Below are 144,179 nucleotides of genomic sequence, written 5' to 3'. Positions count from 1 at the left end.
TTGTAATACAAGAACATTTGGGAAAAAAAGGTCCTAGACACAGAAGTAGGTAAGGCAAGGAAATGATCCAAACTTACTGATTTTTCCAGAACTGTCCACTGAAACAGACAAAGGCAAACACATTAGTAGGTACTGGGCTTTCCCTTCTTCCCAGTCCCTAAGCCTCTGCATTGAGTGGGATTTGTGTCATTAACAATTAAATTTCATTTATTTAAATGTGAAGAAACTTCATTTATCTTCCCCCTTCTCTTTGCCCATTGTAGTTTACAGAGACCCTGTGATAAGCGACTTTAAATCACCTTTACTTATCATTGATCATTAGCAATTTTGTCTAGAATGTCAAGATTACAATTTATAAAATATAGGACATATAATGGTCTTGCTTAGAATATGTGTGCTAACATTATTTACTGTAATTGTTTGATATAAAATTTTTAAAAAACTTTATTTTTTTGAGACAGGGTCTCAGTCGCCCAGGCTGGAATGCAGTGGTGTGAACATGGCTCACTGCAGCTTCCACTTCCTGGGCTCAAGCGATCCTCCAGCTTCAGCCTCCTGAGTAGCTGGGGCTACAGGTGCATGCTACCACACCCAGCTAATTTTTGTATTTTTTTGTAGAGACAAAGTTTTGTCATGTTGCCCAGGCTGGTCTGGAACCCTGAGCTCAAGCGATCCACATGGCTTGGCTTCCCAAAGTGCTGAGATTACAGGTGTAAGCCACCATGCCTGGCCTGATATGAAATATTTAAAGTTTCATTGTTACCAGGTACTGAAATATAGGTATATGTCTCATGTTGATGTTATCTGACAACCCTAATATAGAAAGCACAAAATAGGCCAGCACGGTGGGTCACGCCTGTAATCCCAGCACTTTGGAAGGCTGTGAGACAGGTGGCTGATTTGAGCCTAGGAATTCAAGATCAGCCTGGGCAACATAATGAGAACCCCGTCTCTGCAAAAAAAAAAGAAAAAAATTAGCTAGGTGTGGTAGCCCGTGCCTGTAGTTCCAGCTGCTTGGGAAGCTGAGGTGGGAGGATTGCTTAGGAAGTCAAGGATGCAGTGGGCCATGATCACCACAGTGCACTCTAGTCTGGGTGAGTGAAACTCTGTCTTTAAAAAAGCACAAAATAATAAGAAAACATGGAATTGTAAGAAATATATTACCAGGATTGTTTACCAGAGATAAATATGTGAAGTTAGGGTATTTAAGCCCTAGAGCGGGAGTTGGCAAGGTACAGCCCATGGAATAAATCTAGCATGTTGACTATTTTTGCATGTCCTGTGAGGTAAGAATGAATTTTACATATTTAAATAGTTGAAATAATAATAATAATAGTAATAATAATAATATTTTGTGGCACATAAAAATCATATGAAATTCAAATTTTAATGTCGAAAATAGTATTTTATTGGGACATATCCATGCTCATTCTTTTATATATTGTCTGTATTTGTGCTACAACAGCAGAGTTGAGTAGTTGTGACAGAGACTTTATGGCTTACAAAACTTAAAATATTTGGCTGGGCATGGTGGCTTATGCCTGTAATCCCAGCACTTTGGGAGGTTAAGGCAGGAGGATCATTTGAGGCCAGGATTTTGAGACCAGCCTAGGCAATATAGCAAGACTCCGTTTCTACAAAAAATAAGAAAAAGTTAGCCAAGCATGGTGGTGCACACCTATAGTCTCAGCTACTCGGGAGATTGAGGCAGGAGAATTGCTTGATCCCAGGAGTGGAGGTTGTAGTGAGCTATGATCATACCACTGCACTCCAGCCTAGGTGACAGAGCAAGATCCTGTCTCAAAACAAAACAAAAACACCAAACAAACCAAAAAACACAAAAACCCAACAAACAAAAACAAACACAAAACATTAAAAATATTTATAGAAAAAATGTGCTCACCCCAGCCCTACAGGGAACTAATGTACTAAAAATATATTAGGAACTTACTAGTGTGGACTTGAGGTATTCCTGAAAATCAAAACAAGAAAATGGGTTAATGGTAGCTTTTTTGGAACAGAAATACAGGTATTTCCCACTCCCAATTCCCTAGTTCTTTTTCCTAGGATACCGTCAAGACCTTTAGCAGAATACAATGAAGTATGATGGGACAACAGATCCCTTAGTGTGTTATAAGACACTTTCTACCACCTTTGTGACTCTCACTGTGATTCAACTTATTGTTGTCTTTCTAACTGAGCTCTCTGCTTTCACTCTTGCCTCCCAGTCAATTCCCAGTGCAGGAGTTAGAGGAACCCTTTTAAAGGATCAGCAAAGCTCCTGCTTAAGATCCACCAGTGATTCCCCATCTTGGTTGAACAAAAGTCAAAGTCACAACAGTGGTTTTCAGAGATGGCCCTGGAAGATCTGTCCCTCCAGATCTCTCTTATAGCTTCTTTTTATGTCACTTTCATTCCGTTCCAGCTATATGGTACTTGCTTTCTTGCTTTCTTGCTTTTCCTCAAATAGACTGGAAATGTTCCTACCCTAGGGTGATTTACTTGTTGTCTTTGCTGATTGAACCATTCCCCACTCAGATATCTGCATGGCTAAATCTCTCACCTATTTCACGTTCCAGCTAGTAGTTCTAGCAATAGCTGAGAATGAGGTGTTAAACTTTCCAACTGTACTTGTGGGTTTTTCTGTTTCTCTTCAGTTCTAGTAGGTGTTTCTTTTTCAGTGTATTTTGAAACACTGTTGTTTGGTGCATATATATGTAGGATTTCTATGTCTTCTTGATGTATTGATATTTTTATCATGATATAAGGCCCCTCTTTTGTCCCTGGTAATTTTTTTTGCATCGAGGTTCACTTTATGTGATATTAATATTGCCATGTCTGCCTTTTTTTTTTTTTTAATAATGCTTTCATGGCATATATTTTTCATTCTTTTTACTTTTATTGTTAAATTTGAAGTGACTTTCTTGTAGATAGGATATAGTTAGGTCATATTTTTAATGTATTCTGGTAATCTTTTAAAAAAATTGGTGTATTTAGACCTACACAAAATAAATTTGTGTGAGTTGCATGATTATTATGAGAGGCAAGTCCCAGTTCTTTCAAGGAGGGGAAGTGAGAAAAGGCTTAATCTCTGCAGCAGTAGTGGTCCAAGGTTTGATGTAATAAACTTTATGGAGGAAAAGACAAATATCAATCTTTTTTATCTTGAATTTCATTTGAGTGCTTTCTTTGTTTGGATTTTACAGTCTGTCCCTTCTTCTATTCTCACTTGCTACATCTTCCCATTTTTATTATTCCTACCTTTTATCTTTGGAGTTTCGTCTTGTGACCCTGTGGCTTCAGATTGTGATATAAGCTTCTTAGTGTATTTTCCATGGTCTTCACAGCATATTTTGCCAGCGTTATTTCCTCTTGCTTCTCTTTTGCAACTTAACTCTCTGACCAGAAGAACAACTTGTTTTGGTCCTTTCTATGTGGTTTCTTGTTTCTGTGGGCCTTTGATTTATAAGAAAGAAAGAAAGAAGAGAAAAGAAAAGAAGAAAGGAAGGAAGAAAGAAAGACCTAAACCAAACCAAAATGAAAACCAAAAACAACAAAAGTGTCAGTGCAAATACAGGAATTGAGACGCTACAAAAGATCAGAGAAAACAGAGAAAGACAGTAGGAGCTTACTGGTTGCTATTGGACCAATTGCTAAAAAGAAAATAAAACAAATTAGTTTTTTTTTTTTAAATTACGTACTGAGTTCCTATTGAGTATCCACTTGGAACACCAGAAAATAGATCTTTGGGAAATATTAAATCTTCTCGGACTATGCTATCTCTTATTAAGTCAATTTTAACTCTACTTTAATAACTTAAATATTCAGGCCATTTTGGATTGCATGTATGATGGGTTATATGAGTAAAGGTCACTTTTTCTAATGAAATAAAAAAAAAAATTCTTAAACATTTTTAAGCTAGGGCAAAAGGTCACTGGAGACTGGTTAATGAAGGTTACTAATTTACATTATCTCTTCATCATCTTTTTTTGTCTTTTCATGTTTTCCTTTCAAATCTCTACCATTATACCAGCTCTCATTGTATTCTTTTTTACAGTACAGAAAGTTTATTTGTAATTATGTTTTAAAATGTTTGTAATAATAATTTTTCTATATTTTTTCTTTCTGATAATCTCAAATTTAATCAGAATTTTAAAGGTGGCTTGGGAAATAACATATATTAGAAGAAACCTTTCAGATATTTTAGGATACCGAAGAACAGTAGACTTAAGAGAAAAGGAATTTATATATTAGGCTTATATCTTGCTATTACTGAATGTTTATGTCCCCCTCAAATCTGTATGTTGAAGGGGTAATCTCTAATGTAATGATGTTTGAGGTGGGGACTTTGGGAGGTAATTAGGTTATGAAGGTAGAGTCCTCATGGTTGGGAGTAGCATCCTTGTAAGAAGAGACATGAGAGAGGTTGTTTCTGATTTGTGAGAATACAATAAAGCAACTGTCTGTAGGCCAGGACGAGCACCCTCATCAGGAACAACATCAGCCTGCGCTTTGATCTTGCAATTCCCAACCTCTAGACAGTGAAAAATAAATGTTTGTTGTTTATCAGTTTATAGTATTCTATTGTAGCAGCCTGAACTAAGACACACCCTATGCTAAAATACCAACAAAAAATAACGTGTTTTTCTTAGGACGTGGAGACAAGCGTTCTTATTAGCACATTTCCCAGAGGGATTAGAACAGGGCGGAGCAAGGATGTTATAATGACAAACAAGCAATCCTAGGAGCTTACATTTTCCAATCCTCTTCTATAGTCCTAAATCTTTCATGGTGAGTATCTTTAGAGTGTGAAAAATGTAGCTGAGTTTAGCACCTTTTCTTTGTCTTTTCAGTTTTTATGAGAATTTAAAACTCTTCAAGAGTTAGTGACACTTATTTTAAGTTTTGCTGCTTCTACTTTTTTTCCTATTTCAGTATCTAATCTCAAAATATCTGTTCTATTCTTCACTGTTCATTATATTCTTCTTCTAGACTTTCATTACTAAGTTTACTTATTCCTGCCTTACTGTGGCAGGCCAGGTCTCACTAATGCAGGCCTTCGTAACAACTGTTTCAGCACTGACTGAGTGGTTAAGTTAAATATTAAAAGCTGATAGAGTCAGGCTGGAATGTAACAAAAGCCCACCAAGAGTTTTGCCTAGGCCTTTACTGGGCCTTGCGGCATGACAAGATAATGAAGGAATTCTTAACAGGATCCATTTAGGATTAAAACAAATTTATTAGGGGTCTGAAGAAACTCCTCAGGCCTCCACAAACAGGTTTCTTGGGGGTCTGAAGGAACTCCAAAAGCCTCCATGATTTAGCAGGAGTCAAGATAAGGGTAATCACCCCAGCACCTGGACCCATTTAGATTAAATAAATTTACTGAGGCTCCAGAGGAAGGTCTTCAGGACTCACATCTTATTCATAGATTAGAAGAAGTTAATCACTTATGTCTTTGGATGAATGCACACTTACACATAGACATATAGCTTAGAAGGTATATCGGCTCTGGAAAACTTCGTAATTTTGAGTTGGTCTGGCAAAAATTTCCAGGCCTTCTTTCTGTACCCAGTTACAGAAATAAAAACTATCTTCTTTCCCAGTTCATCTGCATCTCATTATGGGGCCATGAGGAAAAGCAGCCTGACCTTCAGTTTGGTCCAGGAACATTACTTCAAAAAAAAAAATCTGAGCTATCTTATTTTAGGCATTCTGTTTTTTTATGCCAAGCCTGTATCACATCTGTCCTCTTTATCTTTTGCATCAATAAATTTTTCACTTAAAATAAATAATTTTAGGAAATGCAGAAAAATCTGAACACAAAAGAGATAGGGAAATATGCCAATTAGGTTTTGAAGTAACATAAATGAGTACAACCAATCAGAGCATGGGAACTGCACTCTGTAGAAAGCTAAAGGACACTAGAATTGCCAAGCAAACAGCGATGCTGTTGAGCTTTTGAAAATAACTCTAATAAATTAATATAACACAACATTCAAGCTTCCACAAATTTAGTTACTAATCATATTCTTTACGGTGGGAGAAAAGAATTCCTGAGACCACTCTTTTAAGAGAGAAGCAGCAATGAAATATCATCAATCCCTCTGTTGTTTTTGTCTAGTGGCCCTAAGGCTAGAGGGCCAGGCTAGAGGCATGAGTCTACCCACAACCTGTAGGTAACTGGAGTGGTGGGTGATAACATGCAGTATTAGGAATTATTAATATTTAGATGTTAGTTTTCAATTCATATCAAGCATTAAATTCATACAATTATAGAGAAGCATTATTTATGAATTAGGAGCGAAGAGTGATTGTAAAGACTCTTTTTACAATAAATTAAAAATTTATTCTTTGCTTATAGGTCATTTAGAAAAGAGTTGAAATGTAGTTATTTGATCAAAATGGCCTTGTGTATGAGGTTGAAGGAATATGGAAAGCTGCTGAAAGAGTGGCAAATTTATCAGAAAATCTCATTCAAATCAAAGTCATACCTCCACCTAATGTCTTGAAAACAATTTGTCTTAATGCTAGTGTTCCTAAAAATAGTTAAGAACAGCAAAGGTTTTATCATCTGACAAAAATATCCAGCTCTCTCACACTTAAAGTGCTTGAACTAGCTAACGTCAGCTTGGAAGACGCTCTTTATGATTGCCAAATAAAGGGCTAACCTATGACAGCTACTTCAGAATCCGATATAAAAATAGATCCTCTGTGGGGGTGTTACTTTGAAAGAGTAACAAACATGGCCTCCCTTGTTGATAGAGTTGGTGAGGCTATCATCCCACAATAATTGTAACATGAAAATTAAAGTCTATTATAAGAAACATAGGTGCAGAGAGAGAGAAAGTAGGTATCAACATGTTTTTTAGGAAATTGGGGAAAGACGCAATTTCATTTTCATGGGTGATTTTTGAAAATAATGTTTCTCTTAAAAATTCTTTACTGAAAAAGTGTGCTAAAGCAGATCGTTGAAACATAGTAGGAGGAAGAAATTTAGATATTATTATATTCAAACTTAGATTTTATGATTTTGCTGTATTCTCTCTTTTGGCTGAGAGACCCAATTTCTTCACTGTTTCTTTTTCTTCACTTTCATATTTCTCTTGTGGCTTAATTTGTTGTTGCTAAAATGTTCATACCAGAACTTGTCTCTCCCTCATTATTTTTTTTCTCTACCAGGAGGGATTTATGCTTTATAACAACTTACAAATAAGTTAATCAATTGTTCTAATAATGTGGAGCAAGAAGAATGGAACATCAGATTTGCAAGGAGGCAATTAGAAATAATACTAAATAGAGATAATACAAATTATATTTTTAGAGAGATTAAATAATTTATCCAAAGCACATATCTGGGATTTTAGCTGGTATTTGGCTTCATTTCTGGTCTATTTGATTCCTTTCTTAACCACCGTACTATATTTATTACCTTCACATCTTTTTACCAATTACCATCATGAAAATAGTTTTATTTTGGAATTATTCCTTAGGGCATATCTCTAGAAATAGAATTGTGAGTTTAAAGGATATTATATCTTTATGTACCTAGCATGATACTGCAAATTTGGTTTCTAAAAGGGTTTATTAATTTAAGTGGGATTGGTAATGTGTCAATATATAATTTTTATTGAAACATTTCCGGCATTGATTATACTTAAATTTTCCTCTTCATTAAGTGAAAAGAATACTACCTCAGGGTTTTAGTTTTCTATTACTTATTTATTTATTTTTGTCAGTCATTGGGCATAATGTAGTTTCTAAATTCATCAGCAACTTAAAGTGATACTATATAGAGAGGCAAAGGGGTTTGGGAAGTATGCGTGCAAAATTCTCTACTTCAAGGAAAATTTTCTAAAAGGACAATGGAATTAATAAATAATAAAATGAATAATAATTTACCAGTAGGTACTGGAGTAACCAGCAGAACAACATGAAACAAAAGTTAGCAGAGTTTTTGGATCAAGAATATAATTTCTTTCCTTGCTCATTTTAAGAGATTAACAAAAGAGATCTTGGAAGACAGCAAACCTCCCTTGAAAGGTATCCATAATGGAATAAGAGAGATTAACATTTCTTTTGTAGTAAAAGAATAGCCTTAGTCTGAAATGACTAAGTTTTAGTATTTATGTGACAACTGGTTTTAGTATTTCAATTTGGTAGAAAAACAGAAGGGGACTAACATATAAATATTTAGGTAATTATTTTTCTTTCTAGTGCATTATTTTTCTTTCTAGGTTTAAATACTGAAGTAAACTCTTAAATAATTACAAATTTGAATGCTAACTGCAGTTATTCCGCCTCTTCCCAATAATGTGCATATCTGCTTTTCCTGGATTTTTCCTTTATTATCTCCATATTTGTTATATCCCACTGTATATATCTTTCCTTTTTGCAGTATGGAAAGTTTTTCAGATACTAGTCAGTAACCAAAGGGGAAGAAATTGGTCGATTGTATGCAAAGGTCAATAAACATGGGCGGTTGTAGCACATTCAGAAATGAGGATAGTCTTTACTTTTTTTGCCTCCCTCCTCAGGCAAGAGTATATAACCTCTATTAGGTTCCTTTTTTTTTGAGACAGTCTCGCTCTGTCACCCAGACTGGAGTGCAGTGCGCACAATCTCAGCTCACTGCAACCTCTGCCTCCTGGGTTCAAGCCACTCTTCTGTCTCAGCCTCGAGAGTAGCTGGCACTACAGGTGTGTGCCACCATGCTTGGCTAACTTGGTTGGAATGTCTTTCTTTTTTTTTAAGGATGCTTAATATGGGCCCTCAATCTCTTCTGGCTTGTGAGGTGTCTGCCAAATGGTTCATGGTTAGCTTGACAGGATTCCTTTTGTACATGACTTGTCCCTTCTCTCTAGCTACTTTTAAGATTCTGTCTTTCACATTGACCTTAGAGAATCTGATGACTATGTGTCTTGGGGATGGTCATCTTGTATAGCATCTTGCTAAGATTCTCCAAATTTCTGAATTTGCATGCTGACCTCTCTAATGAGGTTGGGGAAATTTTTGTGGCTAATATCCTCAAATATGTTTTCCATGTTGCTTGCTCTCTCTCCATCTCTTTCTGGGATTCCAATGAGTCATAAATTTGGTCTGTTTACACAATGCCATATTTCTTAGGGGTTTTGTTCATTTTATAAAATCCTTTTTTTCTTTATTTTTGTCTGAGTTGATTTGAAGAACTGGTCTTTGAGCTCTGAGATTGTTTCCTCAGCTTTGTCTGTTCTGCTGTTAATACATTTGGTTGTATTATGAAATTCTTGTAGTGAATGTTTCAGCTCTAGAAGATCAGTTCGATTATTTCTTAAAATGGCTGTTTCGTCTTTCAGCTCTCGTATTGCTTTATTGTATCCCTTAGATTCCTTGGATTGGGTTTCAACTTTCTCCTGAATCTCAATGATCTTCATGGCCATCCAGATTCTCGATTCTATATCTATCATTTTAGCCATTTCAGTTTGGTCAAGAACCATTGCTGGGGAGCTAGTGCAATCCTCTGGAGGTAAGAAGACACTCTGGCTTTTAGAGTTGTCAGAGTTCTTGCACTGGTTCTTTCTCCTCTGTGTGGGTTGATGTTCCTTTAATGTTTGAAGTTACTGTCTTTTTTACTTTTATAGTCTTTGATGCCCTTGAGGGTTTGACTGTGGTATAAGTTGGTTTTAGTGGATTGGTTTCATTTCAGGACACCAAGGTGCAGGTTAGCATTCCTGGGCTGCATGCACCAACCCTTGGGGGCTGGGACTAGGCCCACAGCTTTTTCCTTTGTCCCCTCCAGGTTAAGCACCTGCTGTGCTGGAGGAGTCAAGGTGTTCCTGGTTCACTGGCAGCAACAGTCTGGAGGGCGCTGGCAAAAATGCTTTGGTGGGTCTGTGGGGATTCCCCTACAGGTGTGTGTTGGCAGCCACCACCATACTTGAAGGGACAAGACACACTGCAAGAAGGGCTGGATCTTTTGCAGGTGGACACATTGGTGATCTACGGCTAAATTTTCCAAGATGGCCTGCCTTCTTAGGGCTTCACAGTGTACTTGTTTTATTTGCTTTCTTTTTTCTTTGATATATTTAGAAAATACTAAAAAATAATATCTTAGGCATCAAGAGTCATACCATCTATAATGTAACATTTGTCACGTGTGCCCTGGGAGCTGGGTGGTGGTGGTGGGGTCACTGTGCACATGTGTGTCCACTGGCAAAGCAGCAGGGGATGCTTTGGGCAAATGTGCACTGGTGAATCAGTGCTGGGAGGCTCTGGGTAGGTGCACACCAGCAGGGGCCCATTTCAGGAGCTCTCCAATTGTTAGGTGGCATCTGCCAGTTAAAGAACTATGATGGTGGCTGCTAGCAAGCTTCTCAGCTGGGCAGCTGATGCCACATGGCAAGCAGGTGCAGTCAGGCAGTGACCGGGGGATGGGCCAGCAGACAGGGGGCACTCAGATCAGACTTACCCCCATGGGCAAGATAACCTTGCTCTGTTCAGGTCCAGTAGTCAACGATGTCTAAAGCCACCTAGAGGAGTATGGGGAGCCTGGGATTGTGTGGCCTCCTGCAGCTAGGATTATGGAGGTCCATTGTGAGAGCTGGCCACTCCATCCCTGTTTCACTCACCACTTCCTCAGGAGCCGCCCGGGGCCAGGAACAAGCCTTGGTGCTCCCAAACCTGTGCAGGGTTCCCAGCTTTTTTCTCTTTCAGACCAGGGTCTGTGTCCTCTCTGTGTCTATTCGTAATGTCTTTTTTCTGAACATTTGTTCAGAGTGTGCTGATTCTTTTGATGGTCTGGTCTTTGGTGGGAGAAGCTCTTCCTGTCTGCATCTAGTTGGCCATCTTGGATCCTATGAAAACCATGGTAATATTTTCGAATGGATTCTCTAACTCATTTCCCTGCTTCCGGGTGTCCTAGTATTTTAGATATGGATCTCTTAGTACCTGCAGGTCACAGGGTGACAGAGGCTATGGCAGAGTCATCTAGGCCTCCTGGAGCATAGGACGTGGAACAATAGAGACCAAATTTCAAGCTCTGGCTGGAAGGAGAGATCTCCATCTACATTCTTGATCTCTGCAGTTCTCATCGTTGTTACCCATTTGATTTGACCAGGTTGTTACTTTCTTCTCTACCAGCAAATGCTATATTCTCTTCATTATTCCCTGTACTTACATGGTCTCTTAAGAAATGAGCCGACACTTAATAAATGTTTGTTGAGTCAATGAAGAAATTCTCCCTACTGTGGCTAACATCAGGATACTCCTCCTTTTTCTCTGTTCTCATACACTTATAGTCAGAAAAATTTTGTGTCTTACAAGTGAAACAGGTATCAGGCCATATAGGAAGACATGCAGTGGGAGAGTGAACAATGATGTAACAAGATTTGGGTGAACAAGGCCGGGCACAGTGGCTCACGCCTGTAATTTCAGCACTTTGGGAGGCCGAGGCGGGTGGATCATGAGGTCACAAGTTTGAGACCAGCCTGGCCAACATGGTGAAACCCCGTCTCTATTAAAGATACAGAAAATTAGCCAGGCGTATCGGCAGGCACCTGGGCCTGTAATCCTAGCTACTTGGGGGCTGAGGTAGGAGAATTGCTTGAACTTGGGAGGCAGAGGTTGCAGTGAGCTGGTATCACGCCACTGCACTCCAACCTGGGCGACAGGGCGAGATTCTGTCTCAAAAAAAAAAAAAAAATCGAGTGAACAAAAGAGATTGCTGAGGGAGGGATGCCTACATGACATTTTGTGCCTAAACCCTGGTGGAATTTTAACTATAAAGTTCTGAAAGCTCAATGAAGCTAGGCATAATAATATGAAAGCTATAAAGAGTTTTTGATTTAGCAAAAGGTGAGATAATAATACTTTGGGTGCAGCTTGCTCTTTTGTTCTAGGAAACCACTGGAAAGGACATATGAAAAAGTAAAGCAGAGATATGTGAAAAAGCAAGATTTGAAAAGGAAATATTTGATACACTATGACTCCAAGTAATCAAACTGCTCTCTGTAAGAATGAAAACCATTGTTTTTCTAAGTATAAACCTGGGCTGAGCTAATGTTGAAAACTGTTTCTTGAGTGTGTAAGTGTATGTGTGCATGTGTGTTCTTGTTCATAGATGATGAAGCAGCAATTTTATTGAGATATGTTATGAAACTGTACTATTTGGGGGCTCAGATGACAAGTGTGGGGTAAGGAATTCCCACTACTGGTGGAACCCAGCACCACAAGGCACTTTGAGGATAAGTGGCTTTTTCAAGATCTGAAGGCAGCACCTTTGACAAGGAAGGGCATTAGCCAAGTAAATAGGGCTCCTTCAAAGAGCCTCATGGACAGTGGATGAAATAAAGGACACCAGAAAAGCTTTGTTGTGATGGACTAGTGGGTGAGGATGTATAGTCATTTCTTTAGAGATTCCCAGAAATACTTGAAGGGACAGGACACACTGCAAGAAGGGCTGGATGTCTTGCAGGGACACATTGGTGATCCACGGCCAAGTTTTCCAAGATGGCCTGCCTTCCTAGGGCTTCACAGTATACGTGTTTTATTTGCTTTCTTTTTTCTTTGATATATTTAAAAAGTACTAAAAAATAATACCTAGGTGTCAATAGTCACACACCTTTAATGTAACATTTGTCACATTTGTTCTCAATATTTCTTTTAATAAAGAAAATATTACAGGGATAGCTAAAATCCCTTTGAACCACCGATCTCAGGTTCAGTCCTATTCCTCTGCTCTTTGGAAGCAACCACTATTATGAGCTCAATGTGTATTTAATAATCTCAAAAAGTACATATATATGTGGACCCTTAAGCAATGTGGTAAGTTTAATTATTTTTGCTTTAATTTCCATGTGTCATCTTTTAATGTAATTTTTTATCTGTAAACATCATTTTGCATCTGGCTTGTTTCATTCAGCAGTATGGTTAGAGGTCTTTTCCTTGATTATTTATACATAAAAACATATACGACAGTTACATTAACACATATACTACATGTGAATTCATTTTGAACTGTTTATTTTTGATTTTTTATTATTAAAAATAGTGTCACAACATTCTTATACACGTCTTCCTGTATAAATATGTAAGACTTTTCTCTAGGGTTGTTACCCAGAAGTAGAATTTATGGGTGCTGTACATATTTACTTTAATACTAACAAATTTATTCAGAGAATGAGAGTTTCTACTTCAGCAAACAGCCCAATAAATACTTGATCTTGTCAGGCTTTAGAATTTTTTACGCTACATTTTGAGAAAAGTAGTGTCTCATTTTTTACATTGTATTTTTTGATGATGATGATGATGATGACGATTATTATTTTTGAGACGGAGTTTCGCTCTTGTTACCCAGGCTGGAGTGCAATGGCGCGATCTCGGCTCACCGCAACCTCCGCCTCCTGGGTTCAGGCAATTCTCCTGCCTCAGCCTCCTGAGTAGCTGGGATTACAGGCACGCGCCACCATGCCCAGCTAATTTTTTGTATTTTTAGTGAGACAGGGTTTCACCATGTTGACCAGGATGGTCTCGATCTCTTGACCTCGTGATCCACCCGCCTCGGCCTCCCAAAGTGCTGGGATTACAGGCGTGAGCCACCGCGCCTGGCCGTATTTTTTGATTATTAATGAGATCTAATAACTTGTCTTATGTTCATTAGGCATCCAGTATTCCTATTTTGTGAAATGTGTATTCTTATTAACTCATTTAATTTCTTTTCTTTTTCTTACTGAGTGTGGAATTTTATGTTTTCAATACTGATAACACTGATTTTATGCATGTTGCAAGTATTTTCTCTCAGGCTGCCACTTGTCTTTTAACCTTGTATATGGCATATTTTGTCAATAAGAAGTTTTGCATTTTTTTGGTGAATATTTATGTTTGGTGTTTTCTGAGTCTTTTAAAGAAAAGCTTCCCTATCTGAGAGCACACATCTATTCTCCTACATTTATTTTCAAGCAGTGATGGAGTTTATGTTTTGATATTTAATATACCTGGAACTTCATTTTTTTTTTTCTGAGATGGAGTCTTGCTCTGTCATGAGACTGGAGTTCAGTGGCACAATCTCGGCTCATCGCAGCCTTCACTCCCAAGGTTCAAGCTATTCTCCTACCTCAGCCTCCCAAGTAGCTGGGACTACAGGTATGCGCCACCACTCCCAGCTAATTTTTGTATTTTTAGTAGAGATGAGGTTTCACCATGTTGGCCAAGAAGGTCTCGATCTCTTGACCTTGTGATCCGCCTGCCTTGGCCTCCCAAATTGCTGGAATTACAGGCATGAACCACTGCACCTGGCCTTATTATTATTATTATTTAACATAAAGATACTTAATTGTTTCAAGACAATTTATTGGATTCTCTATCTGTTATGAGTTCAACATTGTCTTTAGTAGGGTTTGTCTCTGGGCTCTTAACTACCGTGCTGATTTATTTAGTTCTGTGCCAACACTACATGCGTTCAGTCATTATACCTAATTAAATGACTTTATAGTCAAATACAATGCCTAGGGTGAGCCTCCTCTTTTGAGAACTTTACGTTTAGAAATGTGTGATTTTTTCTTGGATCTTTTCACTTCCATATGAATTGTAGAAATGACTTGTCAAGATCCACAAAAAATCCTGCTGGAATTTTAATTCCAATTTTATTAAATTTAAAGATTACTTAAGAGAGAACTAACATTTTTATATTACTGAGTTTTCCTATCTTTGAATATGGCTTATCTCTTCATTTGTTCAGGTTTTATTATGATTTTTTGTTTGAGATGGAGTCTTGCTCTGTCTCCCAGGCTGGAGTGCAGTAACGTGATCTTGGCTCCCTGCGACCTCCATCTCCCAGGTTCAAGTGATTCTCCTACCTCAGCCTCCCAAGTAGCTGAGATTACAGGTGCCCACCACCACACCCAGCTGATTTTTGTATTTTTAGTAGAGATGGGTTTTGCCATGTTGGCCAGGCTGGTCTCGAACTCCTGACCTTAGGTGATCTGCCCACCTTGGCCTCCCAAAGTGCTGGGATTACAGGTGTGAGTCACTGCGCCCAGCCAGGTGTTTATTATTATTATTATTATTTTTAAGATCTGTATTGTCAATAAAAACTGGAGGCAAATTGGAACTGAGAAACATTTTCCTTTTCTTTTTTTAGGTTGCAGTGCTTACAAGCAAGTCCTGTCTTCAGAACTGGCTCACTTAATAAGATACATAGCAGGAGTTTAAGGGGTGTAGTCTATATAGTTAGTTTGCCGATTATTCTCATTGGTGAAAAAATAATTCTCCATCATAATTATATACTGGCAAGGGTCACTACACATTTGTATGACAATGAAACAGCAAAATGACTAACATAAACTCTTTTTTTGTTTAAGGGAGCTTTACCCATTCCTCCACGTAGACTAGGACAATTTTAGAACACTGAGATAAAATGTAAAAACAGCGATCATGAAGTTTTTGAAACTAACTATGCAACTAAGGGGGAAGTATGTAAACAACTAATTATGGTTTGTTAAAGATTTACAGGAACATTGTGACCTGACCAAGGACAAAGACATTCCCAACCTCCTCTGACTCTCGCCAGCACCCAGATCTCTGTGTTCCTCAGTCACCTCTTGATTCTAACTCCTGCACGTCATTTCCCCATACCCTCCTCCCATAAAAACCCTCCAGCCAGCCTGAAATTTAGATGGATGGTACTTTAGAATGCTAGTTCTCCATCTTCTCGGTTTGCTGGCTCTCCAATTTAATATGCATTTTTTTTTTTTTTTTTTTTTTTAAGACGGAGTCTTGCTCTGTTGCTCAGGCTGGAGTGCAATGGTGTGACCTTGGCTTATTGCAACCTCTGCCTCCCGGGTTCAAGTGATTCTCCTGTCTCAGCCTCCTGAGTAGCTGAGATTCCAGGTGTGTGCCACCCACTCACCTAATTTTTATGTTTTTAATAGAGACCTAGTTTCACCATATTGGTCAGGCTGGTCTCAAACACCTAAGCTCGTGATCTATCCACCTTGGCCTCCCAAAGTGCTAGAATTACAGGCGTGAGCCACTGCGCCTGCCTTAATCTGCTTTTCATCCCACAGACCCTTGTCTCTTATGTCTGGCTTTTCAGCAGCAAGCAACCAAACCTGGGTTTGGTTACTTAGATTTGTATGTATCAATATTGTAAAAATCAGCAGTAAAATTGTTTCCATTAGGAAGCCAGCAATGTAAAGCATATGAACTTAAGCCTTTATTTTAGGTTCCAGTGCTAAATGGAACTATTATTCAGTTTAAGAACATATAAGGACAGCTGTCCCTCCCTCCCTCCCTTCCTCCTAACCTCTTTCCCTCTTCCTCTCCCTCCCTTGCTTCTGGTTTTCCTTTCTTCTTTTTTCACCTGGTGCCATCCTCAGTTTATCCCATGATACAAGTTTTTTCTGACTGTCGTGTGTAACGTCAAATGCTCAGGCAAAATGGATGAGTTGGCTAAGCTAACAAAATGTTCATTTTGCAGTATTTCCATTTTTTTTAGTGGATTTTCTTGTGATTTTGAGGAAATTTTGCCGTCTCTCTACATTTCTGTTTTGTTCTTTGTATTGTTAGTGCTTTTCATTTTCTTTATTTAATTTTGTTGATTATTTTAAAATACTTTTAATTTCATTAATTTTTGCCTAATGAAAGTAGGACATTTTATTATTGTGTCCTCCTTTTGGGATTTTTCCTTTTTTTAATATATCATCTTGAGCTCAATGTTTAGTTCATCTATTTTTATTAAAGAATACTTTCTATTGAAAGCATTTACCCTAATAATGTCTCTCTAAATGCTATTTTGGCTGTATCCTAAGTGTTTTGATAAGTAACGATTTTATACTGACTGATTACATCCCCATAGCAGGCCTGTGTGTGCTGCACTTGTTCGTTTTTCCCGAAGCACACTCCCCTTTCTATACCATCTTTCTTTAGTCCGATACTCTTCTTATTGTCTACATGAATTTATCTGCCTGACATTTACTATATGTATACTTGCTGTTATTTGCCTGTTTTATCTCCTGAAGTGCAAGGGCTTTGTCTTGCTCATGGCTGTATTTCCAGTGCTTAGGATAACTCCTGGCCTAGAATAGGCCAATATATATTTGTTGAATACATATATTTGTTGAATAATGCATTAATATCTTTGAAGACTTTTTTTTTTTTTCTTTTAGTCTTTGACTTGTTCAATGCTGTTAGGTTTCTTATTTTAGTCTTCTTCAGATTGCTCTAGTTATATTTCTCTGGGTTGGAATTCTCCAATTTGTTGGGGCTTGTGAGGTATCACTTACATGGTGCTGGATTTCCTCATAGATTTCATAACTTTTAGTAGTTTCTTATTCCTTGGGGGCTATCTTTTGCGGATGTTCTATGATATAAATGCCCTGGCTTGTGGATCCCTTCTTGGTGGCTATTGTCCTAACTTCCTGGGTATACTGTCACTGAACCAGATCCCAGCTGTTTTGACTTGGAACACTAGGCACACTGCATGGGTAGCACACCTCCAGAAGGGCTCTGCGTCCTCGACAGATCTAACTCTGGACCTGTGTGGGTGACTCTGTTTTTATGCCTGGGGCAGATGGGTGAAGATATTTTGGCTCCTCTGCATGGGGTGACAGTGTGTTTCCTGCTACTGGCTTTACTCAGAGAGGCCTAATTTCAGTTTTCTGTATGTTGGAGCCCAAGGCTTTGGCTGTCATCTGGGAGCAGGTGTTGAAACCCTACCTTTGTTCCTGAGGCAAAGCTGCCATCTCTATTTCTTCATCCCCTCACCGTTCCTGCCAAGAGCTTAACTTTAGCTTCTTCTTAAAATGTGTTCCTATATTTGATTTCTCCTCCTTGGAAATCATTCTTATCCCCCTTTTTATGCTTAAACTTGACTGTATATTTTTCACTTAAAAATATTGCCAGTTAACACTTTTTAAACTTTCGTTTTAAATTCAGGGCACACGTGCAAGTTTGTTATATAGGTAAGCTTGTGTCATGGGGGTTTGTTGTACAGATTATTTTGCTACCTAGATATTAAGCCTAGTTATTTTTCCTGATCCTCTCCCCTCCCACCCTCCACCCTCTGACAGGCCCCAGTGTTTATTTGTCCCCTCTGTGTGTGTCCATGTGTTCTCATCATTTAGCTCCCACTTAAAAGTGAGAACATGCAGTATCTGGTTTTCTGTTCCTACATTAGTTTGCTGAGGATAATGACCTGAAGTTCCATCTTTGTTCCTGCAAAGGAGATGATCTCATTCTTTTCTTGGCTGCATAGCATTCCACAGTGTATATGTACCACATTTTCTTTATTCAGTCTACCATTGATGGGCATTTAGATTGATTCCATGTATTTGGTATTGTGAATAGTTCTGTAATGAAGATATCCGTGCATGTGTCTTTATGATAGAACAGTTTATATTCCTTTGAGTATATACCCAGTAATGGGATTGGCCAGCCAACATGCAGGTATCCAAAAAGCAGGTGGCATAATCCCTAGTTACTTAGGCATTTTTTTAAATCCTCTCTACTGGGTATATATCTATTGGGTCTTGGATTTTTACATCTTTTTCCTGCCTGTACTCTCTGATGACTTCTCTGAAAAGGACACTATGCATTCAGTTTGGATTCTGGCTTGTAATTTCTAGCTTTGAGACCAATAATCCCTTCTCCTGACCTCAGGTGGGCGTTGGTCCCTGTTCCCAATTATAGGGCCTGTGCCCACACATGGGCATATGGATTTTGCAGCCTCATCCCTGGGTCTGAGCCACTGTCTCTGTATTTTCATTTGTGTAGTGAGAGTGTTTAGCTGATCGGTCTCTTTGCTCAGGCTTCAGAAAGATGTGTGGATGAGGACTTTGGAGAGACACTGGCTAATTCTGTGTTAATAGCTCCGATTCTCCTCCCTCAAATTCTAATGTCTTTGTCCTAACATTATTGAAATTAGTAAAATGTTGTTATTATGAAAACTATATCCAGAGTGTGTTTAGATGGAAGTAGCGAGGAGTATATAAGCATGTTTGCAATCTGTTAGGATAACCCAGATGTCTGTCATGTTTAAAATTTGGAAAATTTTACCTACTATCTGGATTAAGTGAGATGCTTTGGCAACTCTAGATCTGAATTCTTGCATGAAGAGGTTGGCTGGAGCTGGGCAGCAGCTACCCTCTTCAGACTATACGCATCCTCCCAGTTTTACACAGTTCCCAGGAGACTCAACTCATCTCGCCTCACTCATTTACTTACCTACCTGGGCTCTTTTGGCATCTGCATTTTTAACCTTGACAGAAACTTTGGGTTTTAATATTAATGTGATTTAATTTAAGCTTGAGGAATTCCAGCAATGTTGGGTTTGCCTAAATCATTTGTAGCTGAGATATGAGAACCAGATTTGCACTTTGGAAACTAGGACATAGTGTGAAAGGTGGTTTCACAAATTCTCTATTAAATATCGTCATTGTCGGTGCTTGATCTGGTTTAAATATTGAGTCACTGTTGATATGTGTTACCTGGGAAGTTGAGTTTAGAACTAAAATAATGGGAAATACTACAGTTATGAATTAAAAAGGTTGCCTTGTAGTTCTAATCTTGAGGACTTTGGGTAATGTGGAAGCAAATAAATATGAGAACTATGAGGCATTTAGAAACAGCTAAGATTAGAAAAGTCTCCACCTATGACCAGCTGAGAAGGAAAGTACTTACTCGCAATTCTCTGCGAAATTACTGAAAAATAAGCAAACAGAAATCCATTTAATTTTTCTCAAATAGAAAACACATAGTATTATCTAATATATTTTGCTGGTGTCTGTGAGGGGAGGACTTAGTTGGGCAATGAAGGAGGCATTCCAAACCACCCTATAGATTATTTGGTTTTAGGTTAGTTTTATAACTCAAAACTAGATGTAAGATTAAGCAGTGATGATGTAATGATGAAGTCCAAGGTAGAGTTTCTTTAAAGGCCCTCTCCATTTATTGGACCTGAACAGCTTTGGGCATAGTATTAGGAAAAGACCATTGGATCTTTGCACTACAATGTTTGAAAGAACACTGATGGTCTCTCTCCATTCATCATTTCGAATTTCACCTCTCTCTCTCTTTCTCTGGCTCTCTCTCTACTCCCCAAATTCTGCATGTTATTTCATAATATTGTTCAGTTTATTGTTGATGAATGCTAACTTAGTCCCTCTTTTTTTTTTTTTTTGAGACGGAGTTTTGCTCTTGTTACCCAGGCTGGAGTGCAATGGCGCGATCTCGGCTCACCGCAACCTCTGCCTCCTGGGTTCAGGCAATTCTCCTGCCTCAGCCTCCTGAGTAGCTGGGATTACAGGCACGCGCCACCATGCCCAGCTAATTTTTTGTATTTTTAGTAGAGACGGGGTTTCACCATGTTGACCGGGATGGTCTCGATCTCTTGACCTCGTGATCCACCCGCCTCGGCCTCCCAAAGTGCTGGGATTACAGGCGTGAGCCACCGCGCCAGGCCCTCTTTTAATTAGTATTAAAAAAAAACTACAGGGCAAGCAGGGTAATAAGGAAACAAGAGAAGAATGGGAAACTCAAATCACTTGGACAGAAGTGAAATGAAGGGGACCATAGAGAACCAAAGTAGAAAAAGAGACGGAATACTTACTTATGGGTGCCATGCGTGGACCTAAAAACCAAATTAGAGATCAGTGAAGATTTCTTCGAAAGAAATAAGGTTTCCTCTAAGGAGGTATATTTGTGTAGGGGAGAATCTTGGACACAGCTCTGGGTCCAAATTATGATTCTATGATTATGTATTCTTGAGTAACTATTTGGCTCAGTTCCTTATCTCTTACAAAGGGGGTTAGTGGAGTTATTCTAAGGATTAAATAGATAATGTAATTAAAGTACCTATATAGTTCTATAGGAGGTACAAAGTAAATATATGTTTGAAATTGTGTAAATATAACTTCCTTCTCAGGGAGAAGCCGGAGGAGCAGAAGGCAGAGGAAACTGGAAGCTCTGAGTCAGGTAGCTGCACACAGTTGGAAATGAGCAGGGTAGGGACAGGTCTCCAAGCCTTGCAGGAAGCAACAAGAACAGCAACAGAAAGCAGTAGAAAAAAATTGCAGCTACCGCGGGGTGTTGAAGGCGGACCAGCTGAAAAACAGAGAGGTGTCTTAGCAACTGTTTTTTCTCCCATGATATTTTCCTTTCTATGTAGAGAGTTTCTTCTTGGTAGGTCTTTATATCAATAGGGGAAACTTTCCCTTTGGTGTTCATTTACTTTTAATATGAATCAGCAGAATGTGAACTTTTGAAAAATCATTAATAACTTCATGGAATTTTGATGATGGGAAGGTAAGTGGTTAAAGTAGTATGCACCCCAAGCCTGGAAATCTTAGCAGTACCAGGGAAAGGAGCGATTCTAGAATCCTACAGTGGCGAAAATACAGACTTGCTGATGGCAAGTGAAATGAATCTAGCTTGTAAATAGACCAGAGAAGATTATCTCCTTTTTCTTTCCCCTTTGCTCAAATTGTTTTTCAATTTAAGTCCCTTATAATATATCATTTTGACCTGCTAATAAACTTTCTGCTGTTCTTTATTTTTTAATAAAATAGTAAGTCTGTTTTTTTCCATACAGTTATTTAAAAGATGAGAGAATGATGGGTCACATGAAGCAAAACATGGAGGAAATAACAACTTTAAGTTGTTTAGGCTTAAATCCCCTAAAATCTCTAAAAGGTGATATAAAACTTTCTGAGATGTTTTGGAATTTAAATGTGGAAAAAGAGACCAGGTACTGCAGGAGGTTCAAATGAAAAAGGGTTACAGAAACTTCTTATCTACTCCTTTCTCTCCTACCATTTTTTTCCTTTTTAAGATAGTCTCTTGTTGGTGGGCTTTGAAATTTTGTAGATTTTTTTTTCCTCTGCTCTGACTTATCTCTTCCCTTTTTGCAGTGACAGGTAACTGCTTGAAATCCTGCAGGGGATTGTAAATCAGTAGTCTTAAAACTTTCTAGTACATCATTAATAATCCAGAGAGGCTTTGATAATGAGACAGCAAGAGGCCAACGTGTATCTCAAGCCCTTTGTATCCCAATATGGTCAGATAAAGATGCTTACATTCCACTAGAGACCAGTTGAGTCCTAAAGGAGAGAATTAAATGAATACACAGACTTACTGACTTTGTGAGGATGCAATCTGACTAAAAAACAAGCAGAGAGGTTTTTTGTTACCCTCTTCTTGTTTCTTTTCCTACTCATTTTATTTTCCACTGGTAAATTTACTAGTGATATACTTGCTTGAACAGTTTTTTTTTAAATAAAAGGCACTAGAAATTTCCAGAAAACTAATTATCAGCTGGTTGAATTCTAGATAATGGAAAAACAAAAAGGCTGAGAAAATAGAACTTTAAGTTCCATGTTGGAACTCAAGTTCCGATAGGTATCAGTGGACTTTGATAGGTACACTGCAGAGAAACAAATAACAAATTTACTAATTGCCTGTAGAGATGACCTATCTAGAAAGCAGAAATGGTATCTATATCATTTTTCTCCCATTAATTTCTTTCCTTCTGCATGGAAAGCTCCTAATTGACATTCTTTAGAGTCATGGAGAACTTTTTTCTCTCATTATTATTTTTTATGCGAGTCAGTGAACGTTCTGGAAACTTCTTAGTAATGTATTTGTGCCTTTCTGCCTGTGGACGCTGCCGAAGAAGCGTCGTTAAAGTCTCTCTTCTCCCTGCCATCATGTCTAAGTCAGAGTCTCCTAAAAAGCCCAAACAGCTGAGGAAGCTCTTCATTGGAGAGTTGAGCTTTGAAACAACTGATGAGAGCCTGAGGAGCCATTTTGAGCAATGGGGAACGCTCACGGACTGTGCGGTAATGAGAGATCCAAACACCAAGCGCTCCAGGGGCTTTGGGTTTGTCACATATGCCACTGTGGAGCAGGTGGATGCAGCCATGAATGCAAGGCCACACGAGGTGGATGGAAGAGTTGTGGAACCAAAGAGGGCTGTCTCAAGAGAAGATTCTCAAAGATTAGGTGCCCACTTAAATTTGTTGGTGGCATTAAAGAAGACACAGAAGGCTGGATGCGGTGGTTCACGCCTGTAATCCCAACACTTTGGGAAGCCGAGGTGGGCAGATCATTAGGTCAGAAGATTAAGACCATTCTGGCTAACATGGTGAAACCCCGTCTTTACTAAAAATACAAAAAATTAGCCTGGCGTGGTGGCACGCGCCTGTAATGTCAGCTACTTGGGAGGCTGAGGCAGGAGAATTGCTTGAACCTGGGAGGCAGAGGTTGCAGTGAGCCAAGATTGTGCCACTGTACTCCAGCCTGGGCAAAGGAGCAAGACTCCTTTGACTCTTATTTTGAACAGCATGGAAAAATTGAAGTGATTGAAATTATGACTGACTGAGGCAGTGGCAAGAAAAGGGACTTTGCCTTTGTAACCTTTGATGACCATGACTCTGTGGATAAGATTGTCATTCAGAAATACCATACTGTTAATAGTCACAGCTGTGAAGTTAGGAAGGCCCCGTCAAAGCAAGAGATAGCTAGTGCTTCATCCAGCCGAAGAGGTCAAAGTGGCTCTGGAAACTTTGGTGGTGGTCATGGAGGTGGTTTTGGTGGGAATGACAACTTTGGTCTTGGAGGAAACTTCAGTGGTCATGGTGGCTTTGATGGCAGCTGTGGTGGTGGTGGGTATGGTGGCAGTGGGGATGGCTATAATGGATTTGATAATGACAGAAGCAATTTTGGAGATGGTGGAAGCTACAATGGTTTTCGCAATTACAACGATCAGTCTTCAAATTTTGAACCCATGAAGGGAGGAACTTTGGAGGCAGAAGCTCTGGCCCCTGTGGTGGTAGAGGCCAATACTTTGCCAAACCATGAAACCAAGGTGGCTCTGATGGTTCCAGTAGCAGCAGTAGCTATGGCAGTGGTGGAAGATTTTAATTAGGAAACAAAGCTTAGCAGGAGAGGATAGCCAGAGAAGTGACCTGACCTCAGGTGATCTGCCTGCCTTGGCCTCCCAAAGTGCTGGGATTACAGGTGTGAGCCAATGCACCCGGCCAAAAAAACACCTCTATTGGTGATGTTTTCCAAAGGCAAGCAAGAAGCTACAGGTTACAACAGATTTGTGAACTCAGCCAAGCACAGTGGTGGTAGGGCCGAGCTGCTACAAAGAAGACATGATTTAGACAAATACTCAAGTGTATGGGCATAAAACTTGAGGACTGTATTGTGACTAAAAGTATAACAGGTTATTTTAGTTTCTGTTCTGTGGGAAGTATAAAGCATTCCAAAAAGGGTTTTAACGTAGATTTTTTTTTTGCACCCATGCTGTTGATTGCTAAATGTAATCATCTGATCATGATGCAGAAAAAAGAATAATGTATTTGTGTTTTGAGTAATGGAAAAATAAGGGAACAAGGAAATTGGAACTTTATCACATCACAGTGGGGACGCATACATTTTGGCTTAAGATATGTTAGACGCTGCTGGAGACAATTGAGTTTCAATCATGAAGGGAGATAGCCAAACTTACAAGAGGATCTCGTAGCTGAAAAACAAAGAGATAAATCAATGTGTACAGGCTGCTGAAAGAGGAGCTAGTTTTCTTTTCTTCTTCTTTTTTTTTCTGAGACTCAGTTTCATTCTTTGTTGCCTAAACTGGAGTGCAAAGGCACGATCTTGGTTCACTGCAACCTCCGTCTCCCAGGTTCAAGTGATTCTTCTGCCTCAGCCTCCTGAGTAGCTGGGATTACAGGCGCCTGCCACCACACCTAACTAATTTTGTATTTTTGGTAGGGATGGGATTTCTCCATGTTGGTCAGGCTGGTCTCGAACTCCTGACCTCAGGTGATCCACCCACCTTGGCCTCCCAAAGTGCTGGGATTACAGGCATGAGGAGATAGTTTTCATACTACTTTCCTGAAAGGAAATATCAGAAATGGCAATGGAAGGGCCATCCTTCTTAGAGAAGGGGCATAGAGTGCCATGTTGGGGAATGTAACTGCCTTCATGCCTTGCAGGGATTCTTTCTTCTGCTTAGTACATATAGGAGGCTGCAGGAAAGGTAGATGGTTTATCTCTTCCCTTTTTGCAGTGAGGAAAGAGAAAGTCCTTTGGAGAGAAGACTGGAGGACTAAGATTAGACTAGACCCTGAATAGTATTTCCTGGTAGGTTTGCCTCAATAAACTGATAAAACTTCAGTCTATTTAAACAGACTTCAGTCTATTTATATTCGATTGTCTTTTTTTCATTTTGTATTTATTATTAAAATTTGATTTTTTTTTCTCATTTCCTCCTCATTGTCTCCATTATCTTTGAATAGGCCCTTTAGAGACTACAAAGCTCTTCAGAACTGGAAAGCTGCCCTTATTATTCTTTCTCTGCTACTTTAGAAAATTCTTCTATATTGTTATAGAAGCCATTATGACTATTTCTGGGGAAATTTTCTTACTCTTTTTCTTTTAAAAATGATAGCTGACAATTATCAGTAGGTTGAAACCAGGAAGCATAAAAACATGCCTAAAACAACTGCTCTTATGGCAGTAGACAGATCTAGGACATTTGAGACAAGGAACAGGCCCTCTAGACACTGTCGAAGATCAAGGAACCTGAGGGGAGAAGGATAGATAAGGTACTTACCACTGGGTCCAGTATATTTAGTAAAAATAGAAACAAACAAGCAAACACACACACACACGCACTTTTTTTTTTTTTTCTGAGACAGAGTCTCACTCTTTCACCTAGGCTGGAGGACAGTGTCACGATCTCGGCTCACTGCAACCTCTACCTTCTGGGTTCAAGTGATTCTCGTGCCTTAACCTCCTGAGTAGCTGGGATTATAGATGCCTGCCACCGTGCCTGGCTATTTTTTGTATTTTTAGTAGGGACAGGGTTTCAGCATGTTGGCCAGGCTGGTCTCGAACTCCTGACCTCATGTGATCTGCCTGCTTTGGCCTCCCAAAGTGCCGGGATTACAGGTGTAGTTCACTGCACCTGGCTAAAAAACACCTCTATTAGTGATGTTTTCCAAAGGCAAGCAGTGAAAATGATTTTCTCAGGAACTACTAAATCTCAATATTCAGGATTAAATATTTTTTATTGCACTGCTGCTGTACTGTAGCCTCTCCATAAGAACCAGATCTTCTTCTAGGAGATTATTAACCCTGTTTTAGTTACCATAACCACTTCATTCTTGCTTTTCATTATAGGTGTTGGAAGTGAGAGTGTTAATTGTATTCCTTTCCCCATATTCCCCCAGTCTTTTTTTCCTCATGTCACTCTTGTTTCATTCTCTCAGCCATCTTTCTTTTATGTTCTTGTTAATTTCTTATATTCTTTTCTAGATTCTACTACATCTTTGCCTTGGGAGGTTATTCTAATGACTATTGATGAGCCACTATAATCATTATTAGAACAATGCCTACTGTAAATTTTAAGGTAATGGAATTTCCATTTTCTAAAATATAATTTGTTGCCCAGAGAGATGGTTAGTGTTACTCCAAACTGCACCATTTTGTAAGCCCCCAGCTATTTTGAAGACCTTGGTCAAAGTTAAACATTCCATGAGGGTTTGGGCTGTGAGAAACATTCCGCCTAACCACCTGACCACAAGGTGGACAAAGGCCCAACTAAAGAAATATCTCTTAGCATTAGGACAAATACCTAATGTAGATGATGGGGTGATGGATGCAGCAGACCACCATGGCATGTGTATACTTATGTAACAAACCTGCATGTTCTGCCCATGTACCCCAGAACTTAAAGTATAATAATACAAATTAAAAATATAAAAATTGAACATCCTTATCATATTCTGCTGGGAGAAAGTTCAAAGAACACCATGTTCTGCCAGAATAAGGGCCAGAACCACCTCATTGTGGGAACATCTTATCAATATCCTGCTGGGCAGCAAGCCATACTGCCCGGACCTCTCCCCGCATACTTATAAGTACCCCCAGCCTGTAAGCAGCGGTGGGCACTGGCATTAGGCTGGTTCCCCAGTTCTCTAGGTCTTAGGCTGGACATAGAGCCTGCATTTGCTGTAGAGCCACCACTCTCTCTGTGTCTTTCTTTAACCTGTGCCTTCCCTCCAAAACCTAATAGGATACTGGGAATGAAAATCTGAGAAATATGATTTTCAGCTTCTTTAACCTAGATACTTAAACAGTTAGAGCCAGTCTCCTTCAGACATAGTAAGAAGCAACAGAGGTAAGTTGATATATACAGGCAACTTACCAATAGGTCCTGGAGTTCGCACTAAAAAGAAATTCAAATTGGCATATTAGTATGGTTATTTGACTGGAGAGTATATTTTTCACTAATTTTATCCTAGAAGTGAAGCTTTGAGAGGTAGAGCAGGGGAGAGGAAGTGATATCAGTTATGAGATCATTAGAGAGAATTGATCCAAAGATGTTAACTATAGAAAAAGGATGTTTATTTCAGGGAGTTTCAGATCAAGAATTTACTACATGTTTGATTTACACGGAAAGGCAGCAAATAGGTTAGTAGGTATTTTCCTTTTCTCCTTAGGAGACTGTTAAAATCATACTCTCTGCAGTTATTTTTCTTATTCTTAATTATTACTATCTTCCTGCTCAAATCCTTCTAAAAGTTATAGACAACTTTCCCCGGCCCCAGAATCTTTTTCACATTTTATTAATTATTCTAGTTTGTATTATCAGAGTTTCCACTTTGCCAAATGAAAAAAGTAATCAGCCACTTAGAGGATCTTGAAATCAGCCTCACATTCCTCACACTGATAAAAGAAAGAGCGAACAGTAAAATCGCGTTTTTCTCCTTTCCGCCATCTTTATGTGCCTTCTCCTCCCCACCCGCCCCATTCCTCTGGTAGCAGGCACTTTGTAGAAGAAAAAATCATTACACATGGTATGCGTGTATCAAAATATCACATGTATCCCATAAATTTGTACAATTATTATGTGTCAGTAAAAAATGGACTGAGTTGTAAATATGGCAGACTACACAGAGGTTCTTCAGTTGCTTTTTATACATTGAATACTACCTACAATAAAAATGGAAAAATATAATATTACTTAGATTTAGACCTTCAGAGGGCACTGAGATAGACAATCCCATTCCCTCCTCCCCCTCCCCAAGTGTGGTACAAACAGTCAAAGGTTAAAGACCTGAGTCCCAGTTTTGCTATTCTCTAGCTCTGTGATTTTGAGCAAGTCACTAAATGTTTTGAACATTAATTTTCTCGTCTCTAAGATAGAAGTTGTATCCCCTGTCTTACTTATATTGTGAAGTTGCAGTGAAAAATCAGGAGTAATAACAGAAGGGAAAGCTGAAAAGTTGTATTAGAAATATTATGGAAAGCTGAATTCAGTAACTATAAATGAATGGAATACATCGGCAAAGTAGTAAGCTAATTTATTTTCCTTTATTCTGCTTTAATTTTCCTCTTATTTCTGACTGTCATTTGGTAAGTTCTGAGTCTTGAACAACAGAACATTATAATGTGCACTTAATTGTTTTTATTTTTATTTATTAACCTGTGCTATTTTAATCTTTAAAATAACCCTATTTTCTTGTGTACCTTAGTACTTAATTATGTCCTTTTAATCTCTGTTGCTTCTTGAGAAACAACTAATCATATTTTAAGTTGTTGAAAATTTTGCAGTTATTTTTCTCTTAAAATAACTGAATAATTTGTTTCCTTCTTTGTATATAACTGTTTTTCACTTATTTGTTACTTTGCTGTTTTGGGGAGGGAAATAGTAGCTTTCCCCAGAAATGACAGGATCTACTTTCAGCATTTGGGAAGAGACGTCAGTTTTTCTGTGAGGTATTTTAGGCTGTCAGTCACTGAATTGTCAGTTTCTCGAGAAGGTGAAACCACTCACCACCAAATAAAGATAATTTTAAAAGGACAGCTTCATATACCTTTTGAGATTTATAATATTAACCTATATTAAGAATGACAAGTATATTTGAATTATGCATATTTAAATTTGATCAATTGGTAATGACTATCTGGAGATGAAAAAAATTTTAGGATACATGTGGACTGAGCAGGAAAGAGAGCCATGATCAGTTACTGATGTCTGCCATAGACAAAGGCATGAGTAGAAATGAAACAAAGGTCATATATATATTCCATTCCTGACCTAAAGTAATATGCAATAATGAGGAGAAAGGAAATTCTTTTTTTTTTTAGACAGAATCTCTAAATCTTTTTTTTTTTAGACAGAATCACCCAGGCTGGAGTGCAGTGGCACAATCTTGGCTCACTGCAACCTTCACCTCCTGGATTCAAGTCATTCTTGTGACCCAGCCTCCCGAGTAGCTGGGATCACAGGCATGTGCCACCATACCCAGCCAATTTTTGTATTTTTAGTAGAGACAGGGTTTCACCATGTTGGCCAGGCTGGTCTCAAACTCCTGACCTCAAGTAATTTGCCTGCCTCGGACTCCCAAAGTGCTGGGATTACAGGTGTGAGCCACCGTACTGGGCCAAGAAAGGAAATTCTTGAACTGAGTATTTTGTGGACTTTCCCAGCTGAAGACAAATAAGCAGGGCAGTGAAAGGTATTTACTTGTTGTCTTATGGAGTAAAGAAGCAGATTAAAAAAAAAAACAACTTTCTCTCTCTCTCTCTCTCTCTCTCTCTCTCTCTCTCTCTCTCTCTATATATATATATATATAACCTCAAGGATCCATGAGTAAGTTTAGTTAGATGCAGTTCCAAAAGATGGTGAGAATTACCAAACTTTGCATAGTCATTTAACAAGTAATGTAAGACAAATAAGACTAATGCCCAGCCTTTCTCCACTGAATAGAGTGAGAGTTCATTCTGTGGTAGCTCGTATAATTTACTGTCAAAGTTAAAAAAACTTACTCGTGGATCCTTGAGGTAAATATGTATATATATATATATATATATATATGTTTGTATATGTATATATATATATACACACACAGACACACACATATATATACATATATCCTGCCAAAATACTGAATATTGTATGTTTTGGATTAAGGACACCGTCTCTGTGGATATTCTTTTTAATGGGAATGTCAGGGTTAGTTCTTTTAGCAAGTACCACATTTTCCATACCAGACAGAATTCCTGATTATCTCTGTGGGGATCACAAACTCAGTGTCATGAATGGGCCCAGCAGGTCTCATGATTGTGAATCTGCTAGTTATAAGGGAGAGAGATGGTGAAAATCCATGCCCTACCCAGAAGATTCATTCGAAATTTAAAATAATGCTGTGCTGGCCAAACAAAACACATCTACAGGTGGCACTGGGCTAGTGGTGGCTAATGTGGGACCTCTGTTTTCAGATAGGAAGAGACGAGTTAAGTGAGCACCATCTGTACTTCAACAGCAGTGCAGTTTGAGGTCAGCATCATATGGGTTGTGGCCTGTGTTGGATAGGGCAAGTGAATCCCTTTCTTTTCATTATTTTAAGGACAGGTATTGGTTGGATCACATTTAGTTAAAAGCTGTGAGTAATAAACTTGTTCAGATTGCGAAGCATCTGGATGTTTTGATACCTTTTAGAAAAAATAATGAAATACGATATGTTTAAAATATATTTAACTCCATGTTTGAACAAGAAACAACTTTGCTAGTAGGAAATGTGACCCTAATATGTAACTATAAATCTAACAGTCAATATGAAAAATTTTGTAGGAAAAGCACATAGCTCAGAAAAAAACCCTGTCCAGCCAGGGTTATCTGTTTTGGATTTTGTGTTGAGTTCCTCACTTCCCTGCTCCTCATTCCTGTCACAATCTTTCCTTCATTCAGAAAATGTGCTTTTTTTTTTTTTTTGGACAATCAATTGAAATCGGTTAGAGAAGATTTATTTAAACTTTACCTCTTTGATTTTCCTCCCTTCTCCATTTTTTCCAGCTTCCCTCACTTTTCTGTTCTGTATTTTTGAGATGGAGTCTCATTCTGTCACCCAGGCTAGAGTGCAGTGGTGCCATCCCGGCTCACTGCAACCTCCACCTCCCAGGTTCAAGTGATTCTCCTGCCTCAGCCTTCCCAGTAGCTGGGATTACAGCCTCGAGCCCCCACACCCAGCTAATTTTGTATTTTTAGTAGAGACAGAGTATCACCACGTTAGCCAGTCTTGTCTGAAACTCCCTACCTCAGGTGAACCGCCTGCTTCGGCCTCCCAAAGTGCTGTGATTACAGGTATGAGCTACCATGCCTGGCCTCTTCCCTGTTTTTTTTTTTTTTTTTTTTTAAGTCAGAGTTTTGCCCTTGTTGCCCAGTCTGGAGTGCAATGGTGGGATTTCGGCTAACTGCAACCTCTGCCTCCCGGGTTCAAGTGATTCTCCTGCCTCAGCCTCCAAGTAGTTGGGATTACAAGCATGTGCCACCATGCCCAGTCGATTTTGTACTTTTTTTTTTTTTAAGTAGCGACAGGGTTTCTCCACATCGGTCAGGCTGGTCTCAAACTCCCGACCTCAGGTGATCCACCCACTTCAGCCTCCCAAATTGTTGGGATTACAGGCATAAGCCACTGCACCAGCCCTGTTCTTTTATTTGATTAATTTTCAACTGGTTGTTGAAATTAATTATGCGACTGACCTTGAAATTTTAGTGAGAGATTAAATAACTTGCCTATGTTCAAATAGTAAGTAGGGAGCTGGAATACAACTCCAGTTAGCCTGGTTCTAGAGTCTGCATGCTTAACTGGTAGGCAGTAGTCCTCTGTAAATTGAAAATACTTTTTTTTTTTTTTTTTTTTGAGACGGAGTTTCACTCTTGTTACCCAGGCTGGAGTGCAATGGCGCGATCTCGGCTCACCGCAACCTCCGTCTCCTGGGTTCAAGCAATTCTCCTGCCTCAGCCTCCCGAGTAGCTGGGACTACAGGTGCCCGCCACCATGCCCAGCTAATTTTTGTATTTTTAGTAGAGACGGGGTTTCACCATGTTGACCAGGATGGTCTCGATCTCTTGACCTCGTGATCCACCTGTCTTGCCTCCCAAAGTGCTGGGATTATAGGCGAGAGCCACTGCGCCCGGCCGAAAATACTTTTTAATTAACAAGCAAATTTATTTTGAAAGTAATTTTTAGGCTGGGCACGGTGGCTCATGCCTGTAATCCCAGCACTTTGCAAGGCGGAGGCGGGCAGATCACAAGGTCAGGAGTTCAAGACCAGCCTGGCCAATATGGTGAAACCCCATCTCTACTAAAAACAAAAAAATACAAAAATACAAAAATTAGCTGGTCATGGTGGCGGGCACTTGCAGTCCCAGCTACTCAGGAGGCTGAGGCAGGAGAATTGCTTGAACCCAGGAGGTGGAGGTTGCAGTGAGCTGAGATCGTGCCACTGCACTCCAGCCTGGGTGACAGAGCAAGACTCCATCTCAAAAAAAAAAAAAAAAAGAAAGTGATTTTTAGTAGGTGTTGTTATGTTACTCTAAATTCACAGAGAAATAGCGTATAGTTTAGGTAAGAAGTGAGCAATAACTTTTGCCCAAGCCCACAGTCAGAGTGAACAGCATAATTCCTCCCTTGAAGGTAGGCTGTGATTAGACAGGCACATAGTCAAGGGAGGATCTGTTTGAGATGGAAGAAAATCAAACCTGTTCTATACCTTACAGAGAGGCAATTACAGGAAGGAAAATATTTAAATATATAGAAGAGAGATGCAAAGACTTCTGAAGAAATAAGGGGTGAGAGGAGGGGGTCAAAGGCAAGAATGAAAGAATTTGGTTCAGCAAGGTTGAGGGGGTCTCAATGTCTTAGAGAGAGGGAAAGGTGATGAAAGTGGGCATGATCCTGTTAAGATGGCTAATGAAGGACAACGTGGAGAATTATGAGTCTTAAGCCCTGTCACCCTGACATCGCAGGGAACAGGCAACAGTTAAGACAGGGAGAAGTCCTGTGTCCCGTGCAGGAGCCCAACAACACCAGATTTTGAAACAAGAAGAAGAACTTACTCATGGATCCTTGAGGTAAACCTAAAGAACAATAACAATTATTCAAGTCGGTCTAGAGTTAATAGTTTCAATAATTCATCAATTTCCCAAGAGTCTTCCCAGAAATTACATCCTCCCTCAGGTTACTAGACTTTCGGCTCCCCTGTGGCTAGGCCCATAAAGTTGCCACACTTGCAGGTGGTCCCGTGTCTTTTCCCCCTTAGACACTATCCAGGAGTGAAAGCTTCAGGGGGATATTCGGGTTAACTATATTTCCAATATTCTGTTTCATTCACCACCTTTCTCCTGTCTTTTCCATTTCTCCCTCCCTGTTTCTTTCATCTTTTCAGTTTGGAATCTTCTTTCCATAATGTGATAGCCTCAAGAGCCAAAGAAAGGCAAAGTTAGAAAAGTTCTAATTTTATAAGAAAAGAAAACCGACATCAAGAAAGGGAAGGGAGTGCCTGAGTATGCAAAAAATTAAAGGCAGTTTTAGCCTCCAGTTTTCTTGACTTTAAGTTCAGCACATTTTCCTTCATATTCTTTACAATTTTCTCTTCTTTCTGGAATATTCCTTTAAAATTTTTTTTTTCATTAACATACTGACCATCTTCCCTCCCTAGCATTTTTTTCTGTTCTTTTTGTTCATGTCTTCTCTTGTAAAATGATCCAAACTCTAGGGCAAGGCTTGTAGAAGTTTTAATAATACTAACTTTGATAGTAAATTGTACAGGTTACCATCGAATGAACCCTCACTACATTCAGTGGAGAAAGGCTGGGCATTAGTCTCATTTGTCTTAAATAAATTACTATGCAAAGTTTGATAATTCTCACCGTCTTTTGGAACTGTATTTAAGTAATCTATGACAGGGTTTAATAATTTTTCTTCTGCTCAACTTGTATGATTCAATGAGGCTAAATTCACAAACTAAAGTCCTTGGGCCTTTTAGCCTTAGGATAAGTTTTGGTGGGAGAAGCAAAAAGGTTGACATTCTAGAAGTAGGGCTTGCCTAGAAAGAGGCAAATAAGGAGGACGAGGTCCCTAGACAACAAGGGTTTATGGTACTGAAACAATCAAGCTCAATTCCCTTGTGAGTTGTGCCAAATAGCCACATCTCTAAATGCACGTCAACTACTTAAAAGCATCAGCGTTAATCCCCCTTTGAAGAGAAGATCAGAAAAATAATCCCTTACACTACCCTCCCCAGGGAGCATCAGATCCTCCATGCCAGCTATAGTGATTTTCTCATGGATTGTTTAGGTATCTTGCACTTTGGTGGCGTGGCCAAGGCCCAGAATGACGTGTAGGACTGATAAGCAGAGAAGGTGATTCCCTTTACCTCTTCTTCTCAGCCTTTGTAAAGGTTGAAACTCTTAAGGGAATTTGGAAGACCTTAGTCTTTTTCTGGGGGATAGGATTTCACTCTGTTGCCCAGGTTGAAGTTCAGCGGTTCTGTCATAACTCACTGTAACCTCTCCCTACTGGGCTCAAGTGATCCTCCCCCTTCAGCTTCCTGTGTAGCTAGGACTACAGGCATGCCACCTTGCCCTACTAATTCTTTTAATTTTTTTTGCAGAGACGGAGTCTTGCTATGTTGTCTAGGCTGGTCTTGAATCCCTGGCCCCAAGGATCCTCCTACATCTGCCTCCCAAAGTGCTGGGATTATAGGTGTAAGCCACCGTGCTTGGCCCTTAATCTTTTTTTTTTTCTTTTTCCTCTACATGCTTTGAGGAGGTGGAGGACCCTAGTCTTGATTAAACTTTCCTTAGCTTCCCTATGTGCTCCCTTTTTATCTGTTTGCTCTCATTTCTCTTTCCTAAATTGAGGAATAGAAAATAAACTGAAATACGGTTCCTGAAGTTGGCACTGAGGAATAACAACAAAAATCCACATCAGTCTGGGTTAATTGGTTATAAAGTATATAATTCTCACTGAAATCATTTTAGAAAGGGGACCCTTGATTAGGTCTCATTAAGTGCAGAGGGCCGTCGACTACTGGAATACTTGGGTTTGCATCCTGGTTCCTCTACTTACTAGCTGTGTTACTCTGCCTGTTTTTTTTTTTTTTTTTAATTTAATGCCTAAGTTTATTCATTTTGAAAATAGGATTTATAATAATATCTACATCCTAGGATTATTATGGAGAAAATGGGTTTATGACAGAGCTTGGAGCATAATGCTCAACACACATTATTATATCACCTTCAGACTGCAGTCCTTGTCTGTTTATACATGTAGGGGTAGTGAACCATAGCCTCCTCTATCTTGGGCACTAAGCTAGTTCAAGATTTTCAAAGAAATAATAGGATCAAGATCTTTGTGGTCCTGGTTTGAGAGGCTCTTTCCCAAGTTGCCACAGTTCAGTGAATGCCCTGCGAGAATTCTCTCTCAAGAGGCCTCATCTGTTCTGTAGGACCTCACATCATCTTGAGCTTCAGGGATGAGTAGCTTCCTGGTGGCCTTATGCATCTTTCAGTTAAATACTCTACATAACTAATTACTCACCATCCTTTGAGATTAATCCCAGAATGTGTCATATTCTCATTTAATTTACTCACCATCTGAAGATAATCCTTAATGCTTTTTATAATTCCTCATCTGACATTCCTTTCACCTCTCCTTACTCTCTAAAACACACCATGCTGTCTGAAATTCATATCAGCAAATTTTCCTGTATCTTTAACTTCTCCAAATGTTTTCTTCACCATGTTGCTTTAATATGCCTTACTGTCCTTTAAAATACTGTATCTCAAGGCTGGGTGTGGTGTCTCATGTCTGTAATCCCAGCACTTTGGGAAACCGGGGAAGGCAGATCACTTGAGGCCAGGAGTCCAAGACCAGCCTGGGTAAGATGGCAAAATGCTGACTCTACTAAAAATACAAAAATTAGCTGGGCATAGTGGTGCACGCCTGTAATCCCAGCTATTTGCATGGCTGAGGCACAAGAATCGCTTAAACCCAGGAGGTGGAGTTGCAGTGAGCCGAGATTGTGTCCTGCACTCCAGCCTTGGCACCAAGAGTGAGATTCTGTCTCAAAATAAATTTAAAACAGATACTATATCTCAGATGTTGCTCAAAGGATCCAAAGTTTCAGTTAAATAGGAGGAATACATTCAGGAGAGCTATTGTACAACATGGTAATTATAGTTAATAATGTGTTATACTTGACATTTGCTAAGAGAGTAGATTTTAAGTGTTCTCACCACAAAAAGTATGTGAGGAAATGGATATGTTAATAGCTTGATTTAATCATTCTACAATGTATACATATATCAACACATTATGTTGTATACTGTAAATATATATAATTTTGTCAATTAAAAAATGTTAACATTAAAAAAAAACCCATGCCTCTTGCAGCTCTCTTAGTGATGTCTTTTTTTTGAGACAGGGTCTCACTCTGTCACCCAGGCTGGAGTGCAGTGGTGCAATCACAATTCACTGTAGCCTTGACCTCTTGGGCTCAAGCCATCCTCCCACTTCAGCCTTCCAAGAATCTGGGACCACAAGTGTGCGCCACCATGTCGGCTAATTTTTTATTTTTTGTAGAGACAGGGTCTCACTCTGTTGTTGAGGCTGTGATGTCTGTTTTTTAGAAAAAATCCACACCCAGATACATGCCTGAATGTAGGTAAATGTCATTTTTGCTCCCTGCTGCTGTTTCCAAACAACGTATCCTCCCGTAGAAACCCCTGTGGTCTTTGAAGCACGTATGCGACTTTCATTCAGCATTCTCTCCCATTTCATTCTTTACCAGAAGCCAGGGTTGCCTTTTTAAAGCATGAATGTGACTTTATCCCTTCCCTGATTAAAACATTCCAGTGGCTTATTGTGGTGCTCAGAATTGTTCTCCATGTTTTATTCTAAAAGACTTTTTATGATGTGGCCTCTCCTACCTTTCAAACTCCTCCACCCTCATTCACAACTAGCCTTCCTGCAGTCTTGCATACATGCCACTTTTCTTCCCCTCTCAGGAACTTGGCGTTCTTTCTGCTTGGGATACTCTTCCCTAAGATCCTCATGTGACTGCCACCTTTTCACCATTCACGTCAGTTCCGATATCTCCTCAGAGAAATTTCTTTGAATCTCCTAGCTAAAGGCCCTCATTTCTTGGTCTTGCTCTATCATATTATCTTAATTAGTTTTCTCCATAGAATTTACTATGATAGTCTAGTGATGATACTATGATAATCTAGTAATTATAGTAGGAATTTTCCAGAAGGGGAAATTATTGTATTTGTTTGTGTGTTTATTTTTGGTCTTACCTCACTAGAATCTATGCTGTCTATGAAATACTATATTGTCTTAGGCATAGCAGTTGCAACTCTCTAAATGATTTCCCCTTTGGCGGGTTTTTATGGCAAGCCTGTCTCACATGGGTCCTTTGGAGATTTTGCTGGAGAAATTAAAGTTTCGAGTTTATTGTTTAGCATGTTTCAACCCCAAAATATGTTTTTTCTCAATTAAAGATCTGATTTATTCAAGTATCTGAAAACATTCTACAGTGGAAACTGTTAGATGCTGCCTGTACTGTGCTATGGACCATGCACATACAGCCATGCTGTTTCAGAAGACTTGAAATGCCACTGATAGTTTAAAAACTGTACAGCTGATGGAGAATCGAGGAAGACAATTTAATGTTTCGTCATCTGAATCCGGAGGTGCATCAAATTAAATGACAGCTCCACTTGGCAAACAGCTGTTACTTGATGGTATCCAAGAAGAAATGGTGATGGATAAATTCAGAAATGCTTCCCCAAAGGTGGGTGGTTTTTTAAAAAGTTTCAGGTTGCAACCCTTGCAGAAAACACTGACACCCAATACACTGATTCGTGGTCCAAGAAACACGGGTCTTCCAAGTTCCAAGGGGCTGGGGTTCCCCAGTGATCAAGTTTCTGTGCTGTTATCAAAAGGGTCCTTTGGACTGGACAGGGAGCAGATGGGAGGTGTACACCATCAGTCATAATGGATGGCAGTGTAAAAGATGATCCAAATGACCATGAACAAGGCAAAAGAGGTCATAAACCCTTCCTTCGTGAGCTCCCACGTGCCGCCATATTCTTCCTCATCAATCTGTAGGTAATTGCTGAAGTAGAGGTACAGGACTCCTGCATTGATCAGGCAGAATCCTGCAGTTCCCAAGAAACCTCGTAATGGCAAAACTCCCCAAATGACACCCAGGACCACAGCAATGATCTGTCGGAACCAGTAGATCACATCTAAAAATTCATCCTTGTCCTCCCAGGCCGCATCGCTCCGCAGCACCTTGCTCCAGACGGAGACTTTGAGGGCCCGGTTGGCCAGCTGCGGCTGAGGCGGCTCCTCCTTCCGCCGCCCGCCGCTCATCCTCCCGTCGCGCCGCCCGGGCCGGGCCTGGGGCGCGCGGGCCGAGCCGAAAGGAGTCGGGATCTAGGGTCCGAGGGTCACGGCGCTGGGCGGCTGCAGGATCAGCGGTCCCGTCCTACGATGCGCTGCGGATCCTCCCACCTGGCCAAGCTGCCGGTTCCACTGGTTCCACAGAGCAGGTTCCACGGAGGGAGGGGCGGCGCAGTGTCGCGAGTCCTCCCGCCGACGTGCCCACGCAGCCACAACCCCAAAATATTTCACCCTTTCTGTGAGTTAGATGAAAACAAAGCAAAACTAGATAAAACATGTTTTAATTATAAAAGTAATAAAATATTGAGCTTGACAGCTTTCTAAGGGCACCTCTTAACACTTACATATACAACAAAATAGTCTTATTCGTGGAATAAGGTTATGGCACAGTATTGGATTAGCATAATAAATCTGATATTTTATATTATTTACATTTTAAGATTTTCAAATTACATTTTAAAAATTGAAGTAATATATTTTTAACATATGCATGATTTTCTAAATTCTTTGGAACAAACATCTTATTTCCAAAGAATACTTTGGATTGGAAGAGTAAATATATTAAATAATGCCCTGGGGGTAGTTAGACAAGCTCAGGACTTGGAGTCCAAAGGTCAGTTTTTAGAATCCCAGTTTTACTCTTTTTCTAGCTTTGGTCAAGTTAAATAATATCTTTAAACTTCATTTTTTCCTCATGTGTAATATCTGTAAATAGTCAAGAAACATGACTTTCTTTAATTACAACCCTCTCCTTGTAATCTACTCCCATGCCCTGGTCTCTTCACAAACCTCTCTCTTCCTCCCTCCTATTTCTAAGTTAATGAAGCTATTACTGTTTTGCTGGAACTCTGATTGCCAGCTAAGCCATTTAAATCATCTCTTTATTCTTTAATCAGTGGAATTCTCATTCTTCAAAGGTCTCATTAATTTCAGACGAAATGCTCAATGATGGGGAAGGAAAAGGTGAAGGACAAGAGCTCAGCAGATTTAGGGAATGTTCCTTAGCTCTGTGACACACCAAAGAGACTTAGAATTTGGAAATTTGAATTTTTCTTTTTGCTTTTCTAAAAAGAAATGCAAACAAAAAATTCATTTGGTTGTCTGCCTCAAAAACTGTTCATTTCTTTCTTTTTTGCAGGGTACAGGGCAAGGATAAGTAGCAGAACAAGGAAGCCCTGGGAGCACCAAACCCTTAGTGTCAGTTGCAGCTCAGGGAGACAGGGAATTAGGCATCTCTTCCATTGCTGCCAGCCTGACTTGGGGATGCCCCAGGGAAGGCTACCCTTTCCTGCTAGCCATGCAAAGCTTTGAAATTCTGAGGACACAGCTAATATAATTTATCTCTCATTCTTTATTATCTTCATTCTCATCTTATTTTTCTTACTAACATTTTGCTCTCATCCTTCTTTATTTACTCTGTTTTTTTCAACACTTCAGGTTGGAAATTGCTCTCTTCGTAACATCGTAATAGACCACTAGAAACTTGCATTTGCTTTCTATACTGTTGACTGATTATTGAGGTGTCTGGTTATGGAGAACAAAGAAATTGGAGAAATGTGAAGCTCAAGCTCCTGCTGTGCTTCAGTGAAGAAGTCTGGGAAGTTGAGGAAGACATCCTCTTGATTAAATGGGGCTAAATTGAAGAAAAGTAAAGTAACTTACCAACACTTGATTGAGACAGTGCTAAAATAAAACACATCAAAACAAGAATGAGTTCTGGTTGTCCAGGGAGAACTTAGATGCCATAGACACTATATTGCAGAAAGGTTGTGGGAAAGAGAATAGAAATGAGTCATATTTCATTTCCTGTTATCAACGGGAATACAATGTGGTGATCAGCTGGATATCTACGTATGGATTGCAGTACTTTTTTGACTACAAGATCTATGCAAACTATCTTTTAATTTTGGCGATTAAGAGAATAAAAATATTTTTGGAGATTGCTAGTTTCTCAATCTATGGACATTTTTCTGTTCATGTCTTGTTTCATTGGTGATTCTGCTGCTTTGTTCTTTCCTTCTCTACCTTTCTTTTGCCTATTCCTCTCTCCCCTTAAGTTTCTTTCTTTTTTCCCTTTGTTTGAAAGTACTTTTTGTTACACCAAACAATTACCACCTAACTGCTTCAGTAGGGGTTTCCACTTTCCAAAATTCACTTGTGCCCTATAGAGATGAATAGCAAGAGATCAAATTAGGAAGTTCTTGAATAATACTAGAGGCTAAAGAGTCAAAGTAGTGAAAGGGTGCTTACTACTGATATTTCATCCTCTCCTTTAAGGGATTGCTTTGAGCACTGTAGTTTTTAAAGTTTATAAAGTAGAGCTGCACTTGAAAACTAAAAAGAGAAGTAATATATTCAAGAACAGTATATCAAGAAGGAACCCATATGCTTGGTAATGAATGAGAAGTTTCATTACTCATGTGATATCTTATTGCAGGGTCTGAGTCTTAAACACCTGATCACCAGCGGAAATCAAGGCCACAGTCATGCATTGTAAGAACCTGGGATGCTCTTCCTGTTTACTATGTTAGGTTACATGGCAATTAAAGTTGCTAATCAGCTCACCTTAAAGTAGGGTGGTGATCTTGGTATACCTGGGTAGGTCCAATACAATCACAAAGATTTTTAAGAGTGGAAGAGGGAGATAGAAGAGAGTAAGAGAAAGAGATATTACAATGGAAGAAAACCAGAATGATGTGATGCGAGAACTTGATTTATTTTTGTTCACTTTGAAGATAGAAGAAGGGTGCCATGAACCAACGAATGTGGTCAGCCTCTAGAAGCTGAAAAAGCAAGGAAACAGATTTGTTCCTAGAACCTCCAGAAAGAATGCAGTCTAGCTGACAACCTGATTGTTGTCCAGTGGGACAAATGTGACAGATTTATAACCTATGGAACTGATAGATAACAAATTTGTGTTGCTTTAAGCCATTAAATTTGTGGTAATTTGCTAGAACAGCTACAGAAAACTAATGCAACAAGGTTAGACTATTTCCCCCAAATTCCCTTGTCGTTAGGTGTGGCTATATGATTGAGTTCTAGCCAATCTACTGTTGTTAGAAGTGATATGAAAGTCATCCAGTGGGTGATCTTGGAAGATCATCTACTCATGATCTTCAAGCTTTTTTCTTTCTGTTCACGTATGGAGGACAAACATGATGAACTTAGGAGCCATTATCTGAAGATGGTGGAGACTTTAGATAAGATGAATTTGAGTGCCTAAGACATTGCTGAGAGAAGGGCCATCCACCAATCTGGAACTCCTATTTTGGACTTCTCATAAGTAAGAAATAAAATTCTGTTAGGTAAAACCACTGAGATTTTAAGATCTGGGGTTAACTTAATGCGGATAAGAAATACCAAAGAGAAGTTGAAAGATCTGAAAGATGGAAGGAAAATCTTTATATACATAGTAATTTTAGAAGTAGAGACTACAGTTTGTAGATAGATACAGATATAAATATGGGCTAAATTCATAGCAATTAAAGTTAAATTTTTCTATTTAGAGAAAGATTGAGTCCACCGAATGGAAACTCTCGAACATTTATGAATGTGAGATTGACTTCATTCATCCTTCTCAGAGTAAATGGAAACATTCAAGAGTTTCCATTCTGGGTCTGAGATTCACTTCATTTTTCCTGCTCAGGATAATCTTACACTCATAAAAAGTATATCTCACACCCATAAACATTGTAATTAAAATGCACAGCACAGAAACAAAGAAAAAATCTTGAAAATATATTTATGTAGGAAGAACCATCAAACTAGTAGTAGATTCCTATCAACAATGATAAATAATAAACAACAAGAAAATGGAATAAATATTCAAAGTACTGAGAAAAAATCATCTTCAATTCTATACTCAGCTAAGTTTTCATTTAAGGCTGAGGGTGAAGTAGAGCTATTTTTAGTCAGATGAAGCCTTAGAAAATTTTTCACACACATACGGAGTTTAAAGAACCACTAAAGGATTGTATCTGGGCAAGAAATAAAAGAGAAAAGATGTAGGATATAGCAAATAATGTTAAGCAAAAGCAATGCTGATTGTTGTAAGTCTAAGTAATTGTTAATCATGGAAAATAAATCATTATTTTATTTTTAAAAAGAATGCCATAAACAAGGTGGAGAATGTGGAAAGAAGAGTTTGGAGGGAAGATGGTCAATAAAGGTTATTATCTAGTCTTAGAAGAAGATGCTAATTATCTTTAATTTTTAAAGAAAAATTAAATAGTACACATTACAAACATAAGGATGAATAAAACAAAATCCAGAAAAACAGTAAGTAAAACAAAAGAAACAAGGAAATCTAATATAGCAGCAGAAGGTAGGAAAGAAGATGTAAAAAAGAAAAGAAGAAAACATAGAACTCTAAGTTGAAAACACAATATAAATTGGCAAAATTTAGATAAACACATAACATTTCACAATATAAAATGAACTAAATTCATCTACTAGGAAACAGAAAATTTTACATTGTTAATATCAACAAAGTCAAGCAATATGCCATTTAAAAAGACACAAGATAAAAAACTTCTAAGGTTCAAAATAAAAGGATGAAAAATGTGTCTAATAGGCAAATGCTAATTAAAATAAAGATGTTAGAACAATGCTAATATCAGACAGTGTAGAATTAAAGTAAAAAAACAGTCATGAGGACATGAGTGGCTATGAGGATATGGGTTTCAGCAGCATTTAGAAGTTACTTAGATACTTCCATTAGAAGATAAGAGTGCCCACTTTGGCAGCACATATGCTAAAATTGAAATGATGCAGAGAAGATTAGTGTGGCCCATGTGTGAAGATGACATGCAAATTCATGAAGTGTCTCATATAAAAATAAAATAAAAAAGAAGATAAGAAAGTCTGGAAATTAATTAAGAGTTTCATATAGCAAGCTAGTAAGAGGAACAAAAATAAAGCAAAAGTAAAGAGAAGGAATTTTAGCCATAGATATACATAGCCCAAGCCATGACAAGAAAATGGTTTCAAGAATTGGAAAAGGAGTCCAGGAGCAGTGGCTCACGCCTGTAATCCCAGCACTTTGGGAGGCTGAGACAGGTGGATCACGAGGTCAAGAGATGGAGACCATCCTGTCCAACATGGTGAAACCCCGTCTGTACTAAAAATGCAAAATTTAGCTTTGCGTGGTGGCGTGTGCCTGTAGTCCTAGCTACTCGGGAGCCTGAGGCAGGAGAATCATTTGAACCCAGGAGGCAGATGTTGCAGTGAGCCGAGATCACGCCACTGCACTCCAGTCTGATGACAGAGTGAGACTCCATGTCAAAAAAAAAAAAAAAAAAAATTGGAAAAGCAAACTCAAGATTATCAGATTTTACAGATTTTTTACATGTATAATTCAAGAGAATCTAAAAATTATTAGAACTCAAAGAACACAGCAGAGTGGCTAGATATAAAATCTACTCTCAAATATACAACATATAACTTATATGCCAACAATAACTATTTGTAAAATCCATATAAAGATACTATTCACATCAGAAAGAAAAAACAAGTATGTGCATAATCCAACAGAAGACATGCAAGACCTTTCTGAAGAAAATTATATTACATTATTGAAGGGTATATGAGAAAATTCGAAAAGTAGGCAACTATGTTAATGCATGGGAAGAACTGATTTTATAAATTAGTTATGGACTCAATGAAATTTCAGTGAAGTTTCAAGAGTCAAATATGACTCTCAGGGATTTTGAGAAATTATAAAATTCTTGTGTTAAGAGAAAACGTCTAAGAATAGCCAACACATTTCTGAAAAAGAACGAAGATAATGTGCTATTTCTTATAATAAATGTTATAAAGTTTTAGTAGTGAAAACAATATAGTATTGGTTCAGTAAAAGACAAAAGATCACTGGAACAGAAAATAAAATCCATGGAAAAAACAAATATATAATGAGGATGGCATTACAAATCAGTGGAGAAAGAATGCAAAAGTCAATAAATCTAGTTGGAGCAACATGAGAAGAACTGCATCTGGTTGGTTTTCCAGATGAGAGGAAAATTAGGTCTCACCTGTATTATTTCTAAAATCAATCACAAAAACCAAAAAACAATGAATAAAACCCCATTTGGATTAAAGGCCTATATGTGGAAAGAGAAACTTTAAAACTGTGAAGAGAAAGTATTACATAATATATTTCTGATACCCAGATAAGACCAAGCAAACAAACAAAAAAGCAGAGACTAAAAGAGAACAAAAGATTGACAAGTTTTATTACAATAAATTGTGTGGTGTTGGGGAGAGTGAGTGGAGGCCTTCTAAGAGTCAAAAGACACCACAAAAATTTAAAGGTAAGAGACAGAATTGGAGGAGATAATTGCAAATATTTAACATAACATATAAAAGTTGATCTTTCATAATAATAAGGAATTCCTACAGATCAATAATCTAATGTATAAATGGGTAAAGTAAATGAACAAGCAGTTTATTTAAGGTGAAGCCTAACTAGCTAGTAAACCTATGAGAAGATACTCAATTTCAGGAGTGAGCAGGGAAATGGAGATTTAAAAAATTGTACATGTATTCAAGTGTCAATAATATAAAAATATGACAACATCTGGGATTGTTACTAATGCAGAGAAATGGGAAACTTTTATATATTTTTGTATGCCTCTATGTAACTACCAAGGAGCTTGATTAATTAATAGCTAGTAAAATTTAAAATATGCATAAATTATACAAATGTTTGTATACAATGTGATCATTAATCCACTTCAGGGTATGCACCCTGGATAAACTCTTTTCCATCTACTTAAGGACAATCTTTGCAGCATTATTTGTTATAGCAGAAATTGGAAACATTGAGAATGCATCAACAGGAGAAATAATAGAAAAATATTATATATTCATAAATTGGAATATTATTCAATAAAATGTATAACCTGAATTTCAATATTACATTTTGAGAGAAAAATGCAAATTGTAATGATACTATCAGACAGATGCCATTTTTGTAAAACTAGACATTGAAAAAAAATTATACTGTATTTTGTTCAGTGATAGGTAGAGACTATAAATATATGTAAATAGATTTAAAATATTTAAAATATATTAATAAGACTGGGAAGAAGGGAGTGAAATAAGTCTATGATAACTTGAGAAGTATGACAAGAATATTATCAATTTGTCACATCTAAGATGTAGATATACAAGTGTTAATTATTTTTATACTTAATTTAAAAAACTTTCTTAAAAGAGAAAAAATACAGAAACAATAGGGCTTGCAAACCAGATGACAGTAGAATTGAAAGAATACCACAAAGCACTTACCTAGAGAGTTGGCTGATGGTGCTAAAATACACACACAGAAAACATGAGGTGAATCATGAGAATTTGGATCGCTAATCTTCGCATATCAGCTTCAGTCACTGTCACCCCCTTCTCAGGAGTTGAAACCTATGCCCAGGGAGTCATCACTGATCTGGTGATGGGTACCAAAGGCCACTCCCACTAGCTACTGCATGTGCTTTTGATCTCTAAAAAAGGGTTTAATTTATAGTAGGTAGATGCCATTCCTATTGTCCTATCCCTCCCTCCATTTCCTTCTCTATTTTCTTCTCTCTCTTCCTTTTATCTTCATTACTTACCTTTTCTCTTGCTCATTACTTCTTCTATTGCTTTCCTTTCCTCCCAGCCAATTTGAAAACCTGTTTGTTGCTGACAGATCGTTCTAGACCAGCACTAGAAAACTTAGTATTCGTATGACTTGACATATGACAGGATTTCTCCTTCTTCCAAAGCATTTACAATCTAGGGAAATGTTGCTAAGGGAAAGCAAATTTTTGTTGAGAAACAAGATAGTACTTACTGTAATCTCTTTTGGATCCCTCTGAAAACACAAACAAAACAAAGAAAAATCAATTTGGATATTTTATTTCTGTAGTTTTGGTATCATTACAGAGGATCACTCAATCAACACCCTCAAATATCCAATTAGACAAGAAACTGGAGACAAAATCTCCTCATGACTTAATTTATAAGTTAAATGACATAAAAAACCAGGCAGAGGTCAATTAAGATAAATACATGTAGTGAGAAGAAATAACAAACTATCCATGCAAACATTAAAACAGAAGAATATATAGTTATAAAATAAATTGAGGTCAAATAAAATAAGGAATGGTAAAATATTTCCTCACCTGATTGAGAATTCAAGTTCAATGAAAATATGGCAAATTATAATGAATACCTATGTGTACATTGATTGTGACCGAATGTGCATCCTATGATCTAAAACTTGTTTCTTAGTGGTGTCATGGAAACAGACTTTCTAAAAGATCTGGAGACAAAGTGAATTACATGACAAATTAGACATGTTATCACTGTTGTTTTCATAAAAGTGTAAAAGTGAATAGTAATATTGATACTTTGTAGTTGGTTTAAATCATATTGAATCATAGCATCACTTGATATTTTACTAAAGTATAGTTAAAGATCTACTCAGAAATGTAAAGACGACAGTATTCTTTTTCAGCTTCTTTTCTGAAAATGAGTGCTCTCCTTCCATACTTGATAGTTATTGTGATGGGAATCAAGTACAAAATACATTCTCTGTTTTATAATAATGTTACTTGTTTCTCATGGTTCTATGGGGATTTTAAAAATGGAAAATACATCAACATGTTAATACAGTTGCCACAAAAATTAAAAATACCACTGAGATGCTGAATACTTTAATATGCTACACTTCAAATTTGTTATAAAAACTTTCATGTACTACACTTACATTTGCTAGAAAAATACTAAGAATAAATTTAATTTCAAAAAAATTTTGGAATAACAATGGCAGCTTTTATATGTGATATATTTGAATTAAACTGAACTTTGAGTACTGAATTTTATGTACCTACACCGACGTAATGACCTTACCTAATATTAACATCTTCCTGCCAGAAGATTTCTATAGTCTCAAGTTGACCAGTACATTTATATTCCTATGCCTAGAAATAATAGAGGGAAGGCTAGTATACCTTGGGAACTTAGAAACTTAGGATGACTGAGATTTATAGGTTATGTTGTGAGGACGGGAAAGTCAGAGAAATAGTTATTTGGCTTTATGAATTTTAAAAGTGACTTATTAAAACAGCAATAAAATATTTACTGATTCAAGTTTTTCCCTAAGAATGCAAGGGATCCCAGATTAGAAAGATACGAAGATTATAGGCTGTACACTAAATATCTGTACACAGGGAATTAAAACAAGTTATTGCTAAATTATATAAGAATAAACTCTCTAACCTTCTAAAATTTGGAAATCAAGACAATTCTAAATTCCTCGTTAGGTTGTCACTTGCAAGTGCTGTGGCCTTGGGCAAGCCATTAATGTTTTTTAAGCATTAGTTTCTCTTCTGTGAATTAGGGATAACAATAGTAAATTACTTTATTCATTTAAGAGCTATTTATTAAGGATCTCCCTGACTGTGGTGAGGAGAATAGACTATAAGAAGGCAAGAAGAATACGAGGAAACAAGTTAGGAGGCAAGAGATATTGGTATTAAGCTAAGAGTGTCATGGTGGTGGAAAGTGGTTCGATTTGGAGTACATTTGAAGGCATCAGAGATGGGACTTGATGGTGGGTTGCATGAAGAGAGTGAGAAAGGAGTTAAATATGACTCCAGGGTAGATAGTATGAGCAATTAGGTGAATACAGGTGCCAGCAACAGTGTGTAGAAGGGATTAGGGCTTGGGTTTTAGACATGCTAAGAGTGAGATGCCTTTCATATGTCCTCAGGACAAGTGTATTATGATTATATAGGTTGTTCACTGCACAAAGGGTTAAGGGAACTGAAATCCCCAACAGTGTCTCTGGGGTGGGGCTGCATTCACCTGGAGGAAGGAACACCTTTTCTTAATATGCACCAAAACAGAGATATAGACCAATGGAACAGAACAGAGACTTCAGAGGCAACACAACATATCTACAACCATCCGATCTTTGACAAACCTGACAAAAACAAGCAATGGGGAAAGGATTCCCTGTTTAATAAATGGTGTTGGGAAAACTGGCTAGCCATATGCAGAAAGCAGAAACTGGACCCCTTCCTGACACCTTACACTAAAATTAACTCCAGATGGATTAAAGACTTAAACATAAGACCTAAAACCATAAAAACCCTAGAAGAAAACCTAGGCAAAACCATTCAGGACATAGGTGTAGGCAAGGACTTCATGACCAAAACACCAAAAGCATTGGCAACAAAAGCCAAAATAGACAAATGGGACCTAATCAAACTCCACAGCTTCTGCACGGCGAAAGAAACAGTCATTAGAGTGAATCAGCAACCAACAGAATGGGAAAAAATTTTTGCAGCTTACCCATCTGACAAAGGGCTGATATCCAGAATTTTTGTATTTTTTAATAGAGATGGGGTTTCACCATGTTGGCCAGGCTGGTCTCGACCTCCTGACCTTGTGATCTGCCCTCCTCAACCTCCCAAAGTGCTGAGATTACAAGTGTGAGCCACTGCACCCAGCGTATCTGTGATTTTTTTGTTTGACATTATTGATAATGTAAACTTCGGGAGTTAAAAGTACAGGGAGTATCACTAACAGGTCACAGATTTGACTCAAGTATTGAAACAGATTCCCAGAATATTGGCAAAGTCTCTAGCTGTCTGATAAGTAGAGATGAACTCAGACTGAAAATCTTGGCATCCCTCCCTCCACAGTTTTCACAAGAAATCTTCATTTTGACTCATTATTACTCACCACTTTGCTTATGTTGTATCCATCTTGTTAACAAAATAGCCAGGATGGCAAGTCCCAGTAGAGTCAGGATAATAGCCAAAGTTATTTCTGAAAACAAAAACTCACCTGTATATGCTTATTTAGACCAGGTAATTACCAGAAACAACTTCTGATCACATCTTACTATCCACCAGATAGACTTTTCCTCCCTTTCTCCTACTTCAACTTTATTCTTTTATTTGCCTTATATTACTGTCCTCACATTCCTGCCTGTGCCCATTTTTAGCTCTTACATTGGTTCTTTGCTCATATACTAAGAACCTCAGATGCTGTGTACCCTTGGTTTAGAGTTGGCAATCCGACAGATTTCCTCATCAGCTGAACCCTTTACTCCCCAGGCAGGAAGAATGTTAAAGGGAATTAGTGGTCTACAAAGCTACCCACTGGGGTATCAGGGAGAATATTAGAACTTCTAGATTTTGTGTAATTTTAACTCATACCTTTAAAGTTGCAAGGTTTTCTGTATACACACACACACACACACACACACACACACACATATATATAGCTATAAATTTATAACATTTATAAATATACTTGTATAGGGAATGCATACTCAAAACATTTTCATGAGTGAATTATTGAAAAACTTTCAGCACCCTGACTGAAGGATGCTGTCTGAAGGTGGTTTTATTAATGAAAGCCACAGCAAAGGACAGAAATTTCTTATCACAGAAAAACCTTTCAGTCATCACTCACCACACCCCTCATGATAAGATGGATGTTTGTGAGGTTTGTTATTGTGGTTGGTCGGATAAAACATGCTGAGATTGCTTAACTTGTGTTTGTTTATGTGTCATTGATTTGCATTCAATTGATGTAAGATAGAGTCTTGCAGTTATAGGAGAGAAAAATCTTAGACAATATCATATGGTTATAAAGGGCAGTGGCTACAAAGGATCTGGGGGAGGGAAAAATGAAGAGAGAGAGAGACAGAGACAGAGAGTGAAAGGAAAGAAGAAAAAACCAACCAATCTGCCAGTGAAAGTAAAATCTCTGAAGAATATTGAGCTCTGAAAGACTAAGGAAATATATTACACCCAGATTAAGACCACTTCAAACAAAAAATAGGTGACTCCACCTCAAGATATGAAAACACACCTCCAATCAGGACAGATTAGGCACTTGTCTACTGAGTCTTCTAGGTGTTTGGTCCTGTGAGAAAATTCTGCCAAATCAACTGTTGGAGATTTTCTCCTAATGTACCACTAAAATGAACAGCAAGTAGTCAATATGGACTCCATCATGTGAGTCAGATATTTTTTTCTAGTGTTAAATAGCCCACAGGGGAGGGAAGGATAACCAGATGGTGTACTCAGTACTACTGTATACTACACAGTAGTACTCCCTTTCTTCCTTTGGTGTCTGAAATGCTGTCTATAGGACAGTTAGAAGATGGTCCATCCCATTTATGGGGAAAATAAGAGGAAATCATTATTTCTGAGTTGAGGCAGATTATAGAGTGATCATACTATAGGAAGGGAGATAATGGGCGAAGAAATTTTCCTAGTGCTATGGAGGATGGTTATTTTCTTTGTTCAGTTTAAACTCTAGAAACCAAAGGAGAAACCACCACTCTCAGCCTAAAGCTTAGTTAACTGTGGGTTGTTTGCCCCAGGCTTCCAGAGGAATCAATGAGAGTGAAAGAAAAAATACTGAATTTGAAAGGAAGCAGGTAAGGAAGATAAAGCAGTTGTGTTAAAGTCCCTAAGAGGAGACTCCTGAGCCATTAGCGTCAAGGAAGCCTCAAAGATGGAGTTAGTCCATACCCAAGACTATCATTTTCCAGGTATCGTCTTCAGCAGGTCTCGCATCATCTGGATTTCTTTGTCAGAGGAAGATCAAGATAAAATGAACAACTCAAGTTCACTGTTTCTGAGCAGTATGAACTTGGGTGTCAGGGAGGCTCTTGTAGGCAGAGATGCGGAGGATCACTGAGAAATTGTGTGGAGCAGATTGATCAGACCTAAGCATTTATGGGAGTGTGGCCTGTGAAGGTTCTGGAATCTGTGTCATAACAGAGGCTTAGAACATCAGAGAGGCAGGAGAGAGAGAAGGCAGAGGAGGATCAAGAGGCTAGGAAGATTTAAGGATAAAAGGGAACTCACTCTACCTGGGCTTTAGAATTATTTCTACTTTATCAGAGATTTTTTTTCTCCCATGGTTAACATCACTGTAATAATTTTTCAGAGATTTTAAGGCCAGAGATTGTATACCATTAATCTGTAACACTTGAGGCAGAGAACCTTCCACAGAAACCTTTATAAATGTTTGATAATTAAAAATGAGAAAAATGTCTATATTTAAAAAGTGGTAGACTGGATAAATAAAAAGTGGTACATATACACCATGGAATGCTACACAGTCACAAAAAAGAATGAGATTGTGTCCTTTGCAGCAACATGGATAGAGTTGGAGATCACCATCCTAAGCAAACTAAAGCAGGAATGGAAAACTGAATGCCATATGTTCTCACTTAAAGTGGAAGCTAAACAACAAGAACACATCGACACTAAGAGGGGAACAGCAGACGCTGGGGCCTACCTGAGGATGGAGGCTAGGACGAGGGAGAAAAAACATCACTTGGGTGCTATGCTTATTACCCAGGTGACTAAAGAATCTGTTCACTAACCCCCCACAACATGCAATTTACCTGTATAACAAACAATTACATGTACCCTTAAACCTAAAAGTTCAAAAAAGAAGGGCCTTGAAACAAATGAAGGTGAACAAAGGAAGTCAAGCGTTGGAGTTAGATAGCAAGAAGGAACCCAGTCCAGAGGTCTGTGGTGCTAGGAAGAGTGAGCCAGTAAATGGGATTTCATAAGCCACCGTGGAGAACAAGGAGAGTAACAAACACTTTTACTGAGTGTCTATTGACTACGAGGCTCTAGAGTGGGTACCTTATAAGCATAAACTTGGTTAATCCTCAATAAACTTTACAAAATTCTTAAAGATGGAGAGAGACACTAGGAGTTACCCAGCCAACAAATGGCAGAGTTTCTGACTCCAAAGCCTATGCTATATTCACAAAGCCACACTTTATTTCAGTCTTATATGCATCGTGTGGTGGTGATTTCTGGGGTAAGAAGTCGGTCACTTGAAGAGGAAAGTGATGCTTGTAGTTTTAGGATACTCTACCTGCCAAAAATAATTCTCAAAATTTTTGAGATTATTTTTCCATGTTTTATGCATACTTATAGGACACCATCAAACATACAAATATATTAAATATGGAAGTACCAGAAGAAGAGAAAGGGGAAGGAGCAGAAAGCTTAATCAATGGAATATTATCTGAAAATTTTCCAAATCCTGAGAGGGACATGAACATCCAGACTGAAGAAGATCAAAGCATCTCAAGCAAGTTCAATTAAAAAAAGACACACTCCAAGATACATTATAATCAAATTGTCAAAGGTCAAAGATAAAGAGAGGATTCTGAAAGAAACATCACATATAAGAGATCTCTCATAAGCCCATTAGGAGACTTCTCAATGGAAACCTTGCAAGTCAGGAGGGAGTGGGGTTACATATTTAAAGTGCTAAAAGAAAAAGAAATACCAACCATGAATGCTATACTTGGCAAGTCTATCTATGAGAAATGGAGGAGAGATAAATAGATAAAGACATCTGAAGACAAACGTTGAGGGAGTTCATCACCATGAGACTAGCTTTCAAGAAATGTTAAAGGGAGTTCTTGGAGTTGAAACAAAAGGACAATAGGTAACAATATAAGAACAGAAAAAGTATAAAATCCAAAGGTAAATATATATATGTATATGTATATATACACACATATATGTACATTTATATATTATATACATTTATATATGTATATATACATATACAAAATTCTCTAATATTGTAAATGTGGTGTATAATCACTCATGAAAGTTAAAAAACAAATGTATTTAACTATGGCTATAGTAATTGGTTCACATCATATAAGTAAAGATATCTATCATAAACTGTATATATATGTGTGAGAAATAAAAATGTAGGGCCTTTGTATTTTATTGTAGTTAAGGTGTTATCAGCTTAAATTAGGACATTATAACTATGAAATATTTTTTGTAAGTCTCATGGTAACCACAAAGAAAAAAATCTCCAGCAGATACACAAAGGATAAAGAAGTGAAAGCAAACCACTAAAAAATGCTATTAATTACAAAGGAAGACAACAAGATTATAAGAAAGGAACAAAAGAACTACAAAACAGTAAACAATTTAACAATATGTTTAATAGTAAGTTCTTATCTATAAATAATTACTTTAAATGTAAATAGATTTAATTCTTCAATTGAAAGACACAGAGTGGCTGAATAATTTTGAAAGAAAGAAAAAACCAGATCCAACAATATGCTGTCTACAATTGACCCACTTGAGCCTTCAGGACACACATAGACTGAGAGTGAAGGAACGGAAAAAGATATTTCATGAAAAGTATAACTAAAAGAGAGCAAATGTGGCTATATTTATATCAGGAAAAATAGATTTGTAAAAACTATAAAAATACAACGAGGGTCATCACATAAGGAAAAGGGGTGAACTAATGAAGAGCAAATAGCAATTGTAAATATATATGTACCCAACATCAGAATTCCTAAATATATGAAGCAAATATTAATAAATCTAAAAAGTGAGATTGATTGTGATATAATAATATTAGTGGACCTCAATTCTCCATTTTTAATGTAGAGAACATCCAGACATTAGACCAAGTGAACCTAAGATGTATACAGAACATTTCATCCAATGGCTGCATTGTTCTCAAAGCACATGAAACATTCTCTATGATAAATAATGTTAGGCCACAAAACAAGTCTTTAACAACTTTAAGAAGATTGAAATCAAACCAAATATTTTTCTGAACATAACGGAATGAAACTGAAAAGCAATAACAGAAGAAATTTTGGAAAAATTATAAATCTGTGATATTTGGAAAATAAAATGAATATATCACTTACAATAGAATCAAATAATGTAAAATTCTTAAGAATATAGTTAAAACAGTATCCGAAAGATACCTACACAGAAAACTACAAACCCCTTCAGATAAAAATTTAAAAATAAAGGAAGAGACCTAAATAAACTGTTGTATCTAGGCTATTTGAAGAACTTCTTCAACTCCATAAAAATATAATAGTATAAATCATGCAATAAAATAGGAAAAAGATTTGAATGAATATTTCACAAATAAAGATAGATGATTAATGAATTCAACATAATTATCAGGAAAATGCAAACCAAAATGAGTTATCACTTTATATTCACTAACCTGGATATAATTAAAAAGGCTGAAAATATCAATTATTGGTTATGGGGAATCATTGAAACTCTCATACGTTACTTATTTGAATGTAAAATAGTATAGCCACTTTGGAAAACTGATTTGTAGTATTTTATAAAATTAAACACCTACGTACTCTGCAACCCAGATATTGTATATGGAATGAAAAGCAAAGTATAAGAGAAATGAAATATGTGTCCACAATAGACTTGAAAGAGAATGTTCATAGCAATTTTATTAATAATAGCCAAAACCTAGAAACATCCAGGTATCCATCAGCAGAAAAATGAGTGAAAAAAACTGAAGCATATTTGTACAATAGAATTCAACTTAAAATATAAAAAGAACATACACAGTAATATACATGATCTCAACATTATATTGAATGAAAAAATTAGATATAATAGAGCAAATAGTGTATGAAATTAATGAAAAGGCAAAACTAAACTTTGATGATAGGAATCAGACTATTGTTTGCCTGTGAAAAATTAATGTTCTTTGTTTTAATTGAGGTATGAATTACTTGGGTATGTACAATTGTTAATACTTATAATCTGTGCTTGTAAAAATACATGTCTGTAAATTACACTTCAATCATTTAAAGAAGAGAGATTCAAAAATTTTGAGTTTGAGAGTAGAAATTCAAGCCTAATCTTGTTGATCCTATTACGACTACTGGGTTGAGAGGGAAACAGACCCTGACTTACTTTATAACACTAATAATATGGGTTCGAAGTGAGAGAAAAAAATTATTTTTCATTATCCCAATGAAATTTATGTCTTCTCAAATCCACAATTTTTTTTCAATCTCATGCCTTTGGAAAATCCTGCTTCATAAATACGGAAGAGAAAGCTACACCCTCCCCTCTAGGAATCAGAGGTTGTCCTAACATCCTCTTTCACACCATTCTCTTCTATAAATCCAGTGTCCTCAAAATTAGTTAGGCCTATAATCAATCAAGGCTGTAATAATAAATAGTAAGTGGAATGGCCAACCTTGTCTTTCCTAATCTTTTGAATTAGCAAAATATCCTTTATCCAAAGGGAAGAGAAGAAATCCTGTGTCAGGAGGACATAATTGCTAATAATGCCAATCCGTCTTTCTTTTCTTTTGTGTGTGTGAGAGAGAGAGACAGGGTTGCTTTCTGTCACCCAGGCTGGAGTGCAGTGGTACAGATATGGCTAACTGCAGCCTCTATCTCCCGATCTCCCAGGCTCAAGCAATCCTTGTCTTCCTGCCTCAGCCTCCTTAGTAGCTGGGACTGCAGGCAAGTGTCACCAAACTCAGATAATTTTTTGATGTGTAAAGAAATGGAGTCTCACTATGTTGCCCAGGCTGGTCTCAAATTCCTGTCCTTAAGCTATTGTCCCATCTGGGGTAAGTGCTAGGATGTTGGGATTACAGGCTTGAGCCACCACACCAGTCTCCCTCTATCTAGAAACAGAATAAAGGTGAGGGGTTAGGTAGGCAGGATTAAACAAACAAAAAACACCGTCCCCTGTAAATCATCAATTCAACCAAACTGAAAGACTGTGTATCAAAATTCCCTGCACCATTCTCCCTACTGATAATCACACTGACAACAGCAGAAATGATGGTATGTTACTTCCTATATTAGGTCATGAAAACATTAAAGTCTTCCTTTTTCTCCCCCACTTTCCTCCCTTCTTTCTCTCTCATCACCTGTTCTGGGGGATGTCAGCTGCCAAGTCTTAAAGACATTCAGGTGGCTCAGTGGAGAGGCCTATTGGTGGGGAACTAAAGCCTTCAGTCAACAGCCATGTAATGAGCCTTCTTGTAAAGAGACCCCCAACCCCAGTCAAGGCTTCAGATGGCTGCAGTCCCAGTCAATGGCTTCACTGCAACCTATGAGAGACCGAGCCAGAGCTACCCAGCTAAGCCTCTCCCAAATTCCTGACCTGTAAGATAATATGCAATCATTGTTTTAAGCCACTAAGTTTCCAAGTAATTTGTTACCAGTAATAGACAATTAATTCACTAAGAATCTGACACGAGTGTGGCTTCTCTGGATTATGGTTACTCACTCACTACAGTGGTTCCCAAAATGTAAGCCTAAGCTAAATCCTAGTAGTTCTTTGAATGCAGCAGGTTTGCCCTTGATACATGACTTTCAGTTCAATTATATTAAGTATTTGAAACACAGCAATGCCTGCCTTGACCCTCACCACGAATCCCCATCCCTTCTGATACCAGAATCTGGTTGCTATTTCCAGAACATTTCCCATCAAGGCATTATCCTAACTTACGGTTTCATTGCTAATTCATAGACACTTGTCCCACTGTAAAGAACTAGTGATTTTCATGTGAGACTTTTGCCCTCACACATGTCAAGTCCCCTTGTTCTACCTGTCTACCTAACACGAGAAGTCAATAATGGAAGAGAAAAGAATCAAGAAGTGGGAGCTTAAGACACTGTGTACTTACAGGACTATAACTTATTTCTGCTGTACACCTCTTTCTAGTCATCTCTTAGTTATAGATGCCTCGGACCTGGGCATAGTGTGCTGTATCTCATGAATTTGAAGAAAAGAGAATCAAAAGGATGAAGAGTTTTAAATCTTTTGACAACATTTAAGAGAGAACAGGAATTTTTCCTCCCTTTTCCTGAAAGTCTTCGCTGATGAATGAAAAATTGGGTCTCCTCATGTAACCTGTTGATGGGGAGGAAAAACTTGCCCAGACAAAATGTTCTCACTGGGCTATGTTACAAGAATTGTCATCTAAAGCCTGGAGCAGACTTACCTACGCTACTCACCTCAATCCTCTTAGGCAGTGGCACTAGGAGCCTTACTCTCTTCAAATTTGGTGCCTTCCTGCCTTTATGGAAGGAAGCTCTGTATTCTTACTTTCCCAACCTTTAATCCTAACAGAGGCAGTTTCTACTGTGTCCCTATTATTCTTGAATTAGGCCAATTCATAGCATCTCTCATCCACTTTGGGTGGATTGAGAGGTCAGGCAGAGGGAATGGAATTAGGGAATGAAGTGCAAACTTCTGTGTCACGACCATCAAAAAATATAAAATTAGTCCCAAATGCTTGTTAGTGAGGATACAAAAATCTTCCTATTTTTGGTCAATCAATAAGCCATACCAATTCTCATTGTCCCTGCTGAGAAATACATGTTCTGAGGGATACAGAATAATGAAGTGTGGCATCAAAATCCATTTGACTACTCAACTGGTTTGAAACATTAACCCTGCTTCTAGATCAGCAGTTTTCAAATTGAAGAACTTTGTAAAAAGTGTCACTGCCCATCTCAGATTAATCAAATAGAAATTTCTTGATGGTTAGGGCAGAGAGAAAAGTAGGACTATAAATCATTAATTTAAAAACTATTCCCAGGTGATTGTACTGTGCACCCAGGATCAAGTTGCACAGGCCTAGGCCGACAGCTCCATGCCCCTATCCCTCATCTCTCTGCTGACACTGAGCCTTCCAGGGCAGGGTGAGGAGGGAGGCAGTGCATTGCTCAAGGTCTGTCTTATTGCGCGAGGAAATGTTTGAACTGTTCTCATCAAGAATTTCACTCAAAACTAATTGAGTGTTCTTGATCTATATCATTGTTTTCATGGGTATAATTATACTGTGGTGCCTCATCCATCCAATTTAATGTATGCCACTAAAAATCATGAGGGTTGGTAAAGCATAATTGTTTTACCAAATTGTTTCTTTGAGTAAAGCTATGGCAGTGTCCTTCGATGCCTTCTTTAATGTATTATTTCATTTTCCTTATTTTTTAAACACTCTCACTTCGAAGAATATATTACAAGAGTGGTCCTTGAAATGAGATGACAAGAATAAGACTTTCCCTGTGAAGAAAGTAAACGTCTTTACTCTGTGATTAATCACATGGTGAACTCGTCTCTACTAAAAATACAAAAATTAGCCAGGCATGGTGGTGTGGGCCCGTAATCTCAGCTACTCAGGAGGCCGAGGCAGGAGAATCATTTGAACTGGGAGGCGGAGGTTGCAGTGAGCCAAGATCGTGCCTTTGCACTCCAGCCTGGGCATCAGAGCGAGACTCTGTTTCAAAACAAAAAACAAAAACAAAAACCACAAAAAACAAAGAAACAAACAAAAAACTCAATAAACTTTAATTCTGAGTGTAACTATTAATTATCAAAAGGATACTTGTTAAATAGATGCACCATTTATATTACCTGCAAATAAAATGAGTTGTCTATTTATGTTTCCTTGAATATTCTTTCTTCTGTTATTCCCATAGTCTTATCTGGCCCCTTTCCAACTTCCCCTGTGTAGCCAGAGAAGTGCCTTTATGAAACTTGGTGGTTTGGGATCAAGTCCCATAACAATCCTCTTTAGAAAAATATTGTTCTTTTAAAAAGTATTTCAGGCCGGGTGTAGTGGCTCACGCCTGTAATCATATTACTTTGGGAGGCTGAGGCAGGCAGATCACGAGGTCAAGAGATTGACACAATCCTGGCCAACATGATGAGACCCCGTCTCTACTAAAAATACAAAAAATAGTATAATACAAAAAATAGGTGCATGGTGGTGTGCACCTGTAGTCCCAGCTAATTGGAAGGCTGAGGCAGAAGAATCATTTGAACCTGGGAGGCAGAGGTTGCAATGAGCCGACATCACACCACTGCACTCCAGCCTGGTGACAGAGTGAGACTCCTTCTCAAAAAAAAAAAAAAATTTTTTTTAGTCAGTCTAGACTGATATATCTGCCTCATGCTGACAGAAGTTATTTACCCCTGGAAAATCTGGAAACAGATCTAGTACACCTATATGTCAAATATTACAAAAATCTAATATATAGCTATTTTATAGTATGTTTCACATATGTAATTTTATTTATGTAAGAATCACCATAGTGCACCCAACTGCAGGCTGGAGGAATAATTGACAGGTATTATTTTTGGTCTTCTTTGAATAGAGCTTTTTGCTACACTACACAGGAGACAAACAAGAGATCATGTAAAAACTGAATGAATTAATAAATCAGAATAATCTGGGTTAGGTTTTCTCATTATAAATAATTTTTATTAATTTAAAAGAGGAACAGGTATCCAATGCAAAAGAAAAAACAGTCTTAGTAGAATTTTATGCAAAATGTAAAACATTCAACAATTAGGAAGACCTTGTACAGATGCTCAGAAAGTGCCTTGCATAGCTCTGGGGAGATCAATTCTACAGACCCGGGATCATCAAGCTTTTCCTGTAAATGGTTAAATAGCAAATATTGTAAGCTTGTGGGACACACATAGGTTCTGTCACGTATCATTCTTTCTTCACAGCTCCTTAAAAATGTAAAAATTATGCTTAGGTTGTAAACTTACAGAAATCAGCTGTGGACCAGAATTGACTTGCGGGCCATTGTTTGACAATTCCTACTATCAACTATGACATCTAGTCTGTAAATCTGCAACATGATGACCTTCCCACATTAATATTAATACTCAGAAAAGAAGAAACTCACCCTAGTTACAATGGATAATACCCAAAAGTCAGAAAATAACACAATGTTGGCAATGACGTGAAGAAAGGAACCCTCATACGCTGTTGTTGGGAATGTAGATTAGTACAGCCATTATCGAAAACAGTATGGAGGTTCCTCAGAAAACTAAAAACAGAACTACCGTATGATCCAGCAGTCTCACAACTGGGTATACCATTTTAAAAATCAGTGTGTTGAAGAGATGTCTGCACTTTCATTTTTATGGCAGCACTATTCACGATAACTAAGATATGGAATCAATTTAAGTTTCCATCAATGGATGAATAGATTTCAGCCATTAAAAATAGTAAAATTCTATCATTTCACATAGATAAATCTGGAGGACATTATGCTAAGTAAAATAAGCAAAGTACAGAAGGACAGATGCTGCATAATCCCACTAATATGTTAAATCTAAAAAAAGCTGAACTCATAAAAGTAGTGGCTATGACAATAATTACCAGAGCCTGGGGAGGATGGAGGAAGAGAGAATGGGGAGAGGTTGGTCAACCGATACAAAGTTATGGTTAGATAGAAGGAATAAGTTCTGAAATTCTATTTCAGAGTAGGATGACCTAGTTAACAATGATGTATGTTACAAAATAGCTAGAAGAGAGGATTTTGAATATTCTCATCACAAAGAAATTGTAATTTTTTTGAGGTGATGGATATGCTATTGCCTTGATTTGATCATTATATAATGCATACATGTATCAAAACATCACACTGCACCCCACAAAATCTGTCATTATTATATGTCAACTGAAAGCAAGATAAAACTTTTTTTTTTTTTTTTCATTTTTTAAAATTATAAGTTCTGGGGTACATATGCAGATCGTGCAGGATTGTTACATAGGTATACACATGCCATGGTGGTTTGCTGCATCCATCTAAAAAATAAACAAAAATACAGAGGAAAATGTGTAATAATATCATCTATCCCGAGAGAGAAAATAAACACAAATTCTGGGGAAAAAATGTTTTTTTCCTCTGCTCCCACCCCCAACAATCCACACAAAAGACTTCTGTGACCAAATGTGTGGGATTATTTCTGCACACAACAAACCAGCACCCAGCTGGGTGTCCTCCAATTTAACTCCAGTGGTGTTTGTCTCAATCAGATCCCACAGGTTGAGAAGACAGTGTCGCAAGAATGCCCCTCCCCCGACTCCCAGTGCCAGTCACAAGCCTCAGGTTGTTTTACCTGTGCTTTTGACTGACCAAGTACAAACGCACGTTCCCATGACTCCCTCCTCAGATTGGATCATTTTGCTAGAGAAGCTCGTGGAATCCAGGGAAACACTTACATTTACTGGTTTATTATAAAGGATACTACAAAGGATCTAGATTAGGAGGTACATAGGACAAGGTATAGGGGAAGGGGTGCAGAGTTTATGTGCCCTCCCCCATGTGCCACCTTCCAGGAACCTCCATGTGTTCAGCTATTCAGAAACTCTCCAAACCCTGTCCTTTCAGGTTTTTATGAAAGCTTAATTCACAGGCATGGCTGATTAAATAAATCCTTGGCTATTTGTTGTCAACTTAACCTTCCAGACCTGTCTTAGTCTGTTTATATTGCTATAAATAGGAATACCTGTGGCTTGTTAATTTAGAAAAAAAAGATGTTTATTTGGCTCACAGTTCTGCAGGCTATACAAGAAGCGTGGTGCCAGTATCTGCTTCCGGTGAGGGCCTCAGGAAGCTTCCAGTCATGGTGGAAGGCAAAGGGGAGCAGGCATCCCATGGCAAGGAAGGAAGCAACAGAGAGAGGAGGAACTGCCAGGTTCTTTTTAACAGTCAATTCTTGAGAGAACTAAGAGTGAGAACTCATTTGCTCCCACAAGAATGGCACCAAGTCATTCATGAAGGATCCAAGCCCAGAATCCAGGTATCTCCCACCAGGCCCCACCTCCAATACTGGGGATCAAATTTTAAAATGAGATTTTGTGGGTCCAAACGAAGCATATCCAAACCCTAGCAAGCCCTCTCCCCTCCTTGGAAGTTCAGGGTGGGGCTGAAAGTCCCACTCCTCTAATCCTTCCTTGGACTTTCCAGCAATGACTGGCCATCCAGAAGCTACCTAGGGGCTGCCAGCCATCAGTCAACTCATTAACATAGAAAAAGACATCACTTCAGAGTTTCAAAGGATTTTACTAGTTTTATGACAGGAAATGAGATCAAAGACCAAATATGTATTTCACAATATCCTGCATACCTATGTCTGTTTGGGAGATGAAAACCCAAATCTTTAATGAGATTATTAGATATGCAAGTGAGTTTCAAAGGAGGACTGTGTCAACCCGAAGGAAGAAGCTGAGGCACAAATATAATTTTTAAGAGTTTAATTGAGCCAAAATAAGGTCAGCAACCTGGAGGACTCAGACCTAAGTAACCTTGGATATGAACTTCGGCCTTTGTTACAAGCAGGTTTTTAAAGGCAAAGAGGGGACAAGGAGTGGGCTGGTACAAAATTGTTTGTCAGGAATTCTCATTGGTTTACAGAAATAACATTGATTAGTGATTGGCTGCACATTTTTGAGCAACCAGATATGAGTAATCGTGTCCATTGTATGGCATTGTTAGGTTAATTTATAGCTATTTGTGGTGGCAGTCAGTCAAAGGTTCACACAGCAAGCAGCTTCAAGAGACGGTTATTTAGCTCAAGGGGGAAATGGTACATGACTCTAGGCCTGATCATTTTTGCGTTACTCAGATAAAAAGTTTCTTTTCTTTCTAACTGGAATAAACATGTATGTGGGTGTTAAATTCAATAGGCAGAACCTAGGAAAGGTTTAGCACTCCAAACATTGTAAAAGTGCTTGTATACAAGATGCCTATATAAGATGTATACAGGTCTAGTTTCCCACGTTGCTTAAAAATGATTATTACAGACACTCTTTTGCATAGGCAAAATATATTTCTTGAATGAAAAAGATGCGATAAGATAGATTGGAAAATATAAACAGCAACCTGGAACTTCTTTGCCTCTTTTCCAACTAAAAAGACTTTCTACACACACAAAAGGTTCAAGGAACCGTTCCATATCTCAGCAGTGACTGCTCTGTAGTCCTACATGGATAAGGGACAGGTGATACCTATCATTGAAAAGAACGCTTCTGAATATATTGAACTTAAGATGGATATTCAACTTCAAGTTAAAGAATTCTCATATTGAATACATTCGTTGGATCACCTAGACTTCCACAGTTAAGAGGTCTCAATTGGTGCCCCATACTTCTTTAAAACACCTTAATTTATCTCATAGTATTTCACCAATTATCAACTGGTGACCATTGATATTTTTCACATTTAAAAAAAAATGACGGTGCTTCAACATTTGGTTGTGGAATAACTTGAATTCTGATCCTCCTACTAAAGTATTTTTTGCCCATCAATGATCCTCTCTTTGTGCTGTTCCCTAAAGAGGAATTATCTATCTGGTTTCCAATTTCTCCCAAACGAGATCCCTTGTTCTTCATTCTTATCCTTCTCTCCCTGTCATGGCCCCAGACAGACCTGCATAATCCCTTCTAATGAGACACTCCCTTCCCATGCACACCAGCCTCGGGGTCCCTCCTCCCTGCTGCTGCTTCCTCATGGTAACACCTGCTTTATTGGTAAGTTTAAAACAGTGAATTTATTTTAAATTTATGCAATCCTATAAGATATCCTCATACCACTGTAATTGTTGGTTCTTAGCATCTCTCAACAGGTTAAAACACACTGGAAACACATTTTCATGTGCTTAGCTAATACTCTTAGGCTTATGTACTTGCAGTACACTTTACAGAGGGCAATCGCCTGTAGAACTCATATCAGTATTTCGGGGACTTACATGTTCTGTGTGGATATTCACTTCTCACATTCCTCCACATTTTCTTCCTACACCCACACAAAAGTGTCTGTCCGCTTTTCAACAGTTACACTTTTACTTCTATATTGTTATGGATATTAATATTGATATTCTTTCCTGAAATGACAAGAATCTTACCTTTTGCTCATTGGTCATGTGTAAAATCTGAATACTGACAGAGAACATATATTAAATGATTATATCAAAATTTCTTCTGAAGGAAAATATTCCTAGTACTAGACCAAATGATTTATCTGTTCTTATACTTTAGCAATTGCATAAAATCATGCCCCATACTTCTTTAAAACACCTTAATTTATCTCATAGTATTTTCTCTTCCCACTCTGCATGTAGTTTATCCAGGACAATTGTTTTCTCTGAATCTTCTATACTCACACCATAGACAGTTGTCATTTGTGGGTTCCCACCCTCTTTAAACACACTGCCTGCTATTGTTATTTTTCCACATTACAAGCTCTCCTCACCAAGCTGATTGCAGACAGTGGCAGAACAGGAGTATCTTCACTAAAGAACTCTCACAATGTTTAGGAGTATTATTACTGCCCGAGTGTGTCAGAGTCTAGCTTTCTGCCCCAGGATTTAATGAGGCATTTCCTGGGTATTTTCCAGAGATGTGTCATCTTCTGGAAATTTATTTTGAAGCTAGGAGTCCAGAAAGGTACAGGGAGGAGGGAGGAGAGTATCCCAGTAGTACATCAGACGTGTTCTTTGCATTATTTCCCATGTGGTTTTGTTGTTGTTGTTTTTGACTGAAGAAAGGTTTGAAGCAGGGGAGTTACCTTATTATTTCATCCCATATAATCTCTTCCATACAAATGGGAAACTTTTGCATTTGTTTATTGGTTATTCATTCCATGGTTTTCACTCTGTCTATTTCATGCTGGAATGTTAGCATATTTTTTATGTTCTGAGACCATTCATTCATTCAGCATAAACATATACAAGCATTTATTCAATGTCAAATAAGTAAAGCAGATCAGACTTCTGGCTTTATGGGAAAGTGCACATACAAATTGTGATGAATGTTATGAAGGAATAAGAGATCGCCAAGAGACAAAATAGTGCATTCAAAGAATTCCCCCAATGAGGTGATATTTAAGCTGAGACTTGAGCAACATGGCGGATGTATTCATGTGAATAACACTGAAAGATAATTTGGTCAGAAGGAGGTCTATTGTTCAACCAGCCTGAGATGGAGAAGAGCTTGTTGCATTTCAGTGAAGTGAAAAATGGTCCCTGACCATCTTAGAGTCTTTCTAGAATTATGGGTTATCAATTTCTAATACATGTCACTTTACTCTAAATAGCCCCACGCCTACAAACATTTCCTAATTAATTTAATCCTCCCCAAATTCAAACATATTCTAATTTACAAACACAAATTCTTATGAGAAAAATTTTAATTACTGAGGATGTTTGGTTTGAAAAGATTTATTACGACCAGTATTAGTACTATTGCTGTGATCTCCTCTGCTGTTAGTGTTACTATAAATATTGGAAGCTAAAATGAACCAAACGTTCATCATGGAGAAATCATAGTATTATGTTCTCTGTATACTATCTCATTTATTTCTCATGATAGTCCTGTGCTGAGTATTATAATTATTTGCATCATTATGAGAGTTAAGTGTGCCTGAAAGAAGCATGATAATGTCACCAAGATCAGAGCTATTAAGGAAAGAGCAATTATCAAGATTCAGATCTTTTTGACTACAAGGCCTGGGATTTCAATCACTAGAAATATAATAAAGGTATATGAGAAGTGGATGGCCCAGTTACTACATAAACCCACAGAAAATGAAAATGAAGAGGCTCAAATGACAGCGGACACACCATGACTGGAGATACTATAAGATTTTTTTTTTTTTTTTTTTTTTTTTTAGACGGAGTTTCGCTCTTGTTACCCAGGCTGGAGTGCAATGGCGCGATCTCGGCTCACCGCAACCTCCGCATCCTGGGTTCAGGCAATTCTCCTGCCTCAGCCTCTTGAGTAGCTGGGATTACAGGCACGCGCCACCGTGCCCAGCTAATTTTTGTATTTTTAGTAGAGACGGGGTTTCACCATGTTGACCAGGATGGTCTTGATCTCTTGACCTCGTGATCCACCCGCCTCGGCCTCCCAAAGTGCTGGGATTACAGGCTTGAGCCACCGTGCCCGGCCGAGATACTATAAGATTTAATTTTAAGAACAAGCAATAAAGTAACAGGCATTTGAAGAATAGGGAGGACCCCATCCTGAAAACCTGACCCTGGAAGATTGTCAGATGTGACAGTCATCCTGGCCAGACAGTCCCAGCCTGTCTGGAATAGATGGTTACTGAAGATTCTGTCCAACCCTAGCCTTCGAGGACTTACACATCTTGTGTCTTCTAGGATGGAACACAGTTTTACCTAACCATTCACTTTTCTCCTTCTTGTTTTTCTCCACCTACCTTCCCAGTATTTGCAGCTTTCCTCCTTTCTTCCAACTATACGTGCAGTGGCTGTATCTCTGGATCCAGATGCAGCTCATCCCGACCTCGTTGTATCTGAGGGTAGAGGATACATTTCTTCAATAAAGAATGCTCTCCAGAACTGTAAAGCTCCCACACACGCTAAGGACAAGGGGAATGTGAAACCATCTTCAGTTTTCTGGGTTTACCACAGGGGAGACAGACGTTACTGGGAGGTAGAAGTAAATAACGGGGACAGAAGTTGGACCAGGAACAAGATGAACTCTGGGTGTTTGTTCAGCGCAATGAAGAGAGAGGGGTGGTTTGTAGAAAGTCCAGAGAGGCATTTCTGCATGGATGCATGCGACGAAGGAAGGGTCATGGCTCTCACTTCCTGCCCAGAGACTCTGTCAGGAGCCTCCCCTATCTCCCCATAGGATAGAAGGTTTCCAGGACAGCAAGGCTGGAGATGTGGACTTTTACAGCAAGGTTGATCATTCCCACATCTATTCCCTTACTGAAATCACATTCTGTGGGATTTTCCATCCTAATTCTAGCCTTCAGGGTGCCCGCACATTTGTGTTCTTCTGCTTAGATCACGGTGAAAATTGTCCTGATTCTTTTCCAGTTACCTCTGTAATTTCTTTAATGAGTCATGATAGAGTTGTTGCCCAGGAAGCTAACTTTCTATTAGCATAATAAGCAGCAAAGTGTTGGCACCGCTGCGTCTCCACTGGAGTGTCTTCTAGGTATGTCATCAGGAAAGCTGTCCTTGGATGGTGAGTATGTCAATATCACTAGGTGTGATTTCAGCCTTTATCAAAGAGGGAGAGGCAGAAAGTGAAATGAGCGAACTGGAAAATGTCCAGGGAGATTTCCTCCAGTGTTACCATTGGGGAAATACAGTCTCTTTGTGGGCAGCAATAATTTCTCACAAGAAAACTCCAAACAAGGGCATAGGTTTCTCATCTGTTTTCATGCTGAGTATGTGTTGAAGCAAATAATTTTAAAGCTACATTTACAGGGAAGATCTCTTCTTACTATTTTTGTTATCCAATATGAAGGAGGGTGGCGTTTGAAGGGAACTATTGCAGTAGAGTGAATTCTCACTTCTGTTACCACTGTTGGAGATGCACAGGAATCTGTTCAAGTCCTTTAATAGCTCAATGTGTTTGCTCCTCAGGCTCTTGTGTACCATCACCTCCTAATCTTGGATTTTGTCAAGGGAGAGGGAAGGCTCATGAATAACTGTAAATCATTGGAGGAGGAGCCTAAGCCTTCTGGAAGGAAAGAGCCATTTTCTTTTACAAGTTCTCACTGGTCAGCAAGTCCAGAATTGCATCCTACGTGAGAATGTGAATGAAAGAGGAGTCAGTGTTGCAGTTTATACTTTGGGAGAGAAAGCAGTAAAGTAGAAATAAAGAAACATCTGTAGCAAGAGTCATTGCTAACATTAGCATTCTTCCCTTTTTTTTTTTTTTTTGAGACCAAGTTCTGCTCTGTCGCCCAGGCTGGAGTGCAATGGTGCAAACTTGGCTCACTGCAACCTCTGACTCCCAGGTTTAAGCAATTCTCTTGCCCCAGCCTCCCAAGTAGCTGGGATTACAGGTGACCACCACAATGCCTGGCTAATTTTTTTGTATTTTTAGTAGAGATGGGGTTTCTCCCTGTTGGCCAGGCTGGTCTCGAACTCCTGACCTCAGGTGATCCATCCACCTAGGCCTCCCAAAGTGCTGGGATTACAGGTGTGAGCCACCGTGCCTGGCCAGCATTCTTCTTCTTCCTGACCGGTTCTACCGACTGTTGAGGGTTTCCCTTGTCCTTACTGCATCTAAGACTTCTCCAGCTGTTTATCACCAAGTTTATCTTCAAGGATATAGAATGTGAGTTTGTCTTGTTTTTTTTTTTTTTTTTTTTTTTTTTGGACAAAGTCTCTCTCTGTTTCCAGGCTGGAGTGCACTGGCACGATCTCGGCTTAGTGCAACCTCCGACTCCCAGGTTTAAGCAATTCTCCTGCCTTGGCCTCTTGAGCAGCTGGGACTACAGGTGTGCACCACCACGCCCAGCTAATTTTTGTATTTTTAGTAGAGACGAGGTTTCACCATGTTGGCCAGGGTAGTCTCAATCTCTTGGCCTCATGATCCACTGCCTCAGCCTCCCAAAGTGCTGGGATTACAGGTGTGAGCCACCGCCCTAGGCCGAGCTTCTCCTGTTAAATGAACCCTTTCTTCCCGATGATGGAAGAGATCCCCTTAGGTTTTTTTTCTACAGTATTTGCAGATCTGTGAACCACAATTCCTTCTAAACAACCTCTCCTGCAAGCTGTATCTCCTTGGTGAAATTTCCCGGCACATAGTAAGTGGTAAAGCCAGTATTTGAAGCCAGGAAGAATCAATCTAGAGCCTAGTCCTAATTTCACTGACCCTAAAGGGAGGCTTACATATTCATCAAGAAATAATCAAGGCAGGACAGAGGTAAATAAAGAGTGATAAAATATTAATAGTTATAATCAAATAGACATGGTGGGTGAGGAGGGACTTCTGGACATGTGAACCCTAAACATGGGGTAACAACAAAACGGGAACAGACGGGGGTGGAACTGTGATATGGAACAAGAAAGGTAACAGGTTCAGCCTTAGATACTTTACTTCTTATACACTTAGGACTTTCAGTATGAGGCTCAAGAGGAGTTTTTACTGTCTCTTCTTCAGAGTCTAAGTTCATATTTTTTCTACAACAAGGTTCTTCCACTTGTCACTTCTTTACTCATTTTAATGGGGGTTTGTCCTTCTAAGCTTAGGGACTGGGGAGCAGTGGCTGGTGGGAGACAGGGTAGAAAACACATGAAGGTAGACGGTCTGTTGGACTCAGAGCTTCAGGAATGTCAGGTATAACAGTGCTTATCTTATTTTCATTTGTAGCTTTGAGCAAATCAATAAGTAGTTTAGGGTCTCCAAGTAGCCTATCCTTTCTGGAAAAGTGAACTCATCACGTGGCTACATCAATTAATTCTTTATTGCTGGACTACTTTGGTACTACTGTTTTTAGTAAAGCTTATGCAGGTGTAAACTTTCCATTTCACAGACATTCCAAAAACAAAGTGACTCTACTGCAAAAAAGAAAGACCTGAGGGAGAGAATTATGTCTTATTAAGGATCATATTTCTAGGCCCTAGCACAGTACATTCAACAGGTAAGATATTCAATAAATATCACTTTATGAAACAATTCGTGCATTTTACAAATGTTTATTGATCAATCAATATATGTCACTTTTATAGGTTGTGGGGCTAGACAAAAAAGAAGAAAAAATCACTGTCCTCATGGAAGTTAAATTGTACTGACAAAGGAGGAAAATGTCAGGCAGGTTAACAATTTAGTCTCTGTGGCTTCCTCCCGTCCTCTCCCTGAAACTGAGATCCAGCCAATGTGGACATCTATCCTGAGAGCGGCTCTGCTTTAATGACTACACCCAGCTGTCTGTACACCAGGAGGAGAGGGAACTGCATCCTGAGGCACCAGCCCAATTACCCACCCATCAGCCACGGGGACTTCCAGCAACTGGGGCATCATCCTCACCCCACCAACCCCTCTCCTTCCTGTGGCTTTTCTAACTGGAATTGGAACTTGGAAAGTAATCACCAATTTTGGAAACTATAGGAAAGTATGTTTTTTAATATACAGTGAGAGAACATGCCTGATAAAAAACAATTTTCATGAGACTTTCCCCATGGAAAATGAATTTATTTATTCATAGTGCCTTCACAAGCACAGACTAACAAGCAAAGAGCTACACTGACTAGGAAAGAAGACTCAAAAGTAACTGAAAAATAATAGTTAACCTTTAGATGTTGTGCAATAAATTATTTTAAATTACATTAAATCAAAATAATGTTAAAAATATTTTCAGATAAACCTAATATATTTACTAATAAAAATTTGTCTTCATAAAGATATATCAATGTAAATGTAAAAATCATTTGTTAAACTCCAGGGACCATATAACACAAAAAGTGAACCTAATGTAAACTGTGGACTTTAGTTGAAAATAATGTGTCTCTATTCTTTCAAGGGTTGTAACAAATGTGCCACACTAATGTAAGATGTTAGTAACGGGAGATATGGGGAGTGAGAGGAGGGGCATAGGAGCTATCTGGATTTTCCATTCCATTTTTCATAAATCTAAAACTGTTCTTAAAAATAATGTCTGTTATTTTTTTTTTAAAAAGGAATGAAGCACTGGTACATGCTATGACATGGAAGAACTTTAAAAATATTAGGCTAAGTGAAAGAAGCCGCAAACATATACACATACACACTCAGACAGATATTTTATGATTCCATTTATGTAAAATATTCAGAATAGAAAGGTTCAGAGGGACAGAACGTAGATTACCTGGGAGTCAGGGGTGAAAAATGGGTAGTAACTGCTTCATGAGTATGGAGTTTCCTTTAGGGTGATGAAAATATTCTGGAGCTAGAAAGTGATGACGATGATCACACAACAGTGTGACGTACAAAATACCACAGAACTGTACACTTTAAAATGGTTAAAAGGGTAAGTTTTATCTTATGTGTATTTTACCACAATTGAAAAAAATGTTTAATAAAATAAATGTATACATTTGTGGAAGAAGGAGGTATAGTTTCCAACATTTATGTGTTTAAATTTATGAGTTTAAAAATAGAAAAAAACCCACGATGGCCCAGAAGAGCAAGTCCAGAGTGCTGTACGTGAGTGATCCACAGGACTGCGATGCCTGTGTGCCGTCTGCCATCCTGGAAAGCCCAGAGTGCCACCAGCAGGCGTCTTCTTCTCACCTCAAAACACTCTTTCCAAGGGTCTTTCTCGTTGACATTCTTCCTTTTTCCACATAGAATTTATCTTCTTGAAATAAGACTTTAAAATATTTTTACTGTTACATGTACTGCTTATATTTGTTTATTTTATAATTATTAATTTTAAATTGTGCACTTAATTTTGTTCTAACAATAAAATTGACATGTTCATATAGATGATACATAATTTTTCTCCTGGATTGGAAAGTCTAAAATTTTTTCCTAACTCCATTTCCTGTTTTAACTTTCTCAAAAAATCTGGAGTAGGGATTTTGCAACACTTTATAAGATTCCCAAGATTACATTTTAGTAATCAGATTTTTCTCCCCCTTAAGCAACTGTATTTTCGCTCACTTTTTAAAACTGTATTAAAAAAAAAAAAATTCTCAGTTCCACCTATGTGAACAATTAATTGTCACCATCTTAAAGAAACTGATCAGGCCAGGGGCCGTGGCTCATGCCTGTAATCCCAGCACTGTGGGAGGCTGAGGCAAGTGGATCACTTGAGGCCAGGAGTTTGAGACCAGCCTGGCCAACAAAGTGAAACTCCATCTCTACTAAAAATACAAAAATAGGCCAGGCGTGGTTGCACACACACACACCTGTAATCTGAGCTACTCATGAGACTGAGGCAAGAGAATTGCTTGAACCTGGCAGGTGGAGGTTGCAGTGAGCCAAGATCATGCCACTGCACTCCAGCCTGGGTGACACAGCAAGACTCTGTCTCAGAAAAAAAAGAAAAAGAAAAAGAAAAAAAGGAACGGATCAAATTCTTGATTATTCCTTTCATTTCTTCCCATAGGCTAAACTGTATTTCCCATGGGATTTTCTAAGGTTCCTTGATTATTAGATGTCAGATTGTGATTGGCAGGCTGAATCCCAGAGAACCTGGGACAGAACAGGTCTCTGAAGGGATCAGTCTCCAGCAGATTTTCCTGAGTTGAACTGAAGCATGCTTGACTTGGTATGCTGATGATCATGGGAGCCCCCTTCAAGCAGTTAGAGAAAGAAGAAAGCGATCAGGACTCAGAATATCATCTTGGTTTCCAGAATCCCAGATTGTTATTTTCCTTGGATATGTTGCAGATGTTCTTGTGGGTACAGAAAAAATGTCCAGAGAACCTACATTAGGAAACCAAAGAATGAAGAGGGCTGTGGAGTCCCAGAGAAGGAAGTTTTGGGGAAGGTGTAGATACGGCACTTGCTGAGCGCGCTATAAGAGGAGAGGTATTCAGAGGCACGGTCAAGGGGATTGACTTGTGCAGGGGCCACCTTCAAGAGGAGGAGACTTGGAAGAGAGGTGATGGCCCAGTACTTATTTCTTTTGCAATCTGTTGCCTAAAACTCACTGTCAGGTGACACAGAGATAACTCCTTTCATTGCAACATGTGCTTGGCAACCTTCAGGACCCATTGCACTCTGTCCCCAGCCTCCACCTCTCAGTACCAGCTTCCTGACAGGAGTTGCCCCTGGCCCATAGAGCAGACAGTCAGATCTCTGTGGGACATCTGGCTGCCCGAATGGCCATGGATCACACTCTTGTTTTGTTCAGAAGAAATCAGTTTCAGATGAGCTGTATTTGAAGCCAGTGTCACATTCACTGTAAAGAAAGAGAATCCATTCTGATAATCAATATAATTTCATGCTATTAACAGCCAAACAGGAAGACAAGTGTTTTACGGACATAAGATATTAGAAGTGGAAGCCCTTTCTAGAGCACCCAAAACAGCCTCCCTAACAGATGAGAAATCACCAGCAAAACAGAAATCACCAACAAGTGGTTCACCACATTTTTAAAGATCACAGGACAATGTTCATGCCAACAAGTCTCAGTGAACCCCAACTCTCAACCTCAAAAACAAGGATGGCTATACTGCTAACTTTTCCCATCTTCCTCCTTAACTAGATCTCTGGGAAATGGGCAGCAGGGAATAAAATCATTATCTTTTAATCCTTTTGCTTCTGTTACAAGTGGAAACTCTGACCTCATTCATCACTAAGCCTGTAATGCATATTAAGCCCTATGCTTTCCTGTTTCTCGCATTTCCTTAGTTACTAGGTATTCCTTGAACATCTCCCATGGGTGACTTCTGAAAAGGGAGGCCCGGGGAAGTGTGCAGTACGGTTCCCACTGCATGTGCTCCACTGTTTCTGTTTCCATGACTTACCTCTTTCAGCTCCTCCTCCTGAGCAGGCCTATGGCCACAGCAAGAAGCAATCCCAAAATCAGCAGTGTCTTCCAAAAAACAGTCATCCTGGACTCTAAAATGGAAACCCAAGAATCCCATGAAACTGAAACTGAAACAATATCAAAATTGTGCTTTTCATCTGAGCAGCTTCTAGGCTGGAGAGAAGGGAGAGAATTGGGCATCTCAGGAGGCAGTTGGCCTGTTCCTCCCTGATCTGGAGATGCAGAGGAGAGACTGCAAGTATTTTGTATTTGCTCATCTCAGAAATGTACACATGCACACACAAGTTGTTTTCCTTCTCTCTTCCAGCTACATCACACAATCACTGGAATGACTTGGGGGCAGAAGGATAAAATTACTGAAGCCACAACCATGAAGATGGTGCTAATGAAAACCAGTTTCTAATTCAGAAGAAAATCTCCCGTGAGGGGAAAAACACAACAGAGTGTTGTAATTGTTTTCACATCAGAAGAAAAGAATTTAGAGAGAGAGTGAAGACAGGGTCAATTACAGAGAATTTAGTGTGTATCCAATGATAAATATAATTGCAGGGCTCTAGTTCAGGGTGTCAGGGAGAAACTCAGAGGAGTACAATCCCTGGGTGTCCTGAAAACCAGCTTTTCAGAAGATAGCAGGAGACCTCGTCAGAGAGAAGCAAATAAAAATCAAAAAGGAAGAAGAGCAATACGGTGAGTAAGTCTGAGTTGGTCTTCATATTTATTTTCCAAACCTGAAGGAACATATGGAATGACCAACCTGAGAGAGAAAAAGTTGCTCTTTTCTCCTCGCCCAAAAAGGGGATGCTGATGGAACAAGTGACGTTCACAGTGGAGATGTTTGTGACCCATAGCAATGTCTCCACATGGAACAGCCCATGGCTGCCTTGAGTCAGGGCTTCGGAAGATGATGGTATCGTGTTTCCTTGCATGTCCCTCCACTGTACGTGGGGCTGTGGGAACCACCCATCTGAAGAGCACATCAGCTGCATTTCTCCATCTTTTCGCCCTTCCACAGTGATCAGTGGGGAAGAACCCAGACCTGGGGACAGAGAAAAAGAAACTGAAGCGTAGAGTCCTTTCAAGTGGCTGAGTGGAAAGCAATTTCACTGGGAGAAAAGATGATGATGTGGGGTCTTGGGGAAGGGAGAAAAGCTTAAGGGGGGATTGCACTCCACTCAGGGATGAGGCTGGCTGGAGCATTTTCTTGTTTTGTTTGTTTGCTTATTTTTATGTTTTGTATACCTAAATCATTCTGAGACGATTAAGGGGTAGGGTAAATTTTCAAATCCAACATTTATTCTGTCCCTGAGAACAAAATAACTTTTTGGGTCATATAGACAGGATTAAAATATTGAGTAGGAGGATATTCTCAAAAATTGAAACCTTATAAATGTCTATGTCCAGTGGCAGAAAATACGAGACTCATGTAATTTCTCAATATGCATTCCTGTGGCTATTTCCTAAACATGTTTATTAATTTAGAATCAAAATCCATGGGATAAACACGTGGCACATCGAAGACTTCAGCCTATATGTACTCAGTGGCATCTGCTAACACTGGACATGTCAATTCTCACACATGTAGACAGTGGGAATGATGCTGCAGGGAGTGACTTCATCTTTCCTCCCCTGTCCCTGCCAAAGCTGTCAATCTTTATAATTTTTGCTACACGGTGGCTCCAGTTTAGTCTTCAAATCATTACACTTTCCAGAATTTTATCACATTTCCCCAAATTCTAATAACACACTGTAAAACAATGAGTCTTTTGTAAAAGATGTAGTAAAATACTCAGATGTCCTTAAAGATTTGGTCAATTTTTGAAGATACTGGAAAAGATACAAGTTCTATGCCAAAATAATTAAATTTCATCCGTTTGATTTGTGGATTTTAAGTAACTATGACAGTTCCACACACTGGAGGATTTGATATAAATCTGATGATAAATGAGCATTAAGAAAATTTCAAATGTCAGATAAATTGTCCAGGAACTAGCATATTAAAGGGGTAGGAGCAGGTATTGAATGCAAAATATCTATCTAGACTTCTTACCTACCACCTTCAGATCCAAACTGGCCTCCTGGTAGACATCATCTTTTTCAAAAAGGCAGCGGTACTGCCCGTCGTCTGAAGGTCTGGCACTGAGCACCTGCAGGGTCAGTTTGCCTTCGTCGATGGCGTCACTCACCAGCACAGTCCTCCCTCTGTACTCCGCCATCTGCTCTCCAGCTACATGGTCCCCATCCTTATACACATGCACAGCAGGGTAAAGGTGGGATCGGACCCACCTCACCTCCATGCTCCGTGCATTTGCCTTGGGGGACAGGTAACAGGTTAGCTGTATATCTTCTCCCACTCTGACAAGGATGGGCTGGGACGGTCCAATCACTTTTAAAGAAGCTGTTAAATACAGTGGACAAAACATAATGAAAGAATCAAAATGGAACCAATAATATCATCTCTAAGAACAGCTCCATTGGAGTTTAGAAACCAAGAGCATCCCAGGGAAGCTGTGAGGCTCAGGGTCATCCTTAGGTGAGGTGGGGGTGTCACAGACTCAGAATAGAGGTTGTTCTTCTTTAAGGAGGAATCATTCCATGATGTGTGTCAGTCCGAGTAAAATAGTAATTGAATCCCTGCCTGCTTCTGCCTGTAATTTTTGCAGTTTACAGACCAATAATAAAACAATTTTGCAATTAAAACTCCCAGAATAGGTTGGGCACAGTGGCTCATGCCTGTAATCCCAGCACTTTGCGAGACTGAGGTGGGCGGATCACCTGAGGTCAGGAGTTCAACCAGCCTGGTCAACATGGTGAAACCCCATCTCTACAAAAATACAAAAATTAGCTGTGTGTGGTCTCGAATGCCTGTAGCCCAGGTACTCTGGAGGCTGAGGAGGAAGAATGACTTGAACCTGGGGGGTGGAGGTTGCAGTGAGCCGAGATGATGCCATTGAACTCCAGGCTAGGTGACAAAGAGAGACTCTGTCTGAAACAAACAAACCTCCCAGAATGAAATGAACAGTTTATGAATTTGGCCCAGATGCCTCTGTACCTGACTCCTCATGTGACAAACTGCAATCTAACTTAGTACGCCAGACACTGAAAGCCTAACTTAGGTTGCAGTTTGTTACATAGGCACTCAGGTACAGAGGCGTTCTGGGGCCAAATTTATAAATTGCTCATTTTATTCTGGGAGTTTTAATTGAAAAATTATTTTATGAATAAGCCTAACTTAGGAGCTAAGCCTAACTGAGGAGTGCACTTTTGTAGTAAGTAGCTGAGTAGCAGCTGCTGCGCTTCAGTCAGTTGCAGCGGTCAACTGTTGAAACCTTATTTAAATTGGCCACGCCAAGCTGTAACCAGCAGAGCCGTCTCCACACCTCACTTCTGTTTCCTGTACCTCATTTCCATTTTCTGTCTGTAACTGCTGTCTGACCAAACTGCTGCTTTGAATTCTCTGAAACCATTCTGATTCTGAAGGATGCCCTGTTTATGAGTCATCTTTTGCTCAGTTAGACTCTGCTAAATTTAGGCTATTTAAAGTTTTTCTTCTAACATTTCAATTCTTTATGATTTTAAACTACTTCTTAATCTGTCTTAAACTACTTCTTAATGCCTCAGTTTCTTAAACTATGAATTTGGTGTACAACTATCAAAATCATAACATTGCTTCAGAGTTGAACAAAATGGTTTCCATAAAGTGCCTGGAAGCCCATGCAGTGTGAGCAGAGGGGCACAGACCTGTGAGACTTGAGGGCATTGGAGCCACTCCCACCCTCTGACTTGGTAATAGGGAGGTGTTTAAAATGAGTCTCATGTGGACTTCTGGTAATGATATTTGAAGAAACCTTCATCTAGGTAGTCTTTATAGTACCTTGTAAGTCTGGTCCAGCCACTAAATTTTATTTCCCCAATGTTCTACAAAGTGGAGTTATAGACACATGCCAATTGAATGTCCTCAGAATAATTTTGAAAATTAAGATTAACATTTTAAGATCGAGAATTGGGAAGGCTGGCAAAGTAGAAGTTGTTTAACAATGAGGAATGTGAAAAAGGGTTCTAATTCTCCCACTGTGCAAGGTGGGGAAAGATGCTCTCTGAGGGCCTTCCTGGACCCAAACTATGTTACATTTCCATTCTCATCAGGCCTGCCCATGCCAATTTTTCTCTATTCTAAATTAAGTGTCGTCTTTTTCTATTAAATGATAAGAATGGTTTTGCATAAGTTGTGATCATTTATAATAGAAACACAAGCACCAAATTGTAGGTTCTCTGCATGGAGTCACTGGCCAAAGGCGTTAACATCCCATTATGTTATTGGCTGAAAACTGCCAGCTACCTTTGTAGAGAGGAAAATCACCGTTAACTCAATTCTGATTTTCAGATTATTACCTTCTATTCCAGGTAATATTTGACTCCCAGTTATTTCTAGCATTTTGTTTGCTTTGTCCTGTAATTTCACCTAAAACAATATTATCTTCCTCCCCTATGTATCTATTAAAGTCTGAAGATAAGAATCAGAAAAAATGGACTAGGGATGAGTTTGGGGCTGTTTCTGATTAGTTTGGGGCTGTAATTTAATGTCTTACAGTAAATTACTTAATAAAACAGACTGTTTCCTCATCTTCTTTAACCATATGAGGGTTTTATTCCCTGTCCGTGACCTGTGGCACAGATCAGATCTTAAACTGGCTTGCCCTGCCTGACATAGGTAATTAAGAGCTAAAATGGACTTCAATGGAGACTAAATTCCATTGTAATTCCGTTACATTGCAAAATATAAGTATAGAGATTCAATTAATTTGATGCATTATAGATATAGCCAAAATTTCTTTTGTCCAGTATCCAAGTAAAACTGAAGTTTAAAGTACTAGAAAAATTATGCAGCCCTGTTTGTTAATAATTGATGTTCTACTAGAATATGAGCTCCTTGGGAGCCACTATGTCTAACTCACTTTTTTCCCTCCATCTTTTAAGTTCAGGGATATGTGTGTAGGAAGTGCAGGTTTGTTACATAGGTAAACGTGTGCCACGGTGGTTTACTGCACAGGTCATTCCATCACCCAGGTGTTAAGTCCAGCATCCGTTAGCTCTTCTTCCTGATCCTCTCCCTCCCTCCACCCCACAACAGGTGTCCAGTGTGTGTTGTTCCCTGCCACGTGTCCATGTGTTCTCATCAATCAGCTCCCACTTATAAGTGTGAACATGCAGTAGTTGCTAACCTCCTTTTTCAATGCAGTTTTGTACACAACCTTCCAGACAACTTTGTGCTGAAATGTATTGCTTTGTTTTGTTTTTGGTTATTGTGTGTATGTTCTGAAATGCCTTCTGAATATCCACTGAAAAATTAAATCCCTTCTGGAGTGTGAAATATGCTGAATTATACACCGATTCCTTGAAACCTGATAATCTCATCATCAAACCAAATAATCCTCTTTCAATCAGCGTATTCAATTAATGCACTAACTCATTTCTCAAATATGCTAATTATATCTAGTCTCTTAGAACTGGACACTAATTACAGATTAAATTCAACCTGTTCACTTTAAAGATGAGAAAAATAGAGAAGAATGAGCTGACAAAGTCACACATAAGTAATTAAGGACTTGCACTCTTAGGTTAGATAGATGTAGATTGGAAGGCAAACATCACCATTTCTTCCTGATTTTTGGCAAATCATATATGTCTCCAAGATTTTTTTCTTAGCTGTAAAATGAGGATAAAGCAATTAAACTTTATAACTGTTATAAGAAAAAAATGAAACAATTCCTGTATCACATTTGGCATAGTGCCTGGCATACAATTAATATGTCAAAAAAACTAATCATTATCTTTATAAATGAAAAACATTATTACTAGAGTATGAGCAGGGATTTCAGTCTTAGGATTTCTATAGAGAGCTGTGTGTCCCATCACCGAGCTCACCTGCAGAGCTTCTGTGCCCAGAGCCCTCCTCTCCCACCTGACAGGAAGCAAAGGGAAGCTCCATCTTTCCACCTTGGTTAATTGTGGCCCCGGAAGGTCAGCATGACTTAGGAACAACACAACATGTGGTCGTATTTTGTGTACTGGGTCTCCAGTGGGTCTCAGAGAACTCAGAGGAGTGACTCTTCTCCTAAAACCTTCTTGAGATACAGACTTGTATCAAGCTGCCCCAAACACTAGCTTGACTTCCTAATCTCAGAAGGGTAAGGTACACAGGTGTGTGTCTCTCTTCAGATTGTGGAGTTACCTTGCGCCTTCCAGAGACCTTTCCCTTTATGTTTATGGCCTGATGGGATTGAAGGTGCCACATTAGACTCTGGCAGAGATTGGGTTGTGTTTGTTACCCTGATTTTCCTCAAAAACTCTTTTGTGGGCTGAAAGGTGTGTTTAAGCTCACCTAAAGCACACACATGCACACATTCCTGGAGCAGGTGACTTGATGGAGAGCAGGGTATTGATGGAAGGAGAACATAAGGATCCAGGTTCTATGCACCTAGGCAGGGAGCAGGCAGGTTGCCTTGGGCTGGGAGAAGAGGCCATAGAAAGGAGGGAGATAGTAAGGAGGTAAAGGGGAAACTGAAAGGGGCTCAGACATCAGCTGGTTATGTTTTAAACCACTTATCTCAGGTACAGTAAAATAATACCCTGAGTTCAACTATAAAGACAAAAATCATTGCCACAGTGACAGGATCCCAGGTTGCACCTAGAAAGTAACAGTTCCTTCCCAATAGTGATTAGATAAGGGGCCTGCTGTGGTGAGGAGCAGGTGCAGGACCCCATAGCAGGGTTGAGTGGGGAGGTGGTGGCTGCAAATCCCAGTTATCAGAATGATGCTGCCCTTGCTCACACTTGAAATGTTTTCAAAGGGCCTCCAGACCCTGGCCAGCTGTCTGCTGTCATCCCCGACACACTCCGAGGCAACTCCCTTTCCCCTCAACAGTAGAGTAGAGACGATGCAGTGCTCCTTATAGGTGTCCATCTGATGCTCACTGGAATCCCCATGAGCCCCCAAAGTGTCAGGTTACACAGTGGAAACGTCTTGAATGAGGCCGCACTTTGCTGGTCCCCTCTGGTATTTAATGAATATAAGACCTGGTAAAGTCGTGCCTCAGTTCCTCCTCTGATTACATGGTCTCATGGTAACTCCCCTCCCTCTGCTGGGGAGGGCAGAAGCTCCCTGCACAGGTGTGTGTCAGTACTTCATACTTACCCAGCTCAGTCTGGAGTTTCTCTGGAAAAAGAACAAGAATAACGTATTAAGGAATTTGGTGTAAGGGAAGAGAGAGAATCTGTTTTTTAAAAAAGAAAGCAATCTATACGTTATATAGGAAAGCTCAATTCATAGAAAAAACATGAAAAGCAGAAAAATGTGGATTATTTCCCACAGATTACCCAATGATACAGCTTTTTTTCTTTTCTCTGCACAACAAAAATGCTCTCACTTCTATCTCCCCATGATTCTGTTGGTTTATTCTGATATTTACAGCATAAATACTTAACTATCAGTTGTGAAAATAACATGTTCCTTTTATAGATATACAGAAAGTACAAAATTATATGGACATAAACTGTATCACCTATAATTACAAAATGGGGCGACTATAATATACAATCAGCTTCATTTAAAATTAAAATATAACATTTACTTTGAAGTTTTTTTATCTATCCATTTATATGAATAACTGTATGCTTATATCCAAATGTGGAGGGAATCCTGAAAGTTTTAGTGCAGTTATAAGTTATTTAAAGCCAATAACTTTTATGTGATTGTAAATGTCTATTTATAGGTAGATGTCATGTTTATCATTGAATAGTATTTCATGAGGATTTTTTCAACCATTAAAATTATTTAAAAATATATTTTTTCATCAATCCTGTAAAGTATATAACACAAGACTCAACACTGTACTGTTGTATTGGGGGGTTGTTTTTGCTGCTATGTATAAATAAGGCTGCAACTAATATTCTATTATGCAAATAGTTCTCTACATCTCTGATTATCTTCATATGATACATGCAGCATAGGAAGCCATTTCATTTGAAGAAATATAGCTCTATTTTCTTTACAATGCAATGAATACTTGTGAGTAAAAACAGTCAATGCAGAAGAAGACAATGTAGAACACAAAAATAAAGGAAGTGCTCTAACAGTTATTCAGTTAAAATGGAGTGCATATATTTCCAGTCATAAATGTTCGATAGCTTTCAATACATATTACTAAATGATAGATATGTCTCTTGATAAAAATATGGGGTGCTGTGGTGCAGTCCCTGGGACCTCTCCTGCTGATCTGAGCATGTTGGTCCTAGAGGCAGAGCACTGACCTGGGATGCTGATAACTGATCCCTTCTCCTCACTGAGGACGGGGTTGTAGATGAAGCAGGACACAGATTCTGCAGAGGCGTTCTTGACCACAAGAGTGGTTTCCACATAGAACAGGCCATCTTCATCTTGGATGTGATGCTCAGACACAGCCAGCAGCTTCTCTTCTTGGATGTCTTCCCAATACACCTGGGGCTCTGGGAACCAGCCCCTTGTAGTGCACACAAGCTGGACTCCACTTTCCCCAGATCCCTCCATGTGAATGTTAGGGGCAGACCCCAGACCTGCAGAGGGAAGCCACAGCTCTGACACCCAGAGCCCATGGAGGCAGAAATCACAGAGACTGAGATCGCAGTGACGCTGCTCACAGGGAGAGATGGTCGGAGTTCAGGAGTCTGAGGAGCAGAAAGCTGACCAAAATCTCCCCATTCAAATTTGAGTACAGATACACTTTATTTGTTCCCCGGTCTGGGTCTTTACATTTTAGCATCGGACAAGTATTTTTCTCCAGATCCAGAAAGGGGAATCAGAGAAGGGGGACATGATGACATTTTGCAATGCCTCTGGCACTGTAAACAGAGATGTAGTGTAATTTATTCATTAATTCCTCTGTGCCATGAACTCCGCCTTTTTCATCTTAAAATTATCTGTATTGGGCACATTGTTTGACATTTTAGATGATGTCTGAAACTCCAATTTAGACAGAATATTTAACATAAAGTCAGAAATCACTTCCCTGGGGCCTGTGCTTTCTGCATCTTTTGCTGGTGGCTGTGATCTTGGAAAGCAGGTGGATAAATGGGAGTATGTGAAATGTGAAGATCCATGAGTTTTTTTGTAGCTAAATATTCTACTCAATAGGTAAGATGGTTTTGAGAAATCTTAATTTAGAACAATTTATGAAATCATGATTTTTCCCCCTTTAGCATGAAACTCCCGGACCCAAACTAAGAGGACTATATTTTCCATAAATGGGAATTCTGTCTTAATCACTTGCTGGTAAAGGAGAGGCCTACTCCCTTCCCTTGGAGCCTTAGAAAGATTGTGACTTATTTGTAAATGTTCCTTATATTGAAATACATCACTCTGTTCCCTGTCCCCCACATCTCAGAAATACATGGAATCTTCCATCCGTTTTGAATCACCTCGAACATAATAAAAGTAATGAATGTTAAGGAAAAAAAGTTATCAGGAAACAGCCTCCCAGGGAAGTAAAGAAGGAAGCAGTATCAGCTGGGGACATTAACATCTCCAGAAAACTATTTTTTCCCATTTACCTTAGCAATTGGATTTACTTGATTTTCTCTTTAGAGCATGGAGGAGTTAGTCCTGTCAGGGAAGCATATCATGGTTTACATTTCCTAAGACAGATCCATTCTTCAGTTGTCCCCTTCCTCCCCACCCCTTCCTGCTTAGCTAACACAACAACAATCTGAAGAACCTTCCCTTTCATAGTGGGTGTGTCCAAAAGCATCTGTGAGGCCCCAATTCATTGAACATTAGTATATGACAATCTCCAAAGCACAACATTCTTGACCTCTTCAGTCTCATTGCTAGCTTTCTAACTGAGGGCATTTCACCAAGAAAGAACCTTTTCACATCTCAGTTTCTGCATAGGCGGGGTTGGGTAGAGAACAACCGATGCCCTGAGATACAAATGTGGGGCAGTCAGCTGGGCCAACTCAGGCAGCAATTGGCTTGCTCTTGCACACCAGCCTTAGGCAGCACAAATGTGTGTCTCAGCAAAATATTGCTAATGACTGCATGTCATGGATTTCAAATAATCCTCGAGAACAGTCAAAACCGTGCAAATTAAATTTTGGAAAATATTTTAACACTAACCTTGCTTTGAAGGCTCAGGAACCACTTATTTTTAAATCAATCAGGGCAGAGGGCTAAGCATTAGGAATTACCTTGGTGATTCAAAGGGAATTCCTCAACTGACAAAAAGCTTACCACGAAATATACTTCTGCCTCTTGAGACCCTGTGTCTTTCCCCAGATATTCACCTGCTACTTCAAGCAGCAAGCTTGTTTCTCCACAATAGTTCCCGTCCTGGAAATGACACCAGTATTGTCCGTTGTCGGAGGGCTGGATGTTGTATATCTTCAGTGCCACGCTTCCGTTTGCAATGCCATTCTCTATCAATTCTACCCGGCCTTTGTACTCCTCCATCTGCATTTCAGTAACCTCCACTCCATCCCTGTGCATGAACACAGGTGTGCTGGGCTCTGAGCGGTACCACCTCACCTCCATGTGCATTGCGGTCCTCTTGGGCAGTAGCTGGCAGGTTAGCAGGACATCTTCCCCAATCCTGACCAGGATAGGATGAGCAGGACCAATGACCCTAAGGTCATCTACAAAATGAGTGAAAAAGAGGACAAGGAAATGACAATCAGAAAATCACTATGCATGCTTTGGGGTGTCCAGTCTATCAAAATGGAGGCAACTAGAAGAGGGTGGGATGTCTGTTTCATGTTTTAGAGCAATCCGGCGTGATGATTTGCACATTTGTTTATTACACAGTCATTTTGTGTACTGAAAATAAATGCAGTTCAAAAATGTGAGTGAGATTGCTGTCACTTACCAGCTATGTGATTTGGGGGCAAATCTATTATTCTTGGTAAGATTTTGAGATTTGAAGTCTTAATTTCTTCATCTTTAAGATACTAACGCCACCATACATGTTTTCTTTATTCTCAAGTAAATTATTTATTACTTGAGTCATTTATCTTCATGTAAATTGACTTTTAAATTGGAAATCTTATTCTTGTTGTTAACATTTTATTTTCCTAAAATTTAGGTAATAAATCAATTTATTAGCTTTTTTAGCCTGTCAGGATTCCTCTTCTCCTAGATATGAAACTGGGCTTTTTTTCTTTTTTCCTCTTTTTTTTTTGACTGGAGTAGGCAAGAGGCCAATTACTGGGACTACGTACAAGGCAGTTTTCACAAGGACATTTTGTGCTGGATTAAGGACGGTGGTTTGTCTAGAGATTTTGAGTCTTCCAAACAAATTCTAAGACATGTCTGATCTCTTCTGTGTATCTCCAAATTGAAGAGATGTTTAACAGTTATGTATGTTATTATATTCGATCATTTTATGTCATGTATGATATGTTCTTTCTCATCCTAAATGCTCTGGGGCCATTTGCTCTTTCTCTGTGCAGATCCAATCCTGCTAAGAAGAACCTCACCCTACTTAGCTACTTCTGGGTATCAAATAGCTGCTGCTCAAAAGGTGGCTAAAGAGCCTAAGTGGAGATCTGCTTGCATTATTCATTGACGAATAATGAAGCTAGAACTGAAGACATCCCATCAGATTGACTGTTACAGGGTAGGGAGCTGCCGCAGAAGCGCAGAGAAGGCAGCGGCCTCATCACACCACACCAGTTCTGCAGTGCCGAGGCAGAGCCCGTGCCCTCTCATGCCCTGTCCAGTGTTTTTTTTCCCACTCTGCCATGGTGCATTTTCCCTGGGGCTCTGACATCTCCCTCTGACACTGAATTTTTAAAAAAAATTTTTTAAATTATACTTTTAAGTTCTGGGTTACATGTACAGAACGTACAGGTTTGTTACATAGGTATGCACGTGCCATGGTGGTTTGCTGCACCCATCAATCCGTCATCTACAGTAGGTATTTCTCCTAATGCTATCCCTCCTCTAGCCCCCCACTCCCTGATAATCTGTGGTGTATGATGTTTCCCTCTCTGTGTCCATGCGTTGTCACTGTTCAACTCCCACTTATGAGTGAGAACATGTGGTGTCTGGTTTTCTGTTCTGCTGTTAGTTTGCTGAGAATGATGGTTTCCAGCTACATCCATGTCCCTGCAAAGAACACGAACTAATCCTTTTTTATGGCTGCATAGTATTCCATGGTGTATATGTGCCACATTTTCTTTATTCAGCCTATCATTGATGGGCTCACTGAATTTTTATAATTCTTTTTCAAGGTGCAACATTTGACTGACAAAATTCGGCTAGTGAGATTTCCAAGTCCATTTCTTCGAGGTCTCCTTCTAATTTCTTATTTTTATTTACTTAATTTTTTTTGCAGCTTAATTTATGGTAAGAAGCAGCTGCATTTCTTGACCCCAAAGTACTGTCCTGTTGGAAGCAAGAGAATGAATTAATAATTTAACATGGTACAACCACTGGTTCAAGTGCTTTTGATGTCTCATTTAGTCCTAAAGCCTGTGCTGGCCTCTGAGACATGGTTACTACTGCTATTCTCATTAAAAGATGAAAGAACTAAGGCATGAGGTGCTCAAGTGACTTTCCAAAGGTGACTCAGCTAGGAGTGGAGGAGCTCCTGGGAGTGGAGGAGCTCCTCAAAAGTCAGGAGTTCCTTCTTGGACACAGGTGCATTGGCCCTTAGATGTTGTTCTAGACCTTTGGACCCAGGCTAGCTCCCTGGGACTTTAGACTATACAGTAAAAGGAGAAAGGAATCCTACCTGATTGCTTCATTGTCAGCAGGATGAAGAAGAAGGAGGCGATTACACCAGACAGACTGTACCCTGGAAAATCCACCATCCTCCCTGGAACAAACATAAGGAAACACTGTGCCTGAGACTGTGACAACCCAGCATACTCCATGGCTTCCACTGGTTATGCAGTCTTAGCAGAGAATCCACATCAACCCCTTCACAGTCCATGAAATGGGCTTGGCTCCATTTTTCTGCAATTATTGGTCACATCCAACTCTTTTTCTTTTTTCTTTTTTTTTTTTTTTTTGAGATGGAGTTTCGCTCTTGTTACCCAGGCTGGAGTGCAATGGCGTGATCTCGGCTCACTGCAACCTCCGCCTCCTGGGTTCAGGCAATTCTCCTGCCTCAGCCTCCTGAGTAGCTGGGATTATAGGCACACGCCACCACGCTCAGCTAATTTTTTGTATTTTTAGTAGAAACGGGGTTTCACCATGTTGACCAGGATGGTCTCGAATCCAACTCTTTTTCTAATGTGTTATATTGTGAGACAAAGGAGCAAATGTAAGAAGCCATGTTTGCTCGTGTCTTCTTGCTAGCATACTTCCACAAAGCCCCTGACTCTGTGATGACCTGCAGCTCTTGGGAAAGAAGCTTTGAAGACGAACAAGATTGAACACACGGCCTCCCATCTCTCTTTCCTGAGTCACTCTACTTCTTAAAAGATAAGCAGTCATAGTCCTTGCCTTTTCCTACACATGAGATAATGTCTGATTGAAGGATACCTCTGTAACCTATGACCAGATCTGCTCATACATCCAAACGTTGATGTAATTCGGGTTCAGTGTAACTTCTGAGCTAGTTTGATGCACTGATTAATATGTAACCTACTGAAATCAAAAAGGATATGGATTTGTTTCTGAATCATGAAGTTTTACTGATTATTTTGTGCATAAAATATTTTAGCCTACATATTGTCATCTGTATCCAGTGACTGTAACCTCTGTATTGTACCCTCCAATGAAAAAAGACAACTCCGATGTGAAGAGCCCCTATTCCTCCTCCTAAACTTCCTTACAAAAGCCTTCCAACTTGTAACAGACTTTGGAACACCCTCAACTTCATTGGTGTGTCTTCCTGCATCAATCCTGACATTTGGCTTCCAATAAATCTTTATCAAATTATTCCTGCCTCAACAACCCTAATTTCAGGAGACAATATTTTAAGCAAGTTTTTATGCATAAAGAAGACTTGTGACTGAAATGAAAAACCACTTCAGGTAAAGGGACAATAATATTTTTAAAAACCTAGACCAAATCAAACCAAACAGAACTCCTTAGATTCATCTGTTGTGAGCTTGCAAAACTTATAGATTCAAGTATTTTTCTTCTTGTTCTCCTCCCAATTCCTCCTGCAAAACCTTTCTTTGCCGCAGTTTTCTACATGTAGAGGGAAGGGCAGGAAGACCTGCATCCCAAGACTGCAGCCAGAAAGCCAACATTTAGTGCTCACACTCAGAGAACCCAGGGGCACAGGGATGCTATGGAAAGTGAAAGAAAGAGTGGTAGAAAGGTGGTCGGGAAAATATCTGTAAGTGGCCCTTTACAATAGACTTAAAAACACAGGAATGAATAAAAAAAAAAAAAGCCCAACTGCCAGAAATTGGCAAACCCAAAAACCCCACTGTACCAGCATAACAAAAACACTTCTACACAGCTAAAAAGTTTAAAACTTACCAGGACAAGGCTAGAAGGCTAGTTATACTATTGAAAAACACAAAATTCAGAGTAAAAGAATTCTAGGATTTATTACATGTGATAGTCAAGTATTTTATTAAAAGAAAACTTGCTTCACACCAAGTAGAAAAGCCAGCTCAGGAATAATGTTGAGTCAATTACTGCTTCCTTCTTTCCCAGAAACTAATGTTAGTAAGATTTTATGGGACGAGGGAAAAAAATCAACATTCTGAAATGGAGATTAACAACCAAATGAGTCAGGAGATTATTGTTACTCAAATATTGCCCATTTGCTTTATAAAAAGTATGTACTTTCATATAAGATTATCTCTAAGGAAACTTTCATGAGCCCATTCACAATACCCAGATCTAAAAGGGCAGTATGGTATTTATGTGATGGGGCTGGGTGTTACAAGACAGTGCAGATCATGAGCCTCTTGCCACCTGAAACTTACCAGTCACTTCCCCTTAGACTGAAGGGTGTTGCTGATGCCTCCTTGCCTCCTCTTGTGAAAAGCAGGAACTTTTTTTTCCCACCAAGTAAGGGCAAAGAAAGCCCTACAACATCCATGCCAAGCATGATTTCTCAGCTGTGTGAACTAAAATGAACCCACACTTGCTACAGATCCCTTTAGAGGCTTGTATTCCTGCAGGTCTTTTATATCAAAGCAGTGGGAGGGAAAGCTTACAAATGAACTCTCAAAAAAATTGCTCAAATCAATGAAGCCTTTGAAGAATGTTGGGAAAATACATCCTAACTTTCTCTAGTGCTCAGATAGATTGGTGAGAGACTGTGTCAGGGAGAATAACCACCTGGGATCAGGGTTCTTAATGGGTAAACAGGTGGTTTTTGCCCTTATAGGGGACATTTTCAGTGGTTACAACTAGGGGGAGGGGACATATATTGGGTAGAAACCAGGGATGCTCCTGAACATTCTATGATGCACATGACAGCCCCCACAGCAAACAATCCTCTAGCCCAGAATGTCGGTGGTGCTGAGGAAAAGCCCTGCCACAAGGTTTGCTGTCAGGATGCTGAAAAGCTTTGGCACACTTTTTTGAAAATAGATGACTAGACTTATATTGCAATCTAAAATGATAAGCTTTTGAACCCTCTGTTTTACCATTTGGATGTAGTGCAAGAACCTTCTGAAACTGCTGTTCTTATTAAATATAGTAAATTTTGGTGTTGTCAAGACATATGATCTAATATGCAAATGTATCATCAAATTCTCATAAGCTCATATTTAATTTAATTTTCTGGATAAAGTACGTGTTAAATTGTAACAATAAGTGGTAGCTTATGTTTAGGCATTAAATGATTAACAATTCTGGATTTCAAGGCCTATCCTGAATTTCTAAAATTTATTTCAAAGAAAATAGCAAATTACTACGTATCATGGATCATTAGAATTTTTTTCAGTAAAAGCCTCAAATGTTACTCCTCAAAATGCCAAGTAGCCATAGTAACTAAGTAGTGAGAATAAATTAATTTAGTTCACAGTTCACGAAGTTGGAAGCTTATATATCTATGTAGATGTTAAAAACAGCTATAGTTTATTATATGTTAAAACAATACTTTTTTTTTTTGAGACAGAGTCTTGCTTTGTTGCCCAGGCTGGAGTGCAATGGCACGATCTTGGTTCACTGCAACCTCTGCCTCCTGGGTTCAAGCAATTCTCCTGCCTCAGCCTCCCAAGTAGCTAAGATTACAGGTGCCCACCACCATACCTGGCTAATTTTTGCATTTTTTTTAGTAGAGACGGGGGTTTCACCATATTAGTCAGGCTGGTCTTGAACTCCTGACCCCAAGTGATCCACTCACTTCAGCCTCCCAAAGTGCAGGAATTACAAGCATGAGCCACTGCACCCAGCCAAAACAATACATTTTTGTAGAGAAAACTAAAATAAGATTTCTAGCAGACAAGGAAAATTTAAAAAATATTTTTAATTAATTTTTTTGTGACCTTGGACATCTTACTTTACTTTCTTGAGCCTCCATTTTCTCTACTGTCTGGTGGAGACCATCATCCTAATGTTTCCCGAGCTATGTCATGACCATGTGACTGAAGAGGACATCAAGGCTCAGAGACAAGCCCCACATCACCCAAGACAAATGAATAATGTGATCCTGGTTTTCTTGTTTTTAATCTAGTGCCTCATCCTCACTTAGCCTGCTTCACAAGAACACTGTGAGGATCAAATGGGCTGTAATGGCACTCTGAAGACTGCGCAGTGGGATATAAATGTAACATAAGTGGGAGGCAGTGTAGCAAGTGGCAGCATTTCCCTCAAGGACATTGATTCTGTCCATATGTCCTACTTTCTAATCTGAGACAATGCCCCCAGCTTCCCGTGGCCATCCTTCACCGGGACTTCAACACTCACGTGTCTCCCTCTCTCCTTTGGGGTGAACACCTGGTGCTACTGGGTCTTCTCACTTGGCCCCAGATGTATCCTCCATCCAGAAAGCAGGGGGTCAAAGACAGGTCAGAGTCCTGAGGTGTGCAGATCAAAGACAGAACTGTGGGAGAGCCAGAGAGTGTGGAGGTGGCTGCAGCTCCCCCAGGACTTTGGGTGAAGGAGACGGTAAACCGTCTCACCCAAGCTGAAGGCAGAGCCAAATCCCTGAGGCCCTCTGCAAATGAGATTGCATTATGAAAATCAGAATAGCACATTCACCTCCTACCAGCTGCAATCCTCTCGAAAGTGAAACTCAGGGGACAAGTGGACTTTGGCTGGGTTCAGTTGTGAATTTTTCAGACTTGCAGACAAATCACGACACTGGCAATTCTCACCTTCCCCAGAAAGCCAAGGCATTCACGGGGGCCTTATCTGCAGCCCCCCAACTCCCCCACACCTTCCCCCCAGTTAGGTCCTCACACAGACCCCACTGTCCCGCAGCACCTCGTGTGGGTGCTGTCTTCACACTTCCCTCCACCTTGCCATACATCAAAGATTCCCAACTAGTGTCAAGCCTCCACCAGAGCATGGCACTCATAGGGCTGGAGTTGGAAGCAAAACTGAATGTCAAATGTGCCTTCCCTCATCCCACTGATGAGAAAGTAGAGGCCCAGAGAAAGGAACTGCCCTTTCCAGGATCAGAGCACCAGGCCAAGGTCCCTTGTAGGCTACTTTAGTGCTCTTTTTACTCAGGTACTTTATCTCCCTTTGCTGAGTGATAAAAGGTTTAATTACTCTCAGATATTTACCAAATAAATTTAATAAGCTTCTCAGCATAATATTTAGGCATGAAGAGTATAATAGGGATTTTACAGGCACATTGTGTGTGTGCGTGTTTATTTCTGACAGATTTTCCTTTACATTCCCCTTAAGTCTGTATTCCTTGAGCTAGAGGATCTCAGATAGAGACTCAGGATTTCAAAAGTTCTCTAGAATAATTTTTAATTTAATTGTAGATTTTCATGTCAATGTAAACTTTGTAGCATTATGCTGTTACAAGGTTTGAGTCAATTTTTTCTTGAAGTTTCTTTCCCTCCCCTGTTACGAGCAGCCCATAATTGGGCCCCCTAACTTATGGCTACTATTCTTAATGTAAGGGCTTCCCCCTCCATCCTTCATTGTAGACAAAGACCCTCTCCTCACTGTAGAGGATGAGAGGTTTGGAGAGAAGAGAAACAATTAAACATGCATGAGGATAGGAGAGTCTGTTTACCCTGTTTCTCTCTCAATTAGAGTAGAGGGGAATGAACCCCACTGCACCTCTTGTTCCCAGAATGATGGCGATGCCCACGGACGTCCCTCTCAGAGTAGCAGCAAGGCAAAAGCTCCCCAAGGCAAGAAGTGGCAGATTCTGGAAAGCTCCAACAGCGGGATGAAAGTTTGCTGCCTAAGATGCTGACATGGAACGTTCCAGCAAGAGGCGAGTGGTGTCAAGGACTTAACAGTGATTACCACCAGTGTAGGAAGGACAGTGACGACCAGGAAACACGATGGGATAGTGACATATTGTGGGGGCTGAAGATGCAAATGTGAGGAAAGCCTTCCGCACCAGCCCTGCGCCCCTCCCACCTCAGAACCTAGAAATCACACGGTGGGAGAGGGAGAGGCTGTTTTTAAGTTAATTGTGTGAAAGCCAGCCAATTTATCTGGAAATTACCGGATGAACTCCTCTGTTATAATAGAGGAGTTCATCGGGTAATAAATAATAAATTCACACTATTATTTCACACACAATAGTGCTTGGCATAAAAATTAGAATCCGTAATAGGAAAATGCAGAAATTTACTTTATACACCCAAATGTGTGAAAAGATCCCACCATTGCATGCTTTCTGTAGTATCATCTCTGTGGTACCCAGTGCTGGAATTATTTGAAGTTTTTTAATGGTCAGTCACATCAGCACCAACTGACCGCGTAAAGAAGCTCTGTTTACACTCATGTGGGTGTTTTCTCGTAAATCATCTGCATACACTTTCTCAGAGGTCCACCTGTGCTGAGATAAGAGCTGTATCCTCAGTTATGCTACATGTTATGCGAGGCTATTTTGTGCAGGAAGATGTTGGTGTGTGGGAAAGGAAAAAAAAAGGAGTCACGATCTCTTTGCCATTCTGACTAGAGTCCACCTCTGGGAGAAGCGGGACAACGAAGCTTATGCTGCTAGAATTGAGGAGAGGGAAGAACAAGCATCCGGAGAGCGCAGGAGCAACAGGAGAGGGGAGTCATGGATCCGCCTGGCCACCAGGGGGCAGCAGAGACAGGCTCACGGTCGGCTTCAAGGATGTTCTGCAAGACGATTCACTTCTTCAAATGCGGCGGTCACCTGTGGCCCACATTCATAACTCCCTCAGCCACTAGACGAAAGAAGCCCTGGGTTTACGCTGACTGAGATTTTCATTCTAGCTTTGCTATACATTTGGGCAAGCTTTACTTTGGATTAGTCTGTTCTTTGCAGGGGTCTCAATTTTCTTAGTTTTTGCACAGGAATAGTATGTGCATGGCTCACGTTAAAGTGCTGGTGTCAGGATAGAGTAAGAATATAATCATGATACAAAATCCCCACAGAGCTGTAAGGTGTCATTATTGGGAGTGGAAGTCCTTGGAAAGAAGGTGGATAGAAAAATAGAGGAGGTTAGAAATGAAGACAAGAAAACAAGGTCAATCCAAGCAATATGAAGAGTGTTATGAATATGGAGAAGTTCAGGTGATGCCATCAGCTGTTTCTTGGGGACTTGGATGAAAGATGGTTTAAAAGTTGTCAGATAAGCTCACCAGAAAGATGATAATTTTGTGGAGTCCCCCAGCAGTGACACTTACACATGTGTTGTGTTTCCTCAGGGAAAGGAAAGAAAAATCAGCAACGCTTATCTCCTGGAGGCAGAGTGGCTTGTCCTCCACAGTCCCCTCGGTTTGCTGCCTGATTGGAGGAGAGAGCACCGGCAGAAGCCCTTGACTCCTCCCCTAGATGCAAGTGGTGGGCCTGGGGTTCCCGAGGGCACTGGGGAGGGTGGTGCTCACGGGAAGGAGGACCTTCCCTCCCTCCTCCGGGAGGGATCCCATTTCTTCCTTCACTCCTCCCTCATCACCCTTTACACCCTAGCACCTCTACAGACAAAAAAGTCTGACTTGCCATTATTTAGAAGAATGAGGCTCTGAATTATTCTTTGAAACAGTGTTTCTTGGATTTGTTCGTCTTGCAAATGTATTTTTCTGACACAGGATAGCAGATAGCCAGCTCTGGAAAAGGAGAGGAATTCAGGCTGGCCGTGACAGGGTCAGTAAAGGCTGGAAGCAGATCCTAGAGGGGGCTCTGGGTGCAGAAGGAAAGCTTAGCCAAATATCCTGGGAATCAGCTCAAGTCCTGTGGGACAGAAACCAGGTACTCTGTGTCCATCACTACATGGAGGGCCCTCTGTGGTATCTCAGGTCCATAGAGATGGAGCTGATGAAGGAGCAAATTATCAGATGACAGCGCAGAGTGTTCCTGGTGTGTGTGCCTCCTCCTCAGACCCTTTCCCTACCCACCGTCAGCTTGGCCTCAGCAGGGGACACAACAGACATGGAATTGGGCTTCTCCTCTTGAGATCTCTAGGTCTTAGGGTTTGACAATGTTCTTTCAAGTCAAAGGGAGGCACAGCATTACCATCTGGCCAAAGCCCAAGGAAGGAAGGCAATCAGCCACAAGGTGAGATCCTGTGGACTGAGGACTCGCTGAAAGGGGAATGAAGAAGATTGTGATTCTCGGAGTTCATGTCATAAGAACAGGGTGACTGTAATTGTCCAAGGGCCCTCACCCAGACCCAGATTTCTCAGCAAAATCTCCCAGAGATTTGCCACCAGAAGTCACAAAAAAAAAAAAAAAAAAAAAGAAAGAAAGAAAAGAAAAAAGAAAAAAAAAAAGAAAAAGGAAAGAAGGGAGGAACAGAAAGAATGAAATTAAATAAATAAATAAATTTAATTAAATTTTGGGACCTCAAACTCATTTAGCCAAAAGGAAAAGTCAAGCTGGAAACTGGGTCATGCAAACCTGTCTCCTGCTTTTGGTTCCTAAATAAGATGGTTACAAGGTGAAAAGCTACATGCCTCCCCCATATTTTGCACTCAAGGCAATTCCTGGTGATCTGTTAAAATTTTACCATGGCAATGCACATTGACAGCTCATCTTTACAGGTGCAGTGACCCTGGGCCGCCAGACACAAATGTATATTCGATTGTTTTCCTGCCCCATTTTGTCTGTGTTAACTTATGTAAAATGCAGAGTCCCCACATTTCCCCTTTTGTTTATGCCATCTTATGTAAGAAATACAGATTCACTGAGCCAGACAAAGGCATGAATGACTAGTTTTCCCTACCTCTCTCTTATATAAAAATTGTGTACTTCTCAATATTCTGCCCTTTCCCCTTTAAATTTGGAGCCCTCAAAATCATATTTGGAGAAAGGCATAGACCTGTGTCCTGGGCGCATGTCCTTAACTTTGGCAAATAAACATCCTGAAATGATTGAGACTTGTCATTTTTCTTGATTGACAAAAAAAGAAAAAAAGAAGGAAGGAAAGAAGGAAGGAAGGAAGAAAAGGAAGGAAGGGAAGAAGGAAGGAAGGGAGGGAGGGAAAAGAAAAGAAGAAAGAAAAGAAAAGAAGGAGGAAGGGCAGGCAGTAGGACTTCTGAATAGTAAAATATCCAAACATTTAGGGGTGGAGGACTGGGGCATTCTTAGTTCTGGCTGACCTACAGTCTAAGTTGAGCTCTTTATAAACATTGCTGTCATATACTTTACAAAAAGTGTCTGATGAACCAGTTTCTCTAAAATTTTTTATTTAAAAAAATTTAGGCTGGGTGCAGTGGCTCACACCTGTAATATCAGCACTTTGGGAGGCCAAGGCAGGTGGATCACCTGAGGTCTGGAGTTCAAGAGCAGCCTGGGCAACATGGTGAAACATCGTCTCTACTGAAAATACAAAACTTAGCCAGGCATGGTGGCACATGCCTGTAATCCCAGCTACTCAGGAGGCTGACGTAGGAGAATCACTTGAACCTGGGAGGCAGAGGTTGCAGTGAGCCAAGATTACGCCATTGCACTCCAGCCTGGGTGACAGAGCAAGACTCTGCCTAAAAAAAAAAAAAAAAAAAAAAATTTACTTTTATGAAAGAGTTGTAAAAGTTTAAGATAATCACAATGATCATCTATTTTTTTTTTAAATGATGAAATTACCTAAAATTGATTCTACTGCTGGTGGGAACCTATAAGATGAATCCCAGGAAGAGATGTAAGCATCGGTGAAACTCACCTTAGCTGACTACTAAACTAACGCAGATACCCCCTTGGGAAATTGCAGGGAGAGAGAGTACAGAATGTGTTAGTACCATCACACTCCTCGAAGGACTCCAGAAAAGCTGCGCTCACAGAGCTATCTGGGGATGTCTCACACTAGAAATAGGAGACCCTATCAAATGTTGGGAGAAAGAAGGCTAAAACAAAGCACACCGATCTACTAAGCCTCCTGCATTTGCACCCATCCAGCCTGCCATGCTACCTGGGTTCTTTTACTTGGCCCTCTTGGTGCCTCCGACAGGGATTCTCCATCTGAGAAGCGCATCCCCCACCGGGCTCGTCCAGTTCCTCACGTGACCAGTAGATGGCAGGTTTGTTCAAGAACCACCTCCAAGATTTCACGACTGCACAGCGATTTCAGAGTGGCGAGAAGGACTGAAAGTCCCATCTTAGAAACGTTCGAAATCTTAGCTGTCAACTTCTTTTTTTCTAAAATTGTGTTTTTATATTTCGTGGTAAGCTCAGATCAAAGCTGCGGATGGAGGCAGGATTAGGAAAACTGCTGCCGCTGCTGCTGAATTCTGCCACTGAACCACGCTGGGAGAATGCAGGAGAGAGGGAGGGGGAGAGAGGGAGTGGGAGAGAGGGACAGAGAGGAAGAGCCAAAGAGGAAATGAGGGAGATGGGAGAGAGGACTGCTTCATTGTCTTAAATTAGCTGTGATCACGTCCCAATACCAGGCACTGTTAAGGAAGCAAAGTAGAAAATATTATAAATTCAGTTCTTGATGTCATTTACACTTTTAAGAGTAGAGAACATAGGCACTAATATTATAATAATTCAATAACTATGAAGGAATCAAGACAATCTTTACGGAGGATGTGGTGCGTGGGATAGAATGTAAGGAATCGTTCATACTTCATTTAGGTTTAGCATTTCTTGATTACAGGCTAAACATGGGATGGATTACTCATGAGTTTTCTGGGAAGGTGGTGGGCAATTCCTAGACTAAGGGTTCCTCCCCTTTTCAGATCATATAGGGTAATTTTGGACGTTGCCATGGCATCTGTAAACTGTCATGGCGCTGGTGGGAGTGTCTTTTAGCATGCTAATACATTTTAACTGGCTTATAATGAGCAGTGAGGACAACCAGAGGTCACTCTTGTGGCCATCTTGGTGTTGGTGGGTTTTGGCTGGCTTCTTAACTGCAACCTGTTTTATCAGCAAGACCTTCCTGACCTGTACCTTGTGCAGACCTCCTGTCTCATCTTGTGACTCCCCTCCTGGGAATGCAGCCCAGTAGGTCTTCATTGTACCCAGCCCCTATTCAAGATGGAGTTGCTCCTGTTCAAATACCTCTGACATTTGTGGATACGTAGAAAAGAATAATTAATGGATTAGCAGGATGAAAGGAAAACTATACCTCAAAGGATACCCTACCCATTGAAATTGATATAAACTGGAGTATGAAAATAATTGGGGACAATTTAGTTTCATGACCATATATAAAACATTTAACTATGTCTGGTTGTGGGGTTTTTTTTTTATCTTTGTTTTTGAGACAGAGTTGTGCTCTTATCACCCAAGCTGGAGTGCAGTGGTGCGATCTTGGCTCACTGCAAGCTCCGCCTCCCAGGTTCAAGCAATTCTCCTGCCTCAGCCTTCTGAGTAGCTGGGATTACAAGCATCCATCACGATGCCTGGCTAATTTTTTGTATGTTTAGTAGAGATGGGGTTTTGCCATATTGGGCAGCCTGGTCTCGAACTCCTGACCTCAAGTGATCTGCCTGCTTCAGCCTCCCAAAGTGCTGGAATTACAGATGTGAGCCACTGCACCTGGCCTGGTTGTGTTTTAACATAAAATTGGGCACGGGAAACTATTTTAAAAATATTCTTTATTTGCAGATTTTACATAATTTTTGACTCCTTTTGACAAAGAATAAACCTTGCAGCCTGGGAAGCATGATTGCTTATATATAAAACCCTAAGAGAGCTATTGAAAATGCCTAGAATGTGTGAATTTAACAGTGACAAAATAATACTCTACTTTCTCTTCAAATCGTGTAAATCTTTCACCTTTTACTAAAGATTTCTGTGGAGAGGAACAATTCTGAGTCTTAATCCGATTTTTTGAGGTCCTGTTTCTGTGGGGCTGATATAAAAAAAAAAAAGTGACAAAATACAAAAAAAATTGTAATTCTATATACTGAAGCAGGAGCAGCCGCAAGAAACAGACCTCTCAGACACCAAACTATGAAGGAAGAGGTGGTTTATTACGGCCGGGAGCAAGGCAACATGTTTTGTCTAACAGCCAAGCTTGTTTAACAAAGAGAAGCTCTGCCTTTATATAGGCTTACAACTCTAGGTATTACATATGACAGGGTCTTGGGTTTACAGTCTTAGAAATTACATGTGAAAGGGTCTTGGTTGATGGAGGAATGGGGTAGGGGTTTGATCTTGTTTAAGTAAAAACAATGTCTTCTGGAGAGATTCCCCCACACCAAGCCTGCCATCTACAGGAAGGTGATTCAGGAGGCGCCAGTCGGCCAGCCTTTTCTTCTACTGAAATGCAGTGTGGAGGTCCAGGGGGAGGTGATCCTAGATGCCTGGGTCTCCTTCCTCATCACCCCTCCCCGCCCCCCGCCTTTGAGAACCTCACCTATAACATTAGTGAGAGTTCTTACTCTCATTCTCATTTTCATGATCCCCTGAAGAAACTGATTGATAATGATGGATATAAAACATTTGTCATGTGGTTCTCTGGTCTATTACAGCAGTAAAGGATTTCTTAGCCATTTAGAGGAATAAGGGGGGAAAACATGGGAGTAGCAAACAAACACCCACTGTTGTTATCACACTTATGATGAGGGTTTTTAATCCTCCCAAGGCTGAGTACCAACCTTTAAACAAGAACTCAGGGTTGAATCTATGCAGTACCTGCACAGGCACGTGCGCTAACGTGGTTATATTCTTACCTGCATGACCTTGGTCATTTATGTTCAGGCAGCAGCTGGTTAGTTTGAATTTTTTACAGACTCCTCCTTCAGCTGCTAGCAAATAATCTAAGGCCAACTGGTTCTGATAAATGGCATTTCTCATTTGAGTTTCTTGTCCGGCCAAAATGGGCAGAGCTTTGCCTCTTTCATTAACAAGTATTTCCAAGGCAGCCTGCAACTGGATGATCTGATTTAGCATATAGATAGGAGTCTGGTGTCCCGTTGAGCCATTCTCTGTCCCTGTGGCCAGCCTATAGTACTCAATAATTCTTTCTGGTGGCCACTTATTATTTTCCCATATAACTAGCTTTAGACTTCTTTTCTCCCAGGCAGAGTGGACTGGATGTTTTAACAGCCCATCTGTTTTGGCAGACAATAGGAAAAAAGAAGGCTTAATGATGCCTATGACACAGCTACCTGTCCATCTTTCAGGCAGCTGTACGTATGCTCTATGTCCGCATATGCAGTACAACCCAGGCAGGGCTGCTGAGTCTCTCCCGGATCCAGAGTGATTTCAAGCATCCTGTAATTTTAGCAGGGGGTTCTTCTCTGTATAGTTTGAGCTCCGCCAGGTTACAATGCCCACTGTTTCATTATATAGTCTCTGCCCTAAGCAGCTAAGCTTTCCAACTGGAACAGTGAAGTCTGTTCCTTCTCTGGACAAACAGTATTATCCAATAACTGAAACCTTTAAAACCCAGAAACTGTTGGTTTGAATCCTTTGAACTGAGGTCAGGTGGGGGACAGGGTCAGAGGGTAGTAACTCCTGGGCTTCCCATGGCCACCTATCACCCATAGTAGTTCCTCACATACATGGCAAGAAGTGACATTTTCAGCAACTTGGAGGAACAAGTTCTTTGTCTTTTTTGGAAGTTCCGGCACTGGCTTATTTAATATACCATAAAAGTGCTGGTACACGGGCCAGGCTGAGGGTTTTTGGATTTTCCCCTGAATCTGAATACTGACTTCGGAGTCAGCCCTTCCCCACTAATTCCTTGCATTACACTCTCCTCATTTTCCCATTTAGGTCTTGGGGGTTTGTGATTATTAATTCTACTGGGTTACAATGTCCCGAGACACAGGGGACATTACTCCCTGGAATGGTGTCTCTCCCTTTTACAAGACGAATGGGATTATTTGTATTATTTTCCCAAGTGGCCCAGATGACACACAACCTAAAAATGCATTTACTGCACCAGTAGGTTTTCTGGCAGATGTACTTATGCTCTTTTGCATAACTTTGTTCCCATCTGAGGGAACCACAGCACCCCCGACTGGAATGATAGGCATTGATGGCTGCACAGGCATCAAATCTTAGTGTAACCTGTTTTTGGCTTCTGTTCTCTGTTTTATCTATTAGCTTGGTAGGGCTGCCTCATCACCCTGTTTTGAGTTTAATTTCAAAAGTCATATGTGTAGGGGGCTCTGTTGGATCGTAGCAGATATTGGGCTGTCCATCCCCTGGATTACACACCTTATGCTGAGTACCATTATATAAACGGGTTCCCTCTGTGTCCCTGTACATTCATAATAACTGTAGAACAAAAGAATGGCAGTAACTTTATATCCTATCTTAGTAACCTGGTGCACACACTGAGAGCATTCTTCAAAATTAGTTAATGTCCCTACTGTACAAGCCCAAATTTTAAGAATAACAAGTCCCATGATGAATTTCCTCATGCTTTGGCTGTGCATGAAGCAGCCAGCTTCTGGGATGTGGCTGGAGCAGGGCTCGTCGTCCTCCTTCTTAAGGTGATTCTGCAGTCATTGTCTGGGTCTGGTTTAGCTTCCCAAGTTTTAGCTGCTGCTGGTTTCATGTGGCTCTGGTGGCTCCAGGCTGGGATTCCCTCTACTTTTATGACTGTGGGAGTGGTCAGGACCATGGTCTGGGGTCCTTCCACTGTGGCTTCAGAGGGACTACATTCCAGTCCTTTATCCACACACAATTACCTGGTGAGAAAGGGTGAACTGGGGAGAATAAGCTTACAGGACAGCTCTCATTTACCCAGGTTGAAATATCCTGAGTGATTTTCCCTAGGGCTTGTAACTGTTGTCCTAACTCAATCTTTCCTGCACCCAAGGAGTTCCCGGGAGTGCCCGTAGTATGGGTGTGGACGTATGATATGAGACTTCATAGGGGTAATATCCTGTCTTCTTAAAGGGAGCACGTCTAATTTTGAATAACACCAAGGGAAGTGCCTGCACCCTCTTTAATCTTGTTTCCTGACACACTTTCCCTAAGCTGTTTTTGAAGGTCCGGTTCATTCTTTCCACTTTTCCGGAACTCTGAGGTCAATAGGCAGTGTGCAGTTTCCAAGTAATACCCAAGGCCATTGCTGTCTTCCAGACCAAATTCACCAAAAATGCTGGTCTGTTGTCTGATCCAATGCACAGTGGCAGTCCAAACTAGGGATGAGATCTCGAAGCAGCACATGGGCTATTTCATGGGCCTCCTGGCACTGGGGGCAAAGTGGCAGAGTTTAAGGTGTTGCATAGATCCCAGTGGTGATTCCAGGATTTTCACTTTAGCAGACTTAGCTATTTGGTTGGCCTAGCATTTGTTAACCAATGATGTCCTTTGATATTCATTAGAGTCACTACTGTGTGGGGTGCTTTGATATTTAAATTTTTCCCAGAGCTGATGCTAGAACTTCAATTGCCATTTTTTCCCTCTTTCTGACATATACAGCATGAGAGGCTTTGCTAAATTGGGTAGCCCCAAAGCCAGGGCTGACAAAAGTTTCACTTTCAGTTACTGCCCCATTCAAAGGGTTCCTTGTCTCCTCCCCAACTTTGTCACTTTGTGTAAGGGTTTGGCCAGTACTGCAAAGGTTGGAATCCACAATTTATAAAAACCCACGGCTCCCAGGTTGTGAATGACTTGTTTCCTTTCTGCTCCTAGGCTGCACTGTCCCTGCCAGATGGTGAACTCCAGATATTGCACTTGCTGTTGGCAAATCTGGGCTTTCTTTTTAGACACTTTATACCCACAGTCCTCCAGGTGCCAAAGTAAGGCGTCTGTTTCTTTAGTGTACCCGACTGCTGTGGGGGGTCCCCATAAAAGGTCACCAGCATATTGGAGCAGCATGCAGCCTAAGTCCTTAGCAAGAAACTTCTGGGGGGGTCATGGTCTAGTGTCTCCCCAAGGATGGTGAGAGAGTTTTTGAGCACCTGGGAAGCTGGGTCCAGGTGTACCAGGTGGTCACACCTGTTTCTGGATTTTCCCATTGAAACACAAATAGTTTCTGACCCTCTGAGGCCAGTCCAATACTAAAGAAGTATTCTTTAAGTCCAATCAAGTGAACCAACTATCCTCCGCTGGCAGTAATCCCAACCGCGTGCACGAGTTGGGTGCAAAGTCACTGCAGTCTGATTAACCAAACGCAAGCCCTGCACTGGCCTGCAGTTTTCAGTCCCTGGTTAGGGAGGGTCACCACTCCCCCTCCCAAGGGACTCTCAGAGCCTTGATAACCCCTGCCTTAGGCAGTTTTAGCTGTAGGGAGTTCTCATTATTGAATGTGATAGTTGTAGCCCTTAATTTGCATAACAAATTTTGCTGGAGAAGGGGGATGGGGCAGTCCAGCAAGTACAAGAAAGTCTGTTTTTCTAACACCCCAGTAGCTCTAACAATATTGGTTGTTTCTTTTGATAGGGGGGTTACAGGACTGTTGTCCAGACCACGGCTTTAGGGGGTATATGAGCCTGGACCCCCCACTCAGTCCAGTGGCCCTTCGATTAGACTGAACAGAGCTCCTCCACTTGCATCTGAATCCTCAGGCTTAGGATTGCCCTGTTCTCCTGTTAACTGGGGGCACTTTTCTTTCCATGTGTCACTTCTCTACAGTAAGCACACTGATCACGTTGCAGGTGTGGGTGAGCAGACTGGGTGGCTTTCCAGGAACCCCTCTTTCCCTGCCCTCTTGGGGGCCCTTCTTTAATAGCAGCAGCTATCAAGTCAGCATTTTGTCAAGGCTTACACTCGTTTTCTCTATGACTTTCTCTATGGCTCACCGCTTCTTGGTTCACAAACACCTGGTTAGCATTTCCAGTAACTGTGAAGCATTCATGCCCACAAATCCTGCCTGTTTCTGCAATTTTCATCTAATGTCTTCTGCACACTGACGGACTAATGTCATATTTATCATGTGTTGGTTTTCAGGGCTCTCAGCATCAAAAGGAGTGTACATGCGATAGGCTTCACACAGCCTTTCATAAAATTGGGTGGGGCTTTCCTCTTCTCCTTAAGTAACCTCAGAGACTTTATTAATGTTTGTAACTTTCTGGGCCCCTTTTAAAATCTTTCCAGCAAGGCTTCTCTACTAGATTAGCCTCTGCATGCCCTCCAGGGTGTTTGGATCCCACTGGGGGTCAGTTCCTGGTGACTGGACCCTGACATACTCTTGGGGGTTCTGGTGCTCTGCAGGAACATGCTCCTCCAGCCAATTAGAATGGCTTGGAGTACTCTCTGCCTTTCATCCGTGTTAAAAAGATACACAAGCAGCTGGTGGCAATCAGCCCAAATGGGCTGATTAATAATTTGCAGTAGGTCAGTGAGAGCCTGTGGCTTCTTGGTATAAGACAGGTTGTTATTTTTCCAGTTGATAAGATCAGCCGAGGTGAACAGCAGTTATGTGAAAACATGCCTTTCTACCATGTGGCCATCCTCATCCACTCCCGTGTACCTCTGCTCTCTTAAAGGCATCTACACCCCTGCCTTGGGTCATAGATGGGCTGCTGGAGGGGGATTTTCTCCTGGGGAGCGGGCAGCAATGGGAGGAGTTTTTCCACACTCTCTTTTGTCTACTCTGGGTGGTTTAGGGGTGTGCAATCCTGGTAGGGGTGCTGAGGTGTCCGGCGTAGGGGCAGGGAGTCCTTGAAGAAGAGGAAGCATTATTGGCCAAACCTCTTCTGCTGCCGAATCTGCCAGGACCTTGGAAGTCATTGTCTCTTGGCTGAGGGTCGGGGTGGGGGTTTCTAGCAGTCTGTCCCTTGACCACTAAAACAGTTGCTGCCTGCCCTCTTAACCACTTCAGAGGGTTTAAAACTAACTGTCACCGTGAGTCTATGTACGGAAATTGATCAAGGTGTTCTGGCTCACTACATATAACCTCATGCCATTCTTGGGAGACAAGAGACCTGTCAAGAGTCCCTTCTGAGGGCCAACCTACCCCAAATGCTGGCCAATCTACCTCACATAAAGTCCTTAATTTCTCTGGTGTCATAGCTACTCTAAAGTTCCCACTAAATCTCTTCTTGAAATTTGTCAGCATGATCTCCAAAGGAGTGGGCTTGCTATGAATGTGACCCATGCCTACGCACTGAAAAACAATTCTCACAGGTAAGAGAGTGTTACTCTGCCCACAGCAGTTCCTACCCAGCGAGATGCAGTGCACGCTCTTTGGTTCATGTTTGCTTCAGGCTGGCAGAATTGCTTTTCTTTTGAAAGTATTTCAGACACCACTTGGCATAGGAGAGTTTGTTAATCCTTTCACAACACCTAGATTGTGAAAGTTTCTTCACTTAGCCTTATGTGGCTGTCTCTAATTCCAACCAGCCCCACAAATTGCTTGGAGTGTAGGGCCCCCTCTAATGGGCCTGACACTCCCACATTTCATGGCTGATGAGTCTAGTTGGACCCCTCCACACATGCACACAATCGCTCTCCTCCCTTCACCCAAATTAAAACCATAAGCAAAAGCTTCCAAGGTTAGTTACAAAAGGAGAGATACAGAGAGCCAAGTTCAAGAGTGCCAAATCTGACACATGCGGGTGATCAGGCCGTGCTTCCACCTAAAAGAGGTGGGCAAGTTTCCTGGGATCAATTCTACCATGTTTCTGTTGTCTGGACATTCCAAGTACCTGTTCCTTCTTGGTGTTCAGCCACTGGGCGGATCCACACTGCGGAGGCTTTCCCACTCCACTCTGGTGAGGCTTTCCACTGGTCAAATGCCTGCCCAGGAGTGCTCTCAGGAACTGTGTCACCCCAGCAGGCAGGATCCCCCACAGGGATGCTCCGAAGGGCTAGGCAAACTGCCTGAGAGGCTTTGCCGGTAGTTTGCCAACTGAAACTCTTTTCCCAACCAGGGAACCAAAAATGAAGCAGGAACGGCCATGAGAAACAGACCTCTCAGACACCGAACTATGAAGGAAGAGGTGGTTTATTATGGCCAGGAGCGAGGCAACATGTTTTGTCTAACAGTCAAGCTCATTTTCCAAGGAGAAGCTCTGCCTTTATATAGACTTACAGCTCTAGATATTACACGCGAAAGGGTCTTGGGTTTACAGCCTTAGAAATAACATGTGAAAGTGTCTTGGGTTTATAGTTTTAGAAATTACATGTGAAAGGGTCTTGGTTGAGGGAGAAGGAGGAGGGTGGGGGTTCTATCTTGTTTAAGTAAAAACAATGCCTTTCCGGAGAGAATGCCCCATACTATGCCTGCTACCTGTCGGAAGGTGATTTAGGAGGCGCCAGTTGGCCAGCATTTTCTTCTATTGAAATGCAGTGTGGAAGTCAAGGGGGAGGTGGTTTTAGATGCCTGGGTCTCCTTCCTCAATACTACTTGTGAACATACATCAAGAACTATTGCAAACTCATGACAACTTTATTCCTAGTAGCAAAACATCAAAACAATTAAGTATTCATTAACAACCGAACAACTTTATATATTTTCATATCAATTATAGTTAAATTCATAAACTTAAATACTTTTTCAGGGCTGGTAAAATGGCCTTCATCTGGATATTCTAGTATTTATTTGTGAATTGGCTCCCCTCTGGGTGTGCTGGTGCACTATCATTATGAGTTTTGTGTAACAATGAGTTCTTGCTTGGCAAGTTTTGTAGAATTTCTTTCCTGGGTTTTGCATGATAAAAACATGGCTTCATTGGGCATTGGTAAATCAAATGGGGAGGACGCAGTGCGGCAGGTGCAAAGAACATAGTTACAATGCTTTAAACCAAAAAGTATCTGAGACAGGTCTCAATCAATTTAGAAGTTTATTTTGCTAGGGTTTAAGACAATGCCCAGAAGACAGGTGTGTGCCTTTCTCCAAAGATGATTTTGAAGACTTCAGTATTTAAAGGAGAAAAGCAGGTTGGAAGGGGAATGGGGAGGATATGGTCCCATTACTGAATCCACAAGTTGCAAGAGAAAAGCAGCCAGTAGGGGGAGAGTCAGTTATGTATTTGTCTGGCACTCAGTAAATCGCTACTTTACATAAGACAAGGTGAGCATGGAGTAGCTGCCTGTAGGGATATTTAACCTTTTATCTGTAGCTATCTGCTTAAGATAAAATGAAAGGCAGCTTCTTGCATAATTCCACTTTCAGCTTCATTTTTTTTTCCCTCATGGCAGGGTGAATTGGATTCCCAAGTTTTATTTTTCTTTCACAATATAAAAGTCAAGTGGCTTGGTTTGTTTGGAATGGCTATAACTGTGTCAACACTGAGGCTGCTGGAAGGTTGATAGAGCCACGCTCCCACAGTAACCAGTCACTTCCTGACCACATTCTGTGCTGACCACGCTGTGTTGGCAGCACATAAGCCACCTTAGGGAGGTCACTATCTCCCAGAAGACCTCAATAGTCCCACAGCCCTCACTCCTTGCTCAAATAGGATCAGCTTATTCGAAGTTAATGCCCTGTACAATGAGTGGTGTGTAGTTGACACAGTCAGAAGGCATAGAAACAGGAAGTATTTCACCAGGAGGGAGCACGCCCACATGGGAAGACTATCATCTATGGCTGCAGTGATGGCCAGTGTTTTCTCTGGTTCAGATAAATAAGGGATGAAAAATAATCCTGAGTTTGTTTGTTATGGAGAAATATCTAAATGAGTGGAGGAGAATGATCCAAAAATCCAGGGATGCTTGGTAAAACTAGGCAGCTCTCCATGGTAAGTTCTACTCTTTGCTCCAGTGTTTAGTCACATTATTGCTTTCCAGCACCAATTCCAGCTTCTGCCTTCAGCTTCAGTTTCTGCTAACACAGCTACTATTTGCTACAAAGCCTGGGCCTCAAGCCATTTCCTCTAGGGCCTCTCTGCTCCCTCTTCTTTTCTGGTTGTTACTTTTTTTTTTTTTTTTTTTGAGATGGAGTTTTGCTCTTGTTACCCAGGCTGGAGTGCAATGGTGCAATCTTGGCTCACCGCAACCTCCGCCTCCTGGGTTCAAGCAATTCTCCTGCCTCAGCCTCCCGAGTAGCTGGGACTACAGGCACGTGCCACCATGCCCAGCTAATTTTTTTTTGTATTTTTAGTAGAGAAGGGGTTTCACCATGTTGACCAGGATGATCTCGATCTCTTGACCTGGTGATCCACCTGTCTCGGCCTCCCAAAGTCTGGTTGTTACTTTTTAACAGCTGCATTGCACTGCACGGTGCAACTGTACAACATTTACTTAACAGTCACTGGTTAATGAACATCTGGACTGTTTCTAGTCTTTTCCAATTACTCATAGTTCTGCAATGAATGGCCCCACATTTCCTGTGGGTAACCTTCACTGTAGTAGGACTGGGAATAATGAAAATGAAATGAGAAGAGTGAGGGCAGAAGTTTGGCAGGAAACTTTGTTCAGTAAAGTACTGGAGCTTCCTCCAGCTCTGGCATGCAGCCTAGTGCGTTGTGACTGAAATGCCAGGGGTTAGGGCCTGTTGCTCACCGTAGAGAAAGCCAATCACTAAGACAACAAATACTGCCAGAGAACAAGCCTTTTTATTTGTCTGATGTCAGCTGAGGAGAATGAGAGATCAGTCTCAAGTCCATCTCCTTCAACTGACTGAACTTGAGGGGTTCTACAGCAGGGAAAAAGTGTACCCACGTGCAGTGCAGAAAACAGGAGGCACAAGGAAGCAATCATGACAGATGAGGGGTCTGGCATCTCATTGTCTGAATGCGGTGAGCTGATGAGTTGCAGTTCCTTGTCTGAGGGTCAGTTTCCTGAGGAGAAAACTCAGACAAGACAAATAGAAGTTTCAAGTTTTAAGACCAGAAAGGATCAATTTTTATGTTCATACACACACACAGAGAACCCCACAAACATTCCTTCTATGGGACAATTAGGCAGGTTTCAGTATCAGAATCAATCTTAGAACCAACTGTTTCACTGATTTACGGCCCCCAACTTTCTGCACCTATATTGCTCCAACTTGCCACAGACATTCACCTTGACATCTGCTGAGCAGGTGGGAAGTGTCTGGTGGAGGACCTTTGGGCACCCCCCCGCCAGCCACATGGAAAGTGCCTAACTTCCGGATGACGAAAGCCCCCTCCTCCCTCGCAAGGAGGGTCCCTTATCTCACTCTGTCTGCCGCCTTGGCTCAGCCCGATTCCCGGCAAACATCCCCCCCGCCCAGTCGCTTATCTCACTCTGTCTACCGCCTTGGCTCAGCCCGATTCCAGCAGCCTTCCGGCCGGGCAACTAACTGAACCAATCACCATCCACTCCACCAGCTCTCCAGTAACTTCCGGCCCGACAAGCTCCCCGCCCGGCAGACATCCCCCCCCCCCACCCCGACAGCCAACCTGACTCATTACCACCTGCCAAATCAGCTCTCCCACTCCCCCAATCCTTCTACCCCTATAAAAACAGCCAAACAAAGAAAGCCGGTGCGAGACTGCTGACTCTTCTCCCGTTACGAGTCCAGTCCGCCCGGAGACTCTCCAATAAAGCCTGAACTCCTCTTTCATCTGGTCTAATTCGGTCGCGCCTTGGGGTCCAAGTTATGAGGGTCCGGGCAGGTCAGACAAGTGGTGCCGAAACCCGGGAGGGGTTGGCCGGTCCGTTGCCTGGCCCTCGTGGCCCGGCTGCGGCCCCCCCCCAACCTCAGTCTGCCTGCCTCACCGCCGCAGAACTCCGGATAAGGTAAGGCTTTTACCTACCTTATTATCCCTCCTCCTCTTTAGTGGCCGCGGTAATTAGCCTCCCGGTGCCAAACCTTCCGGACTCCTCGCCCTAGACTCGGCCGAGCCGAGGCAGTCCTCCGGCTCCTGGAGCCTCCGTACGAAGGTAACAGACAGACGGGGACGCCTTTCTGACTGTTAACTTCACCAGTCCGTAGGGTCTGCAACGAGAAGGGACGCCTTCTCCTTGCTTTCTCCCTATCCGGCACCGGTAGGTTCGTCATCCGGTCATGGGGAACACGGAGTCTAAAGTGGACCCAAACACCCCTTTAGGGTGTTTGCTTCTAAATTTTTCTAGACTGGAATATTCGCAAACCCTGCGCAAGAAAACGCTCATATTCTTGTCCCAGGTTGCTTGGCCCCAATACAAACTTAATAACCAGTCACATTGGCCCCCGACTGGCACTTTCAATTTCAACATACTTCAGGATCTCAATAATTTCTGCCGCCGCACTGGCAAAGACAATGAAATTCCCTATGTTCAGGCTTTCTGGGATCTCCGTACCCGTCCTAATCTTTGCTCCTCCTGCTCCACCCATCAAATTCTTCTAGCTCGCACCCCTCATGAACCCTCCTTCACTGCCTCTCCTCCTCCTTATCCCTCGTCAGAAAATCTGCCAATACACAGATAAACGGAAAAAAACAAGAGAGAAAAGAAAGCTAGAAAAGAAGAAGAGAAAGAAAAGAGGAAAAGAGAAAAGAAAGAGAAGGGAAAGAAAAAAGAAAGGAAAGAGAAGGGAAAGAAAAAAGAAAGGAAAGAGAAGGGAAAGAAAAAAGAAAGGAAAGAGAAGAGAAAGAAAAAAGAAAGGAAAGAGAAGGGAAAGAAAAAAGAAAGGAAAGAGAAGGGAAAGAAAAAAGAAAGGAAAGAGAAGGGAAAGAAAAAAGAAAGGAAAGAGAAGGGAAAGAAAAAAGAAAGGAAAGAGAAGAGAAAGAAAAGAGAGAAGAGAAAGAAAGGAAAGAGAAGGGAAAGAAAAAAGAAAGGAAAGAGAAGAGAAAGAAAAGAGAGAGGAGAAAGAAAGGAAAGAGAAGGGAAAGAAAAAAGAAAGGAAAAAGAAGGGAAAGAAAAGAGAAAGGGAAGAAAGGAAAGAGAAGAGAAAGAAAAGAGAGAGGAGAGAGAAGAGCCACCTTCAGCCGCTCGCCCATGCCCCCACCCTCTCCGTGCCTTTCGCTCCAGAGGCCACGCCTCCCCTGACCTCTCCGGCAGCAGCCCATGCCCCCACCCTCTCCGCGCCTTTCGCTCCGGAGGCCCCGCCTCCCCTGACCTCTCCGACAGCAGCCCATGCCCCCACCCTCTCCGCGCCTTCTGCTTCAGAGGCCCCACCTCCTCTTGCCTCCCCGGTAGCCGCCCATACCCGCTCTCATCAACCCACAATCCTAGCCCCTCTTCAAAAAGTAGCAGGCACAGAAGGCTTAGTTCAGGTCCATGTCCCTTTCTCACTCCAAGATCTGTCACAGATTAAGCGGCAACTTAGCTCGTTCCCAGCAGACCCCTCCAATTATATCAAGGAATTCCAATATCTCACTCAGGCACACAGCCTCACTTAGCATGACATCCGCGTTATCTGTACCTCCACACTCACAGTAAAGGAGCATGAGCGTATCCTTGCTGCAGCCAGACACCAAGCAGATAAGGACCACGCTATAAATAACCAGGTCCCTTTAAGCCCTAAAGTAGTCCCAAATAAAAACCCTCAGTAAAACTATCAGGCTAGTCATAGGTCTAATATACCCCAAAAAGACCGCATAATCTGGTACCTCCTCAAGGACATAGATGTTGTGTCTAACAAAGTCGTAAATTATAACAAATTAAAGGAAGTCACTCAACTCCCCAATAAAAACCCTGCCCTTTTCCTCACCCGCTTGCAGGAAGCGTTAGTCCGTTACACCCGACTAAACCCTGCCTCCCAAAATAGGGCCACTGTCCTAGCCTCCCATTTTATCTCTCAATCAGCCCCTAACATCCAGAAAAAACTAAAAAAGTGGAGGAAGGTCCGGAAACCCCCATACAAGACCTGGTAAAAATGGCCTTTAAAGTTTTTAATGCTAGGGAAAACACAGCTAAGGCAGCCCGCCAAGCCCGAATAAAGCAGAAGGTCACTTTACAGACCCAAGCTCTAGTGGCAGCCCTGAGGCCGGCAAGAAACCAAAAACCTAAAAGCAATTCCCGCACTCCTCCAGGTGCGTGTTTTAAATGTAGAAAAGAAAAAAAACACTGGTCTAAGGCCTGTCCCCAGCCTCGTCCACCCACCAAGCCCTGTCCCATCTGCCAGCTTATGGGACACTGGAAGTCTGACTGCCCCAGTTCATCCAGGGTCCCGGTCTCTCCGGATCGGCATACTGGACAACAGGGGACAGTCACTGGAGGCCTAGAACCTGTTCGTGCTGTCCAGGAGCCAGGCATCCAAAACTCTCCATTCCCAGAACTGTTAAGGCCAGTGGACAACTAGCAGGGCCTTGGCTCTCTGACCTGGTTACCCTTGCTAAGCCCAGGGTCGTGCTCAAAGTAGCGAGTAAAAGTGTCTCCTTCTTGCTTAACACAGGGGGCTGCCTACTCTGTACTTCCCATTTATTCTGGAAAACCTTTCCCTTCCCAGGTCTCTGTCATGGGAATTAACGGAACTCCCTCCATTCCCAGCCAAACCCCTCCACTTACGTGTTCTTTTAACTCCTCTATATTCACACACTCCTTTCTAGTCATTCCCTCATGTCCAGTGCCTCTCCTGAAACGAGATATCTTAGCCAAACTGAAAACTACTATCTTCTTTCCTCACGCCAATGCCTTCCTCCTCTCCCTTGCTGCAGACCCACCAACCTCCTGCCAACCTACCCAACTTCTCCCTGACGTCTGTCCCCAAGTCTGGGACACCAGTACTCCAACTGTAGCTTCCCATCACCAGCCAGTACGCATCCACCTAAAAAAAAAAATCCTACCTCCTTTCCCGCCTGTCCCCAATTTCCAATCTCCAAAACTCACCAACTAGGCCTCCGCCCTATCATAAAAAAGTTAAAGAAATAAAGTCTGCTAATCCCAGCTAACTCTCCATATAATACTCCCATTTTGCCAGTACGAAAACCCTCTAGCCAGTATAAACTAGTCCAAAATCTCTGCCTCATCAATGCAGCCGTCATACCTGTACACTCAGTAGTCCCAAACCCTGCTATCACTCTTTCACATTGCTCTCCACTAAACCCTGCCACTCTTGTCCCTCTCCCCTCAAAACCTCCAGCACAACACTCGTGCTCAAAAATTCTTAAAATCAGCCAGTCCCCGCACCCAGATTTATCTAACCAGTCAATACCAACAGCCTCAGTCACCCTCTACGTCAACAGTAATTCAACCCTTAACACCCCAGGACCCCAAAAGGCTGCCTATGCCATCGTCACAGACACTAACATCATTAAAACTCAGCCCTTATCCCTGGGAACTACCTCGCAACAAGCTGAATTAGTCGCTCTCACTCAGGCGCTAGTCTGGGCAACCGGAAAAGCAGTAAACATCTACACAGACTCCAAATATGCCTTCCTGATTGCACACACACATTGCATGATATGAAAAGAACGAGGTTTTCTCACCACTAAAGGTACCCCTATTCTCAATAGAAAGCTCATTTCTCAGCTTATTCAGGCAATCCAGCTCCCCAGCAAGGTAGCAATCATCCACTGCAAGGAACACCAATCCACACTTACTCCTGTAGCTAAAGGCAATGCCTTTGCTGACTCAGTTGCCAGAGCCACAGCAAGGGAAAAGGCTCCTCCAGCCACCCTCTGCTTCCTTTCCAAAACCTACAACCCTCAATACTCCCCCACTAAACTAGCCAACCTTCAGTCCTCACCCGAAGTTCAATTCCAAAACAAATGGGCCTTCAAACATAACCTCCTTATTCTCCCTGAAAAACAAAGGTACCAAATAATCCAAAACATACACAACTCACTCCACATCAGACCTAAAGCTTTATACCAGTTCCTCAGCCCGCTCTTTCACCCCCACCACCTCCTTAATACAATACAGGAAGTCCAATCCTCTTGCACTGTTTGTGCAAAAAACCAACTCCCAAGGTTCCTGTCATCCTCGGCGTCAGCTTCATCAACTACGTGGGTTCCTACCTGGCCAAGACTGGCAAATTAATTTTACCCACATGCCAAAGCACAAGCAATACCGATATCTGCTAACCATTGTTAACACTTTTTCAGGCTGGATCAAAGCCTACCCCGCAGCCTCTGAATCTGCAGAAACAGTGGCCACTCACCTTATCCAGGACATCATACCACGCTTCAGACTCCCGGCTACCATACAATCTAACAACGGCCCAGCATTCATCTCTAAAGTTATTAATGCTGTTTCTACCTCTCTAGGAATCCAGTAGAAATTACACACTGCTTACCATCCTCAATCCTCTAGTAAAGTAGAGCGGGCCAAGGGCCTCATCAAAGAACATCTAACCAAACTTATGCTTAAGCTCCGCCAGTCCTGGGTCACTTTACTCCCTATAGCCCTCACCAGGCTACAAGCAAGCCCCCCGAAGCCCATCACAGCTAAGCCCCTTCTTACTTTCAACTCCCCCATCACCCAACGTCACACCCCTAGATAGTTACCTCCCTTATTTCACCCTCCTTCAAAACCTCCTCAGGGAACACGCCAACGCTTCTCTTCCCCAACCCATCCAGTCATCCGAAACTACCCAAAAAGTATCTCCGGATGACTCAGTCTTTATCAAATCCCTCTCCCCAAAACCCCTTGCCCCCAGATGGGAAGGACCATACACCGTTATCCTTACCACCCCATCAGCCATAAAAATTGCTGAAATCCAATCTTAGATCCACCTGTCCGGAGTAAAAAAGGCCCCCCCCATGGATCTCCCTCACTATGAAAAGCTGTTCCTACTGGCCCTCTATCTATCAAACTTACCAAGGTCTAGCAGCCACACCCCTTATGTATGAAGGTTCTACCTAACTAAAAACTATACCAAAACCACCTTCATCTGTAACACCCCCCCACAGCCATAATCACCTCCTTGCAACCTCGGACTGCCCCTCAACAGGGTGCAGCACCACCATCTATCTAAACTTTACCAAGTTTAACAACATCCATTACCCATACCCTCTACTCTGTTTTAAACACGATCAAACAGGAAAATGTAAAACTACCTCCTGGCGTTCCTGCATGGGGTGCACTTAGGGCACGTGTTCCACCCACCCAGCCACAAAAGCGCAAAATCACCACTCTCGCCTAAAAATTGTTCCAAATATAGATGGAGAGGGAAACACCATAATTGGTTCCACCCAGTTCTCCCTTATAATAACCAACCCTTAGGATAGTCGCTGGACATCTCCCCAAAAGGCATCAGTATATGAAACTGACACTACCTCCTATCCGTCTTCCCATCTGTACATATGGCAAGCATATGAGCGCACAGTACATGAAGTCCATACCGCCATAAAACAACAAGAACAAACCTTAACTACCCACCTACAGCCACAGTTATCTCCATTTTCCTGGCTCACCTTCCTTAAGGAAGGCATTACACTAGCCAACCTCTCCGGGCTAACCAACCTAACCCCGTGCCTCATGTGCGCCTCACTGGGACAAACCCCTTTTGTTGCTGTTCCCTATCCCTTCCCTCTCAAGACATCTGCCTCTACTTCTCCCTTCCCTCCCATCAAGGAAATAAGTCTCTATACTCCACCTGATTTCACACAGCTGCCAATATGTTACTCTGTAAGCCAAAACTACCCTAACTGTAACTGGACCATACCGGTAACTACTAATTTAACAGCCCCACAGGGAACCTTTTTCTGGTGTAACAAAACCCTAACAAAAACTCTCCATAATAGCCTGCCACCAACTCTCTTATGCCTCCCAGTAACCTTAGTCCCCCTACTAACTATCTACTCCCCAGCCGAATTTCAAATACAACAAATGCCACATCACCGCACCCGCCGGGCTGCCTTTCTGCCCCTCGCCGTAGGCCTCTCCCTTGCTAGTTCAGCACTGGCGGCTGGGTTAGGGGGCGGAGCACTAAACCACTCTCACCAAGCCTTAGCTCGCCTAACCTCGCAATTCCAAGCAGCTATTAATAACTCTGCTGAGTCCCTGGCATCCCTCCAACGACAGATCACCTCTGTAGCCCAAGTTGCTTTGCAGAACCGAAGAGCTCTAGACCTGCTCACTGCTGAACGAGGAGTTTCTACAGCAGCGCTTCCAGGAACTTACTCGGGTCACAGCTAATCAAATGCTACTGCAGCCACTCATTCCAGACCCCTAGCCTCCTCCAGCCAACCTAACTCCTTATCCTTTTTCCCTTTCGCCGCCCAAAATCAGCAGGAAGTAGCCAGAAAGAAAGCCGCCGCCCCTTTTTCCTCTTTAAGGAGTTGGGAATGTCTGGTGGAGGACCTTTGGGCACCCCCCCCCAGCCACATGGAAAGTGCCTAACTTCCGGATGACGAAAGCCCCCTCCTCCCTCGCAAGGAGGGTCCCTTATCTCACTCTGTCTGCCGCCTTGGCTCAGCCCGATTCCCGGCAAACATCCCCCCCGCCCAGTCGCTTATCTCACTCTGTCTACCGCCTTGGCTCAGCCCGATTCCAGCAGCCTTCCGGCCGGGCAACTAACTGAACCAATCACCATCCACTCCACCAGCTCTCCAGTAACTTCCGGCCCGACAAGCTCCCCGCCCGGCAGACATCCCCCCCCCACCCCGACAGCCAACCTGACTCATTACCACCTGCCAAATCAGCTCTCCCACTCCCCCAATCCTTCTACCCCTATAAAAACAGCCAAACAAAGAAAGCCGGTGGGAGACTGCTGACTCTTCTCCCGTTACGAGTCCAGTCCGCCCGGAGACTCTCCAATAAAGCCTGAACTCCTCTTTCATCTGGTCTAATTCGGTCGCGCCTTGGGGTCCAAGTTATGAGGGTCCGGGCAGGTCAGACAGGAAGTACCACCTTCTTCCTCAGATTTTCAAGGGTCAGGGATGCCTTCAGAATTTGAGTACAGTCCAGGGAACAAGCATCTCTTCTCAGGGACACAGGACAAGGTGCCAAACTCTTCACAAGAATGTACGGGCTAGCTCAGGGGAACAGGTACCAAGAGTATAGAGAATCAGTGTTTCCTGCAATCTGCATGTATTGAAAACCTAAAGTATCCTTTCATGTAGAAGTCAAGCAATTAACAAAGAAAAATGGTAAGATTCCTTGATTCCAAAAGGAGGACTGGTAGTCAAGCAGGAATGACTTTTTGCGGAAAATAAATATATAAGCCTAAAGAATGGAAAGAGTGCCTTAAGTATATGCAAATACCTGGTTTTAAAAACTGATAGCCTTTTTTTGTGTGTTTTTGTGTGATGGAGGTTAGAGCAAATCTAGAGAAATATAAATGTTAAATGTCACATGGAAATTAAACTCACTGATTATTAGACTTAATCATGAACCTATGGGTCACTATTCCCCAACTTCCTGCCTCTTTGGTGAATCACAAAATGATGGTGATAGGAACTTGGTGCAGGTTATAGTCTTGCAGTAGGAAAAGTGAGGTAAGAGGGATCAAAGCAAGATGGAAAGTTGGTAAGTGTAGAACTTACCAACTGGGTGAGTGTAGAAGCAGACACTTCAGTGGGCCTTGCAGTAACACTGATGACCTAGACGTGAGATGAGAGGTCTTTTAAATTTGAGAACTGAGCCAAGGCCCATGCAGAGGGACCACTGGGGGATTCAGAGCTGGAGACACAGGCTTGGTCGTCTTCAGGTCTGCATGTCCTAGTGTAACTGAGGGAGCAAACCCAGCTCCCAGAGATTGGAGGTTCTTGGCCTCTCTAACCCTGAAGAATGGGGAAAGGGGCCCTGGAGGTGTGGTGAGTTTGCCATTCCGATAAATATGGACTCAAAGAGTTTTGCAGAAGAGTGATTTAGAGAGAGAGAGAGAGAGAGAGAGAGAGAGAGAGAGAGAGAGAGAGAGAGAGAGAGAGAGATATCTCACGCTGTTGTGGGAGGGGAATCCAGAGTAGGAAATCCATTTAGGTGGGAGCAGCTGAAGTTGTAACTCTTGAGTTATTCCCTCCTCATTCATGTTCTCATCCAATGAGAGGAGTTCTTTCAAACTTCACAGGGCCCCCTCCTCCCAGAGCTTTCGTGGGATTTTGGGACAAAAGAGCCCCGCCTGGCTTTCTCTACCTGGCCCATGTGCGCAAAAATCAGACAAAGAACTTTACATTTGAAACCCCTCTGGTCCCCGGATGGAAGCATGGACGAGGTGCTCAAAGGAAACCCCTGCATTTGAAAGCATGCCCCTCACGGCCCCTGGAAGGGAAGTCCTCACTGGCACTTGTAACCCCTCCCTAAAGGGCAGTGAGGGACTTTCTCATGCCACTGGCCTCAGATCTTACACATTTTCCTTTACTAATGCTTTCAGGCGGACACATATCAGTTGGTTGAAACTGTCAGATGACAGGATGAGGATTTACAGATGGAACAGAAGTTAATTCCCTGTCCAGACAGAGTCCCGTCCTTCTGGCTGACAGGAGCATGGTAGCTCCAGGGCCCTAAGGGCTGCTGGCTATAAGTTCCTACATCTTAGACTCTGAGTGTAGCTCCCCCTCATCACATTGATATTCTGAGAGGTTTATGGAACTGAGAGTTTCCTGGTAAGTGTCTCCTGATGCCTCAGCCTTGAAACAAATACTGAGAGGGAAAACTTTCTGCCAGGAATGGAAGGTGATATAGAAACTGATGCAGACTGTTCACTGGGGCAGTAAATGGATTTTGGAATAGCCCTAAAATAAACCAGGGATTTTTACTCTAGAATGTGAGAATAACATTGTTGTTTCTGATATCTGCTTCATCTCTTCTTCAATCAAAAAGCCTAAAACTTCTCTAAGATCAGCTTTTCATATTCCACTTAGTTAAAATTTTCCATTTTTCCTACACCCTACTGATTTTCTCTATGATGATTCCCCCTACTGCGATACACTTTCCGATTCCAAGGCAAGTTCAGGGCTGTTCTCTCTCCCTTTGGTCTGAGGTCTGCTTCTCACTCTGCCCTATGCACTTTTTGGCTATTTCAATTCTCAGATGGCCTGGATGAGAATGGGGGAGATGAGCTTGGAGATCCCCAGGTGTGAACCTGATGTGACCTGACTCTGGTCCCACAGTTGCTTGGGTGGCATCTGGCTGTGGTTGGTGCCATCCCCAGGCTTCTACGTGTGAGCTCCTGGGAGGACTCATTCCAGTTAGATCTGAGCCCTGCCTGTATTAAACTCTCCTTTATGAGGAAAAAGGAAAATCTCATCCTGTAGTGTTCTCCATATTATGTTTCCCCTAATACTTATTCACAGATAATTAATGGGAGAGATGGAGGTTTTAGGGAAAGCAGGCCATGGATTGGGACTCTTCGCTTTTTTATAGAGGCCTTTGTCCTCTAGACAGGACTATTCAATTTTTCTAGCAAGTTAGTCCTGATTTAATCTGGATGCTTCTCTTTCTGATGCTGAACTTAGAAATCATAGTTCAGTGATCTTAATCTTAGAGATCGAGTTCACTGGGTGGTTTCTACCTGTCACTTAGCATAACACCAGCTTCTGAGATGCTTACTTGGACATGATATTTAATGCAAAAAATTAAGCAAGAATAGAAAAGGATATATAAAATAAAGAAAGGAAGAATGGGAGAGAGGAAGGAAGGTAAGAAGGAAGGAAGGAACAAAGGAGAGAAGGAAGGAGGGAAGGAAAGAAAATGGGAGGAGGGAGGCACAGAAGGAGGAAAGAAGGAGTCAAAAGGAGGGAAAAAGGAAGGGGGAATAAAATAATTCTCATGTTTAATGATTTCTAAAAAATTCTCATGATAGTCCCTATTTTTGTACACAATGCATAATTTTACCAATTCTTTCCTTTCTTTGCTGGGGACAGACTACCCCCACCCCCAAAGATAACATGAGGACCTTCACCAGCTACCCATGAAATGGGCTCCCCTCCCAGTGCCAGCTCATAGGTAGCTGGTGGAGGGCCTCATGCTATCTTTGAGGATGGCATCCTTACAGGTGGTTCACACTTTGCCCTTCTCAGCCCAAATATCATTCTGCGCTGTGCCCAGTCTTAGCTGGACCTTCAGTGGGTGTTTCTGCTGACATCATCTGATTCCTTGATTTCCTTCCCAGCAATTTCTGTCCTCTTGGGTGCCGTCACAGTTATTCGTTCACTTCAGGAATACGGTCATTTTAGGTGAATTTTTTTCCTATAGCTGTATTCCTGAAGTAACAATATGCTCACACCATTTCCCCCAACATTACAAATTTCAGCTCTTTGAGGAGGAAGGAGGCATAAAGAGGTGTACCTGGCATGTCAGTACATGGGTTTCCAGTCTTTCACACACTCCAGACTATGTCCACAGCCATTTGATTACTGTATGTGACAATTATTGAAGCCAATGTGATTTCTCCAGAGCTTCTTTATTTATTGTCATCTGTAAACAGAAGTTTTAGTTAGCATATATTTACTGTCATCTGTAAACAGAAGTTTCAGTTAGCATATTTCATTTTTCTGCTTGAGGTATTCTCAGGAGTAATTCTTCATGAGGGCTCTATCACAGAGCATGTCTGCAAGGGACATGTGGGATGACATCTGACATATCACTAGATTCAGATTATTTTTCTCCCCATATTTTGTAACAATGACAAATGTGAGTGCCCCTGATAATCAGCATGAAGAGCCTGAGAGTTGGGAAGCAGCCAGATAGAAAGGCAGAGGTGTGTCCCATCCACTGAAGATGCTGTAAAAAGCAATTTTTATAAAGCATAAATGAGGAATCAAGTGTATGAAAACAGAAAAAAAGAGGCTTAGTGTTATCAAGTTATATTTTTGTAGCTCTATTTAAAGGGGAGAAACTTTGGTAAAGATCGGAAATCTCAATGCATTTACCTGCCTGATGATGCCTGTGTGGTACAGGCACCACATAGCTACAGCCCATGCCACAAGAACAAGATAGGCATCATTGTGAAGGAAGAACCCAATTACGCCTAGCTTTAGAAGCAAAGAAAGCAGAGCAATAGCTCCAAGATGGTACTTTCCTTGATAATTTTCACTCTTCCTTGGACTGTCACATAGATTGAAGCTGATATATGTCAATGTTGTAAACAAAAAAGTATCTGAGACAGGTCTTAAGCAATTTAGAAGCTTATTTTGCCAAGGTTAGGGACATGCTGGAAAGAAAAAAATCATGGAATTACACAGGCAATCTGGTCTGTGTCTTTCTCCAAGGATGATTTTGAAGGCCTCGGTATTTAAAGGGGAAAAGGGGGCTGATGGGGAAAGAGGAAGGTATGCCAATATACATGCTGTAAGGGAAAAGGAGCAGGTAGGGGAATAGTCAGTTATGTATTCATCTTGCACTCAGTAAATCATCACTTTGCATACTATTAGGTGAGCATAGAGTGGCTACCAGTGGGGATACTTTTAACCTTTTTTCTGTAGCTGTCTGCTTGAAAACCGAAGAAAAGGCAATTTCTTGCATGACTCAGCTTTCAGCTTAATTTTTTCCTTTTGGGATGGCAAATTGGGGTGCCAAGTTTTTATTTTTCTTTCACAATTTATACAAAACACAACTGGACATCCTCATGTCCCAATATATGTGGCAGCTCTGGATTCTATATGTGTTCACCTGGACTTGTTTGATCTGATACAGGCAGCCTGGAAACTGCTTAGGTAGATGGTGGAGTGGGAAACGTTCCAGCTAAACATGTGCAAGTAAAATACAACTTTACATCCATCATTATCCAGGAAATTATCCAGCCCCAGATCATCCAGCATCTAGATAATTCCTTGGCATCCGGGGAACAAGATACTGGCCATGACCAAGTAGGAAAGAATCACATATACAGATGATATTCATTCCCAGCCAAAGATCAGAAGATATAAAGACAAAGAGAAAAGGTGCTTCCTATGATGCCAGCTCCAGCTAGATAGGAATATATGCTATTGTTATGTGAGGGGGAAACATGTTCAACATAGCTAGCTGCTTCCATGTGACATTTGATACCTATGTTCCTTTTCATTTGACTCAACTTCCATTAAGCACAAAAACTCACAAATGTTTAAAGGGCTTGAGGGACAAATTTGGAATTTATGCCTCACAAATAAAGGAAGGGCTTCATAAGATAAAAATACACTTTCTATGGAAACTCGGATGTCAAATACGTGGAATGAGGTAAAATAGAAACAGTTAATCCTTCATAGGAACTGAAGCCTGAGTTCTAACTAACTAATCCTAGACTAGATTTTGGTGATTTGAGATATTAATGCCCTTAGCCTCATTGCCTGACACAAACGAAACTAAATAACCTCTAGAGAAATATAATATTTCCTGGAGCCTCAAATTATCACTCATATTTTTCTTTATGGCCTCAATTAAAAATATGTATAAGGAAATAAACAATAAAAGCCAGGAAAAACATAACAGAAAATAAGTAGAAGACTTTGGCTTTTCTGTGGGATACCGCTAGATCAACTCAACACTTTCAGTACAACAGCTAGAAAAATTAAAAATTTAAAATGCAAAATTCATACTTCAAAGGAAAACGAGAGCTATGAAATACAATTGCAGAGAACAGGTGATCCTTTTGAGGCGAGCTGACAATCACAGCTCTTCCCTTCCACCCATGGGGCATTTGCCAATTCATTGTTCAGGCAGAGGAGGTGTCACTGGTTCAAGAGGGAGTCTGCTGGAGAAAGGGACACAGGGACTGAGCAAGAAATTAGATATTTGAGGTTCTCAAATTCTCAAATCCATGGCCAGATTTCCCCACAAGTTGTTTCTTGAGCTTTGGTGCAGCATTTGAACTGTGAGCCAGGCCCAAAACCCCAAAGGCAGAATGGGGCCTCCTCCATGTTGCCTGTGGTCAGGACACAGAGAACTGCCTTCAGCCTGGGTCTGTCCAGCACAAGGTTGATCTCCCCGTTTTCACATGTGCCTGCTCCTGAAGCTACTTAGAGAAAGAGGCCAGGGAGCTGGGCCAGCAAGTACTGAAGTTTAGGGCTGAATCTCTCACTCACATTTACAGGAACAGAGACCTACCTGGGTCTTAATTAAAAACTCTGGAAGGAGAGCAATGGCCTCTGGTATTGGTGGAGTAGTTTGTATTGAAATAACCCTCTTGCTGGTAGCAATGATAAATTCTGGGCCACCTTCTTTTCCCACAATTGTGTTATTGTGATAAGGACACCTTACGTGAAATAAACCCTCTTAACAATTTTTCAAGTGTATAACATAGTATTGTTAACTACAGGCACATTGTTGTATAGTAGATCTCTAGAACTTATTCCTCTTGCATAACTAAAATATTATACTTGTTGAACAGTAACTCCCCCATTTACCCTGTCCCCAGCCCCTGGCAACCACCAACCTACTCTCTGTTTCTATGAGACTGGCTACTAGACACCTCATACAAGTGGGATTGAAGTGGCCTCGTTGTTTGGGGCGACCTGAGGATCATTATCTCATGGCCATGGAGACCAAGGATGCAGACACACACAAAGTGAGATTAAGAGTGAAAATTTAATAGGCGAAAGGAAGAGAATAGCTCTCTGCTACAGAGAGGTGTACTGGAAAAATGCATTGCTGATCTGTGGTGAAATGTAGGGGGTTTTACAGATAAGCTAGTTGGGAGGTGGTGTCTGACCTATACAGGGCATGAAAAGCTGGTTAGGACCAAGTGTGCCATTTGCATAGGGCATTAATCTTTGGCAGCCCCAACCCCAATCTTTTACTACACAGGTGGGTTCTCTGCCTGAGCTGTGCCATGTTGCTTATTTCTTTTTTACTGTACACATGCTAACAAAATAGGGAAGATGGAGCTTCCATGACATACCTGGCCCCCAGGTAGCCCTTTTCCATTGGTGCAGCTGCTGGTCTCCCCCAGCGCAAGCTTCCGGCTTTCTTATCTATGTTCGCAGCTCAATTTTTCAGGCTGCTCTTTGTTAGAAAAGAAATAATTTATTGGACTGCTTTTTGTGAGAAGGGGAATTCTGCTGAGGACTCTTTTGTCCTCACTATCTGGCTAAATAATTTTTTTATATCTCCTGTATCCGAATAATGCAATATTTGCCCTTCTTTGACTGACTTATTTCACTTAGCATCATGTCCTCCAGATTCACCCATGTTGTTGCATGTGGCAGGATTTCTTTCTTTTTTAAGGTTGAATGTCCTCCATGGTATGCATACGCCACACTTTCTGTATCTATTCATCCGCTGACAAACATTTGCTTCACCGAGTGCCTCCAAGGCTGATGTGCAGTCCTGAGCCACCTGTGGGCTTGTGATAGGAATGCAACTAGTGCAGGTGTCTCTTTATCAACCCCTAATCAGCTCAAGTTGGTTTCCTACTGGAAGTTTACATGATACTGTGCTTTGAATGTACATTTCCCCCCCAAAATGCATATGTTGAAACCTAAGACCCAGTGTGATAATATTAAGAGGTGGGGCCCTTAGTAGGTGATGAAGTCATGAGTTAGTGCCCTTATAAAAGGGCTTGATGGAACTAGATAGGCTGTTTGCCCTTCCATCTCTTCTACCATGTGAAGACATGGTAAGAAGGCCCTCACCAGACACCAAATTCCAGCACCTGGATCTTGGACTTCTCATTCTCCAGAAGTGCAAGAAATAAGTTTCTGTTCTCTATAAATTACCTAGTCTCAGACATTTTATTATAGCAGCAGGAACAGACTGAAATACACAGCAAATCAGACTACCTTTCGTGTGAAACAGAATGAGATTAAGTCAAGCACAACAGAAAATAATGCAATTAAGAGATATGGTATTCTTCAAACAATATCTCTTGGTATTGCAAGTGCTAATATGAAGGCAGCTGAAGAAAATTTAGAAACTCTAGGTAAACTGATTGTGGAGGAAAATTACTTTCCAGGCAAATCTTTCATATGGATTACACTACCCTATTTTGGAAGTGTATGCCTGAAAATAATTTCATCCATAAGGAGGCCAAGGGTGCTAGCTTTCGAGGCTTTTAAGTACAGATCATGGTCTTGCTTGAGGGCAATGTTGTAGGCTACAAATTAAAGCCCTTATGATCTGGCACAGCGAAAATCCCAGGACCTTCCTTCAAGAATATAAAAAGCATACCCTGCCAGTATACTACAGGTGCAATAAAACATCATGGATGACCCATCTCCTCTTCCATGATGACATCCTAAATTGCTATGCCAGAGAAATAGAGAGGCATTGTTTGAAGAATACCATGCCTTTCAAGATTTTGTTTATGGTTATTAGTTCTCCTACACATCCTCCTGTTACTGATGATCTTTATCCCAATACGAAGTGGTGTTTCTCCCTCCAAACACTACCTCTTTAATCCAACCAGTGGATCAAGGAATCATAGCAGCTTTTAAGGTTTACTATTTGAGAAGGGCCTTTGCCCAGGTTATTACAGTTACTCAGGAAGACATTGGGAAGACATTGATGCAATTCTGGAAGGATAAGAACAGCTATGGCTACATCAAGAACCTTGCTTGGGATGGGATGATGTCACCAAGGAATGTGTGAATGGTATCACACGTTCAGGAGGTTTGTCCATGAGTTCTAAGGATTTGCCAAGGATGAGGAAATTGCAAAAATCTCCATGGCTTTTGTTGAGATGGTCAACAACTTTAAACTGAGTATGGATGAGGATGTCATTAGGAGCTCCTAGAGGTGATTCCTTGGAATTGACTAATGAGGAGTTCTTGGAACTGAAACAGGAATGCATAGCTGAAGTAGAGGCCAGAAAAAAAGGAAAATGAAGAAGAAGAACCCCACATAAAATTCCCTGTGTAGGGTTTAGCAGGAGATTTTGCAGACCTCAACAAGCTCCTTAAAAAGTTTGAAAACATGAACCCCAGCACAAAATGGTTTTCATTAATAAGGAGGAATGTTCATGTGAATTATACACTTATAAGCAAATCTATGATGAAAAAAGGAAGCCAGGTAAACCACCATGGACCTGTTTCTGAAGAGTGACACCTCCTCAAGAAGAGCCCCAAGCAGGTCCTTCAGGAGGACTTCCAGGAGAAAGTGAACTTATCAAAGGAGTTGACATCTCCATGTGTGCTATGGCCCCCTGGAGACATTTTGGTAGGAAAAGATGTGGAAGTGGGAAACAGTGATATTGATGATCCTGACCCTGAGTAGGCCTAGGCTAATGTGTGTGTTTCTTAGTTTTTTTTTTAAGTTTAAAAAGTAAACAAACAAACAAACAAAAACATAAATAGAAAAAGACTCATAGTATAAGGATATAAAGAAATATTTTTGTACAGTGTGTGTTTTAAACTGTGTTATTACAAAACAGTCACAAAGTTAAAAAATAAAGTCCATAAAGTTTAAAAAGTTATAGTAAGCTAAGGTTAATTCATTGTTGAAGAAAAAACATTTTTCATAAATTTAGTGTAGTCTTAGTTACAGTGTTCATAAAGTCTGCAGTAGGGAACAGTAATGCCCCAGGCCTTCACATTCACTCACCACTCACTCACTGACTCACCCAGAGCAACTTCCAGTCCTGCAAGCTCCATTCATGGTAAGTGCCCTAGACAGATGTACCATTTAAAAATATTTCATATGGTTTAGATACACAAACACTTAGCCTTATGTTACAATTACCAGTAGGATTCAGTATAGTCACATGCTGTATATGTTTGTAGCTTAGGAGTGATAGGCCGTACCATATAGTCTAAATGTGTAGTAGGCTATAACATCTAGTTTGCGTAAGAATAATCTGTGATGTTCACATAAAGATGAAATCACCCAATGATACATTTCTCAGGACCTATCCCTTTAGCTAAATGATGCATGACTTAAGTTTTTCCCCATTTCTAGAGCACGGTCCTCCATGACTTTCAATGAAAAACCCCATAGTTTCACCTTCTCAGTCCTGAAGGACTGAAGGAGATTTAGGCTGAACTTAAAGAAATTTTCAGCTTAGCTCATTAGTCTTCTACTCCATATATCTTCAAAATGAAACAAGTGTCTTGAAAAGGACACCTACAAAGTGCTTGAGGTCATCAGCTCTCAAATATCATTATTTCAGCATCCTATCTTAGTCCATTGGAAGAGCACATTGTCAGAGGCCAAACCTGGATTTTTAGCTCCAAACAAGCACTCAGATCATTAAGTGTCCGCAGGTGATAAGTAGTTGTTGATACTTGGCATCAATTTACCAGTTCTTCTGAAACTTACATCTGTTTTGTTTTAGGGCCCTTATCAATGGTAGATCTTTGTTTCTTCAACATCACTGGACAGTGAGAGATTTTGCACTGCCTTTCAGAAGTTGACACTCTAGTTATTTTTATCTTTATTTTTTAACCTTCTACCATAACATCAGAAGTTAACCAATGTGTTTTGAGGAAGCCAGAGTGTTTGAGATGCTTTGGTTTTCTAGGTACATCACTCTGGCCCCATAATTGCTGCTGGTCTCTTTCCTCCAGCAGAAAACCTCTGCCTGAGATAAAACAGAGCACAAGCTTACAATCAGCAAATGCTACCAAGAGAAAAAGTGATGTCCAAACATCAGCTTACATTTGCATGGTTCTTCTTTGAAATTTAAGTTCATCTAGTCCTATTTGCTTTCTTAGCTAAACAATGCTAAAATTATACCTTTAAAATTTTATCCTATTTTTGTAGTTGTTGTTAGTGGGAGAATTGTCCTATTGTGACCCTAATACAACTTATACTGTGGTGGAAAAATGAATAAGATTTTAAATGGTGTTTATTGAAAGATTGGATATAGAAACGGACAATGGCCAGACCACACATAAAAATAGACCTTTGGCCCACAGCCTGCAGCAATCTGCCCAGGGAACCAATCCCCTTATCTACAATAAACAATCCAGTAAGCCACTCTGCTGTACATCAGATCTGCAGGAAGTCAGATTGCTGTCTCTAGTGACAATCCAGGAAGCTAAATAATAACTTTTATAACAATTGTTCTAAAATGGCCAGGACTTGATTAGTAACTGACAGTTTCCCCAATATTTGTGCCTGCTTCCATCTTAGGACCAATCAGGAAAAGCTAAATATGCATCCTAACCAATTACACAGGATACTCCATTTCTAGTTACCCCTTAAATATTCCCCATGCCAACAGCCTCCAATCAGTCCCCTTTTACCATGATAAAGTTTCTCATTTCTCTGCGTGCCTTTGAGTCTCTGCCAAAATGCAAGTGATGGTGGCTCACTCCTTTGCTATATACCAAGTTGTGAATAGTCTTTACTCTTTTCATTTGGTTGATCTTCATGTATTTTTACATTACTAAGCTTTATATAAATTAAAATCCAAGAGGCTAACATTTAATTGATAACATTTAAGATCTTCTATATCTGATAATGTTATACATTATATTAGGTTTAATATTTCTATTGAATACAGATTTAGTAAATTACTAAAATTGCTAAAAATTCATCAAATATATATGTAGGCACAAATAAAGAAAATGTAAAGAGAGATATTAGAAAAGGGTAATATATTCTGGAATAAATATTCAATATATTTTAAGTTGGAAATATTGTCTGTTGGTACTAAGTCAATTTTCCTCTGTTTTGTGCTCTTTTCCATATCACTTGGGGTTGAAGCCTGGACACCACTTCTTCCAGAGTCCCTTTCTTAGGCACTCACTTGCGATTAGAAGGCAGTGGAAAATCGCTGCCATTCTGCTTCTGACAGCAAGTAGCAGCAGCTGCCAGGAGTGTGGGTCTGTTTACTGCTGCAGGGGCAACAGAGGCTTCCTGCAGTGCCTGACCTCTGGAAGCACAATTTTGCTTTTTCTGTCCTTACAAAACTTTTGCAGTTCACTTCACTGTATTACATCTCTCTGGGCTTAAAATACTTTGAGTGTGTTTTCTTCCCCCTTGTAGATCTGGGCTAGACTGAATAATCTTGTAAATACATAAATATAAGCAACTATTTAAAAATAACCCGGATTTTTAAATGTAATACGGAGGCTCTTCAGCTTATGATGGCATTAGCTCCCAATAAATCCACTGTAAATTGAAAATATTGTGAGTTGAAAGTGTAAAGTAAGAGTTGTTTAACTTCACGGTTGTGTGGCCAAGGCTGCCTGGCATCGTGAAAGAGTAGCTTACTGAATATCGCTGGTCTGGAATAAGATCGAAATTCAAAGTATGATTTATACAGAATGAATATTGCTTTTGCACCATTGAAAAGTCAGAAATCCTAAGTCGAACTATCTTGTCAGTGTGTCTGTAGTTTTAAAAAAAATCTACAAATAAAGAATATCCAATGTCGTTGGGAGCGCAGAGAAACATTTACAAGGTAAACATTGATTTGTTTAAAGTTTGAGAGAAAAATTAGATAATATGTATTATAATTTTTAACTGTTAATCTCAAAATAATTATGCATTCACAGGATATGGTGAAAATAGTCCAGAGCAGTCTCTTGTACCCTTCACCCAGTTTCCCCCAATGGTTACATCATACATAACTACAGCTCAATATTAAAATCAGGAAATCGACACTGATACAATGTGTTTATAGTTTTCTACTTTATCACATGTAGATTCATGTAACTACCACCGTGATCAAAACACAGAACTATATTCCATCACCACAAAGATCTTCCTCATGCCACTCACCCCCCTTAAGGGTAACACCATTCCCCCACCACCCCCCACCAACCCTACCCTGTGCCAACCACTAATTTGGTTTTCATCTGTATAATTTTGTCATTCAGAAAATGTTATATAAATAGAATTGTACTATATGTGATCTTCTGAGACTCATTTTGTACTCAGAATAATGCCCTTGGGATCTGTATTAGGGTGCTCCAGAGCAATTGTAATATAGAAAGATATGTCTTTTAAAGAATTTGCTCACATGATTGTGGAAGCTTACTGAGTCCAAACTCTGGTGGAGGAGGCCAGCAGTGGAGGAGACTGGGGACAGAGTTGCAGTCTGAGTCCAAAGGCAGTCTGCTGTGGGACCAGGAAGAGCCAGGGCTGCAGATGGAGTCTGAAGGCAGTCTGATGGAGAGTTCCCTCTTATGCCAGTCAGGCCTTCAACTGATTGAATGAAGGGAACCCACGTTATGAAGGGCAATGTGCTTCACTCAGAATCTATTGACTTAAATATGTAACCCAAAACTGCCAGATGATGTGAAATTCCACTTCCTCTTGTTGTCTCCACTGACACCCAGATGCAGTGGATTAAACAACAGACATTTACAGAAAGTCCTCACTTAAGATCATTAATAGGTTCTTAGAAACTGACTTTAAGCCAAAGGACATATAATAAAACCAATTTTCTTATAGGCTAATTCAGCAATCTTCAACATTTTTGGCACCACGAACTGGTTTTGTGAAAGAAAATTTTTCTATGGGTGGGGGTCGAGGATTAGCAGGGGCAGGGAGTGGGATGGTACAACCTAGATCGCTGGCATGCACAGTCCACAATGCAGTTCAAAAGCATTCACTCTCCTGTGAGAATCCAATGCCTTTGCCGCTCTGACAGCAGGTGGAGCTCAGGCAGTAATGCTCCCCCGCCTGCTGCTCACCTCCGGCTGTGTGGCCTGGTTCCTAACAGGCCACAGAGCATTAGTGGTCTGTGGTCCAGCGGTTCCCAACCCCTGAACTAATTGATATAAACAAGATTTAAGTTTCTATGGCCTATTTCTGGTCACAAAAACATCAAACTTCTAAATAAAGACTCAGAACAGTTCTAATATTAAACATTAAAATAAATGAGAACTATATATACATTTAAGGTAGATTTATAAAAACAACTAAGATATTTACCCAGTTTTTGGTGAATTAGTGAGTGATGGCAGTCACAGTGGTGGTGGGTCACATTAAGGAACAAATGTTTGTAAAATGAATCTCAAGGACAAGACAGGAACCAATCTTTTATAGGATGCTATCCCATCTATTGTGGGATGCAGACACATACACATGCACACACACACACACGTACACATACACACACACACACACACAGAGTCACTCTGGTGGGACAATTTAGACTCACCAATTAACCTAGCATGCACATATTTGGGATGTGGAACCAAACTAAGTACACAAAAAAAACCCATGTAGACAAGGGGAGAACACACAAACTCCACGTGGACGGTGGCCCTGGTCAGGAATCTATTTCTTTTCTCATCAACATTGTAACAAAACAACGTTGAGCAAAACAATGCTATTGGAGGACTCTCTTTGTTTCTCACAGTCCTGAAGCCTGGGAAGTCCAAGATGAAGGTGTGGACAGGTTGATTCCTGGTGAACTTAGAACTGAAGGCTCTCTGGCAGGGGTGCCTTGTGGCTGCAGGCTGGGTATGGAAATTCAGACTCCCCACTAGGCCTCCACTTACACAATCCTGACTGGGAGGGAGAGGGACTCATCACTGCTTCCACATGGCCTCCGCTGACACCAGGAAGGGAGGAGTGCCTCCTTATACCTGGGCAGTGGTGAAAGTCTCAGATTTCTATTTGGCCTCCTCTGACAACACCCTGGTAAAATGGGTGAGGAGTGCTTTCTTCCGATGGGGCAGGTGGAAGTCCAGGCTCTTTGCATGGGCTTCATAACACCACAGTGTGGAGGCGGCTCATTACTGATAGGCAGTGGTGAAAGTCCTAGATCCCCGGTTGGCTTCCTCTGACATAAGCCTGACGGGTCTAGGTGGTGTCTTATTACCGCCAGGCAATGGGATAATAAGTGAAAGCTCTTCACTCAGCCTTTGCTGACTGATGCGGGATGGGAGCCACTGATTTTTCTGTGTTTGACTGGAGTAGCACGGTTACTGTCAAAGTTATCTGCCTTAGTAGGCTGCTCTTTCTTGTTCCCTTGGATAGAGAAACATGCTTTCCTTAGGATATTTTTGTCTACGACTACTGGTGTTTCCTGTTTTCCAGTTCCTCCAGCACTCATTCCTGGATACATTAGGCATAAAGAAAACCCATGGAACTCACGACTCTGCCATTCCCCCAGTCCTGTGGTCTGAGCCAACCTGCTTTTCCTCTCCATCATTCAAAGGCTTATGTCTGTCTTATGTACTTATGTACTTGGCAGGAGGAATAGGAAGAATTACACCTACTCCATCTTGTCCTGAACCAGAAATCTCTCACCATATTTTAAAAAATATGTTTTTGGCATTTATTAAAATATTGTACATCTATTCTTAGATCCTTAAATAAACATATAACCTATCCTTAGATATATTAGAAATGTCCACCCAGCCATTTGTACTACGAGCAATGTTGTCTAAAAATTAAATAAACATATAATCTGTCCTTAGATATATTAGAAATGTCCACCCAGCCATTTGTACTACAAGCAATATTGTCTAAAAATTAAATAAACACATAATCTGTCCTTAGATTATGTTTATTTAATGTGAGTTAATTTGGTAACAGAAGAGACTAAAACTATTCATTATATTAAAGCTATAAAAATATGCAGATTTTCCCCAAATATGGGAAATGTGTGCTCGTGTGTGTGTATCTCCCATGTGTACACATATACCATGTGACATATACACATGTAAAAACGAGAAATCAAATAAAAATTGTCCATATATCAATACCTGGGGGCAGAGAGTATTCTTAGGTTTAACTAAACAGTCATATTCAAATTTTTACCTCAGGCCACACCTGGCTCTCAGGTTCACAAGAAAGAGCAGCCTACCAAGGCAGATAACTTTGACAGTAACTGCGCTACTCCAGTCAAACAGAAAAATCAGTGGCTCCCATCCCGAATCAGAAGGATATTAGACAGGAGTCAAAGCCCAAGTGCTGAATTAGGTCTTTTTCTTCAGTGGGAGAAGTTCTTGAAACAGTACATAATTTATTCCAGGTGCTAGTTTTATCCTCTGCCCCCATCCCCCAAATGACAACTTAGGAACTAGGAGCTGAATTTACACCCGTGGAAGTGGTGTCCATCCTGGCTTAGAATCCTCATGCCATCTAGGAGCTAGTACCTTTTATAACAAACCCGCGGGCATAGCTTCCAGAGTCCCTGTAAAGGGCGTGTTCAGTTACAAGGGTTAGTGTGTTCAGAGATACCCAAACTATGGGTCTCCGCCATTTGTTATGATTCATCAAATATTCTTCCCGGTAAAGATACAAATTGCCAACCAGAAGCCATTTATACCACAAGCAAGGTTGTCTAAAAATCCAGCTGACATTTTTCCTTCATTGGGTTTCCAGAAAAGAGCTAGAAAATTAGCCTAAGATTAAATTTGTCATGGAGAAGTAGAAAGGATGTTATAAAGCATTTATGCACAAGATTCAACATGAAACAGAGTTAATTTTATCCATTTTAAGAGATTATTTCAATCTTCAAATTATTTAAAAGTACATTCTGTGTTTTGTGTGCTTATTCAAAAAAGGCATGGTGATGGTTATAAAAAGACTTCAAATATTTAAAAATCACAACCCATTTAAGTGACCTAATTAAATCAAACACACTTGGAATATGCACATAAGAAAAATTCTGACTTCAGAAATCCTTGATCTTTCATAAAGTGTCTGAATTATTCAATGTCAAAAAGACTTATGAAGAATTAAACACTGTTGACCACAAGAGGGAAACCTAGTCCCACTTATAATATACATGAGAAAATCAGGGGAAAAAGATGTATCCTGAGAACTTTTGAAATAGTCACATATAAACATAGTATACAAGAAAAAAACCACTGTCATCCCTATCCAAGGATGTGTTTGTGGTTAGAGTGGTTTCAGTGTTTTGAGTGGACTGGTTCTTGGACTCCACATGTTATTGGCTACAGGGTTAGAGACTTGATTTAGAAAACCACAGTTGCTGCTTTCTTTTATTTAGTATTTATTTATTTATTTATTTATTTATTTATTTATTTATTTATGTTATACTTCAAGTTCTGGGGTACATGTGCAGAACGTGCAGGTTTGTTACATCTGTATACACGTGCCATGGTGGTTTGCTGCATGCATCACCCTGTCATCTACATTAGGTATTTCTCCTAATGCTATCCCTCTCCTAGCCCCTGACCCCCTGCTATCCCTCCCACAGACTCCCACCCCGACAGGCACCAGTGTGTGATGTCCCCCTCCTTGTGTCCATGTTTTCTCAGTTGCCACTTTGTGACTAAGCCCTTGACCAAAAGACTAGATTTTTTTAAAAGCCAGGTTTCTCAGATAAAATGGAAATACAATTATCTAATAAATATAAGTAAGCTTTAATGTGATAGTCATAGTAGTAGTATTTTTAATTGGTAAAAAGAAACTGTATCCCCAAAAGAATTTCAGTGAAAGCAGTAACAATCCTGTAGCATATTTCTCACCTTTCTTTCCATCTTAGAGGTTCAAAGTTCATAGTAATCTCAGAAACCTAAATTAGTTTTTTCTCTATCCTTGCTATTGGTTTTTTAAAAACATTTTGCACATGGACCACTTTTCACATACAGATGCCCCTCAACTTAACAATAGGGTTATGTCCCAATAAACCTGTCATAAGTTGAAAACATCTTAAGCGGAAAATGCATTTAATACACCAATAAACTCATTGTCAAGTTGAACAATCATAAGCCAAATTATCATAAGTCAGAGACCATCTGTATTAGCCTAAGTCTTGGGATGGTCTATTTTTTAGATGCCATTTAGCCACTCATATTCTCTCCTATTTTACTGTGAGAACTAATTCCCCTCTTACATTCTGTGCTGCACCCATGCTGTACTTAGTGTGAACAAGAGCCACCTTCTTCTCATGACTTCTATTTTTTTTGTGTGTGAAAATTTCCTTCATTCATTCATGACATTTGGATTTGAAATCTTACCTATTTAAGTACTTAAAAAATCGTTTTTACTACCTTTCTCATCAGGAGGCTCTAGTGATTCATTCTTCACATTTCTAACTTCTCGTCTTCACACTCCTTGTCTTCTTCCTAACTTTGCTACCGTGTTTTACATGTTTAGAACCCAGCTCCTTTGCTATGATTGCTGTGTACATTAAATAAACTATCTTCTAGTTTTCTTGTTTCTTAATCTCAATTATACCTTTCAGAAAAGAATTAGAGTAGAAAAGGACTGCAACACAGACTTTCTTACGATCTTCAGAAATGAGCAGAGATCATGCTTAATGAACAAAGATTTCGAAATAATGCTGCATATGTCCAGAGAAAAGGTGGCAGAAATGACTGTTGTCTGGGGACACCATTGTCTGGACATGGCCAGTTCTCAGAACTCCAGTCCCTAAATTCCCTTCTGACTAAAGGAAAAGACTCCTAAGGTTCTTACAGAAATCCTGCCACTTTCACCTGAAAGAATAATCTTCAGTAATGTGGCACATGGCCAAGAGTAGAAGTCTTTAGTCACTTGGGAGTGCACAGACACCGTAATGCTAAATAACTGGATGGAACATGGAACTTACTGATGCCTCAAATACCAACTTTACTTTGGGAAAAAGAGTAGGATACTTAAAAGTGGTTGAAAATAACTTTATTCCTTGACAGAGAGACCCCTGTGTGATGCTTAATCTAACAAAAAACATGCTATATGCCTTCTCTTCTCTATTATCTTGTAAGAAAACTGGACTAAGAAACACAGCTTAAATGGCCAGTTCTGCCTCCATTTCCCAAACTGTGTTATAATTATGTCTATGTAACCAGTAACAGACAATGACTATGATTTATACTTTTTCATATAGTGTTTGTTGTTTTGTTTTTAATGTTTGTGGTCTTTCTGCAATATCAGCTAAGAGGCCATTGACACAGATATCTATTTATGGACATGCAAGACTGTTCTTCACCTCTTTTGCAGAATTCATAAAGAAATGATGGGAAAAACACATCAGTGATAGACTGGATAAAGAAAATGTGGCACATATATACCTTGGAATACTATGCAGCCATAAAAAAGGATGAGTTCATGTCCTTTGCAGGGACTTGGATGAAGCTGGAAACCATCATTCTCAGCAAAATAACACAGGAACAGAAAACCAAATACCACATGTTGTGACTCAGAAGTGGGAGTTGAACAATGAGAACACATGGACACAGGGAGGGGAACATCACACACCAGGGCCTGTCGGGGGAGATGAGAGGCAAGGGGAGGGAGAGCATTAGCACAAACACCTAATGCATGCGGGGCTTAAAACCTAGATGATGGGTTGATGGGAGCAGCAAACCACCATGGCACTTATATAGCTATACAACAAACATGCAGTTCTGCACATATATCCAAGAACTTAAAATATAAATAAATAAATAAATAAAAAAGAAATGATGGAAAAACAAGTTTCTGTTGTTGTCTCTCTACTGACCAAAGTGTGGTCAGAGAGTATAGGATGAAGCAGATTTGTGATATCCTTGAATAGATCTGCTCTTTACTATGAATTCTATCATCTACTCTCAAAGTATGTGGGAAAGGGACCAACTAAGTAAGTAGCCTTGAATTTAGTGAAACCGTTTTCTAGGGGGACCAAGAGTTTCCTCTACTTGATATGAAGTTGGGTGGTTGAAGATGATGGAATTGGTTTCTGCTCCCATCAGAATCCTGAAGGGCAGGGTATATGGACTAGTTGGTAGTGTCTCTTGGCAAAGGTGATGCACTGGGAATGGTCCACACTCCTAGAGTTCGTGGACACAAAGGATGTTTTAGTGTTCCCTACACACCAGACATGGGCCATGGGAATCTGAAGAGCCTACAGAAACTTGCACAAGAGAAAAGCTTTACTTGGAACGTCATCCAGGCTCAGAGAACAAAAATATTTCATTTCCAGTAAGAGATTTCTGGTCTTTTTCTCTTTTTGCCCTTCCCTGAACCTACCCTAGGTGGGCTATGGCCTCAAAGTGCCAGTAGAATGTAAGAAGGAAGGAGAACCACACTTATTCCTGCCTGCAACAATTTACATGGGGATAGAAAAAGATTTATCTTAAATCAAGTTGGGACTTTCAATTATTGTATACTACCAAACAATCTAATTGCTGCACTAAGATATGCTTGTGCAATTTAAGGGAATTATAGAATAGCATATTGATTAGAATCGAGCAAATAGTTCATGTAGTATGCTAGAATTCCTACCCAAGGTCAAGGGAATAGCATCTCTGATGAAATTCTCTAAAGGGGCAATGGCAGACACAATGAGTTTTTATTTGACTAAAGATTTCATTTAGTGCTTATCCAACCTAGTAATTACATTTGTATGTTTCAGATATTTTCAAAAATAAATAAAAGACATTACCTTAAATAAAGAATATGATCAAATGGTATTTAAAGAATTAATGAGTAAATGAAAAATTACATTTATTAGATTGATTGAAATTGATACTTTCCCAGTTCTCCTTCAACACACACACACACACACACACACACACACAGACACACACACATGTATGCATACAAACACATCTGAATTCTATAAAACCATTCTGACCTTGATGAGATTCCTCAGTTTACTCATGCAACAGAACATAATGTTTAACTGAAGTTTCCAGACTCTGTTTTACGTGGATGTTTGAGTAAAATCATTCCCTATTCCTGGAAGAATAGCTAAGAAAGGATTCACAGGTGAGGGCCTGCATGTTTTCATAAGATGAGAACAAAGATGAGAAGATGAGAGCATCAGAATGTCCTGTATCCTAATTTTCTGTGCTGGCTTTGGAGTGGCCAAGATGATAGAGATGGAAGGAACTCTGAAAACAAATTGCCAGACTTTCTAAGGAACAGGAGGTGTGGAGTGAGTGAATCAAGCCATGGAGTGGCCATATAGGGACAGCTATTAGAGACAACCTTCCTTAGGCTTCTTTGGGATTTGTCAAGCTAATCTTTTCCTTCAGAGTCTCCCAATTATAAGATTTAGCTTGTGCCATTTAGAACAGACAAGAACACAGAATTCTAGAACAATCTGACTATAGGTGCTCAAGTTATAGCAATGAAATTTGTAGTTGGCCAGCAGGAAAATATTCTGAGATGTGAACTCGAAGTTTCTAAACACACACATGCGTGCACACACACACACACCTGCATTTTCTAATTTACAAAGACTATCCAAGCAAAGAGAGGTAATTGCACACTCCAGGAGGTCTATATAAAGGTAACTCTGATCTTTAAAGCATCAGGTTTCAGGTAGAGGTGAAGAGAGAATGAATCAAACTCAAACTGCCATCCTCCCAGGTTAAAGATGAATCCAATATCACGGAGCCCTTTATTCACACAGGACATGCTAGGAAGGCCCATTAGCCCACTGTCCTAGTGCATTTGTTGATACCAACAGTTTGCAGTTTTTATTCTGATAGAGACGTCTTTCAGCAGACCAGCTTCTGCCACCTCTCAGGATACGAAGAAGTGACGCCAGAAAAGATTCTTGTGTAGTGAATTGGGAAAGAAATACCTATATCAATATTCCCGCAGCATCTCTGGTAGGCTCCTTAGTAGGAGAAAAACACCATGAGGACCCTTAGTGCAGAAGGAAAAGCGGGTAGGGAGTGGTGGAAGGGAAACTAAAAGAAGGGGCTGCAGGTTCTCAGAACTCAAACCACACAAACGAATGAAGTATTGAGGTCCCAGACTTGATCTGGGTCCAGTGTGAAATCTATCTCATCTTTCAGCCCTAACTTATTTCTCCAGAAGAATATGTCCTCTGGTTTTAGACTTGGCACTGTGGGGAGAACCAGAGTGATCTATGTATATGGTGGATATACACACAACACAGACACATGTATTTGCATTTAGTAATTTTTGTAAAATTTCCATTTGCTTCTCTGGTCCTGTTTATATCTTAGGGAATAGAAGTAAGAATATTACATCTCCCAGGCTTGCCCTGCCCCAGGTTTCTGAAGGTGGAATACATTTCTCCAGTGAAACTCAGGATTATGAGATTTGGGAGGTGGAAGTTAGGCTGCAGCCATCTCAGGCACAGGTTTCACAGACATGAGTTTTGGCAGCAGCCTTGCGTTCTAAAGACATTTACTCCCTAGGGGCTCTAGGGGATCTGCAACATCAGCAGAGGCTTCTTATGAGCTCCTGACCCTTTAAAGTTAGGGGTCTGCACTGACTTGTGCTCCTCCGGGCCCTTTAACAGTTTTAAGGGATAATTCCCTGTAATACATTCAGTTCTGCTTAGACTGCTTACAGGGATTCCTATTTGTGGACTGAATTCTCATGACTATAGTGGCTCCTCACCATTTAATATCACCAAGAAGTCCTCATTCATGTGCCTTTGGAAATTCCCTCAAACATACAGGAAATTAGAGTTTGAAAGAAAACGAAGAACCATGAGTAGTGTCCACATAGGAACGTCTCTCCTATCACAGAGAAAGGGAAATGAAAGTCTTTTCTCAAGTCTCCCATATTTAGTAATCTCACAAGAAGAACCAATCAGTGTTTTAGGACTAAACAGTGTCATAAGTTGCTGAGCAACACCCTGGGTTGAAGGTGCTATTATGATATGTGAAATGTCTTTGAATTTACTGTATATTTCTTAAACACCATTTAAGAACAAGGCATATGGCAGCCAGCAACGGGCAGACATAGAAAGTTATATGTCATTTTGCCTCTAAAAGAGAAGATGACAAGCTTAAATCATAGGATCAAACTCTCAGCACAGACTGATACCATAGACTCTCATCTGGCCCATTCTCCTGACTCGTTACATTTCAGGAAAGGTATTCCTGAAAAATTGTAAGAGAGACCACATTGTGGGTCTCCTTTTAGTGATTTAGGGTTAATGTCACAGTATGTTCAGAGCCCTTTGATATGCTCAGATAATCAGTAATGTATAGAGTATTTGTGTTCATTACTTGTGTGGATGGCTGCACGGCAGGATAAGACCTCAGCGCAACAGTGTGGAAAATCCACTCTAAGTAGACGTGTTACAACTGATATTGAAAAATGGACTCACAGTCTGATGGGCTCCCTCACTGCCAGGTCCGTCTTCATGGAAGTATTTGTATTCCAGTCCTTTCTATGGAAAAAACAACATTTTCCTTTCCTTTTTTTTTTGAGGGATGGAGTCTTGCTCTGTTGCCCAGGCTGGAGTACAGTGACGTGATCTTGGCTCACCGCAACCTCTGCCTCCCAGGTTTAAGCAGTTCTCCTGCCTCAGCCTCGCAAGTAGCTGGGATTACAGGTGCATGCAACCATGCCCGACTAATTTTTGTATTTTTAGTAGAGACGGGGTTTCACCATATTGGTCAGGCTGGTCTTGAGCTCCTGACCTCATGATCTGCCTGCCTCAGCCTCCCAAAGTGCTGGGATTATAGGTGTGAGTCACTGCGCCCGGCCATTTTTTTTTGTAACACTATATTTTCAGAAACATGAGAGTCGAAGTCTTTTAATTTTCAGGATTGTCTATGTTGAATGTCAAAATATATTCTTTAGAGCAGATGTTTAATAATCATATGACAGGAGAAAAAACTTTCGTAGTCTTATGACATGAGGGAAGGAATAGTAAAGCCCTCCTGTGGGTTATTATCTCTAATGTTCCCAATAGAATAGGCTTTGCCAGCCATGTGGGCTGTCTCATGCCTGTAATCTCAGTACTTTGGGAGGCCGAGGCAGGTGGATCATGAAGTCATGAGTTTGAGACCAGCCTGACCAACATGGTGAAACCCTATTGAGACCAGTCTGACCAGCATGGTGAAACCCCATGTCTACTAAAAATACAAAAATTAGCCAGACATGGTGGTGGGTGCCTGTAATCCCAGCTACTTGGGAGGCTGAGGCAGGAGAATTGCTTGAACCCGGAAAGTGGAGGTTGCAGTGAGCCGAGGTCACACCACTGACTTCAGCCTGGGTGAGAGAGCAAGACTCCATCTTAAAAAAAAAAGGCTTTTCCCACTATACTCTCTAGTAATCATTGACCTGAATCCTCAAATGAGGTGTGTCCATTAGTCAACTCCATTCTCTCATCATATTTAAGATGGTAGAGATGAGAAGAAGGTAGCTCCTTTACAGCCCACTATTTCCACTAACTACTACTTGTGTTTCAAGATATAGCTTTCCATCCTTCTCCAGTGTTGAGAGTGTTGAACCTCGGAATTTCTCCTTTGATTTTCTCTAAATGAGGCACAATGCCAGCCATCCCAAGCTCTTGGCCTGAGTTGATCATCTTGAATTCTAGGACTCCAAGAAGCATGAAAGAGCTTCTTTAGTGAAGCTATGTCACTCAATACTGCCAAAATTCAGACATTCTCCACGGCCTGACAATTTACCTTCTATTTGGGTAATTTATTGTCCATTTCACACACTCTCCAGCTGTCATGGCACAGACATATGAACTGTGCTTAGCTCTCACTTTAGGGTGTTTCCACTGATTATATTCTCACTAATGTGCTTCAGGTATATCCCTTTCTAGAACTCTGATTGGGATGAATGAATCGTCAGTGATTGATCAACATTCTTAAATACTTGATTTATTGTTGTTGTTGTTGTTGTTCTGCTTGTTTAAGAACTTCTTTATCCAATGAGGTGAATGTCTTATGTCCTGGACCCTTTGCAAGAACTCTTCCCCTAGCAACAGATGTGTCATCTCAAAATAGTTTTCTGATTGGCCAATGCTTAATGGATTTGCATTTTAATCATCAGACTCTATTAAAGCCCACAATCTCTTTTCTTTTATTCTTCTCTGTTCTGTCTCACTCCTGAGCTCTACTGACTCCCAACAGAGCACCCAAGAAGAAAATGGCTGTAAGTGGAGTCTCGGTGCTAGGAATTTTCCTCATGATTGTGCTGATGAGTCCTCAAGAATCATGGGCTATCAAAGGTAGGTGCTGAGGGAGTAAAATCTGGGACAATAGACTGAAGCATTGGAGAAACGGCCTGTGGACATTTGCAAGATAATCTGGGGAGTGAAAGAAAAGTGTGACAGGTATGATGCGGTCTAAACAGAAAGTATAATACATTGTGGTTTGGTGGAGTTCTTCCCTCACCACAAATTGAAGTAAGTCAGATTTGGTTTAGAAGAACAAAACTGAGTTGTGTATTGATGAATAGCATGGTCCTGCTACAAGCCAAACTGGGGGTTGGGGAGGAAGAATATTTTCTGGCAATCGTTAACAAGTTATATCTCTGGGCTTTAATTATTCTTTCTGGAAAATTAATAAAATTAAAACCCAAAAACTGCACATAGTTTTGCTAGAATTAAATAATAAAAAAGAGAAGTTATTCGCATTGTTCTTATTGGAATACATGATACAGTAGTTACTTTTTGGAGTGTAAATTCTTTCAGTGTATAGTTAGCAGTAAATTGTGTTGAAGATTACTAGAAGGAAAAGTCATGAAAAAGCAACAAATTACCCAAGGAAAAGGGGAAGGAAGGCAAGTTGATATAAATTGCTTCATGGGACAGTGATAGCCATTTCCTACCTTCCCATCTCCATGCTGCAGTAGATCTTAGATCATGTTAACTTGGTAATATTTCCAAGAGAGTAGAAAAGTAAGTAAGGAAGTGGGGAATCTGATGTTGTTCTCTCTCATCTCCAGAGCAACATCTGTGCTGTTGTAAAGATGTATTGTAGAAAAGTATTCTTCATCCAGAGTGACCCCCACAGAAGGTGCCAGGTAGACTTGAAATAAGCAAAGTAATAACCCAGCTCCCATATCCATAGTGGCAATTACAGATTTCTATTGCCCCAAAAGAGCCACACATAGGGATCCTTACCTGGAAAGATAGAGACTCTTTCCTTGTTTTGTGAAGAGGCAGCTAGTATATTTGTGTGTGTTTGTCTAGATGCAGATGCTAAATAAATTCCTAGGTTTATCAATATACAGTCAAATATTAAAATCTCTTGCCTTATCTTTAAAGGCTAAGGAGAGAAAAAAGTCTCTCACTCATCAACACACTCCACGGAGGCAGCATACTCTCCAATTGTAGCTTTCCTTTTTCATGTTGATTATTACCGGTGTTGGTTATTCTCAGTGTTAGCCATAATAGAACATATTTCATTATAACAGTCCCAATTTAAGGAGCATTAAGATAAAAGGTGGAATTGCCAAGGTCAATCCAAACGTCGCCCTTCTCACCGAGGTAATCGCCATGTGGGTTTGGATGCAGGGAAGTAGAGGCTCTACAATGCTACAAGGCCTCAGTCTTAATTTTCAGAATATTTCAGTCCCTAGTTATATTTTCCAAAGATTTGGGTCTTAAATAAAAAGAAGCTTCTGACTCTAAAATGTAAACAGTGCTTGTTATAGCCTTGTTGATATACTAAGAAATTACTTGGCTTATCTCGTTTAATCTTAAAAATGAACCCCTGGGCCAGGCATGGTGGCTCATACCTGTAATCCCAGCACTTTGGGAGGCTGAGACAGGAAGATCATGAGGTCAAGAGATCGAGACAATCCTGGCTAACATGGTGAAGCACCGTATCTACTAAAAATACAAAAATTAGCTGGGCATGGTGGCATGTGTCTGTAATCCAGCTACTTAGGAGGCTGAGGCAGGGGAATTGCTTGAACCCTGGAGGTGGAGGCTGCAGTGAGCCAAGATCGTGCCACTGCACTGCAGCCTGGGTGACACAGAAAGACTCTGTCTCAAAAACAAAAACAAACCCCTGACAGGATGTAAACCACAGCAGGACTACATAATAGGAAAACTACACATAAATAGGTAAAATAATCTGTTCAGTATCACTAGGTAAGTTGCTGGATAAGAATTCAAGATTTTATTTGATTCCAGAGTTTAAAACCCAGCCTTTCAAACCGCATTTCTCTCTTTTCAGAGTACAATGTTCTGAGAAACAGATGCTCTGGAATTCTGGCCTAAGTGTATTTAGTGCCTGGGTAAAGAGAGGGAGAAAACATTTCTCTTTAGGGGCTGCTGCTGGATTTCTAAAAAGAAAATAATTTCTCAGCTAGTAACATGGAGTCAAACAACAGTGTAAGGCCAGTAGCCTTGCCGGGAGCACAGACGCAGACCCCCGCCCCGCCACTTTTTTCCAAAGCCTGGACCAGCTCGGGCAAGCTCAGACATGCTCAGGCATGTTCCCTTCTCCCATGCTCGAACAGCCTGACCTTCCCTTAAAAAGCCCAGTATGCAAACAAGGTGCTGCAACCTCTTTCTAGCCAATAGCAGCCAAGTCTTTCTAACCAATAGTAGCCAAGTCTTTCTGGCCAATAGCAGCCGAGCCTTTCTAGCCAATGGCAGCCGAGTAATTCTAACCAATGGCAAGCCAAGTCCTAGCTGAAGGCTTGTAATTCTACCCAGTGACAGTCTTGCTCTCCCACAACCAATCGAGCTCCTTCACTCCCTATGAAACCCCCGTGCCTGAGAGGAGTCCATGTGACTTCTCCGGCCCCTCCTGTCGGACTGCAGAACCTCACCCGGGAGCCTGAATAAACCCTTTGCATTGGATCTTCTTGTGCTGGTCTCAGTTTCTTCGTTTTAAACTCGATGAGAACAAACCTTACAAACAGCTTCACTGAGGGTTCTTTAGCCCTCATCTCCTTCATTCCACCCTCTTTATAACCAGTCCTTCTTCTCTCTTCCCAGCTTTGTTCAGCAGCATATCCTTCACCCAGACCTTGTCTTGTCAGTCATCCCTACTTGCCATCGTTCCTTCATTTCTCTTGGCCCAATCTCTCCCCACCACTTCCTGTCCACATGTATGTGACAGGAAGTGCCACATACATTTCCCTCTCCTGATTCTCCCCACCCAACTCCCTTTCTTTCTTTCTTTCTTGCCTTTCAGAAGAACATGTGATCATCCAGGCCGAGTTCTATCTGAACCCTGACCAGTCAGGGGAGTATATGTTTGACTTTGATGGTGATGAGATTTTCCATGTGGATATAGCAAAGAAGGAGACAGTCTGGCGGCTTGAAGAATTTGGGAAATTTGCCAGCTTTGAGGCCCAGGGTGCACTGGCCAACATAGCTGTGGACAAAGCCAACCTGGAAATCATGACAAAGCGCTCCAACAATACTCCGATCTCCAACGGTACCTTCCTCTCTGCTGCACTCCTGGACATGGGAATCCATAGTTTGAAAATAGATGCTTCAGCTTTTTGTGTTAGATTATTGTAACTGATTTTCCCTCTAAGGGGCCTAACTTTCCCATAAACAAGCTGCAGATTCTCAGGCCAGAGGTCTGAGAACTTTATGGGTTTGTTCCTATCTTGATGTACTCAAGTGTTGTCTCTGTCACCCATACAGAGACAACACTTGGGTGTCTGAGTTCATGCTGGGGGAGCCAGAAGGCAAGTCCTTGCATATCTTATACCTCACTATTGCCTCAATTTCTTGGAGGAGGGCCTGTCAGAAATGTTATTTGAGGATGTGGCATAGGCTTCTCAAGGCACAATTTCAACGACTTCTTCAGCTTTGGGGTTTTTAGATAGGTTTATACCATCATTCAGCATGGGAGGGAGAGGATTGAGCCTAAGCAGTGATGGCTGATTTCAGTCATGTGTCCTTCAGTTCCTCCAGAGGTGACTGTGCTCACAGACAGCCCTGTGGAACTGGGAGAGCCCAACATCCTCATCTGTTTCATCGACAAGTTCACCCCACCAGTGGTCAATGTCACGTGGCTTCGAAATGGAAAACCTGTCACTACAGGAGTGTCAGAGACAGTCTTCCTGCCCAGGGAAGACCACCTTTTCCGCAAGTTCCACTATCTCCCCTTCCTGCCCTCAACTGAGGACATTTATGACTGCAAGGTGGAGCACTGGGGCTTGGATGAGCCTCTTCTCAAGCACTGGGGTATGGACCATCATTCAATCTCCATTATTTCAAGGTTTTCTCCTATGATGTTTGTGTAGAACTCAGTGTCCTGTTTCATAATATCTGCTACAATTAATATATGTGTCTTCTCCTATTACCCAGCTTCCTCCACTTTTTAATCTGCAATTCCCTCAATACATCATTCTGTCTTTGTCTTCTCTAATCTGTGAATAACTATTCTCTTTATTAAGTATCTTACCTTTGGTTCTGAGTGTTACACCTTCCCACACTCATTACCATGTACTCTGCCTTATTTCCCCCACAGAGTATGATGCACCAAGCCCTCTCCCAGAGACTACAGAGAATGTGG

At 40.7% G+C, this 144,179-nt stretch overlaps 4 protein-coding genes, 1 long non-coding RNA gene and 2 other non-coding genes across 8 annotated transcripts in view; 4 read left to right on the top strand and 3 right to left on the bottom strand.

The window, feature by feature from the left end:
* TSBP1 (testis expressed basic protein 1) overlaps window positions 1–20,594 on the bottom strand; it is a 37,763-nt gene extending 17,169 nt beyond the window's left edge. Inside the window, 3 exon segments of the mRNA XM_012440679.3 lie at window positions 78–98; window positions 1,952–1,972; window positions 20,582–20,594. Coding sequence (XP_012296102.2) covers window positions 78–98; window positions 1,952–1,972; window positions 20,582–20,594 — 55 coding nt within the window.
* Window positions 20,595–37,739: 17,145 nt separating this feature from the next.
* LOC105708943 (GEL complex subunit OPTI) lies at window positions 37,740–38,213 on the bottom strand. The gene has a single exon (XM_012440691.3). The coding sequence runs from the start codon at window positions 38,211–38,213 to the stop codon at window positions 37,824–37,826; it is 390 nt and encodes a 129-aa protein (XP_012296114.2). The 3' UTR covers window positions 37,740–37,823.
* Window positions 38,214–42,972: 4,759 nt separating this feature from the next.
* On the top strand, window positions 42,973–43,079 carry LOC135268534 (U6 spliceosomal RNA). The gene has a single exon (XR_010336846.1). It is a non-coding gene; the product is annotated as a U6 spliceosomal RNA (small nuclear RNA).
* A 26,588-nt stretch (window positions 43,080–69,667) lies between these two features.
* Window positions 69,668–72,824, top strand: LOC135268392 (uncharacterized). The gene is made up of 3 exons (XR_010336746.1): window positions 69,668–69,906; window positions 70,765–70,893; window positions 72,582–72,824. It is a non-coding gene; the product is annotated as an uncharacterized LOC135268392 (long non-coding RNA).
* BTNL2 (butyrophilin like 2) lies at window positions 71,769–90,261 on the bottom strand. Its single transcript, XM_021667096.2, has 9 exons — window positions 89,973–90,261; window positions 85,879–85,962; window positions 83,432–83,779; window positions 81,425–81,706; window positions 80,310–80,330; window positions 75,165–75,512; window positions 73,872–74,153; window positions 73,095–73,188; window positions 71,769–72,526 (listed from the first exon to the last, which is right to left on the bottom strand). The coding sequence occupies exons 2-8, from the start codon at window positions 85,955–85,957 to the stop codon at window positions 73,100–73,102; spliced, it is 1,449 nt and encodes a 482-aa protein (XP_021522771.2). The 5' UTR covers window positions 85,958–85,962; window positions 89,973–90,261; the 3' UTR covers window positions 71,769–72,526; window positions 73,095–73,099.
* Window positions 90,262–97,354: 7,093 nt separating this feature from the next.
* Window positions 97,355–97,470, top strand: LOC135268465 (U5 spliceosomal RNA). The gene has a single exon (XR_010336783.1). It is a non-coding gene; the product is annotated as a U5 spliceosomal RNA (small nuclear RNA).
* A 42,291-nt stretch (window positions 97,471–139,761) lies between these two features.
* Window positions 139,762–144,179, top strand: part of LOC105708937 (HLA class II histocompatibility antigen, DR alpha chain) — a 5,308-nt gene continuing 890 nt past the window's right edge. For both annotated transcript variants that reach the window (XM_012440680.2, XM_012440681.2), the window contains exons 1-4: window positions 139,762–139,915; window positions 142,842–143,087; window positions 143,567–143,848; window positions 144,135–144,179. The exon at window positions 144,135–144,179 is cut by the window's right edge. In XM_012440680.2, coding sequence (XP_012296103.1) covers window positions 139,834–139,915; window positions 142,842–143,087; window positions 143,567–143,848; window positions 144,135–144,179 — 655 coding nt within the window. In that variant the 5' untranslated portion in view covers window positions 139,762–139,833. The remainder of the gene's footprint in view (window positions 139,916–142,841; window positions 143,088–143,566; window positions 143,849–144,134) is intronic.

The sequence above is a fragment of the Aotus nancymaae genome, unplaced genomic scaffold (genome assembly GCF_030222135.1).
Source record: "Aotus nancymaae isolate 86718 unplaced genomic scaffold, 86718_ANA_hifiasm-v0.15.2.pri h1tg000040l, whole genome shotgun sequence".
NCBI lineage: Eukaryota > Metazoa > Chordata > Mammalia > Primates > Aotidae > Aotus > Aotus nancymaae.
This window is presented reverse-complemented; position numbering and strand designations above follow the sequence as displayed.

Coding starts and splice junctions, on each gene's coding strand:
- LOC105708943 (XM_012440691.3), bottom strand. CDS start 38,213: ATGAGCGGCGGGCGGCGGAAGGAGGAGCCGCCTCAGCCGCAGCTGGCC.
- BTNL2 (XM_021667096.2), bottom strand. CDS start 85,957: ATGGTGGATTTTCCAGGGTACAGTCTGTCTGGTGTAATCGCCTCCTTC. Junction 74,154..75,164: donor TTTGGATCTGAAGGTGGTAG/GTAAGAAGTCTA, acceptor CTCTGTCCCCAG/GTCTGGGTTCTTCCCCACTG. Junction 73,189..73,871: donor AGCAACTTTTTCTCTCTCAG/GTTGGTCATTCC, acceptor TTTCCATTTTAG/AGTCCAGGATGACTGTTTTT.